General features: G+C 45.2%; 2 protein-coding genes across 2 annotated transcripts; one reads left to right on the top strand and one right to left on the bottom strand.

Moving 5' to 3' along the window:
* The first annotated feature begins 55,497 nt into the window (after window positions 1-55,497).
* IDE (insulin degrading enzyme) lies at window positions 55,498-87,058 on the top strand. The gene is made up of 25 exons (XM_061552813.1): window positions 55,498-55,568; window positions 58,333-58,517; window positions 62,161-62,368; window positions 63,516-63,685; window positions 64,215-64,337; window positions 65,173-65,285; window positions 66,476-66,638; window positions 67,144-67,236; window positions 68,116-68,207; window positions 70,864-70,944; window positions 71,338-71,441; window positions 72,233-72,335; window positions 73,049-73,174; window positions 74,239-74,321; window positions 75,212-75,356; window positions 76,218-76,328; window positions 77,416-77,536; window positions 78,378-78,469; window positions 79,137-79,248; window positions 79,883-80,050; window positions 80,824-81,096; window positions 82,397-82,458; window positions 83,115-83,187; window positions 83,323-83,390; window positions 83,930-87,058. Exons 1-25 carry the CDS (start codon window positions 55,504-55,506, stop codon window positions 84,023-84,025), a joined length of 3,030 nt encoding a protein of 1,009 aa, XP_061408797.1. The 5' UTR covers window positions 55,498-55,503; the 3' UTR covers window positions 84,026-87,058.
* A 27-nt stretch (window positions 87,059-87,085) lies between these two features.
* Window positions 87,086-140,061, bottom strand: BTAF1 (B-TFIID TATA-box binding protein associated factor 1). The gene is made up of 39 exons (XM_061552812.1): window positions 139,676-140,061; window positions 137,024-137,147; window positions 128,730-128,844; window positions 127,635-127,781; window positions 124,054-124,211; window positions 123,647-123,783; window positions 123,131-123,248; window positions 120,194-120,262; window positions 119,450-119,539; window positions 118,584-118,679; window positions 117,652-117,828; window positions 116,902-117,042; window positions 114,459-114,583; window positions 113,004-113,127; window positions 111,567-111,671; window positions 109,085-109,234; window positions 108,218-108,357; window positions 106,913-107,087; window positions 106,157-106,360; window positions 105,195-105,467; window positions 104,789-104,936; window positions 102,750-102,928; window positions 102,070-102,223; window positions 101,607-101,716; window positions 100,839-101,040; window positions 100,316-100,464; window positions 99,721-99,873; window positions 98,223-98,344; window positions 96,999-97,166; window positions 95,990-96,067; window positions 95,527-95,656; window positions 94,882-95,023; window positions 94,334-94,464; window positions 93,428-93,556; window positions 92,633-92,785; window positions 92,007-92,227; window positions 91,220-91,379; window positions 89,944-90,114; window positions 87,086-89,176 (listed from the first exon to the last, which is right to left on the bottom strand). The coding sequence occupies exons 1-39, from the start codon at window positions 139,687-139,689 to the stop codon at window positions 89,027-89,029; spliced, it is 5,532 nt and encodes a 1,843-aa protein (XP_061408796.1). The 5' UTR covers window positions 139,690-140,061; the 3' UTR covers window positions 87,086-89,026.
* Window positions 140,062-144,179: the final 4,118 nt, after the last annotated feature.

Raw genomic sequence — 144,179 nt, 5'->3', positions numbered from 1 at the left:
CAATAACGCAATTGCCCTGACAAATGGGTCAGGCCCACTGGCTAGCTCGCCGTTCTTGACACAGCAAGCCCATCCGGGCGTGCCCAAATATCAAACCAGTTTCGGCAACCGCCACCTGGTGCCCTTTAGATGTCCGGCCCAGGTGGCTGGAGGGTTCGGCAAAGCCGCAGCTTCGGCTCTTTAAAGTTCTACTTCGTGACGTGTTTCGTTAATGGACGTCTCGTATTCAAGTGCATTTGGGCGGCTCTTGAAATATTGAGTTTCTTATCGAAAGTGAAAAAAGGGCTCTTCTTGTTGTTGTTGTTGTTGTTGTTTTTGGTTTCCCGATCCCCTGCTCTGGAGCGTTCGACTTACAAGTCAGAAGGTTACGGGTTCAAATCCAGGTCAGAAGATGTCATGCCTTCTGACTTCGTCGCGATGAATTGCCGCGGCTAGCGCTCTGCCCGGCTAACTTTGTCTCTCCAAGTCCTGACGTTGACAGGCTGCACCAGGTACTCGATGCTGAGTTGACTTAGGGAAGGGCAAGAACACGTTCAGATGCCACGAAGTTGCACATTTACACACACATACTAAGATAAATATTCCTCTTGTTGATCCAGATAGACCGCTGTGTTTATACCACAGACAAACAAAACTGCTTTTGCCAAAAAGTGGCGGTGATGTCACCACGGCATGTGCCAAGCTGGGTGTACTTTGAGATACCGTGGCGAAGGCTCACTGGCAGGAGGAGGTCACGGAACAGGTCTGAGTGTTATGAGTTGGCTGAGTTGATCGTGTTGGGTGTGTGTGTGTGTTTCATCTTCGTGAGACGACTCTCACAAAGACAGAGGCCATCGCTAATAACAAAAAAAACACTCACACCTACCACCCAATACGGGGGCTTTGCGCAACTCCTCACGGTTAATTATATCTACTATGCATGGAGCTAAGGGGTATAATTAGAGCCAAGTGACGCGACTAAAACACAGGGTCACATTTTGCTTCACGGGAGTTGCAGTTCCACAACACCGAACGTGCCGGTGCTATTCTTATCCACGTGTCACACAAGGGGCAAGGTTTCGGATTATGTGGCTGTGGACAAGCCTCTGATAAGCAGGAGGCTTCAATGAATGGTCACTGCCCACCAACTTGACTTTGTAAACTGTCTGAAAACTCAACACAAAATGCAGTCCACCGGTATGTTGACCAACTGTGACTGACCCAACCGATAATGAATAGCTACTGCATAATCTCAGATTAGCATGATCCATTGTGATGTATTTGACTGCATTAACCCCGCATCCCCTCCCCCCCGATTTTCGCACCTGATAATCTTACAGTGATGACATCACCTCTATTCTATTTAAGCCCGAAACAGAACTTCTTCACAATTCTGGCAAATCGCCTGATGAAGCTGGCTGTAACCACCAGCAAAACGTCGTTGTGGGTTTCATCTCTAACACACCCATTTTCTGAAGTTGTAAATAATTGGCACGTTTAGTTTACGTGGCAAACTTGATTGAATTGGTTGTGTCAGTGGTGGTTGGTTAATGCCACATTTATATTCATGCGATTTTACTGAAAAACAGGTTATTATGTCTGCAATGATTAGTCTGCAATTGCCTGGCATCACAAACTGCTCACCTCGTCACTGGCTACGTGATGAGAGTGCAATGACACTTGCTACCTGCTCAGACCGGTTTTTGAAAAGCCAAGAGTTGGCATGGGATTATCTTTTGTATTACATAAGTTACAAGTCATTGATTTATTATGGAAATCTTTTTTTTTATCTCAGCTTCATACAAAACATAGCCTTTGTGAATATGAAAAGCTGTGGTACTTTTCCACTGGGTGTATGCGCGTTGCGTAGAACAAGGAGTTACTTGTCATCGGCCGTAAATGTCCAACAGTCAACATTTTGAATACAACAAACATGGGTTAAGCACAGCTTCCCAAATTCCATGAATTTCATTCGTACCCTGCCACCACCCCCAAAAAACCGTGCCACCCCCAATGGATCCTGGTTGACATTTATACAATCTAGCCCATTCAAATGTAAATTAGGGCATTGAACTTTGAAAGCATATGGCTTCTTGGGATTTCGCAAAGGGACACCGGCTAAAATGTTACCTTACCATATACTTTTCAGTGACAAGGCAGGCAGTGTTTGTTAGCGACTATGTCAGCTGGAGATTTTATACTGCAATCTAAACATGCAGCCACATCCAGCCTTTGTTAACACGTAAACAAAATATTTCTTTGCAACTAAGTTGGCTGGCACAAAACTCTGCTTTGGGACATGAAATGTACCCACAGCAGGTGCAGTAGCAGTTTTTTTTTTTGGCTTCTACCAATCAGTAAATTCTTACGCTGCGTTAGAACACTCATCCCACACCTGTCTTCTCAACCACGGAAATTGTGAGAAGCGGCTCGCACAACACAGGCGACGGACGGACGGAATGTCACACACTCAGCCGTGTGACGCTGTCGGCAGCCGTGCGACGCTCGCGGTGACTTGCAGTGCGGTGGCGGCCGTTTGTCACCCAAAATCAAACCCATTATGTCTCCGGCGTGGCAAATTACATCCGAGTTGACAAATGACAAAGACGTCGTTATTTTCAACTCCGCAGAAGTTAACATTGACAGCTGAGCAAGTGTCTGAGGTGGTTTATATTTTCCGATACGGACCGGTGAACCGGAGCGTGCAAATCAAGCGTGATTTAAGACCACTGGCATCTTTTCAGTGGTTGCAAAATTCGCTCCACGCTCACGAGCAGTGGCTGCTGAGTGGACCTCGTTGCTGCGATGCTAACAACTGAGCGCGCTCTAACTCAGACTGGTTGTTATTTCAGCTGTCCAAAATGCAATTGCAACCTACATTACCTGACTCTTTAAAATAGTTCACCATTCCGTGTCTTCTATCAGAGGCCACCTCCTAACCACTCGCCTTTGTCATCTGTTCGAAGCTGTTCTGAAGATTAACGCTTCTATTAGAGTCCACATTAGCTATAAGCATTGTCTAAGCACACTATAATACCGTATTACTGCAATGTGTACACTTTATTTCGTAATTCGTGATACATCCCGTGACATTGTCATTTTAACACAATGAGAGAAACCGTGGCAATCGGCCCATTGGTAGCTGACCCACCCACCGCAAGGCAAAGAGAATCATCGGCCTTGTCGCTCATCACCTGTGAGGTCACGGGTCACGGGGGGACAGACCTCAGTAGCGAGGGAGTCGTTTCCAAGAGGCTTGTGATTAACGGGACAAGGCGATACAATGCAGCAGGGCCGTTAGCGTTGGCCTAGCGGGACCCACTTAGTTCAAACGACACCTTAAGATATATAAAGAGGCAGACGTGGAAGATTTGTGGTGGGAATGAGTAAGCATGCAAGAAATTACTAGGACGACAAAAAGAGCCGTCGCGGTTGCCTGGGGAGTGGCTGCGAGTGGCCGTGTGAATGCGCGCATGCAAATGTGCACGCTTGTGTTCGCATCAGGGATGAGGTGACCTTGCACTCTACACGCGGGTGAGGTCACAGCCACCGCGCCAGCACCTTCGGTGGGATTGGCATTAGGCCGTGAATGGTTTATTTCGCTCCGCTGCATATGCAAGGCTCTGTGGGCTTGGCCTTAACTCTTCTAAAAAAATCAAAATTGGCTCACTTCTCAAATGGCCATGGACCTCGTGGGCAGCGCTAGAGTTGCCACTTCTGAGGTACCAAAAGGTGGGAGATTTCGTGGGAAAAAAATGTATCTCACAATAGCAAGAGAGCGGAGAACTACGTGTAAGTGCATTGTCTTGAACGGTGTGTTATTATTATGATGTATTATGGTGGATTATTATGGTGGATTATTGTGCCACTGTCAAAACCCCAGACTTTTAATGTCTCAAAAAAAAATACGCACCTTTCCAGGGACATCCACTTAAAAACAGAATGATCCTGGGTAAATCCAGAGGGGTGGCAACCGTAGGCAGTGCTTTCATTTTCATGAGTAGAATTCAGTCAGTGCTGGAAATTCCACATACCTATGGCAAAATCTACTTCACAGCAACAACGCCTTTACCCAGAGAGGCTAGACGGCTCTGCAGTGTCCCTTGCTGCACGATTGGGGTGTGGGCACTCTGAAGAGGCAACACATTTTACTTCAGGTTTCCTCGCCTCAATAGACAATGCGTGTAAGCAGCATATTTAAACACAAATTAATACATCTACTACAGTAGTAGTATTATCATGTTCACCGATGAGAACTTGAATTTAAAGACTTTTATTATTTTATTATATTATTCTATATTATTATATTATTTTATTATGTTTTATTTTTATTATTTTATTACTTCCCTTCTACGTGACTTTACCGAAAGAACCAAGAAGAAGACTTTTAAAGTGGTTGGCGATTGGGATATTTGGCCAGTTACTTTATTGAGTTTTTTTTAATGAGGGTTTTTTTTTCGGTGGATCCTGGAAAGCCCAGAGAAACACACACGGGGAGACAAATACTCCAGCAAAGGCCGACTGTCAGGTGAGCCCAGACACGGTCCATTCGCTAAGTTACACAGCCCACTGACTCCAATCCCACTCCCTTCCAAGTGCGATGTCAGTGGATTTATTTCCCACAAGGCCTTCTCCACTGCACAGTCGCATTGAGATCATTGCAGCTTCATAGCGGGAAAAAAATCCCAGTCCAGTTGAAAACACCGCTCTTTGTGCAAATGTTGTTCGTTATTATTGCACGTCACCTTTGCGTTAAAGTTACACATTAAACACCGGCGTGTGTCACCTGCGACGACAAGGGCGAGGTGCATTTGTTTTTCTCGTCACACGACAAGCGCAGGCTGCCACCGGTGCGGACCCTTGCTGCGCTCTGCCACTCAAGTCTGCATCCGGGCAAAAACCTTAGAAATTCGAGCCTCTGGAAGCGCCTTGCTTTCTGTCCCGGTGGACGATCGGGCGGCGGCACCTTGAGATACGCCACTAAGGTCGCACGTGCGTCGCCGCACAGCAAGGCACGCACAGCAGCGGCGACTCGCCGAGCAGAAGGCTACGAACGGGCACGGAGCCCTTCCCACGGCAGCTGTCGCCCACGCTTAGCCGTCGACGGGGTTGAACGTTGAGCTCACGCGCGAGTCGGAGGGCCCACGACGGGCTGTGGTGTGCCTGCCTTCCATTTTGCAAAAGTTATTTTGTAGAATGACAAATCAGCTCCACTTGCTTGTGGATTTGTAAAAAAAATGTTCAGTCGAGTGATTAACCGCACATTCTACCCGAGGCATGCACCGCTCTTTTTTTTACTTCAGCAGAGGTCATCGTGTGTAGGATACTCCCAAGCTGTATTGCTGCAACAAGGGCCTGAAGAATGCAGTCAATCAAATAGTAAAATTGACAAGCAAACAGCGCGTCTCCTTCACACACACACACTATGTATATGTCTCTCCGCATGAAACATGAACAAATACGCAACTCTCAGCCCCGGAACATTTCAGCAGCATTGTTTCAATACAGGCAAAAACCGAACCCGTTTCGAAATATATCGTCTCAACAGCAGCTTGACTTTGTTTCATCAGCAGTCAGGCTGAGTTTGCTTGCTTTGAATCAATTGCTGCTGAAGTGATGGACTCCCAGAGGGTGATAGTCGTGTAAGATGTATTGTATTTTGTATTTTAAAAGAGATGGATACGTGAAGGAAACGTATTATATGTTTTTATAATTATTATTGTGTAGTCAATTAATTAAGTTGCTGACCTATCCATAGAGAGGTTTGAATGAATAGGTTTTAGAGGTATTTTCATATCAAATGCACAACATACTATAATAGGTATTGGCCAAACACCCCATGGATTTTTTTAAAGTAGAACTTGATAATAAGCCAATTATTGATATCGCGACATATCATTTTAAGAAAACCTTTATGTATTCTTAGGTTTTTTCGGTAAAGTCACGTGGTACCGTCACAGCTGTGACGGTACCACCTGAAGACGGAAGCTTGTGTTGCCTCCGAAACGTCGTGATTTTTATTTTATTTTACTTTTTAATGTTTTTACCTACGTGACTTTACCGAAAAAACCTAAGAATATGAATCCTTGCAGTCACGAAAGCTTCAAATCTAGAACCTTTATGTACTATGAAGACAAGTCATTGCCCATAATGTGACCTGTCATTTTAATTAAAAAGGAAAATTGTTGATTAATTCCTTTGAGTGTGTTGTTGTTGTGGTTAATAATGCCTGTTCACCACTGGCAGCATAGCATCACCAAATAACTTAAGTAACCTTTAAGAAAACAAGTTAGCTGTGGTCTACCTACTCAAATTCCACTCATTTCACAACAACCACAAATACTGCCTTGAATTAAAATAAAACAAATCTGATTAATTAAAGCGATGGGCACACACACGCGCATTATATAACGAATCGCAATGGAGACATTGCAATGCAGATGATGAGGATCGGTATGTTGTACACGTAGATGGTATCCACATATCGATGAGTATTTTAAAAATAACAAGATTGAAAAAAACGCATTCCCTATCAACATCATCCGAGTAAACATGCAACCGTTGGTCCGACGATTCTGGCCGCATGCCAACGTCGGCATGCTTACTGGGATATCTACCGTGATATGAGGATGAGAGTGCTACTAATGACAGAATTTGATCATCCAGGAAAGCCTGCGCCAAGTATAAAAATTAACGTTTTTTTTTATCAGGAGTGTCGTTTATTCTGTTTGGTGCGGCAATTTAGTAAAGGCGTACTGACGGCATGCTCAAAAATAGACGTTCCACTTTGACACACACACATTCTTATTAGCGAAGGACGCTACTTGAGCAGTTGGAAGCAGTGGAATTTCGTGCGGCTAAAATGAAGCAATTTGCGTTTGGTGCAGGTTGTGTTAGGGGGCAGAGTTCGTGGATCTGCCAGTCATCTCAGTCAGTCAACCCATGACACCTGCAGGGTCTGTTCCGTGACCTCCTGCTAACGGTTCCTTGGACACTGCACGTGTCCTCAAAGTACACCTAGCCTGGCACATGCGCCGTGGTTACGTCACCGCCACTGAGTGGTTGTTATGTTATGCACAGATAAGATACGGGCCAAAAATGAATCGCAACCCGCTTTAAACACGGGGACATGCGCGGCTGCACTGTGCTTTGTAAGCAAGCGGATATACACGAGATGGAGGCGTATATTACAGCATGCGCAGAGTTTGGATAATTGACATGCCGCGCATTTCGCAACAAGCACAATTGCAGCATTAAATATAAACATCCTCTTATATAAGTGTGCCTGCCCGTTTACGTGAAATACTGAATCACGGCAGGCACGGCAAGTTGAACGTGCACATGACACAGCGCTGGGTGTACATGGGCGGTGAATTTGTCAGGGCTGATGTGTGACGGTCATGCACGCAATTATATTTTGGAATAAAGCTATATTCTTGACGTCCGAGTTACAACACGCACACATTTGCGTGCGACAAGTCACGCGCACATAAGATGCGCTCTCCCAACTGCAGTATTGTGGCATTTACACCACGTGCTCAGGACTGCCGATGGAGGCGAGCATGTGATATATGTCATCTGAGTATGAGAACCACCGGGGGTAACGTGGCAATATCCCAGGGGGTTCGTGAGGTGATTTGTGTGAAATTATATCATACACGGGAGTCATTCATAATAAAGTTTTTTTTGGGTTAGATCGCATAAATATATAAATGTGTTGTTAAACCCGCCACCACCGACACAGCCAACTAGTAAGGGTCGTCACGAAAACAGAACGTGGCCAATTCGTCACTAGTACAGCACACCGGTGTGTTGGAGAGCCAAGCCACAACATTTACAATCCGAGTACGACGTTTCGCCAGTAATTACAACCAGCTTCATCAGGCGACAGCCAGCGTGTCGCGAAAGCCTCCGTGTCAAACTGACGAGAGTCATTGGTGAATAATCACGTGTGAACCTGCCAATATAAAATATCAACGATAACATTTCCATCCAGGTGGTAACCGAGAACGATCTAAAAGCCCTTTCTAAACGTACTGATCGGCGAGCGCAAACAAACGACGTCACGCGTCCGTTGATTTTTTTTGTTCGATTGCAGTTATTAGCTAGTTGGGATGCCCCACAACACTGACAATGGGTTAAAATATTGATGTTCATTATTCGTACATTTATTTCTGAGAAGCATGTTTGGGTCAGGCAATGGTTGAAACAAAGTTCAACAAGGTGGTCACAGTAGTGGCCAAACAATGTTGAGAACCACTGCAATCGAGTAAGGACGTCGCTCAGTGGTTACAAGTGAGCCTTTGGCACTGCAGGCGCTGTGCCCTGGTTTGAACTCGGAAGCTACGCAGGTTCGAGCCTATTTAGTGGCTGCAATGAGAGGATCCATCTGGGAGCACCAGGCGCTGAAGGCTGCAAGGCTTACCGAGCCCGTGTGCAATCTCTGTTCTGTCCTGGATCTTTCTATTCTTAGGTTTTTTCGGTAAAGTCACGTAGGTAAAAAAAATAAAATTAATAAATGTAAAATAACCGTCACAGCAACGGTTCCACCTGAAGACGGAAGCTTGTGTTGCCTCCGAAACGTCGTGATTTTTATTTAATTTTTATTTTATTTTTATTTAACTTTTATTAATTTTAATTTTAATTTTTTACCTACGTGACTTTACCGAAAAAACCTAAGAATATGAATCCTTGCAGTCACGAAAGCTTCAAATCTAGAACTGGATCTTTCTGTTTGCACGTAGTCACTTTAAGATGTTCTTGTTCATGTTTTTGTTTGTTGCGGTTGCACCCGATTCGAGAGCCGAATGGCTCACAGGGCTATACCAAGTAATTGAAACTGAAAAACTACGTTTAGCTACAACAGAACTCTGGGGGTCATTTATCAAAATCCTCCTTCAAAAGGCAGCCGTAACCTCCATCTGTCTGTCAGTGCGACTCATCACCGACCAATGTCTCAGTCACTCTCCGAAGCTGTCCAAGACGAGACGTACGAACGGTGCTGCTGATTGAGCACGAGGTGCCGATATGCCCCGTTATCTGAGACAGGAACAGAATCACACCCCCTCGTGCATACAACGGACTGACTGACGGTGCCAGGGTTATCTGACGAATGCACAAATACAGACCCCAGCCATTCGCCAGATCAGCGCTACGCGCGTATCAATCCCAGCCTCCCAAAGCAGGCACACAGCAAACCCTGCGTCGTCACTGCATTTTATGTTACACTGGCAGCCGTTGCTTAGCCCCTCCAGCCAGCGAGAAAAACTTTGTTCTAATGTAGCATGATAGTGGCCCGAGGTTGAAGGTGGAATGGAAGGGATAGGTATCCCAAGCACGAATCCAGCCAGTAAAGTTTTTTTTTTCTAATACTGTATCTCTTATCTTGTGTTATATGTATGTGCAAATTGTATTTACACCATCTGCATGTATTACGTATGTGAAGGAGATCATTGTCGGCCTATTCGTTATTTTGCATGCGTACAGCCCATTGACGAGACCCTTTCCCGGTGGACTGAGGTAATAACATTCGACAGAAAATGTTTCACGACTCACGCACAATGGTCGACATTTTTTAACGTCACACCAAAGGGATTGTTGTTGTTTCATCAGCTCCAGGAGTTAACAACAACGCTGACCTCTCCAGCAAAAAAAAAGTGCTCTCTCATTTATACCGACTCCCAGTGGCACGTTATCATTATCGGAGGAATCAGACCGCTCGATAAGAACCGCTGTTGATGAATCCTAGAGCCAGAAATGTTGAGTCTGAGCACACACGGTCACACGTGAGGACACATAATCGTGACCTCCCTGAGTGGACCTTCATGTAATAGGCACGCGTGCCTTAATTAGCGGTGTGTGCCGATACAAGACCACGTAGTGCTGTGGTTAGAGTGCCCAAAAAAATAAACATGCTTCAAATCGCTTTAAACTATTGTCATTGTAGTGCGTATTTAATGTGCCGCTGCACTCTGATGTTGTAGGAGAAAACATTTATTAAAACGTCTATTTAATTAAGTAGAACGTGTTATCTATATTTATTTAAAGTTGCGCATTTTGATGTGAAGTCACATTTCTCACCCCCCCCCCTTCCTTCGTCACACATCGTCACAAATATCTGACCCCCCCCTAGGTGCGTGACGTCATTTATGGACGGCCCCTAATGACTCGCTGATGAAGTGTCCCCCTCAGTGCGCGGACACTAAAAACATTTCGTGGACGTTGATGGAGTTGGGCAGTGCTCATCTCTGTTGGCAGCCCGGAATCAAAGCGAGTTGTGGAAACTCGCATGGCTAAGAAGGGAGCCAATCGCCAGTCTCTCCGTAAGAGCAATGAAATGTGCCGCAGAGGGTACAAAAGTAAAGGTGCAGCCCTGCATGTTGCTGTTGTCATCCCCCCGCACCTTCGATTAGTACGGTTGGCTACGTACGGTGCGAACGAAGTTCAACGTACACTCACGCCACTGCTGGCCGAAGGGCCTCCGCGAGAGGGGCTCTCCAGAGCCCAGAGCTCAGGAGAAGAGTAGGCCAAATACCCCCCGAGAGAGTATCATGCGGGCTGGCCAGACGTCTTATAAATGGTGGGGAGTATCCACTTGACCCCGCCGTGAGTGCGACCTGCCGATTGACTAAACGTGGTGTGTGTACCTATTTATACTGCTCGGTGGTGGTGGGGGGGCTCTTTCAACTGAGGTCAAAGCGACGACTTCTGTGACATTAGTCCAGTGAGTTAGCCATTACACCACTGGCAGCATTCTCATGAATAATAAGACAAATAATAATAATAATAACATCCCGTGAATGTAGGAGTCGTTTCACAGCGTTTTACGACTGTGTCCCGCTTTGGTCGCTGCTCACAGCTAGCTGAACTAAGACTATGAACTTTTTATTTTATTTTACCAGGTCAGGCCCCACTGAGCTGTTAAAGTTCTTTTGTCAGAAGCGACTTGGACACAATTGATAGCTCAACGAAGTGACCCCACCACGAGGAACTTTATTTCAGCCAAATACTTTATGACGCACGTCATAGTTTCTAAACGTGGAGAGAGAAAAAAAATCGGAGAACCTTGAGAAAATTTCGATTTAAAGCTTTCGTGACTGCAGGGATTCATCTTCTTGGTTCTTTCGGTAAAGTCACGTAGAAGGGAAATAATAAAATAATAAAAATAAAACATCATAAAATACAATTCTCACGACGTACGCTGTCTTTCCGACAGACCTGTTCTTCACCTTAGGACGGCTGCTTGCGTTGTGGCCGAAACGTCGTGAAAATTTAATTTTATTATGTTTAATTTTCATTGTTTTATTATTTCCCTTCTACGTGACTTTACCGAAAGAACCAAGAAGATGAAACCTTGAGAAAATTCCATGCAATCACGACCTCCTGTATACGAGGCGAGGTAGTTAACATCTCCTAGCCACCGTGGCGCCTTAGCAAGAGGCACCAAGGGGCATAGGGGTGGAAGAGCCACGTCTCAAGACGAGAAGAGAGGGTGGAGAGAGAAGTCGCGTGTGCATGTGATGAGGCGTCGTCATGGAGGCAGTTGAAGTTTTTCCGTCGTGGCTTTCCGTTTCCCCCCAGGGAGTTGGTAAAGGAGAGAAAACATTTGAAGATATTTGAATGTAAAAGCACCGTGCTTTGTGAACCCACAGCTGGAAGAGGGCCCACGAGGGTCGTGGGGGTTGTCTGACCACGCTTACACCGTGCTGGCCGAGTGCGTTTTGGTTTGGTAAAAGACCCGGAGCATAGACGGTGGAGCATCGTGCAGTACAACTATTCGTGTTGCTGCACTGCCTGATAAACTGTCAATGTCACCCCTTAATGTGCAATGGACATTAAAGGACCTGTGATACCACGCATATGAGGAGGTCACTGAGGATTAGTGTCATTAACCAAAGGACATGCACGTGATTTGAAAAGTAAAATGATAAAATATTGTTCCGTGTCCTATTGAACAACGGAAAATTAATTATAATTGGTTCTCACCTGGCTAAATATAGCACATGTAATTGTTCCTCTCTCTATATATGTGTACACAGTAGTTGCAATAAATGTTGCTGCTTCAGCGCTCATTTAAAAGTTAATTATTAATAAAATAAACATGATAATTGTGTTTTGCTGGAGTGGAAGTGCACGTTAATGATCCCTGGCCTTCTTTAAGACGCTCAAAATTATTGTATTGATTGCTTCATAAATAATCTAATGATCTAGCAAACATGTGTACTGTGTCGGTGTTTATGTGGAAATAATCCCAAGACACCTTTTTAAATATATGTTTTACTGTACTGTAGTTACTCTAAATGATAAAGGCCAAAATAAAAATATTTTCTTCACCCATCTATCTCCATTGGTGGCCCTGAACCAGTGTTGGAAATATTTAATTCCCATGACAGGTACCAGTCTCTGCATGATCAATTACCATAAGAGTCACATATAACGTAAACAAATTATAAACACATCAAGTTGGGGTTTCAAAAGAGACTTAACGAAATGTTCATGCAAAATTTGTAGTATTATATTCTTGAAGTGTCTTAAGCAGCTCTTCTGTACAATATATGCACAATATAAGCATAACACGAATATCAATTATCCGTCTATATGTCTGTACCATCTCTAAATCAACAGTATTGTTTTACTGCCCTCACGCACTGGGTTGCAGTGACACAGTGTGGCACAGTGGAACACTCATTAGTGGGACATTCTCTGCACAAGTAATAATGTATTCAATGAGACCTCCTTTACCAGTGGCAAAATATAGTAATAGGTTTTTACCCTTTCAACTGGTACAAAAACTGACACCTTTATACAAGGGATCATGTTTGCAATAACCACAACACAAGCAGTCAAAATGCAAACAAAAAGAAACAACTCTGATAATGATATGCACTGTCCTTGAAGTTGATTGGAGACTAGGCTCTAAGAAAAGCTGTCTCGGGTGTGGACCAATCAACTTCAAGGACAGGGCATATCATTATCATTATCAGAGTTGTTTCTTTTTGTTTGCATTTTGACTGCTTGTGTTGTGGTTATTGCAAACATGATCCCTTTGTATAAAGGTGTCAGTTTTTGTACCAGTTGAAAGAGTAAAAACCTATTACTAATAATTTATTCGCATTGAGCACAGCCACATAAACTGCACCCAGTGGCCCATGGCAGGGAGGGCACGGTGTTCTCTGGGAGACCTTTCTTACCATGTGAATTGCATGTCACGTGTATGGTATTTCGCCTGTAAACCACGTGATTTGTATATCATATGGCCTGTACATCACGTGGTCTGTACAGCACTGCTCAGATTGATTTCTGTGGATAAAAAAAAAAATATGCGACCGTTTAAGGATGTTTAAAATATAAAGTGGGTTACTTCATAGATTAATGTTTCATAATGTTAAAGTTTTCATTATTTCCGATTTGGGGATTTTGTGTTATTTTTTTAAAATAAGAATACTACTACGACATGTTGGAATGTGCTGTTTTTCTGCACTTATTTAAACTTGAAAAAGATAAGGATTTGCATTAACATGGCTTTGAAATGCCTCGGCACATCAAAGCACCTCACATCTCGGCTCAACCGTTCCAAAGCCCTGCTGCTGCAGTCTCGCCAAGGGCACCCTCAGTGACAGCTCACCATGGTGAATGCTGCACTGGGCTGCAATTGGGCACGTCTGCCAGGAGGGGAGCAATGTTTGCGACGTGGTTAAATAAGTAATTAGCCGCAATTAAGCAATCCATGACTAATTTATCACATATTCTTGGTTCTTTCGGTAAAGTCAAGTAGATAGAAAACGTCGTGGTTTTTGCTTTTATTTTTAATTTGATTTTTTTGAAATATCCTATCTACGTGACTTTACTGAAAGAACCAAGAATATGAATTCCTGCAGTCACGAAAGTTTTAAGTCAAAATGTGCTCGCTAACAGCACTTGCCCCAACAGTCTGTTACAGGCTATCTTTGTCTTTGAGGAGTACAACAACAACAACCGCCATTCGCCACTAAGTGGTGGTCACGTCACCACGGCGCTTGGGCCAGGCTAAGTGCACTTTTTCTTGCAACAGGTTTCTGTTTAGTGTTTGATCATCTTAGCACCTGTTTTATTGCCATAAAGGGTGAAACCAATTCTTATACTTTGATACTGGCAAGAAAGGTGCCATGTTGAGGTTTGGTTACCATCCAAAATGAGTCAGGTCTTAGGACAAACAAACCCAGACTTCAGCCACCCAGACACCACAGGATTAGTTCTGGTCTTGGCCATTCGCGGTGTTTGTCTAAGGAAGATACACAAACATACACTTGGCATGTGTTTAGGATTGGACAATAGTGGCGGAAATTTCAGTGCAGATTGTGTTTATTTATAGTCGGCTTACGTGTTAGTCACCTCTCAAAAATAGTCTGCAAATGTTTATCTACTCGATCTAGATATGTGAAGGTTTAGTGAATTCTCTCAAAATAGCCAGAAGCAGTTCATTTTCACCCATTTCCTGAAATCAAAGTGTCCTTTTCCTTCCTGCCCATACAACGCACATGGACCCTGAATGATGATTCGTTATAATAAACTTTTACTTGTTCAAGAAAGCCTCGACACGTTCAAATGCTTTATTTTCAGGATGCTCCCACTTGAGATTGTTTGGCCGTTTTACAAATGAGTATTTAGCGTGAGAGAGGAAATCAATGGGCCCAGAAAGCACCACACAATACAAATGGATGTGTGACAACATTGTCGGGTTTACAACCATTCTGACCAATAACGCTCCTATACAAAAATAGTTGCCGTTGTAAATGTGAAACTCTTGCCGGATGGTGGTGGAGGGTTACAATGACAGGGGTTTTGCCACACCTCCGATTGGCACGGTTGGCTACAAACAGTGCGAAAGAAGCCCAACATACATACACAAAGATCCCCCGTATAGCCTTAACAGACTGTAGGGGCAAGTGCTGTTAGCGAGCACCTATGAAGGCCGGAACGGTACACGAGGGGGTGGGTGGCCAGCACCACGCCCGACCGCCTTTGTCTCCCCAGTGGCGATGTTTACACACCGCACCAGGTACTCATTTAAGGCTGAGTCGACCTAGGGGAGGCCCAGGACCGGTTCAGATAATCGTCACTGGTGTTAGCCGTGAGCGGGAATCGAACCCGGGTCGCCAGGTTCATAGCGCAGCGCGCTAACCGCTACACTACCGCTCCCCACATACATACACACATACATACATACACACATACACACATACATACACACATACATACACACATACATACATACACACATACACACATACACACATACATACACACACACATACATACACACATACATACGTGGCCGTACCCAAAAACGAAATATAGACCATTGCATTGTGGACGAATGCCCGTGAGCCAGGTGCAGCCCTGCGTTGAGATTTGCCCGAGCCCAAGAAAAACGAGCAATCCAGCAGCGTCACAGCCTCCTGCCCTGACTCAGCTCAAGCCCTGACGGACGTGTGACTCGTCTCTGCCACGGTTATCGCTGTTGGGGGGGGGGGGGGGGGCGAAGCTTCGCGGGATCTTTAATAATCGTCAATCACATTAAATTCTGCCGTGCCTTTTGTCAAAACCGAAATTGCCCCGAGGAGCACCGCAGTGGAACCTTGACGTCGCGCGCACCGCACCCAACGACCGTTCATACAAATTCACCCAGCTGCTGCATATCCCATCGGCCGGCTGCCACGTGCTCTTTCCGTGGTGCCGTGCTCGGATTGAAGATTCTTACGAAATGGCCACGTTACGAGCCTTCACCCACAACGCCGCTTAGGTCATGTATGCTGTCCGATGTAAGTCTAAATTGCCTTGTTAAATTATATGGGACCTCTGCAAGTATATGGGTGCTGTGTTTAAGTATAAGGGTGCCGTGTAAGTGTATGTGTTTTGTATCATTATATGGATTATGTGTAAATGTATGGCTCCAATAAACTTGCATCCTGTATTAAAACCATACATATAAGTGCGTTGTAATGGAAGATGATGGATCAATGGTGTTGGAGCAAATGTGATAAAAATCATTCTCAGACGGTGCCAACAAGAGGGTTTGTCAGGTTTGCCGGGAGATCAGAGTCCACTGGGAGCGATGGCTTCAATGGCTCCCATGAGCCTCTGTTATCAGCAGTGAAGAGATGGAAGCTAAAGTGGTTTGGCCATATATAAAAAAGAGCATCAGGCTTAGTGAACCCAATTCTGCAATGGGGCAAATTGAAGGCAGAAGGAAGAGAGGCTTGCCCGGAGACGAGCTGGCTTAGAAACATTCCCACTTGGACCGGGACCTCAAAAAACAGAGATTCACCAAGATGCTAAAAAGTGAATGCCTCTACAATCAAATTGGTCCAGGAATAAGTACGGAGTGATGAGTTCAGTAAGATATGCAAATGCACGCCCACGGATTGTCTTCACCATTGAGTGAGACGGATGAGCGAACCGTGCAGAATGTCCTCTACTCAACGACACGGCGGAGTAACCAGGGCAACAAATGACATTTTCAAAAGTCGACCGCGAAGGGAAATACATTTCTCTCTTTCACCACTTACAAAGATGCTCTGGGTTTAGCCATGACACCCACCCCCGCCACCCCCGTGGATGCAGGAGCGAGTGTCGTCATTAGTCAGCGATGATCGCGCCCTCCGGAGCACAATTCTCTGTCCAATTAAAAAAACAAACAGAAGCACGAGGGGCTTGGCATGGAACACAGGTCACTGAAAGTCAACGGGGGTTTAATCCCGGTGGAGCGGCTATAATTTTCCACAAAAGGCTAATGGAGCACCTGACCTATGCAATTATTCCCGTTGCAGCCTTCTTAAATGTGAAGAAGGCAATCTGCTGTACGATATTCCCGCATGGGTTAATGGGTTGGACTCGAGTGGACGTGAACATCGTCGGTAAGCGCACATTCAGAGAGTTCCCCATGGAGTTAAGAACGGACCATGATGGGCATCTCGGCGAGACATTACCACTTTCTGGTTAATTCAAAGAAACAATTGTCATGGGAAATTATCAAGACATGGGTACGAACCACTGTCCTGCTATGGAAATCAATGCCCGTGATAATTAAAATACAAATAATAACATGTTGCTTATTAACCCAGGAGAGCCTCACCGAAGTTTTAAGAATATATATTTTTTCAGTAGCATCCTGCTTCGGGTGTTTTGTCAATTCCCTTCTGAGTAATTTTTGTATGTGGGCGGATACTCGAGTACTCAGGAAACCCCCACACATGCGAGGGGATAATACACAAAAGTCCACAAGTTTGAGTCGGCAACCTACTTGCTTTTCTGTGTTCTACTGGTCAATTCGAGGTTTCTATGAGATCCACCCAATCCCGTATTGCCTACGCAGGAGCGCGACACCGTGCCAGGTTATATCTCGCTAAGAATCGCTTCCACTTTTCCAAGGGTCGTGTAGAGAACGTTGACCACCATGTAGAGAATTACCCTTTCTGCCATTCTAGAGAGTGTGATGGAGTCCACGAACCAAGGAACATCCACTTAGTTTAGCTTCCTGACAAGCAATGAACACATGTTCACAAACCCAATCTACGCACATACAGAGTAATTCTACATTGCCTGTTGCCTGATCACAACTGGACATTTGTTATGAATATACTGACAAGTGTAAACATTAAACGAAACTATTTTGTATTTTACCAGGTAAGGCCCACTGAGCTGTGTAGCTCTTTTTCAGAAGCGACCTGGCCACAAATGATAGCTCAACGAAGTAGCTCGTCGCGTGTAAATTATAGCAGCCAAATACTCTAAACGCGTGTTTCTAAATGTGGAGGGATAAAAATCCACACGCTACCACGGGGAGAGAGACATGCAAACTCCAAAAATACATCAGGTGTCAGAATCGGGATCGAACCCACGACCTCCTGTATACCTGGCGAGGTAGTTAACATCTCGCCAGAGTGGCGCCGGCTTGGCATAACCCTGCCTCGCACGTTAGCGGTGAGCAGCACTGCCTACGTTAGGACTGATACTCTTCACTGCTGCTGCCGCTTGCGGCCACTTCGATCGGTGCCAGTGTCACCTGATCGCCGGGCTGCTCGGGCTGCATCGGAGTGACAGCTCCTGTCAGCGACGCGAGAACCCGCGGGGTCGACCTCCAAGGGACAACGCTTTCTCACAATGCTTCTCCTACAGCCATGGGTTGTGCAATAACACGGTCATGCATGAATACTGCACACAGTTAAATACACTGTGTAACGATGTGAGTTTGTGTTACGTGCGCAATTGTAATATGCATAATGCTGCAAATTCATAACACTTCTAGAGAGGTAAAATAAAAGTATTTCCATGCTCAAATGAGTGTACTGATGTCACTTGGCCGTCCAGAGCTGGATGGAGGAAATTCCACATTGGTATGGTTGTGACCAGCAATAATGGAAACAAAGGTGGATTCATTAAGAATACTCCTCAACAAAATAATTTCCTATCATCTTTGAAGTCATTTAACTCGATCCAGGCTGTAGAATGTATTTTGTACTACTTCAAAGCCAACCAACCAACTTCACTTGCCCTATAAATTGACGACAGTTGTTTGGTTTCCAGTGAGGTCGGGTTGGTCAATATTTGGTAATTTCCGTAGGAATACAGCCTTGGACACAAGCTGGCCATTATGGCCACATTCCCATTTCAACTCCATCTTGCAAACAAAGCCTCTCGAGTTAAACGCAAAACAATACACCATTCTGCCAAACAGAGTAATAAAAGCTGACCAACAAAAGCGGAGCTCACATTAATAGCACTGGACACCGACCGCCGAGAAACAGTTTTCACTCGGTCTAATTTCACTTGTCTCACCGATCACAAACAACGAGCCACTTTGCTCGTTTCGTCTCTGCTTTTGTTATTAGGCTAAGAAACATTACTCTCACTCACGGACAGGCGCGTCGTACAATGCGGCCGTTTGTCTCCTCCTAAATACACAAAAGGGCGCATTGAACATGTGCTCTGAATTTAGAAGTCAAAAGTCAATGTGTGTCTCTACGTTCTAATGAGCGATGGTGCCGCGCACCTGTCCATCGAGAGAAGCCCCTCACACAGTGATGGAAACCCCCCACGTTTAATATGGCACGGGGTCGGTCGTTTTACGGCACAGCCACTGTTAATATCCCCCACAAAGCGGCACTCACTTTATCGACCGCGAAATATTGATGGGCTGAGTTTAACGTTTAGCTTTCTAATCGCCACGAGGTGGGCAATCTGCCACAGCAGCACCCAGATGAATACAATTTCACAAGTTACGTTTAGTTACGTGGACTCTGTGGCCTCGTGAAAATGTAGTAATTGTCCTTGCTTAGCATTCTGTGCAATAAAGCAATTAGCTAATGAGACAGCGCAGCACATGCAGATTATTTATCAGTTGAGGATTCTCCCCCCACAATTAGCCCCACCCACGAAACGAGCCCTGGCCCAAACCAATGTCGCCTTCCCTCTCAGCCAGCATCTTCGCTTGCCTGACTCTAAAATATCTCTGATTACGTGATTAGGGATTAGTGCCTCGGATTATGCAGGCTTACACAGAGCATATGTGCGTGCGTGTGTGTGTGTTTTAAGAGGGCCTGATAAATACACAAGTGCATCGTATTTCAGAGACGTTAGATTACGAGGCGAATACAATTGATTTCAGGGTACATATCAATATAGTAGGGGAGCGGTGGCGCGGTGATTAGCGCATTGCAATATGAGCCTGATTATCTGAGTTCCATTACCACATTTGCTAGCGTCAGTGGAGAGTAATATATTAACTGGTTCTGAGCGCCACCTTCATCAACCCACTCTATAGATATTTTTTTTTAACTGAACAGACGCTTATGGGGAGACCTTCATCCAACAGTGTATTGACAACGGACTCTAATAATTACATTTGTAGATGGAAATAATAACTCATTATTATAGGTTTAATATTTAAATATATTACTGCTTAAAAAGATGCTGTAACCAATTGCATTTCACGTTTACTTATAAGCAATGCCACGAGGTAAAAATGCATCCCGCAGCAACATCTTCAGTTAGGAGAGGCTTTCACCACTCCGAGGAACAGCCCTGGAAGATAACACCAAAGTTGTTTCTGGGATCGCTAAGGTTGGACCCTCTGGCCCAACACGAAGTGCTGACGTGTCCCTCCTCTATAACGAATGGTTTGCCACATGCCAGCGATCTGAGATTTTTTATTTTATATATATAAAGTTTAGCTGTGAAAAGCTGACAAGCCAATTTTTGTCAAAAAGTTCATCTATTACTTTGTTTTTTTGCACAGCCAATTGTGGCTACCTAGGGCGATCACTTATCACTACATCTGAGAATCGTTTTTAATGATAGTGGCATAAATTCCGATTTGAACTCAGGCCCTCGGTGAGGCTGTCTCAGCAATGCTGATAACGAGTACGATGAGTTTTCCAAGTTCAGTCAGCCTCCTCCACAATTTGATTTCCTGACGAATTTGACCTCGGGAACCTTTGACATTAAATACATCAGTCATAGAAGTTTCTACAAGCTTCTGACGAGGTTTTATTAACACGCTGGAGGATTTCTCGACCAATATTATTCACAAGAAAGATTTTTGGGATAGGTCGCATAAGTATTAATGTGTCGTAACCCTCCACCACCCGACACAGCAAGTCAGCTTTGTCACTTAAACAAAACTACTACTTCAGCCGACCGGTGTGTTGGAGAGTAAACCCACAACATTTACAATCATTTCTACGTGGCAAACCTACTGGCTGTGTCGGGTGGTGGAGGGTCACGGCACATTCATACTGACACGATCTAACCCAAAAACCTTTGTTATGATGGTTGTATCATTCATACGATGACGTCTCAAAGCGAGCGGGTGTCAATATGAGAACGCCGTGCTGAGTGAAGAGAGATGGGGCCGCATTTCGTGATCTCCTTCGGCGTGTGTCTGCGGCTCCCTTCACCGCTCCCCCGTACCGGATGGCAGCTCCTTGCATTAACCGCGAGAAACTTTTGGACAGTTAAAATGATTCTTTCCTTTTTTTTGACGTCTTGGGAATTTTTCTCCTTCCCAACGCCATCTGGAGAAGTGAAGTCCCCCATCTTGCCCAAGGTTTACGGCGATGGAGTTCGTGAAGCGTGCCTTGACAGTCCCATTGGCGGCTCGCTTCTGTGGCTGTTGGGGTTCGTGATCTAGGAAGGGTGCTCACAGCTAAGCGAGTGGTGTTTATCGCACTCTAGGCCAGCAGAAATTTCAGACATTCTTACGTGTGAACTATAAGTAGGGTTGGTTTATATTATTGGCAGCTTAGCAGTGTTCATTAGGACGCTGTCTTTCCGACAGCGTCTTAAACAGTGTTTATTAGGACGCTGTCTTTCCGACAGCTCTGTTTCTTCACCTGAGGACGGCTGCTTGCGTTGTGGCCGAAACGTCGTGAGAAATTTTATTTTATTATGTTTTATTTTTATTATTTTATTATTTCCCTTCTACGTGACTTTACCGAAAGAACCAAGCATATGAATCCCTGCAGTCACGAACGCTTTAAATCGAAAAAAAGGGTTGGTTTAGTTGTACGTACGTGTGTGTTGTAATGTTGAACTTCTTTCGCGCCGTACATAGCCAACGGTGTTTTTGTTTTACAGCCGGTGGGTGAGAAGCCAGGTGCGTGTGTCTCTGTGTTCGTGCGTGGAGAGCTTTGATGCAGCGACTGGTCCACTGCCCGTATGACCCCAGCAACCCGGTTCTGCTTCCAAGTCGTGATGAACTTTGACAACGAATCTCTTTAGCGCTGCTTTTCGTGTTACGTTTGTTGTCCTTCCCCCGCACCTCCGACTCGTAGCACGGTTGGCTACGTACGGTGCGAAAGAAGTTCACGTACATCGACACGCACCGGCCCAACTCCCGAGCCCCGCGTCACGCCGCGGTTATTTTGCAGGACTCTCTCGCGTCTGCACTCGCGGCTTTGACGCATGCCACCCACCCCCTCCCCACCGCGTGTGTGCCCATCGCTGCGCTGAGCCCGTGCCAGTGGCAGATGACGGGGAGCTCTGCATGCTGATATGAGCTACCCGTCGGAGGCCGTCGGACTGCGAGAAGGGCTGCGTGCAGAACGAGAGAGAGCGAGCGAGAGAGCGAGAGAATGACCGAGAGAGTGAGCGAGAGGTGGGGGTTTACATAAAGCAAAGTTTAAAAAAAAATTACGAAATGATGAACGAAGCAAAGTGCCAAATACACCGAGCATCTTCTTGTTTCCTCTGATCGTAAAAAAAAGAGCCCGTGCCAGATCTTCGCTGAGCAGGGAGGCAGCTGCCACGCTCAGTGAGAGCGGAGCGAGAGTGAACGGGGGGGGGGGGGACCCCATTCATCGCGCCGTTCGTCAGCTTCGTTCGAACGCGGATGAACTCGCACGGTAAACGCTGCACACTCGTCTTCATTACGGCGCCGTCAATGGGCAATCAATACTCGAGATGATTAATATTTTAAAGCAATAATAATAATGTGGGATTTTTTTTTACTCTGCAGGAAAGCATCCCGAGACTCATTTTCAGACACATCGACACGAAGGTGTGACAGACGGGCGCGTGGAGAGGAACGTCAAAGTCACGTGTTTAATCCTCGAACATGAGGGTTGGAGTCTTGCTCAATTGTGTTGGCTACACTAAGCCAGAAGTGGAAATTCCAAATGTCCATGGTTGGGAGCCAGTCTCTTCATAGGCCAGCCAACCAATGAGATCTAACAAATCGATAATAATTTTATCATCTATTCAACTAAACAATGTTTTTTTTTCGATTTAAAGCTTTCTTGACTGCAGGAATTCATGTTCTTGGTTCTTTCGGTAAAGTCACGTAGAAGGGGAATAATAAAATAATAAAAATAAAACATAATAAAATACAATTCTCACGACGTTTCGGCCACAACACAAGCAGCCGTCCTCAGGTGAAGAACAGGTCTGTCGGCCCACTGAACAATATAGCTCGTTTTCGGAAGCGACCTGGCCGCAAATGATAGCTCAACGAAGTGGCTTATCACGTGGAAATTTATTGCACCCAAATTCTCATCCCCGGATGGATGATAGGTTGAGTCAATCCCTAACCCAGATTCAATTGCCAACCTCGCAACGTTGAGTTGACAGCTCTACCCACGACACCGCACAGGTCACAGGCAACGTCTGGAGGTGCCAGACACTGAGGGCGAGACATTAACCTCCAATGCCCTCCTTGACCCTCGCTGTTGCATGGTATGTACATTCGCATTGGACATTGTGCAGTGTGTTGACGGAGTACAGGTATTATTTCTGTTCCACATTTCATTCGTCCGCTCCCCTCGCTGGTCTCATCAAATGTCCGTTAGGTTAAAGCTGTAATTGTGAATGCGTCGTTTGTTCTGCGACCTTTGCGCGGTGCCTTGTGACAAAATCAGCACGGGAGAGACAAAGGCGGCCGTGACAGCGCCCTCCTCACATGTCAGCGCTCATTCACCATCAACGGTTGCCCCTAAAACTCCGTAAGGAAAATCGAAAAAAAAAAGTTTGTCCTTCTCCACTGTGTAACTAAACACGCAATAATAATTTTAAAAAGTGCAATGCTATAAGTAATATCATCCAACATTCTCCAGATAGGAGGTCATTTATTGAGACCACTTGCGGAGGGGGGGGGGGGGTAGTTTCCTGGAGCACTGCCCCACCTTCCGCTTCACAACCCACCCTCCCTCTATCCCCCAACACATTTCTTCAAAACCCAGGCCATCCACATCATCCTATTCCTGGGGACATTCCATCAAGCCCGCTCAATAAGTCATCAACGGCGAGCCTTCAGACACAAGCAAGAGAATTCCCATCGCCTGCGGGAACTATCTATTTGTTCACGTGAAATGCGGTTGCGCTGAGCGGAGCACGAGGGGGCAAGCGGAGCTGGTCGTGTTTGTTAGTCTCCACGCGAAGCTGCCCTCACGGCCCATCAGCAGCAGCAGCAGCATCAGCATCAGCAGCAGCTCGCGGCCGGCATCAGCCGCAAACTGTGGCTGAATCCCGCGGTGGACCATTCAAGTGAGGTCGTCCAATAGCGGGGCCCACGCGCGCATAAATCACGTGGCCAGGCCCACGCAAGGTCTGCGGAGTGGAAGAACAGGAAAGGATTTGGCGTGAACATTCAAGTCGTTTCTGTGCGTTTTGCTCGCTTGCGTTTGTACTCAGTGGCGAGTGGGCCGTACGGGAGGGGATTAAGAAGCTTTGTAAGCTGCTGCCTTGCGTGGATTTTGTAAACTCGGTCTCCTTGTAATTTAATTTGCCAAGAGGCAGAATTTTTTTAAAGATGTCATTGTCAACTACTCAACTGAGTATTGGGAAGTCCTCGTTCCCTTCGCCAGCCCTCAGTCGGTTATGAAAATTCCACGTTACCGTGGCGAATACCAGTCTGTCACTAAGATGATCACTTGAATCCTACACAGCGTGATGAGATGGATGTTGAACAAGTTGTGAAATAAAATCCAGTAAATCAACTTCACCTCGGACTTGCCACCCTCAAGAGACTAAACGTTTAACATATTCATATTGGCCGTATGGAAATATTAACTTTTTAGCAGAAAATGTAATGACTCATATAGAATTAGTAACTGAATATCCCAACGATTGGAGGTGTGTGCTTGCCAACGAGCCAGCTTGCAATTGAGGTTGACATTATGATTAGTGCACGATAATTTCTGCAGGGATTTGCCAAAAGTGCACCATCTGTGCGGGGGGGGGGGGGGACGCAGTTGCACAGCAAGAGCCACAGCCATACATCCCACATTTTAAGAAATGTCTGAAGTTTAATTCAAAATACAGCACTTGGGGTGGGTATTAAATACTGACTGCGGTGTCTAATTTAGAAGGAGGGGAGCAATGGTGCAGTGTACAATGAGCCAGGTGATGTGAGTTTAATTCCAGGCCACGGCTAATATCGGTGGCGAGTGATATACGAACTGCTCTTGGACCCCACCCCCCCCGCCTTCGCCAAATCCACACTGAACAGCATGGTGAAGTATGGTTAACTAACCTCCATGACCAAAACGGCATGGGGAGGCCTTCATCCAGCAGTGGATTGACTGTAATTATAATTCATACTCTTTGGGTCTTTCGGTAAAGTCACGTAGATGTAAAAATAAAAGTAAAAATCACGACGTTTCGATCACAACACAAGCAGTCGTCCGTGACTTTACCGAAATACCCAATGAGTATGAATTCCTGCAGTCACGAAAGCTTCAAGTCAAGAATTATAATTTGACTAATGAAAACTATGGCATCTCAAGTCACTGGGTAACTAGGACTGTATTACCAAACAGGTAATGGGTGTGACATGGGCCCTCACCTGGTTAATTAAAAGACAATTAGTTGAATATTTAAGCAACAACAACGCCATTCGCCACTAACAAGCGGTGACATTCCATGGTGCCTGTGCCAGGCTGGGTACACTTTGTGGCAGCGTGAATTGTCAAAGGCTCACTGGCAGAAGTTCACGGGACAGGCCCAGGTATTATGGGTTCTTACTGAGATGAACTTAGATGCACCACCTGCACTCCCCACTGTGCCGCCTTCATGTGTTTGAGCCACCCAGTACTCTTATTGTTGCGGGCATTGCCCCTAAGCCCTCCTTTGTTGTTGAATACAGTACCTACAAAATGCCCTGTGGCATCTTTTTACGGGACACCTCCACAGAAGTAAATCATTACACCACTGGTCAAACCCAAGGTCAACGCAAATATTTTAAGCCAGTACACGTGTTCATGTAAAGGATCCACATTTTCCAAGTGTAGAGAAGAGAGGGTATGACTGCGGCCAAGAAGACCCAGAGTTTTGTGTGGAATGATAGACCAGGCAGCTTCCATGCAGCATTATGCAGTTGATGAAAAGGATGTAGTGCTCAACTAATTCGGAGTGAGACTTCTGCTGATAGAATTTCCACCCATTCCACAACCACACCAGGAATCATGTAGAGTCAAGGGAGCGGAGTATGTAATATCACAGCGTACCCAGGCTGGTATTTTTGTATGGTAAGGCCCCACCTCTGTATGGCATGCTCTAGTTTCTGCAACATATGTACATATTATTTATGACCAGGTGCAAACTCATTTGGACAAAAGAGACAAACAAGGTACAGTATAGTGCAATTCAATACAAAGTGTGCATAGCACAAACATATCCTAGTACAGAAAATAAATAAACAGAATCGTAAAATAAACAAAGATGAAAGAAAAATATTATACATACTCTTTGGTTCTTTCGGTAAAGTCACGTAGGTATAAAATAAACAGCTGACAACAGCAGTTGTCCTGCTGTATCTGTTCAACCTGAATAGGTCGCGTGTGTTGCGATCGAAACGTCGTGATTTAATTTATTTTATTTTCTACCTACGTGACTTTACCCAAAGAACCAAAGAGTATGGATCCCTGCAGTCACGAAAACTTCAGATCTAGATTGAAAATGTCATACTTCAACAATATAAATAACACGTGCCAGAACACTCAATTACAAATCAACCTTTCAGTTATATCTTTCCCATACATTACTTTAGTTGCCTGCATTGTAAATTCCCCAACTCTGCTGATGAAACACTGCATATCAAACCGGTCCAGAGTTATTTTGTCTTTAAACAGTGCTTCTGAAATGATACACTCCCAGAAGGCTGTGGAGAAAATCATCTATATCTATTTTTTCCGTGAAGGAGGTGTATTGTCTGCTTATCAATGTAGTTATTTGCCCACAGTATTCCGAACGGAAAGACGTCTACATCGAATAGCAACGTTGGCATTGCACTAATTTTCCACACGAATGTAGCGTTTCTCCTGTGGCTGGGAACATTATTCAGTGTCGCGCGCGGATCGCACGAATTTCGAATACATCTTGGTGGGGGAGGGCGGAGGGAGGGAGGGGGGCGGGCGGCCACGTGTTCCCATGGTGCGTGCAAATCGTGGACAGGCGTGGTAATGTTGGTGCCAACTGGCTCCTGGCTCGGGTACGTTGGCGATGCACGGAGCCCCGTCGCCTTGCAAGCTTGTGGCCGAGCAGCCATCGCGCAAAGTGGTTCTCTCAAAAACCGCGGCCGCCACGCCTTCTAACAAGACCCGTAAAATGTCACAACAAAAAATGATATTTTTTTGTTGTTGGTGGGTGATTTGTTATTTTTGAAATTTGTAAAAAAAAGTGTGAAAGGCAACAGGATCCTGTGGCCTCCTCTGGCCTCACTTGCCAGCGCACTTGTGCCACGCCTGTGTGCGCGCGTCACAACGCGTTAATTTGACCCCATAAGACGTGCAATTATACCACACTTTTCAACGAATTACAAAAACAACAAATACCCAATTATCTAAATTATGAGATGCACTTTGCCCTATGTTTTAAGGCAACAGTTGGGCGTGAATCTCTTAAGCCGGTAGCTGCGTGTGTGTGTCTGTGTGACCAGATTTGTTTAACTTTACTCACGAGAATTTTTCATCATTTTCCTGCTTGGGACGTTGTGGTAGATGGAGCACAAGAAGATTCCATCTCTTCGTAATAGAGCAACTCTACCTCCAAGTTCCCAGACTATGGGACACATGTCACCGCCACACCCCAGCTGCATCCTTCCCTCCTACACATGCTGAGTACGTACGGTTTTAGATCTTGACTTAAGTCTTGACTTAAAGCTTAGATGTTGGTTGCTTCCGCAGATTTTTATTTTCTCCTGACAACCGGCATGCCCTTACCCCCTCCTCCCCATCTCCACACAAATGGCCCACAAAAGAAAACATCGTTCGGCATGGCCGGTGCCTTAGAGGTGCTTTTCCTCTGCACAACAAGCAACCCCTATCACTGTGCACTCTTGCAGCCCTAATGACCACGGGATTTTCTCCCTGTCTTGTTCTTGTTTCATGAAAATATAAAAAGGATCTATTCAACCTTTCAGAGGCTGTCCGTAACCACAGCTGCCTACATCCCTGCCAACGTCTGAGTGTATAATTGGAATTACAGCCGTTAATGGCACAGCGAACAAGTCAGAATGACAATCTGTATTTGGACTACAGGAGGAATCCGATGAGCTATGAAGATCTTTGTTTCAGATGCGAAACTACTGGGACTCCTTTACTTACGAACATTCGACTTACAAACTTTCAGAGACAAAAACAAACCTCTCCATATGTCCAGTTGCCTGTCCGGACCAAGAGTCGTAAGTTCAACCGCAGCGCAATAGATGGCGGTGGTGGCATCTACATCTGCAGCACCTGAAGACCCAGTGGCATCTACATCTGCAGCACCTGAAGACCCAGTGGCATCTACAGGAGATCATACTACTTTACAGTAGTATGATCTTCTGTACAACACACGCCGTACAACATGTTTGGAATCGACAGGAGTTAAGTTGGACTTACGAACAAATCGACTTACGAACCGACCTCTGGAACCTAACCCGTTCGTGAGTAGAGGAGTCCCTGTACTGCTTCCGTGAGGTGGCCGCCCAGTCCAGGGGTTTAATGACTCATGTGAGTGGGGAAAAAACCGATTTCACCGCTAAAGAAGTTTCAACATACACACGTACACCAACTGTTAGTCTGTCCGTGAGTCTGAATGTCTACCTGTTTGTACTGGATGGTAAAACACACCACATCCCCACAAGCACACGGCCACTGTAACAAGAAGGACACTGAACGCAAAACGCATCTCCAGGTGTTGTCGTGAACTCTGCCCACTCGGACACCAATCGCTAGGCATGGGAGTCGCAGAACTGGCTACAGCTGTTCACCATCGCTCTCTCTCTCTCTCTCGCTCTACACACGTGGCGATGTGGGTTGGCAATGTGGGTCGAATCGCATGAATTTGCTCATGTCACAAATCACACACGACTCATCTTCTTGGTTCTTTCGGTAAAGTCACGTAGAAGGGAAATAATAAAATAATAAAAATAAAACATAATAAAATAATTCTCACGACGTTTCGGCCACAACGCAAGCAGCCGTCCTCAGGTGAAGACCAGGTCTGTCGGGGAGACAGCGTCGGGTTTTATTATGTTTTGTTTTAATTATTTTATTATTTCCCTTCTACGTGACTTTACCGAAAGAACCAAGAAGATGAATCCCTGCAGTCACGAAAGCTTTGAATCGAAATCACACACGATTGTTAACCCCCCACCCCCTACCTCCACCACTGCTCTATTCCATCAATAATTTTGTTTTACATTAATGCTGTCACTAACAACCGCACAAATGTTGACTCTGGACCACTATCCCGTCTCCAAGTGAATTTGATTGCGCCAAATTACCAGTTGTAATTTCGGTGCCATTTCCAAGCAATTCCTGGCCTCTGGTCAAACAAATCGCGAACAAAATTGTCGCGCGAATGCACGTTACAGAATGCACAATGTTTGGCTTTTCCTGGTTTAACATGTTGGTCGCACGCAGCGTCCGTCCGTGCAATGCGGCGGATAAACGGGGAGTTGACGCCGGTCGCTTCCAAAGATGGTGCGGCCCCTGAAACTGCTCGACCACACGGCACTGCTGGCGGATGGATCTCCATTCGAAGGACCTCCAGAGAGAGAGAGAGCCCCTCTCGAGGCGGCTTGGCTTCCTTGCTGGTCACGCTCCCCCCACACCTTAGCCCCACCACACGTGATCTGTCGAAGTGACGTGCGCGTGCACGTTGGGATTCTTTCGCGCCGTACATAGCCAACCGCGCCAGTCGGAGGTGCCGGGGGGAAGGACAGCAAGCTGTGGTTTACCGAGCTTAAGAAGGCGAGGCGGCGGCGGGGGGGGGGGTATTTAAGACATTTCCACCCTCGTTTCAACTATCACGCAAGGAGATGAAACGGGACCGGCAATCACTGGATGGTTGCACGCGTCGTGTGTTAACCATTGAAGCCATGCGACTGGGTGCCAGGCAGCGACGTGTCATTGGTGAATTGCAATTCAAAGATTGCAATGCTGTACAGAGAATTGACGGTTTTCAGCATCACTGAAAGATGTTGAGTCTTGACTCTCTCGAGACAAGATATTGGTAGCAAGGCACACAGCAACGTGCCCACCATCCACACAAGAGAAGAAGCACTGACGCGTTCTTGATAAGAGAGACCTTGCTAAAGTTGTCCCTCTGGGAGTGATTACACGACGTTATACGATGATCTGCTCCCTTTAGGGAACCGGGGTGATGGATGACTTTAAAAGAAAAGGAGGAAACTTTTTTTACCCGGCTGTCTGCTTCAATAGCCGGGCTTCACACAGCGCGTTCCACTTCACGGGCCCACTCGAACTTGCTCCGGGAAGTCTGCCCACACAAATGCCTCACCTAAGAGTCATCGTTAACCTCTTGGTCACGATGAATTAAAAAAAGGGATTGTGACCCAAAAAAAATGCTGCGATTACTTAAAAAAATCGGCGCGTGTACTCGCACCAACACCTCCAGGGTCAATTCGTTTGCACCTCGTCACCGCAAGCAAAACATTTGTTACTGGTAGGAACCGCCAGGTTACATCAGCCCACAGGGGATTATTGTGTCTGTCGTGCAAGGAGGGGCTGGGTGGGGAGGGAGGGGCTGGGTGGGGAGGGGAGGATGGGGAGGGTGGGGCTGGGTGGGGAGGGGAGGGGAGGGTGGGGAGGGGCTGGGTGGGGCTGGGTGGGGAGGGGCTGGTCACCCCGTGGTGCCCTTATAAAACTCAACGTTTAACCTACTCACGCCGGCGGAATACACCACGCCGCCGTTGACCCTGGCCATTGACCGAGCAACTCAACGTTCCTACCAGCTCCCTCCGCAGGAATGTGTTTAAATGCAGCGACGGTTCTGCGTGCATGCAAAAGGCAGCTCTATTTGCATAAATATTGGATTCACATTGACTGGGCCACTCACGGCAATGCGAAGGTGGAACAGGGCACAGATTTAAAGCCAGAGCAAATTGCCTTCTCACTTACAGAACAAAATCCACTCCCAGGTTTTAATTCATATGTGTTTGCCCTTCGTCAACAAACTGTGCATTGGGGAATGTGGGTGCTTGTTTGAAGAAAAAGCAATGATCCATTGCTCACAAATATATTCATGTTGAAATGTCGTGTTGGTGAAGCAACTCCCTAGGAATTGTTGATCCGTGTATCTCGTTTTCCCCTTTCAGCTTCATGAACGTTATTGCATTTTTCACCGCCCCTGTTAATCCTCTACCTTGAAGTGCATACTATTCAGCACATGCACGTATGCTAAATACCACCCGATTCTGTTCGTGCTCCACGATTCTGCATGACACACACCGGGACCACTCTACTCTTCAATTTCGCTTTGTAATGAATGTTTATTTCGAGAGGGGCGCTGCTGCGGCCATCTGGAACGCTCTTCCTTCCGATATTAGGAAGCCACTGGAGTAATACACTTTCAAAACTAGATTGAACACTCATTTATTTATAACTGCTCTTTGTGTTAAGTTTGTTGTTCCTTCCCCCGCACCTCCGATTAGCACGGTTGGCTCTGTACGGTGCGAAAGAAGTTCAACATACATACACACATACATGCATGTCCCTCCCTCGCCAAGTTGTCTTGCTGCTGTTCATTCCCTAATGGCTTTAGCTTCTCAAAGTTCCAATCCTTGAGGTCTGCCTAGCCAAACAGACAGACCGAGTAATGCACGTTGGCTCATTTACATATAAATAGAGAACACTGCCTCTGAGTGAAAGCCGCAGCGGAGTGTCCACACAGATGATTGCAGTTTCAAGAAGCAGGCTCTTCTACAGCGACGAGATGTACACAGCCGCAGTTGTTATTGTCGAGCACATTCTCAAAATTAAACCTCTTGTGCCATCAAAAGCTGCTTCCAGCTTCAAGTAGCACAGGCAGTGCGCACCGCTGTTGATGGCCCAGATCCTGTGGTGGACATTCCACAGTGCCATGCCAGGAGCAGTTTATTCGTAGGACAAGCACGGTTGACTTTCCACAAAACGGCGCCCTATTTTACCACTCTGAGTGAGACAACAGCCAATATATTAACCTCGTGAGCTCGAATTAAGAGCTGGAACCACAAATACACAAACTATGTCATTAAAAATGTTCCCTTTGCTCTTAAAAACATTCGTTAGGGCATTTAAGCACCCCCGTCCCTGTTTTTTCTTGTTCTCCTACAGGGGAATCAGAGCTTAGAAAGACACCAGGGGGTTGTAGACTTTATTGCAACAGTTTATTGAAACATGCGGTTTCGACATGTATCCATTGCACTGTAATCCGTAATGTGTTTGTGCTGGTCTCAATCTAATATCAAATCCTCTGCGTGTGCCTGCGTCGTCTTGTTATTGTGATGGAGATCAATTGATATGGTTTTCACACTCATTTACGACTGTGTCGTACATCTATACTTGCTTAGGATATCAATGTGTTTTTTTTTAATTGTCAAATATATGATAAATACGTGAAGTGTATTTCTAGCTTCATACGATCACTTTATACTACTATACTACTACACAGAGCATATTACATTAATGAAATGCTATTGTATAACCGTACACACTGTGCGTTACCGTCTATACCACTCAAACTGTTTGACCGAGGTCACGGGCAATCTGGATCTTTTTATTTGAGGACTGTATATGCAGGAGTGCATACACAACCTTAGAGCAGCGATGCATTGTTTATCCTGTGTAGAATTGGGTTTCCCACGATAGCTATCTTGACAGGACTGCCTAGTAAATGAGGTACTTGTACCTAACTGATAACATCGCATGTAATAAAGGCTTTGAGCTGAATGGAATTTACAGTTATGAGTGTTTTTTTTTAACTCGTCCCTCGTACAATTCCACGTCACGAACTTCCTTCAGATTTCCTCTGAGTTCCACGACAACAGAATCGAGGAGGTGAGTGCATGTGGCTGGGCTGGACTCATTCAAGCAGCTTCTGGAGGGCACATTGAGTGGCTTAGCAGACCCAGAAGGGCCATGTCAGAGCACTGAGTGGGCCTCACTGAAATCCCGGTTTCAAAACTCATGAGTAGCCCATGATTAAATACAAGAAGACAGAGTCTCGACAGACCTGTTCTCCACCTGAGGACGGCTGCTTGCGTTGTGGCCGAAACGTCGTGATAATTATTTTATTATGTTTTATTTTTGTTGTTTTATTATTTCCATTCTACGTGACTTTACCGAAAGAACCAAGAAGATGAATCCCTGCAGTCACGAAAGCTTTAAATCGAAATAAATACAAATTATCTAGTTGAGTCAGTTGATATCCGCACCCGGGTCACCAAAGGTAAAGGTGCAGCCTTGGAAGACCTTGCTCATGCCACTGCTGGTGGAAGGGCTGATATTAGAGCGAGCTTGAGATAACTCTCTACAAGGTCACTAATGATTACATGTAAATACAAAATCACGTTACATTTTTCCACTTAACATGGAAATTTCCAGTTCTTCAAACACAATATTTCGATGTGTAATGCCTTGCAATGAATGCTGCTCTCAGGGCCTATAAACCACGTGACTCTAGCGTGGACAAAGAAGCCTCCTGTCCGGTGATGTCACCTTCTATGACACGGGGTGGTGCACTGCTCGCTGTGACAGGTCGTCTTGGCTTCACGCCTCATGACGTGAAGCCAAAAGCATATAACGGGTGCTGATGACATACACACATACATGCGTTGAAAATCAATATAAATATAGGTAAATGTGTAAACTGCTTCCATGAATTTCGAGCAGCCGCTGCCCGCCATACAATGGCACGTTTGACCGCGCCATCTTCCAGGGTTAAATAAGACAGGATCGCCTTTCAGCGATGCCCTGATTTTGGCAAAGAATGTGATTGCTAGGCCACAGAGCTCTAACAAAGTGGTGGTTTGTGTTCCAGACCTTCACGGGTCGACACACCATCCTGGTCCAGCCACGCTGACGGAACGATCACTCGTTGCGTCTCAACCTGCGCTGAGATGTGATGGTTCCTACATCGTTATTTTCGTTCTGCCCTAGACCGTGCGTGATGTGTGTCAAATAGGGAGCTGGCGTGTTTCCATCATTGGCACCCGATGCAAAAGTGAGCTCAATGCAAGGCACAAGACGCGCTGGCGCATGTAAAAACAGAAACTAATTAGTGCTCAGTTGCCCATGTAAGCCATTAATAAACTTCTATCATCGCAAAGACAACTCTATGGCTATGTTTCCATCTAGAATGCCAGCGCAAAATAAAGTCGCTGTAACGGTTCCACCTGAAGACGGAAGCTTGTGTTGCCTCCGAAACGTCGTGATTTAATTTAGTTGTTTTCATTTCTTTTATTTCTTTTATTTTTTACCTACGTGACTTTACCGAAAAAAACAAAAAGTATGAATCCTTGCAGTCACGAAAACTTCAAATCTAGAATCCATGTTGCGTTTAACAATTGTTACGTGGTTGCGTTCATATTACCGTTGTTTGTGCACTACGTGATTTGCATTCGGTAGCGAATCAAAGTTTATAAATTACAATCTTCCTGCTCGCTAACAGCACCTGCCAAGGTCCGGCGTATTGTTGAACATTCACACACAAACATACAATTGAATGCGAATTGACACTTTTTCCACATTGCTCTCGCGACCTTTGCCGTTCATCTGCGGGACACATTCCACCAGATAAACACCTTGCAATGTAGACATAGCTAGCGGTGAGAAATAAACACCTTGCAATGTAGACATTGCTAGCGGTGAGAACTAATAGCATCCAGCACACACGTTTTAATTCGTACGAACGACCTTGATTACGCGACCTTTGCTCCCTGGCGGGCTGTGGGTGAAGGTGAAACCACGGATCCTTAAACCTGCTCCTACGCGTGCACACATCCCCGCACGCGTGCCCCGGCAAACCAAAAAAAACCGCGTCTCCTGGTGACAATGCACGGAGCCATTTGTCGTATTTCCATTAGAGCGGAGCACGGGAAGAGGACGTAATTTCCCCCCGAAGTTGTTTATTTTCATTAGCTTCCGTGTAATGTGTGCACCTACACAACACACCGAGGACTTATAATGTTCCAACACTTGGATAAGAGAGGGCAAAGGGGAATATCCATCTGTGTTATACAATATGTGTTTATATAACATAATAAAGTGTGTGTATGTGCATGCATTCTTGCGTGTGAGCGAGGCTTTTGAGGAGTAGTGGGGAGCGGTGGAGTAGTGGTTAGCGCTACGCTGCGCTATGAACCCGGCGACCTGGATTCGATTCTCGCTCACGGCCAACATCGGTGACGATTATCTGAACCCGTCCTGGGCCTCCCCTAGGTCGACTCAGCCTCAAATGAATACCTGGTGCGGTGTGTAAACATCGCCACTGGGGAGACAAATGCGGTCGGGCGTGGTGCTGGCCACCCACCCCCTCGTGTGCCGTGACGACATTCGTAGGTGCTGCTCGCTAACAGCACTTGCCCTTTATGTCTACTATGGCTGCACGGGGGGGGGGGTCTTTGTCTTTGTCTGCGGCATGCACAGCGCCAGCGGTGACTGGAGGATGAACGTGTCCTTGGGCCTTCCCTAGGTCGACACAACCAAAAATATGATTCTTTAAACAGATCATGCACACACTGCCTCAATAGGAGAACTTTGACTTGAAATATTAACTAAGCCATTACAAGGATCTACAATTAACCATACTTGCCTCAATAGGTGCTTTATGAAAGCACTTCTTCCTATGAGCTATGCAGATACATAGGGGATGTGTGTCTGTGTTGGTTCATTTAACCATGGGTGTATATATATCCTAATTGACTTACAAAATACGAACCAGGTGGTACAGGGACCTAGACTGGCCTTTGAAGAACGCAGGGAGCATTGTTCATAACCCTTATTGGGAATCAAACTGCAAACATTATCTTGACATGCCTCTCATTCTTTGCGTGCATGTTGATTCTTTTGGGCCGTGACATGATCAACATGCGTTGCCAGAGGTTCGCAGTTTGAAATCAGCAACTGCCCTGGTTAATACTATGGGTGGTTGTATGTATGTATGCGTAATAGCCACGGTGGCGAGATGTTAACCACCTCGCCTGGTATACAGGAGGTCGTGTATTCGATCCTGACCCTGACGCCAGCTGCCAATTTGGAGTTTGGATGGTGTAACCGTGTTCGTGTGGGGGTTTCCCCCTCCACGTTTAGAGTCAACGTCACGCGTTTAGAGTTTTTGGCTGTCACACATTTCCACGCGTTGACGAGCGACTGCGTGGAGCTATAATTTGTGATAGCTACATAGCTCGGTGGAGCCTTACCAAAATACATGTATAAGTAAATATAAATAAAAGTGTTAATGACCGTGAAATGCACGCCATCTGCTTCACGGCGAATGTTCAAGATCGCGTCGGGTTATATTCAAATAGCAGTAGCCCATGTGGGAGCCTTTGGCACGGTATCAAATATTCAGTGCCGACGATAATGACGAATTACGTAGCAAAGGGGGATTCCGAGGGCAAAGCCACTGATTTGTGGTCTCGTCACAATGTCACACACTCTCACCTATAATCATGAACGTATATATTGTTAGAAGTAATGGATAAACACGTTCAAAGACAACGATCCCCCTAGTAGCCTTAACAGACTGTAGGGGCAAGTGCTGTTCGCGAGTAGCAGCATCTATGAAGGCCGGAACGACACACGAGGGCGGTGAGTGGCCAGCACCACGCCCGGCCGCCTTTGTCTCCCAAGTGGCAATGTTTTACACACCCCCACCAGGTACTCAATTTGTGGCTGAGTCGACCTAGGGGAGCCCAGTACCTGTACAGATAATCGTCACTGGTCACCAGGTTCATAGCGCAGCGTGCTAACCCCTGCACCACCGTCCCCCATATACACACACACTCACATATGCATACCATAATCATATTGGGTTGAGTACCCTGCAGATAGGTGGTATGTCATTTTAAAAAAAAACGCACAATTAACCACCAAAGTGTAATTTGGCATATTTATCTGTGTTTTGTTTACTTTTTTCTGTCGGGAAGAGGCAGTCACTTGGGAGAGGAAGGGGGGGAAATTATCTCGAGTAACAAACAGAAGCCATTCATCCTCCTGAACACCTCCAGTGATACGGCACCGTCGTGGAAGGGGCCTTCAGAGAGGAGACACGAGTGGGGGAGACACGAGCGAGACACGAGTGGAGGAGACGCGAGTGGAGGAGACACGAGTGAGACACGAGCGAGACACGAGTGGAGGAGACACGAGTGGGGGAGACACGAGTGAGACACGAGTGGGGGAGACACGAGTGGAGGAGACACGAGTGAGACACGAGTGGGGGAGACACGAGCGAGACACGAGTGGGGGAGACACGAGTGGAGGAGACGCGAGTGGAGGAGACACGAGTGAGACACGAGCGAGACACGAGTGGAGGAGACACGAGTGGAGGAGACACGAGTGGGGGAGACACGAGTGAGACACGAGCGAGACACGAGTGGGGGAGACACGAGTGGAGGAGACACGAGCGAGACACGAGTGAGACACGAGCGAGACACGAGTGGGGGAGACACGAGTGAGACACGAGTGGAGGAGACACGAGTGCTCCTCTCTTCACGGCTTCAATAGCGCTGTGACGCACGCTCCCACAGCCATGCCAACCCTGCTCTGGACGGCCGTGTGTTCAAAGGAGCCTGACTCACAAATTGCCACTCGTGGTCCCCACAGACACCGTCCATCGCACCCGTCCGTACAATAATTACCATTTTGCGGGAAGTCAACGATTGTCTTCCGACGGACGAAGCAACTCCCGTCATCGGAATGGGGAATTTCCTCCACTGGCTCGGAGACACCAATGGTGACGGCCACGACCCCCTCACTCTGCTCGTTGGAACGAGAAGACGCGTTGACTTTAGAAGTAAGCAAAGGTCCATCGTGCACAGCGGTCGTGCTCCTGCGGGCAGGAGAGGGACTCCGTCTGCCAGGAGCATTTCAGCCTATTCTGCCACACTGGACAAATGGGCCACAAATTTTGAGGTCAAAGTGGTGGTAACAACACGTTGCCCTGCCACAAGATATCCAGCAACAGACTTACTGCACGACCTTGCCGTTCGGAACTTGACCATATACAGTTTATTTTAGGGCTGTTTTGTTAATGTTTTGCTGTCCCCATTGGATATTTGTATTTATTGCCCAATGGGTTTTACCTGTGCCAAAATTAAATCTAATCTATAAAAAAAATAAACCTACTGCAGCGATTCATACTCTTAGGTTTTTTCGGTAAAGTCACATAAGTGTTGCTTCCGAAACGTTTTTTCATTTATTATTATTTTATTATTATTACAAATTTTACCCACGTGACTTTACCGAAACAACCCAAGAGTATGAATCATTGCAGTCACTAAAGCTTCAAATCTAGAACTACTGCAACGAACCAATGTTCACTTGTGGGTGGACAATGCAAAGGTTAATTCGTACCCTGAACTGATATAAGTAATGGATTGTAAAGTAAGTAATGGATTTTTCGATCTAAAGCTTTCGTGACTGCAGGGATTAATCTTCTTGGTTCTTTCGGTAAAGTCACGTAGAAGGGATATAATAAAATAATAAAAATAAACCATAATAAAATACAATTCTCACGACGTTTCGGTCACAACGCAAGCAGCCGTCCTCAGGTGAAGAACAGGTCTGTCGGAAAGACAGACGCTATCTTAATATTATTTTTTATTATTTTATTATTTCCCTTCTACGTGACTTTACCGAAAGAACCAAGAAATCAAGTAATGGATTGTAAAGCCATTACTTATATCAGTAAGAGAATATTTTTTTAATAATAAAGCAAAACGGTCTGTTTAGTTTTTACAAAGTATTATGTTTTACGTGTTGTTTATTTTCATGAGCATGCTGTGAGATTTTGTGCACAATGGTTCTTAATGTTTACGTTCAGATTTTCTTTCCAACCGGACATTGTTTTGCAAGGAGGCCCTAATCTCTCTCCACACAAATGAAGTCATTCTTTCATTCACACATGAGTATGGACACAATCCTGTTATAGAATTATATTCCAAAACACCTGACGGCATAGACAAACATAGCACATGAATAAAAAAGAGAAGACATTCTGGACTGTAGAAAGGACTCGCGCATGACATTCACGTGGCCGTGACAATAGTCTGAATTTTCACGAAGACATCATGCTGCCGAGCTAATGCAGCAATGTGCACGTGTCCAGACGGAATCGGTAGGCGATGCCGAGCATTCTGAGGCATTTCAGCCCAGACTGTGGAATCTCTTGCCATTCTCAATTTTAGAAAACAAAAATAATCACGCTGACTTCTCAGACAGTGACATACAAATAGTTCCATAGCAATCCTGCGACGCGACTAATCACACCGTGCCCTTGTTAAAATCTGAATTAAAATCTTCAGGAGAACTAATGGTTTCCCTCAGGGCAAAGCAATCTTGAGGGAAGGATGAGGATTGGTTATTTCCAGCTAATTTTAAAGTGTGGCCCGCGAGCTCCATTCAATACCTCGTTGTGTCTTCTTTCTTATCAACTAAATGCATGCTATGTAGATTAGCTGCTAATTAAGGTACTCAAGATAACACGCGGGGGACCCGTCAACTATTCCCATTATTAGTGGTTGACCTGTAGTGATGGCGACCCCTCACCGTGGTGGAAGTGAAATGCAATTTGCACCACTGACTCAGAGCTGCTAACAGGTGTGAGTGAAGCCACGCGAATCATTTAAACAGATAGACCCATTCATTGCGGAACATGCAGTATCACAGCGGCGAACGGGGTACCCGCTTCTGTTATTAAGGTTGGTGAATTTGCAGATTCATCATGAGACCTCCTTTGCCAGTATTGAATTATGATAATAGGTTTTCGCCTTTCTTGGCAACAAAACAGGTGTTAAGATGTTAAAACACCAAACTGAAACCTTTTGCAAGGACTCATGTTACTGCATTAACCATAATACTTGTGGTGAACATGCAAACAAAAAAACATGCTCTGACAGTATGTGCAATGTAGACATGATTCCTGGCAAAGGTTTCAGTTTGGTGTTTTAACATCCTAACATCTGTTTTATTGCCAGAAAGGGGAAAATCTATAATCGAAACTTACAAATTGATTCACATTGTAATTAAATGGCTAAAACACATCACCCTAGGGAATTCTTCCCCAATTGATAATTGCTGCAGACAGGTCACTTTCATCAACAATATAGATGAATACAGTAGTGATATTCCAATCATTGTACTGCCTGACCAGTTGAATCTAAATTGTTGTGTTATTTTGATGCAGACAGAGAACCGACCATTGGAAAATGTATTATGACTGCACAGCTATCGTTTTGGTTCTGAAAATAACATGAACTGTATGATAGGCATTAATTTAATATCACTTTTTGATCGATTTTGCACCGACACAAAATCACACTGCCATGCACAACCGTGCTAATCGCTACTCCGATAAGCACGGTTGGTTACGTACGGTGCGAAAGAAGTTCAACATGCGTGCATATGTTTCCTCTCTGTCAATTTGACAAATAAGCGCTTTGAGATGGCCTATGTCACAATGAGTACAACACCAACTTATATAAAAGGGTTTCATGGTGTTTCAGTGAAGTAAATTGTGGCCAGCCACAACCCATTAAACCTACAAACACCTCACAGCCTGCATTCATCTCGAGTGGCTGAGGCTCAAATTCAGAATTCCTGGTGTGCTTGCCGCAAATCGTGACCCCATGAGATATTCAGCTCCCTCAAGAACCGATCGGATTACAGAATATATATTGTTTTGTAGCCGAGGGGTTGTACTGCGCGTGTAGCCATTTTACGAACTCTCACGGGAGCCAGCCACTTTAAAATGACCCAGACGCAGCCTCGCTCCTAGCAACCGACTCACGAATTCCAGCCTACATAGTTTAGATAACAATCCAAAAAAGTGTGCCATCATCTCAACACGCTCGGCGTTGATGAACGAGAGAGCCCAATTGTCAGGCCCTGCGTAATGCCACGCAGGTTCGTGGCAGGCTGCCTGAAGGCACCGCTCTAATTCTGTGCACAATTCGATGCAGTTGCAGAAGAAGTTAATTTACGTTCACCTCGTTGCTCTGCCCGGAGTGGGGGGGGGCAGCGAGTGTTTACCGACGATTTATCTCGAAAAAGCAAATCCCGCACGTTCATCGCTGCTTTATATTTCAATAGACTCACCCGGCCTCACTTTACTTACACCCGCACTTGTTTTTCTTGCGTTCCTGTGTCTGTAACAGTGGCTAATGTGCAGCGCTGTCCCAGTCGCAGCATGGGCTACAGTTATAACCCTAGGACCTGGACTATATTGCCTATAATTTACCCGTCAGTCTTGTAAAACGATGTAACGTCAGCGTAGGACATAAAACATTTGCGTAAAAATTGTACTATATCACTACAGTATCGCCCGACAGTCAGCCAGGCCTGAGGCATCCTTCTCACTCCATGGGAGAAATCATTCCCTCTCCCTGCCTCACTGATAAACCCGGCATCTGAAGTTGGCACTCAGGTACAGGATAATACGAGTACAGTACAGCTACGAGACCCTGATGTTTCTGATCATTAAAACGTCTTACAGCTCAAGCAAGCAACGGGGCAGTGTTCATATCTAATTAACATCCTCAAGTCAGAGGGAGAAATTCCACATTGTCATCAGAGACGTCAGTCTGTCCATAGGATAGCCACTTTTAATTTGCTAATAATTAAAGTGGTATTCACGGGTTCTCAAATGGTTGTTAATAAAGAAACGAAGTCATTTAAAGTGATGCAATCATTTATCAGTGTGCGTTGTGCTTTGGCGCTAATATATATAAATGAAACGTATCCTGTGTGATAAAATCTCAATTTACTATTTGTATCTAGATCATACATCACGCTGAGATGATGCGATTTAAAACATTTCAAACGAAACAGAATTAGTTTAAGTGAAATTTACGCCCACTGTTGTGAATCTATCATTAATTTGCAACGTGAAAAATTTACGAAGAAAAGTAAAGTATAAAACCTATTTATCTTCCTTCAATCGCATTTTTTTTCCTCCATAAAATAACGCGATATTCATCTCTATTTTTGTCATGTAAAATCGTCACTGATGGCATCGTCGACGGCAGGTGAGGACAGGTCAGGCCCCACAGGACGATGACACAAAACAGCTGCTCAAGTTTAAACATTCACCCGAGTGCCGAGTGGGGCATTGCGAGACATAACCACGGGGCTTTTAATTGCTGGTTCAGAAGCGCAATGGGTAAATAATTAATCTGTATCAATGGCAGCTCTCGTTAACGACAGAACGGGTGCTCACTGAAAGTGTCGGTCAAGCGGGCCCCTAAATCAATCAGCAAAGCGGCATCGTAGCAGCACTCCGTGAAGAGCCGTGCAGCGCTGTGAATTTACTGCATGGTCATTCACTCACTCATTCAATTGACTGTTCATTCAGTTGTCATCAAATGTTGTTGTTTGTTCTGCACATCACAATATTGTGACGATGAAAATGATCAATTAGAGGATGCTGCGTGGCATTCTGGTCAATGCACTTACCAAACGGATCACGAATAATCGATTTATATTGCATCTAAAGATCGGAGCTGTTCAAGTTTTGAGGGATCATTATCAAACATACGTTGGTGTTTCTCTGCTACGATTTGGAAGAAAGACCCTTTGCTGCTACAATATATGTCGTTCACTCAATTAATGCAAGATTTACAACGCGCCGTATATACTCAATGAGTCTCGAGACTCAATTACAGGAGGGTACTGCTACGTTTTCACAGCAGGGGACAATGTTGCTGCTGCGTGTAAACCCAGTTGAGTAATCTCCAAGTACATTTTCAGCAATGAATGGGGATTTTTTTCCCTATGGCGGGAAACCGGAGAAGCTAGAGGAAACCCATGCAGAACAGGGGGAGAACATACAAACTCCACACAGAAAGCCTCCCCCTGTCAGACATCGAACACGTGCCCTTTTTGCCGTGAGGCACAAGTGTTATAGCTGTACCACCCTAGAGCCCGAATGAAAACAATCATATTCATATGATTACGACCAGCCATATGCTGGTGAGATGACACCCGTCCAAGTTGCCACCTTCACCTATGTTCCTCATGCATCCAACCAGTAAAAGTATTTCTCTGCTCACACAAGCAACGGGGGTAGCTGTCATATACAGCACTGTACACTGGCAGCCTTGACCCGTAGCAAGGGGAGACACTCAAAAGGATGAGCCCTTTACATTGCAGGTGAGTAAAGGTGAGGATTTGAAAGTGATTATCATCAAGGCATCTGCCGGTTTGAAGATAATAATATTCACACTGGATGGCTGGCGGGCAGCTGCAAATATTCATGAAAGGGAGAGTTAAAGCGACCAGAGCTGCAACTGTAGATGAGGCAATCGTGACAATCACGCTCTCCGGTATAAATGGCTTTGCTGATTAATAATTGCTATCATCTGTTCGGGTCTCAGCAGGCTCCACGAGACGTCACAGGTGTTGGCGATTACGATCTGTGGGTTGGCTCCACGTGCCCACGCATTGTCTTGGGTCTCTCGTTACCGGTCCCACAATTGGCCAGGATACTTGTTGCTTCACGAGTTACATTCACACAATCATACATGTTTACTTTACTCTAAACATGTTTGTATACATGGGTTTGGGGGGGACAACATTCGACAAAGCGGTGATGGGTTGCTGCTTCGGTTTCAGGAGACGTAAAGTCCAGCAGCTCGAATGAGCTCGACTCGGTTAACGAATGCAGGTGATGATTGGGTGCAGAATTGGATACATTTAGCTTCGTCAAAGCGTTCTCCAGGCAGATTTACATACAACCCAGTATGGTGGGTGCCCGACATTGGTAGATTATCAAACGTTGCCTCTGCAGTACAACAGCAATGAGTCTACCTGCCGCATCGCCTCGGACAGGGAAAACAAGACGTGGGGTTTGCTGCCTCTTTGAACTGAATCCGTGAGCTGCCACTGCTGTTCGTGGGCTACACCAGGGATTCCCAAATCCCACTCCTCGTGACCCCGCAAGCAGAGTTCTTCCAGGGGTTCACAGCTCAAGGGCGCCTTGTACTGACCTCGCTAAACTGAAGAGGAGTGAACATTCTCAGCAGTAAATATGTCGATTTAAAGCTTTCGTGACTGCAGGGATTCATCTTCTTGGTTCTTTCGGTAAAGTCACGTAGAAGGGAAGTAATAAAATAATAAAAATAAAACATAATAAAACAATTCTCACGACGTTTCGGCCACAACGCAAGCAGCCGTCCTCAGGTGAAAACCAGGTCCGTCGAGGCGACAGAGTCTGAATGAAACAGCACACGAGCTTGGAGCATATATATAAGCTGGGCGCATTGACAAAGGAATTTGCATATCAAAAGGAATTTAGCATATTTATGGGAAATGCAGGAATGTGATTAGTCCTGCATATGCATGTGCATTATGCAGGATTAACAGCATCAAAGGGAGCTGCAGTTACTGCTGCTGCTGAAATTACTGCAGTAATTTCAGCAGCAGTAATTTCAGCAGCAGCAGTAACTGCAGCTCCCTTTGATGCTGTTAATCCTGCATAATGCACATGCATATGCAGGACTAATCACATTCCTGCATTTCCCATAAATATGCTAAATTCCTTTTGATATGCAAATTCCTTTGTCAATGCGCCCAGCTTATATATATGCTCCAAGCTCGTGTGCTGTTTCATTCAGACTCTGTCGCCTCGACGGATCTGGTTTTCACCTGAGGACGGCTGCTTGCGTTGTGGCCGAAACGTCGTGAGAATTGTTTTATTATGTTTTATTTTTATTATTTTATTACTTCCCTTCTACGTGACTTTACCGAAAGAACCAAGAAGAGTAAATATGTCGTGGCATACTTAGGAGTCCGTGGCCAGAAAGCATGGATTGGCTGCAAAAGAATCTCGCTTGCAGCTCTCTGTCTGGGTGGCCACTGCTGCCCTTTTCCCACCCCTGAAGCTGTAAAAGTCCTTCTGTTGAACGCAAGAAATTACTCAGCACGACCGTGGCTTTAGAATTGACCGAATCTAGCCATCTCTGCCCTGAGGCTAGCCAATCGGTGCCACGGATTTCAGAGGCAATGCGAGCAATGTGTGTTCAAGAAAAACCTAACGAGGCGATGTGCCAATTAGTGTTGTGCGTTTTAAGTTGACGCCACTAAACGAGTTACTGACTCAACCTGGAGTGAAACGTTCGGGACGTCACATTACACGAGCAATATCAACGCCTGGAGGACAATGGATTATTGTGCTGCGCTGTTTCTCGACGATATCGCGGTGGAGGAGTGAATGTGGGAGTACCACGATGTCTTCGCTTCGGGATGAACACGGAATTAGTACCCTCATCGTCATCATGTTCCTTGGGCAGATAGCCCTTAGATGTCCAATGCACAATTCGTCATTTGTCTCCACTTTCCTCTGTCTTTCTGGCATCAAATTATTACGTCAGCAAGCCATTCTCTCTTCGGTCTTCATTTCTTTCCGATTCCTTCCGTTTAGACGAAAAAAAGCAATTTTAATTTTCCTGTTGTTGCCCATCCTGCACACGTGTCCAAACAGTGCTGCCAGTTTCGTACTCATCACTGTCTGCATCATCAGGTCTTCTTTTCTGTGCCAATATTTTCTTACTTTTACACTGGTCACTCTTTGGGTCCTGAATGAGCACTCTACGATTGTATGAACAACACACGAGACCCTCAAAGTGCCACGTGTACGTGCGTCTTTCCTTCCGCTAAGTTGCTGTGGCTGACATGGGATTGGGGCTCGCTGCTTGGGGATGTTTGTATCAATGGATGGACTTTCCTTACCGTGCTGTGACCTTCAGCTCCAGGCTGTGAAGGTGCTTCTTGAAGCAGGTCTGAGTCATCGTCCGTCAAAACCTCGAAATGGACCTTGCCACGAGTTAGCAGCGGAGAACGATGGCAGCTGAAGAGTTCATGGGGAGGGCAGCCCGAATACCCAGGTTTTATGAGCCGGGCATATCCCAAACTCCCACGCATAACGCAGTACTGCAACTGAAGTCACACGAAGGGAATGTTAACGTTCATTTTATTTACATCTGCAACAGTAATCTATAAGCCACTGAACGAATCTGATTATACACGTTCATATCCACATTGCACCAATGTTGAAGCACTCGGCTCATAATCAGAAGGTTGAGATGTTCACTCAGACCGTCATCATCTCTGACGGTTGAAATACAAATTGTACCATATCGTGGTAACTTAACAGTGGTCATCCCCACGGTGAGAACGGACCCTGCAATGGACATTTGCGATCTTCCGCACTGGCTTATGGCCACCAAAAGGAAATGAATGCCACCGCCTTGGCAGCTGCAGTAGATAACACCTCGACTTTGACTTGACCCACACACACACACACGCGCCTTTGTCATTTGACAGAATCGTTTAAATATGGTCCAAATAAGGTTTTGAAGCACTGTCCAGCCTCCCATCCGCCTCACACAACAATTAACAGATGCACGGGTCCTGCTCGGCAACTTTTCTATGCAAAATTAAATGACCCGGAATGTGCCAAATCCTGGCAGATCTTAAAAGCAAGAAGGTTGAGCCTGCCAAGTGCTCGGATTGGTGACCACCGCGTGCAACATGGAGACCACCACGTGCAACATGTGTATATGCTTCGTGTCGTTATGGTGGGCGGCAGAGAGTGGTACCTTCATCCAGCAGTGCATTGCCAAACAGCAGTGGATGTACAACAATGCAGTCAACCAAGCGAAGCCAAGACTAAGAATAATGCGGCAAACGAAGCCGCAACTCCAAGGCCTGGGGACATTGAGGCTGGAGGCGTGAGAAAATTAACAACTGTGTATGTAGCACCTGGTTCTGGGGTCATTCCTTAAACCCAGCCACTATATTTTTTTATATTGTACACATCCAGCGTGGCCAAATGAGACTGTTTAAGACTCAATGCACACTACAGTTCCTTCCTTAACGCAGTAAGCTTCCACGTGGTGTGAGGAATGTGGGAAACCAGTGTAGAATCCCCTCCACACTCACGGCTGGGTTTAAGGCTGCCCTTGGCTCGTTGCCCGAGGTCAAGTTGGTTTTGCAAGAGGGGATATAAATGTGTGTACACTGTAGCCCTGTCGCATACATCATCAGCATCATCCTTGAATCACCCACACAGCCGAATATTCACTTTTCTGCTTTGCCTGCTCCAGCAATTTCTACCCTCTAAGCGTGGGCTCTGAACCAGACGCAAACGCTGCCAGGGTCTGTCCATATCCTGTGCATCCACGGCGTAAGAGTGCAACGTGGGGTATTATTTCCTCGCACGCACTCCTACAAAAGCAGAGTGCCACTTCGTAGCCTCGGCGCCCTGTGGACACTTTGGGAGTCGCTGCAGCGCCACTCCGGTCTCGCGATTTGGAGAAGCCCTTCGTAGGCCAGGCTCTCACAAAGTGGCAAAGCACAACACGGTTAGCACAACTGTAACCCTTCAAGAGCAGTGTATGTCACAACAGTACTGCCGTGTGTGTACAAATACTGAGAGCGGTGTATATGATTGGTAATTATGGTTTGAGAACCCCGAATATGCACTCATACGTAGTATCCCCTAGGAATGAGTTTTTAATGACATTTTTACGGATTTTAAGATGTTTAGGCCGAATGTCTGATCTTATTCGGTATTTTCATGTCTTTGGATTTAAATGTAATTCATTTTAACAACAGCTTTCACTCGCAATGTGCTCAATGTAATTATTTTAAATTGAATGATTGCAAATATTCATCCGACTTCCATTACCAGACACAGTCGATCAATGTGAGGAGTGGGGAGTGGTACCTTGACCGGTATTTCCCCACTTCACCAGCCCGGAAGATAAGTGTGGTCAAGTATGGTCCAACAACTCCATGACCAACGTGGCAAAGGGTTGCCACCTGTTTTGGTTTTTCCAGGGATAATCCTCTTTCGTGGTAGCTGTCCTGGACAATGCACGCGTTTTCCCGGGATATGTTTTGTTGTAGAATAATACATCACTGAAGGCACATTGCACGTATAGTTCTCTCCTGCTATGGTATTGTGAGATCTTCTTCTTCCCATGTAATGTCCTGATTTTCTGTCGCTCAGAGGTAGCAACCCTATGATAGCAGGGCGGTGGTGGTGGTGCGCGTCTGTAATCCATCACTGTGGAGGCAGCGAGGATGGGTGGCGGATCACACACATACACGCATATGTTGTGGAACTCCTTTTTCCGTGGGCGTCGAGATGGCATACTCTGGCTCACCGGACGGCGGTACGGCCAGTGGACTCGTTGCCATCTGTACGGTGATAGTGTTACCCCCTCGCGCATGTGGGTTTTCTCCGGGTGCTCCGATGTCCTACTACGTGCATAATGAACACTCATTATTAATTGGCCGAAAATCAAAAAATAAAAATATAAGGCAGGACCCTCCTGAAAGAAAGTCATATGGCGCAATGTGGCTTTCCTGGATACATAAATAACGTATTACTTATCGGATTTCTCTAGGAGAAATAGAGATTCTGATTATGAAGTAGGCCTTCATCCAGCAGCGGATTGACGAGGCTGGAACTGTAAGTACACGGACCTCATTATGTCTGGTGATTCATCATGACTCGCTCAAATCCCAATGGCCAGGTGGGTCAATGCAGAATAAATACGCTGGGAAGTAGCCAATCTCCCCTCCACCAATTGTGTTTCAAGTACTGAAGTGAGGCACAGCACGGTCAGCCAAGAAGCGCCATCAAGCTTCACCAACTTAGGGAATGCAAACCTACAAAGTCACATTTGACCAATGCAAGTGTAGTGTATAGTGTAATAGCACTGGCTGGTGGACAGCGGCGGCAACTGTGGTGGACAGACAGCGCACACGCCGGTGAGCCTGAGCACGGTGAGTGTTGGCAGAGAGGAGGAACTAGGGTAAAGGTCACGGAGGACCCCATCTGGAGGCCCCTAGAACGTGCTCGTGGGTTCGAGAAGGGAGGCGCGGTCAGGGCGGAGCCAGGCCGCGCTGGGAGGATAAAAGGAGCCGAGAGTAGGGAGCTCGAGGCTGCCGATGCTTGGAGTGGACTCGTCTCGTCGTCGCTGAACGTCTCCGCTAGACACTGCGCTACGAAGGGGAGCAGTTGGCTATCTCAGTCGGCGCCGTCAGTGTTAGACAGCTGGTGTTGTGTACAGGCTGGGCTAAGCTACTGTGTGGACGAGACCGTGAAATTGTTAATAAAGAAAGCGCCTCCTAGAAACTCTGTCTCTCAATCCTTGACACGACACAAGTATATCGCATGACAACTGTATCAACACATATTTGTAGCTGGAGGGTAGCTAAAGTCTTCTCTGGTCAAGTTGGTTCACTGCATCTTAAACCAAATCAATGCAGGCACGCCACTCAGGTGACATCTAGTGGAGCAAAAAAGCTATCTCATGATGTTGTTGAACAGCAACATCGACCGTGTTCGGTCAAAAGAAGTATTCCATTCGCAGCCCTGAGACATCGGTGGATAATCCACATTATAATGTTGATCTACCGAATTAACTTGACGGGTGCCGAATTCGCCCCACGGCAAGCTGCACACTGTGCTGTCGTAATCATGTCTCGGAGTTGAGCTGTGGCCGGAAAAATTGGGACACTTGGCTCGAATACAGAGGGCGATGTTGTTCAGCGTACTTTGAAGTCCTCTGTGTATGGCGTCTGTTTGAAAAAAAAACAAGAACTACTACCAGAAATGATTTGGAGTGGGTTATTTTTTATTAATCTTAGAAAATGTCCGACAATTATGAAATTATGATCTTAGATATTAATTATGAAAAATACGAATGTGTCTTGAAATACAAAGGCAAAGCAGTCATCGTGGAAGTCATTTAAGTGTTTTCTCATTCTGAAAAACGTATAAAGTTACTATTTATATATACTGTTAGTAAGTATTTTTTAATATTAGTAATCACAGGCAAATTTCAAATGTGTAAGCTTGGATAATACATAGAGTACACAAAGTCACATGACTCTCTGGAACTGTTTTATGGCCCTTTACCTCGACTAAGGGCAATGACTGGTTTTTATTATAAAATATGAGAAATTACCATATTTGTATTTGTATTGAGTTACTTTCCAGTTTGTAAGGAGGAATCACTTCTCCTTGGTGTAGGTTCGCGTTACTTGTGCAGTTTTCACAATCTAATTAAATCTGTCTAATTATTTGGCATTCACCGTGTATGACGTTCTTGTTCACTGCAACCTCGGTATAATCATTATGTAAAACCCATTATAAACATTTACTTTATCCTGTTTGTGAGTAGGGTGTAAGGTTTTTTTTGGAAGAACGTATTAACTTTTCACCATCCTATTATTTGCAAAGTGATGTTTTAAAGAGCACCTATTTCAACAAAGAAGTGACTTGTAAACCCAGTACCATAGACCATTCGTGTTTTGGTGAATCCCGCAGGTAAAAGGAGGCATGAACAAACAGCTGAACCGGGCATGTAGTCACCCTCGATATATATGATAATCGTAGATTGAAATCATGAACAGTTACCATCACCGGGTAAATATTGTTCATAAACCAGCTATTACTCTTTGGTTCTTTCGGAAAAGTCATGGCTAACATCAACCTGCCCTTCCACCCCATGTCAACAACCCACGCTGACCATCGTGGGGCGGTCTGTTCAAACAAACCCCGTGACCAAATCGGCGTGGGGAAGCTTTCATCCCGCAGTGGATTGAGAAAGGGCTGCCAAAAACAAACATGGCAACATTCTCCTAAATATATATACCGAATAGAGTTGAGTCATTTCAAATAGCATTGGAAAGTACGAAACAGGGAAATTTTAACTCCTTTTGAGAGCTTAATCGATACATGTTTGGACAAAATAGACTCCTTGGTATTATTGCATGTGAACAATATACTGCAATAGTTAGTATCCAATTCAGTCTTCTCCGTACTGTATTTATATTGTAGTATATAATGCCTTGATATGGCACGTGCAAAAAACTGTATCTTAGCATCAAAAATTTACGGCACGGATATCTTTTTCCAAATGATAATCTCTACTGTATGTTAAATAGGTCACAGCAGCATTACCCATTCTGGTAATGCAGAGCACAATTAATTATCAATGCACTGCGTAATTAGTCCTGTCTCCAGGATTCCAGATGGACTTGTGATGTCCCTGAAGACACTTAATCGCATTGCCCAGAAAACTAAAATAACACCCCTCCCCATAGTACTTAAACGAAACTGTGAAACTTAACATGTTTATTTTACCAGGTAAGGCCCACTGAGCTATATAGCTCTTTTTAAGAAGTAACCTGGTCACAAATGATCGCTAGCTGAACTAAGTGGCCTATCATGTTGATATTTATAGCAACTAAATAATGTAAATAAATTAAACGCATGTATCTAAATCTAGAGGGAAAAATCAGAGGACCCAGATAAAAAAAATCCACACGACCACGGGAGAACATGCACACTCCAAATATACAGCAGCAGGCGTCGGGGTTGGGATCAAACTCACGGCCTCCTGCATACCAGGCAAGGGAGTTCACTTACCACCACGGCACCCCATGTACTTGTCAGTAATATGCTACCATATTACTGACAACATGAATGGAGATAAAACAAATAAAAGAACCAAGAGGTATGAGGTTGAGTAACAAAACATCTTCAGGTCCTGTCTTTGAGCTGTACGCCTTTTGGCGTCATCTGGTCGAGCACCAATTGAGACGAGGCTCAAAAGAAAGCTGTCTCTGATGTGGACCAATCAGTTACAAGGACAATGCATATATTATTAGAGTGTGTTTTTTGTTTGCATTTTGACTGCAAGTATTGTAGTTAATGCAGACGTGAATATTTGTAAATGGTTTCGGTTTTGTTGCCAGAAAAAAGGGATAACCCCTATTATTATATGTTGGTACTGGCAAAGGAGGTCTAATGATAAGAATATCAGTTGCGTGCATTCATATTGGAACTATTTTAGATTTTCAATCAACGTTTTAATTCCTTTCCACAGATTCCAAATGGGTTAATCTTCATCACATAGTACTTTTCAACTCCATATGGTAGAAGTATACAGTATTATATTAAGCATATATATTGTGACAACATCGAAATTCATACACAACACATCGTGTAGCAGCTAACCGGTAATACGATGGTGTGAACGGACAGGATCGATACTCTCGATGGGTTCAGAACCTGATTCTGTCGTGATGTCAGAGGGTTGAGGCAGAACAGCTGAGATCCTGGATTTCGATTCGAGCAGCCTCAGAGATTATGTGTGTCTCAGACATAATTGACTGGATGAAATGTAATAATAAAAATATGGATTTATTTATTCTTTACTGGCCTATGCTAGCTCAGGGCTAAATTTCTAGGGGGAAAAAGGTTGAATGGCATACACATGGTGAATACCCAGACACAAAGTAGTAAAACAACCTCTAGACATAACGGTGATCCCTCTCAGAGGTTAAGTGAGTCTGTGTTGTGTAAATGGCATGGAAACAAGACGCATCTATCTTTTGACATTCCAATATATTTATTGCAACAATAAATTAGCAACAATAAAATGAACATAATTGCCTCACCCTCCACATTCGATGTTTCCTTTATTCCAGCCCGACGTAAGCGTTCAAAAACCTTGACTTTAACTGACGTGATGGATTGTAAGAAATAACAAAAGGGCCAATGGTCTGTTCATTCACAACGAAAAAAAACAACAGTAAGTCCAATGTTTTTCCGCAGCATTTGATGAAACGGGAAATCCTGCATTAGATTCTCATCCGCTTATCTGCAAATGTAAGTACAACTCTCGGTCCATCAGTCTCTTGATCCAGAGACGCACATTGCTTCAGAAAGCCAATACTGTAGGTTCATTGACCCACATTTTCAGGATATACTGCTGATGAAAATCTAAAAATAGCAACAGAATGTGTTATTACAATGCTATATTTAGTCACAAGAAGTCTTAACGAGTTAAGCAATTTGTACAATAGCATTATCCACCAGTAATTTGATTCATAACATGTGTATAGCGGTGTTACGTTATTCGTTCAGGAAGTATGCGCCGTCATTTTGATCTTTTTACACGTGTCTTGATTGTATAGGTAGGACTACCTTGGTTTAATGTTTACTGCAAAGCATTGCGATGCCCTCTTTATTGGGGGCGAGTTTTTACAAAAAAATAAATTGAATGAATGAATGAGAATTTGTATCGTTAAGCATCTATGTTTTGGCAACTCCCGTGGCAGAATAAAAGCCACGCGCCTTTAGCGTAACGCAGGCACCAAAAAACCATCAAACCCAAAGAGGGCTCATTCACCTTGAGATTACGTCACCTCCCCCCACCCTCCCCCAACCCACCCTCCCCCACCCTCTACCCCCTCTCCCCTCCCACCACCCTCCCCCACCCCCCAACCTCCCCCACCCTCCCACCACCCTCCCCCACCCTCTCCCCCCACCCTCCCTCCAACCCCCCTCCCCTCCAACCACCCCCCCCACCCTCCCCCCACCCTCTCTCCAACCCCCCTCCCCTCCAACCACCCCCACCCTCCCCCCAACCCCTCCCCCACCCTCCCCCCACCCTCCCCCCACTCTCCCCCCACCCTCTCTCCAACCCCCCTCCCCTCCAACCACCCCCCACCGAACACCCGCAATTGGATTTCCTAGCCCGCATGAGCGACCGCCCTGACGGTCTCACCCCACCGGCGGGGTGGGGGGGGGGTCACTCTGTGGTCGCCAGCGGGCACAGCGACGCGAGCCGAGCCAATCGCTATCGCTCTGACGGACGCGTCGGGGGCGACGTGAGGAGGGAGGGAGGGGGGGCAACGGGGGATGGGGGCGGGGCGGTGGGCGGGGCTAGGGCGCACCCGCGTGTGTGCAGTGGGGAATTCAATATCCCGCGCCGGTCCAGACGCGTTGGGCCCTTGTCGATTCCGACCGTTTTCGATTTCGGAATCGATTCTGGATCGATTTAGGAAACTAAATAAATGTGCCCGGCTGGAGAATCGGGGGTGCTGTGTGGTGGTGCTGCTCACACGAAAGGCACACATCACGGTTCCTCTCTTGTCTTGTGTTGTCTACACATTGAGATGCGGCACACATTTTCCGCCTTCATTCAAGTCAAATGTCTCCCCGTGTCAAATGGTCTGGGTTCCCCTGGTCATTGGTGGAAATTCCACATTCCTATGACTGGCAAGCAAGGAGGTGTCAGGTGCCATCCATAGGGCCACCACTTTCCAAGTGTAGACAACACAATCGAACTGAGAGCTCGTTACTAACACCAACACTTTATGCAAACATTTAATATTAATTTAACACGTAGCAGGCTTTCGCGACCAATATTATTCATAATAAACGTTTATGAGTTAGATCGCGTTATTTATAAATGTGTCGTCACCTTCCACCACCCGACACGGCCAATTAGCAAAAAAGTGTCACGTTGACAAAAGACAAATAGTTCACTGCTTTATCCCACCGGTGTGTTGAGTGAAATTGTAAATGTTGTGGTTTCACTCTTCAACACACCGGTGGGCTAAAGTAGTGAACTATTTGTCTTTTGTCAACGTGACACTTTTTTGGTGGATGGTTACGACACATTTTTAATAACGCGATCTAACCCAAAAACGTTTATTATGAATTTAATATTAATATCGGTACGTTTATGTTAGTGCTTTAGAGATTGAAATGTAAAAAAGTACAATATTGTTGCCAAAAATATCAATATGGAGCCTCATGAACTGAAATGAGTCCCAACATATTTGGCAGTAACTGTGCAGGAAAGTCTTGTGAAGCTAAAGCAATATAACTATAATGAAGTATCCACAACTAAAAATAACAATTCCGAGCATTAACGAAAATTAAGGTCCCGTTATCTCTCTACAGATCTCATAGCTGCCAACCCCTTATCGGTGCCCTACCTTGTTACAGACCAACTCAGACCTTACTGGTCACCCCGTGCCCCTTATACATCTCAATGTTCATCCTACAAAGTCCCATCACAAGGGAGTAACACAAACAAATACACAAATAGAGAAAACGCATTTTTGCCAGCATTGAAACGGCTGTACGCCGTATGGACCTGAAAACTAAATTTCCATATTTGTGGTTAATTCAAAGAACCAATAATTTGAATTCCTGCAATCACGAAAGTTTAAAGTCAAAACTCAATTTCCCTGTACAAGAATACGGGCTAAACTGTATGAGTCTACAGGTATGAGTGAATGTTATCTGTCACTTGTTTAACCCTGGCATAGGAGTGTAATATAAAATAATTGTCACGTAAAAACAATCGTTATTAGAGTATTTATGGGGGAGAAAACATGTTTTCACTGAAGACGGTCAAACGAAATCCAGTGACAAATTCAATTTAATCACGACGTTTCGGGCACAACACACGCGCCCGTCAACAGGTGGGACAACCACAGCAATAAACAATTGCTATATATCTACGTAACTTTACCGAAAGAATCAAAGAGTATTGATCACTGCAATCACAAAAACTTCAAATCGAGATTCAAATCACAAATTGCCACCACCGTTGTCGATTCCGCAATAACTGTGCGGGCGGAGTCGCTAGAATCGATTCGTCGACCGTCACGAGCGCGCGCACCGCTAATGCAACGCTGTGGGGAATCGATTCCAAGATATCGATTCGCGGATCGATCCCGGGGGATGCTGCCACTTGTACCGCTGTGCGGGCGGTCGCTGCTGCTGCTGCGTTGCGGCCCGGCGCGGAGGCGAGTGGGGCGAGCAACGGGGCCCCTGACCCCGTGGTGGTGGCGATTGTGGTGGTGGTGGTGGTGGTGATGGTGGTGGTGGTGATGTAGCGCTGATGAGGGTGGTGGTGGTGGTGGCGTGCGGCCCGTTCGGTCGAGGCCGCTCACGTGCGCGCGTCCCTCAGAGAGGGTCACTAACGATCATGGGGGTGGTGATGTGGTGGTGTAGTGGTGTGGTGGTGGTGATGGTGAAGAGGTGATGTGGTGGTGATGGTGATGATGTGGTGGTGATGGTGAAGAGGTGATGTGGTGGTGTAGTGGTGTGGTGGTGGTGATGGTGAAGAGGTGATGTGGTGGTGATGGTGATGATGTGGTGGTGATGGTGAAGAGGTGGTGGTGATGGTGAAGAGGTGATGTGGTGGTGATGGTGAAGATGTGGTGGTGATGGTGAAGAGGTGATGTGGTGGTGATGGTGAAGAGGTGATGTGGTGGTGGTGGTGAAGAGGTGATGTGGTGGTGATGGTGAAGATGTGGTGGTGATGGTGAAGAGGTGATGTGGTGGTGATGGTGAAGATGTGGTGGTGATGGTGAAGAGGTGATGTGGTGGTGATGGTGATGTGGTGGTGATGGTGAAGAGGTGATGTGGTGGTGATGGTGAAGAGGTGATGTGGTGGTGGTGGTGAAGAGGTGATGTGGTGGTGATGGTGAAGAGGTGATGTGGTGGTGGTGAAGAGGTGATGTGGTGGTGATGGTGAAGAGGCGATGTGGTGGTGGTGGTGAATAGGTGATGTCGTGGTGATGGTGAAGAGGTGATGTGGTGATGTGGTGGTGGTGGTGAAGAGGTGATGTGGTGGTGATGGTGAAGAGGCGATGTGGTGGTGGTGGTGAAGAGGTGATGTGGTGGTGATGGTGAAGAGGTGATGTGGTGGTGGTGGTGAAGAGGCGATGTGGTGGTGGTGGTGAATAGGTGATGTCGTGGTGATGGTGAAGAGGCGATGTGGTGGTGGTGGTGAAGAGGCGATGTGGTGGTGGTGGTGAATAGGTGATGTCGTGGTGATGGTGAAGAGGTGATGTGGTGGTGATGGTGAAGAGGTGATGTGGTGGTGGTGAAGAGGTGATGTGGTGATGGTGAAGAGGCGATGTGGTGGTGGTGGTGGTGAAGAGGCGATGTGGTGGTGGTGGTGAATAGGTGATGTCGTGGTGATGGTGAAGAGGTGATGTGGTGGTGGTGGTGAAGAGGTGATGTGGTGGTGGTGGTGAAGAGGTGATGTGGTGGTGGTGGTGAAGAGGTGATGTGGTGGTGATGGTGAAGAGGTGATGTGGTGGTGGTGGTGAAGAGGTGATGTGGTGGTGGTGGTGAAGAGGTGATGTGGTGGTGATGGTGAAGAGGTGGTGATGGTGAAGAGGTGATGTGGTGAAGGTGAAGAGGTGATGTGGTGGTTATGGTGAAGAGGTGATGTGGTGGTGATGGTGAAGAGGTGAAAGTCACAGTCACCCAAGATCATGCGGGTGGTGGTGGTGGTGATTATTGTGACGGCGGTGGTGATGATGTGATGGTGGTGAAGAGGTGAAAGTCACAGAGTCACCCGAGATTATGCGGGTGGTGGTGATTATTGTGATGGTGGTGTGGTGGTGATCATGAAGAGGTGAACGGCAACAGGGTTCCCCAAGATCATGCGGGTGGTGGTGTGGTTGTAGTAGTTATATTGTTCGGAGTGGTACCATCAGCGGTGCTGATAGTGTCGGAGATATGGGTGGTGGTTGTATTTCGATAAGTTATGTCATTGTTAGTCGTGGTGGTGGTGGTGTCATCTTTGGTGATCTTGGTGTCCGTGATGATGGTGTTAGTGGTGGTGCCTGTTGATGGCGTTGGTAGTGGGCAGTGATGGTGTTGTCGATAGTGGTGTTGGCATCGGTGTTGATATGTCAGTGGTGGTGATCGATGGTGAAGTCATTGTCAGTGGTGGTGATGGTATCGTGAACAGTGTCAGTGTTCGATGGTGAAGTCATCATCAGTGGTGGTGATGGTGGTGTAAATCAATGATGTGTGGGAGGGATTTTTGGTGGAAGCGTCAATAATGGTGTCAGTGATGGTGGTGTGTTTGGTGGAGTCCGAGGTGTTATTGCTGTATTTGGTGTGGACGTGAGTGGTTTAAGTACTGACACGTAAGTAAGTCGTTCCAGTAGTGTCAGTGATGTCGGGTATTGTTGGTGGTGTCAATGCCCAGTGCCTGTACTGCTGACGTTAACGCTGTTGCTCTAGGAGGTGATAATGGTGACATTGGGGTTAATGGCCATGTGGCTATGATCATCGGTATCGCCACTGATTATTTTATATATAAGCACCACTTGAGTTGGCTGTTAGCCATTTAAATTATCTTTGGGGTTTGGTGATGCTTTTAGTGTCATTGATAATGGATTTCGTATTTAAAGTTATTGATTGTGACGGGGCATTCGGAGAGGTGGACGTGCTAATTTATTTGCCGTTTTGTGGTGATAGTATTGCAGTATTCTATTACTATACTATCACGTTTATTGTCATGGTTGGTTTGTCAACACTGCTGCTGGCATTGCCTCACTGTTGGTGTCACTCATCGTGTTGCTGTTGTGGCTGTTGTTGTTTTCTTGTCATCTTGTTAATGACCACCTCGTTTTTTTTGTTTACAATATTTTAATTCATAGATAGCATACATCAATTAACATAAATAAAGTGCTAAATGTCAACCGGGGCATACCGTTAACACCAGCTTTGTGTCGCTGCTCGACTTTGGGTTTGTCCCACCAGGTTAATTTCGAGTCGCATGACCATGACGGCCGCGGTGGCCGTGAGATCCGTAGCTGCGGACGTAGTGAAGTCGGTGGAGGATCGGAGGGAGTATCGTGGCCTGGAGCTGAATAATGGCATGCGTGTTCTCCTCGTACGGGACCCAAGCACAGACAAGGCCTCGGCTGCACTGGATGTACACATCGGTGAGTTCCCCACGTGTCCGCTCAGATATTTACGTTTGCACGCAGTGCAAATGTGATTGGAGTTTCGGGTTTTTTTGCCGACGATCGGTGTTGGTGACACTGTCAGCTATTGGCATGGACGTACAAATAAAAGCTGACTTTACCAATTGCAGGCAACACTGGAAAACCATGACTGTCAACTTCACTCTCATTATCTTGCTCAGTCCCGTGTTTTCCACCGACGGTCAACATCTCTCGTATGCACTCGCGGTGTCTACGGCAAACTCTCCCGTCTCCATACTCACTTTGTCTCTCATGCGTTCATTATCAAGGACACTTTCACAGCGCACCTTTGTATGCATCGCAGATTTTAATGTGTCCATGCCTCCCATCTCCCTGACAAAAATAGATAATCAATATTAATCGGCTCTCATTGGTATGATAGAGAACGTTTAATGAAATTGTGTCATTTCATATATTCCTATATTGGCACTTTTAGAATTAAAGCCTGTTTTGGGCTTTTTGTGCAATAGCCTTGGCTGAAGTGTGCTGTCTTTCCTCTGTTTCCTGTCACCAGTTTTCACCACCGACTATCTGCTGAGTAGCGTAACTTTTTATGGGGATGGTATTGGAGAGGAGGAACGTCTTTGTTGATGTGTTATCCCTCACCCGTTATCTAGACAGAACAAACGCCACACATTCCTCGTTGCTGTTTACTCTACTTAGACGTTGTAAGAGGCGCCCTATGATTACTATTTCACTACCTTCCGGACCCAGCTGTGTGTGCACTTTGTATAACAGGCTCTGAACACCAGCTCTTTATGTAATGTGACAGCGTACATACTTTTTTTTTCTCGAAAGTAATGAGATTACAGATTTAACTTCAGCAGGCCTCTCAGTGCTGGGTTTGTATTGACTGAGGAAGTGACTTGACCCTTTAACATGGAGGGCTTGGGTTGAGTTAAGGCGTACAGGATAAGTATTGATTTCAATGCTAGCTCATCCCTCCACGTAAACATTTCTCCCTGAAGAGATGTTGCATTGGTGTACAGTTGTTGGATTGACCTGCTGTATAATCATGCATCAGCCTGACCTGATGGTGCTGATGTGAGGCATTTAACCGTGTGTGCGTGCGTGGATTCACATATCAGGACGATGAGCTATTTTGAACAATAACGGTCTCTAACTATTTTTTTAAATCAGAAATACAATATTACATTTTTAATAGTTTACACCTTTTGGTCAAGTATGTGTTTGTGGTAAGCTACATCTTGTGTTCATTTCAAACTGTACCTTGTGTATTATGGACTCATCGCTCTGTCCCTTACTGTAAAAATTATCAGACTGGGTGACCTGGTGGTTATAATGCTCAACTGATAATCGGCAGGCTGTGAGTTTAAGTTCCTGCTGATTGACGTCTCAAAACGATTGTTCCGTCGAAGTAGACGAACCAAGTTTGTTACTTTGTAAGAAGTCATCGGTCATTGTCGGGGGAGATCTGCCTCCACAATAAAAATGTTGAATTACCACTTCTGGTTTTGTGCTGCCAACAATTGAGATGGGTGTCACCCCTCCTTGTGTGATGTAAAAACATGTTGAGATAAGTTTGCCGTAACATTTACCAACTCTGTTTGAATGATCGGGACACAAAGATTTTGGCAAGGTGCGGTGGTGCACACGTGTAGTCCGTAGCGTGTTTAAAAAAAAAAACATCTGCAGGACTTCAAATTACCTATAGAGAGCATTACAGCCAGTAGGTTTCCAACCAGTGTACTGGATAGAGCGGTTTAGGACTTATTTCTTGTGTTTGGCATTTCTCAAGGTACTCTGTTGTCCTTGCACAAAAACGATGAAGCATAGATAATGATTGAAAATACAAAAGCAGGACTCTCTTAATTATGAAATTATGAGACTCATTCAGGCTTTCCATATAAATAAAATAATTCTACATTATATGTATACCATATATGGTAACAAAACAATGGTAAATAAGTAAATGTGTCTTAACATATCTTGTAAGCCTAAGAGTCTGCCCTTAGGAAATATAAGATTTGTTTTCTTCAGTGAACGTCTATTCACAATGACTGTGCATTGAATGTGTGTGAGTGTTTGTGTATGCAGCAGTGAAGACGTGAATTGCACCAAAATCTAGGAGCTATACGTGTGCACTTGTGAGACATGTTCTGGTCATCTGCCATTTGTTATTGTTCTGTTACATGCCGCATTGGGGACAGCTGCATACTTAGGCACGTTTGCTCCTAATAAAGGGTGTCTTGTGAAGTGGCGTGCTTTGTGTGGTTGCACTTGAATGATAGCGTGTATGTCCAAAAAGAAGTAATATTAATCCCATCAGACCATGTAATAATGGTCCTAAATCCCTCACTACAATATAGCAGCATGAACCACATAATGAAATTTCGATTTTTCCATCTCAAAAATTCACATCCCCCGATGGTTTGTGGTAATGAAGGTGGTGTGAATGCACCTGATGGCAGATGATGCTCAAATAGCATTTCCCGGGGCACTCGGGAATGGTACTGTAATACCTGGCAGTGGTAAGGGTTGGTTGGCACATTAGGTATGACAAGGAATTACAAAAGGTGGTTTAATGAGTAATTCTGTCTACTCTAACAACAAACACCCTTTATCAAATATAAATCCAAAATATAGGAAATCGGTAAAATCAGTGATTTAACTCGTTGATGGTATTGTGGGTAATGACATTTGCTTATTTTCAACATATCAGATAAAATTTTATTTACATTTTCCAGCATGTGAATGAGGCCAAAAATGTCACTCAGCTCAAACTAGCATGTCGTGATGGTCACTTCCATTAAAATCCCTGAACTAGTAGTGAAAATTCCATAATACCATGGAAGGAGCAAGTTTATCCATGGGGAGTCTATTCGTTTACTTCACATAGAGGATCACTTGTTTTATTCATCCAAAAAGGGATGATGGGCTGAGTCGAACCCTCATCCAGATTGCATCGGACTTGCTAACCTCAGCACCCCTGGCCATGTATATTCTTACAATAATGGTTGTATAATTGGTAAGAGGTAAATTTAAATATTAATAGCATTATTTTTTGTAACTCTTACTGGGGTTTTTTCTGTCACTTTTTTTTTTACAAAATCTAAATTTGGCTGCCTAAAGCAACAAATGTATACTCTTTATAATTGGTGCATGGATGGTGTTGAAAAGCCCTTTTTAAATGAAATTTCCTCTCTCGCATGTCTCCACACATTGCCACAAGAATCTTTACTTTGTCTCGAGATGTCATGCCATCAGAGGTCGCAAACGGGTTTTGTTTTCTTACCCGTACCCGGCCGCACCAGGGTCGCAAATGGGTACCCGTACCCGTACTCGGCTGGGTACGGGTACCTGTTCCCTACCCGTACCCTACCCAAAATGAGTGACAAACGGTTACTCACCAGTGACTCGCGGCCTACCCGTACCCGGCCGCACCAGGGTCGCAAACGGGTACCCGTACCCGTACCCGGCCGGGTACGGGTAGCCGGGTATCGGGTAGGGTACGGGTATCGGGTACCCGATTGCGACCTCTGCATGCCATTGAAACGATTTGTAAAATCACGATGAAATAAAAAATGTCTCGGTGGGAGTTCCATACGCGCTCACTATACCGTGCGCACCGCTCAAACAGGTTTCTTATCGGACCCCGACAACATCCCTGGACTGGCTCATTTCTGCGAGCACATGCTTTTCCTGGGAACGAAGAAATACCCCCAGGAGAATGAGTACAGCCAGTTCCTGAACGAGCACGCGGGCAGCTCCAATGCTTTCACCAGCGGCGAGCACACAAACTTCTACTTCGATGTGTCGCACGAGCACCTGGGCGGCGCCCTCGACAGGTATTTCCCTCCACGGCCACGCAGAGCCTTGGGCACGGACGGCACAGCGCCGGGATGGCTTCAGCAGTTGTCGAATGCGCGACAGGATCTGGAAGAGGAATCTTGTTGATTGAATAAAAAATTAATAGCCTTTTTACCCCCTTTTCCAACAAAAATACAGGAGTTGTTAAGATGTTCCAACAGCAAATAGACACCTATCACAAGGCGTCAAGTCTGCATTAACCACACATGCTTTGTCGAAAACATGTAAACAAACATGCTTTGATAATGTATGCATTGTCCTTCAAAAGAATTGGCCTAATGAGCGAGTGTTGAGAAACACTCACCCGTTAGCTTGGATTTGGAGTTACAATAGCATCGCTTTTAAGCCTTCGGACTCAATCCCCTCATGCAGTGTCATTAGTGGCGTTAACGCCCACCGCTCAGGAGATTTTTCCACATGAGCATTGTTGTTATTCTGTTGCGTTAGCCCGAGTGGCATTATGCAATTAAAGTTAAGGTTTCATCACGCTAATAGGTATTTGAATTAAAACCGTCAAGGCCTGAGAATATTTCTAAATTGCTACGTGCTCTGGATGCGCACTGTAAGTTTTACACACTAGAAATTGCTTTGTATTTAACATCATGTTCCGCGTTCTGTATCTTTAAGTGATCGAATGTAAAATGATGAAGACTGTTATATCAGAGGTTACAATACAAATATTGGATCTGTTTCACATCTTGGCAAATGCACTTTGTTTATTGGCAAAAAATGTACTGCTGTCTCTTATCAACCGTGGGGGAAATCTGCAAGGTAATGTGTTTTGGCTGTTACATTAGGATGTTAAACTGGCCCATTAAGTACAACACCCAGTATGAGTCATTCATAATTTCAGGGCTCCCAATCTCAAAAGGTCATATCCACCCTTCATATATTTAACACATAAGGAAATGCATTTGATAACACCTCAGCTCCATCATCATTAACGCTGCCTTATGACAGCGTTCTGATTTTTACGAATACCATGCTGCAGACATTAATCCTTTCTGTATACTGAGCTCCACTGTATTTGATAAGCTTCTTGCAAGCCGCTGATTCTTTTAATAATCCAGTTGCCTACGGAGGAGACGCCCACCATTGGGATAATGTCACATTTGCCTGCTTCAGGTTTTCCCAGTTCTTCCTGTGCCCACTCTTCGATGCAAGCTGCAAGGATCGCGAGGTCAATGCGGTGGACTCGGAGAACGAGAAGAATCTCATGAATGACTCCTGGAGGCTCTTTCAGCTGGAGAAGTCGACTGGAAACCCGACTCACCCGTTCAGCAAGTTTGGCACAGGTCTGGATGAATCCCACAGTCCCTTTTTGCCTGCTCAACACACCGAGTGCTATTACATATTTTATTGCTGAAAAATAAAACTAAGCTACCACTGCCAGCTCTATTTTTTTTCTTCATACATGTCTTATCAAAACCACTAACCAAATGGGGGAGCTTGTTTTCGCATGAGGACTAATGCATGATTACAATATCTAATTCTGGTTAACTCGAGGCTCTTTTGCCTAAAAGTTTGACCAATTTGTGAATAGTTTTTATCGTCAGTTTTAATGATGTCACTTTTGTAACTCTTGACTTGTAAACGTTAGTTCGCATTGCTAATGATAAACTCATTTGGTGATGCTGTGTTGGCAATGGTGCACAAGCACAATGAACAAAAATCTCGACACACTCGTCAACATCGCTACCTTATATTTAAATTGTTTCTGTTTAAGGCATTGTTCTTTTAAGGCCGTGATGTTCTTTTAAAGCATTGTTGTTGTTGAGTTGGTTGGGTTTTCAAGTAATGACATACCCTCATTATCTTTTACAGGAAACAAGTACACGCTCTCGACCAGACCATCGGAGCTCGGATTAGATGTCAGAGATGAACTGTTAAAATTTCATTCCAGCTATTACTCATCCAACCTCATGTCACTCTGCGTGCTTGGGAGAGGTTAGTCATATAATATTTAAAAAAATATTTTTTACATTAACTCGTGAACTCCCAATGAAATCTGCAAGTTAAACGAGTTTAATACATCAGCACTTGCACTTCTAATTGAACGAGGTCATCCGTGTAGCATAAACAGCATACAAATCTAAACTCTTTTTTTTTCTGTGTGATATTTTTGCAATGTTGGTTTCCTGAGTTAAATTCACCCCAGAAATAAACATATCTAAGTAATTTTACTCCAACGTCCATTAAGGGGTCACAGGCGTGTTGATGTGGGAGCTCTAACCCAGTTGCCAATGGATGTGTTGCTGTAAGTAATGTAGTAGAGTGCTGCATTTTTTATATTTCAGCAACTTCTCTTTTCATTGCGTCTGCTCGCTAATTCCACGTCAAGTAAAAGTGTTTGTCTGCTCAAACACGGAAAATGGCAAGGTTTTACTCTATTATCATCCTTGCTCCAGAAGTGGAGGTTCCACATTCCCATGTCGGGGCTGGTCAATCCACAGGATGGCATTTGTTGTTTTCACACAAAGTGGAACTCGCATTATATAGACCCAGGTTGGTGATAGGCTGAGCTCTTCAGAGACTGGGATTTGAACTTAAAACCTTATGATCATATGTTGAGCACTAAAACCATAGCACCACAGTTAAGATTCTGTGACGTGCGATTGTGTGTAAATGTGTCCCATCTGCATTCCCACTCAGCGTATTTACCGCAGCACTCTGCTTTGCGCGTTGGAGTTTCCATTCTTCCCTTCACACGCATTGACCTAAGCTCGGTTAACTCTCCAGGCGTCGGTACTTCTGTATTGATAAAGGGTGTTTGTTGTTGCAGAACCACTGGATGAGATGATGGAGATGGTTGTGAAGCTGTTTGCTCAGGTAGAGAATAAGAACGTGCCCATCCCGGATTTTCCTGATCACCCTTTTCAGGAGGAGCACCTCAAGGTAATGATGATACTTTCCATTGTAATTATCATAGACATCATTAAATAAAAGGTCTTTGGAGGCGACGGTTGGTGGATCACATAAATGTTAAATTCCCTTCCCATGGGTGTCACGGCACCATACCCTGGCTTTCCAGAAGAAGGTGGTAAAGCAATTGTAGATTCCACCTATTCCGTCTGTATGGGCTGGAGCGTTACCCCTTCGCGTCTGGATATTCTCCGCCAGCAGTGTTGCAAGATAGGAATTGCAGGGCTGCATTTTGACCTTCAACACTAGCATGTGGGTTGTTTGACCATACTGCATCATGCTGGGCAGTGCCGGGTTGCCTCGGACAGGTTCAGATTTTATTTGTCACTGATGTTAGCCTTGTCTGGGAATCAAACTCATTTTGTCGGTTTTTTTAGAGCAGTTTACATAGCACTGTACCACCGCTCCCGTTATATGAGCCCAACATTTCCACTCCAGGTTCAGGGCTGCCAATACAGATGAACACTGCAAGCTGCTTACTTAACCTCGATGACACTTTGACCTTTTTGAGTTGAGGGTAATTACAATTCATCATTCGCCTTCAGTTTCAGTATAAATGGCCCTTGCGTCTATGTGCACAAAGGCGACTGACCTTAAATTAATTCACCCCTTTTCAGCCAATGTTGAGTTTTCTTTTTGGGAAATTATAATAAATGTCATAGTTAATGTACAGTATATAATGCAGGTGTTTTTCATCATATTCTGCATTCTGTGATTCACACAAAGAGTACATTGCACATTCTTGCTGCAGAATAAACAACAAAATACTGTGTACCTAATAAGACATGCAGCGTTTGTATTTAGTATTCAATAGATTAAGTATTCTTAGTCGATGGAAGTCACAAGCCCTGTGTAATTGGCAGTTGTCACCTGACTGAGGTCACGTTGCATTTGGTCACATGATGCTATTGGCAAAGGATTGTTGGCCACCAAGGCCTCTATGCGGAAGAATGTTAAGAACACTTGAAGAAGGCTGCATGAGCTGTGTTTTAGCCTATATATCCGATACATCCTGGATGAAAGCTTCTCAAGGCCTGAGATGGCATTTCTACTTATGTTGACACTCAAGAGCAGTGTTTAATGTGTTTATAAATGTACATGTAACTCATGCAGTACTTTAAATGTGTGTATTTTTTGCTGGTGCCTGCTTGCTCTGGTGACAGCTTATATACAAGGTGGTGCCTGTCAAGGACATCCGGAACCTCTATGTAACGTTTCCTATCCCGGACCTGCAGCCACATTACAAGTCCAACCCTGGCCACTATCTCGGCCACCTCATTGGCCATGAAGGGCCAGGGAGTTTGTTGTCCTTCCTGAAGACCAAAGGTGAAATTCGCACAGTGGACAACCACATTGATAGTTACATCCACCAACATCTTCACGACCACAATTGCAGTTGCCACCACCATCGTCTTCACCACCACCACCAACAACAATAAAACGAGCACCACTGCCACCGTAATCACAACCAACATTAGAATAATCACAACCACCACCATCAACAATTGCTCTGCTAATGCAACTGTTTCTTGGGTTTTCAACTGCGTGTCCCCCATCTACGGTATCAATAGCCTCATCGTCAACTACAAAATTAATCAAAACAGGTGACAAAATACACGCTGCTGAATGCCTATCTTTACCTGAAACCATTATAATTTCTCTCTTTCTAACCACACAAGCCTGAGTATTCTTATTAGCTTATCGAACCTGGAATGTCATAACACGCTAGACATATCCATTGCCCTGTCTGTCGGTGGTGTGATCTGGAATTGATCTGGAGTAAGTGAGGCAAAAAGGCTGATTTGTAAGCATGTGACACTGCGTCATCCAGGCTGGGTGAACATGCTCGTCGGAGGACAAAAGGGTGGCGCTCGCGGGTTCATGTTTTTCATCATCAACGTGGACCTCACAGAGGAAGGACTCGGTGAGTTCCGCATCAACCCCTGGCTTCACTGAAGCACCATCCACGAAGCACGTAGCACACAATCATAACTCCAAATAGCCCGTTGTTCAAATTAGGTATTGACCCCAGTAATGGGTGTAATTATACATTTGTGCAACGCCCACATTTTATTCCCAGACTCATTCGTTTTGTTTAATTCCATTAATTGTATTCCTAATAAATCTTGATGGTTCAGATGGGCTTAGGTGATTACTCATTTAGCAAGGTGCACGTAATGAGAACAGAGTGGTAGTGATTAAATGCAGCAAGGGATTTCAACTTTCTCCAGACTAAAGATTACTTAATGGCATTCTTTGCTTTTGGCTGTTTCAGAATGAACAGTGTTGTAGATGAATAAATACAGAAGCATGCAACAAACTAACGTTTGAATGGAGTATGCGGGTTTGCCAAGATATAATATAAAGTCCAGCATTCTCATGATTCAATGGAATGTTACTACTCCTGCTTTTGTTGGGTCTAGTACACAGTAAGCTGTCATGATGATGGTAATAACCACACCCTGCTGTGCACATAGAGGGCACGTGGTGGCTGCTAAAAGTTAATATTTTTTTACTCACTTATGCTCCTACCCATTGGCAGCCCCTGCACCAGTGTGGATATTTCCTCGATGGGGCCAGTCTCATCACAGGGCAAACACTGACTTCCTACAAATTAGTACTTATTCAATTGATCCCAGAGGGATTAAGTATTCTTCATACGATACATACCACGCACCTCTTTTGTAGCAAAAATTGGACAACATTTGGAATAGAAATAAGACATTTATTTTATCATGTGATTCATGAGAACCATTTTATGTATTTACTGTCCCACATTTGTTGGTTTGTGTTCCTTCCCTAGAGCACGTTGATGAAATAGTGCTGCACATGTTTCAGTACATCAACATGCTGCGGAAGGAAGGACCAGTGCGGTGGATTTTTGAGGAATGCAAGGTAAACATTTTCACACGGCATGGTTTTTCCCTTTCAATTTGTACCTCATGTGAAGGTATTAACTCCTTTGACCGCCCACAGCTGCGCCTATCAAACTTCAAATTTATATCCTTGTTTTGGCATTCAAGATATGGGGGGGGGGCTTGCACGAAATTGTGAATTTGTCAGGAAAGTAATTGCCCATAACTCAAGATTTTTCTCCTTATTTTGCAACCCAGAAAGGTGCTCGCTCAATGGCTATAAAGCAAGTAGGCTGCCAACTCGTCTGTTGACATGTTTTAGAGTTGTCTTTATTTGTATGTGGGTTTTTTTGGGACACTGTGGTTTACTCCAACACACAAAAATGTTACTCAATAAGGAATTGCACAAACATTGCGAAATGGGCTCACTCCTGCACGGCGCTTATGCTTTTTTTGGGGTCCTAAAACAATTATTTTAATTGGGAGTGATGATCGTTGCACAAGCTGCTAAACATGTCTTACTGCGCCATATTCCTGCGCCTAAATATTGTGTCATTGCTCAATGTGGTAACTGTTACTCATCAACGGTTTTGAAAGAGATTTGAACCTGTTTTTTTGCTTTCATGAAGTACATAAGCCAAATTGAATTAACAGTCTGGGAACCGTAGTTTTCATTACCTTCTCAGTGGCTATGGGCCCCACAGAACATTACTATATTGGCATTAAACGTAACGAGTGGAATGAATTGAACTCTATTTTAATTCAGAAATTGAGCTCGCTTGGGGTCTCCAGAGGACATCCATCAGGTGTGTGCCAGTGCAAAGTCAATTGCTTGAAATCTGGTGATTGGTCAGTTAAAAGCATTGGTCTCACTGGCATGTGCCATGTGATAAAGTAGTCCGGCTTGTATTCCTCAGCTAAATCAAGTTAAATTCCTCCTGTGCTGTGTTATGGTATGTCAGCATCCTTTTGTAAAATATAGAAACGCCCCAAACAGATTTGTGGTCCACTCCACGGTGAACTCCCGGGAGCTTGTAATTGTTACGTTTAATCTGTCTTAATTATTTAAATAAATGGAAACGCCGCAGTAATAAATAAATAATGGGCTCACGGAATTATGGCAATTGTAATTGCCAATTACCGTTCTGGATAATGTTCCAATTACAATCACTCTTTTATTCTTAATTGCAGTGACAGTTCTGCCAGGTCTGATTGGAATCAAATTTGTAATTTCATTTTGAAACAAAGGGCACGTTGCCCATGTGAGAACTCTTGTCATTCCTAAGGCTTTAGCAACTGTAATTTTGGATCCATTAATTGGCCTTTGTCTAGAACATTGACGATGCTGCCTGCATTTTGTAACCAATAGGTGTACATCTCCATGCATTGAGAACATACTTTGATTTGATAGCAAGGAGTGATGTATGCACGATATTACTTCAATACATGGTGTTGCAAATTGTACGTAGGTTGCATGACATATCTCCAACATGTCATATCTCCAATATGTCATGCAGCCTACATGCTTTTAGCCACCAGATTGAACAAGGTTCAAAGCTGAACTTATTTATAGTGTGGCAGTTATACAACAAAGCAATGGATTACTGGTTTCATCGCTAATAGGAATAATCAGTGTTGGACAGATGTGCTGTCTTTTATGCCACACATTGTATAACTTGAGCTGTTAGGGATTCAAACTCTGTCTCCTCGACAGACCTGTTCTCCACCTGAGGACGGCTGCTTGCGTTGTGGCCGAAACGTCGTGAGAATTATTTTATTATGTTTTATTTTTATTATTTTATTATTTCCATTCTACGTGACTTTACCGAAAGAACCAAGAAGATGAATCCCTGCAGTCACGAAAGCTTTAAATCGAGACTGTTAGGGAACCTAACATAATGTTTAGATAATTTGTCTGAGCTTAAATATTGGCTTTAAGCATTCGTGACTGCAGGAATTCATATTTTTTGGGTCTTTTGGTAAAGTCACGTAGATAGGTTCAAAGAAAATAACAAAAAACTACGACATTTCGATGGCAACACAAGCGGTCGTCTTCAGGAAAGGGGGGGTTAGCTTCCAAAGGCAAACTGTTTGTAAGGGTTTGAAATGATCGTAGCTCAAATGTCAGCAGCCAATGATAATGCAAGTGGTGGGCAGCCAACTCGACGGTGGTTGGTTTTCCACCAATCAAAGGGCTGCCAGGTGAAAGTTAGCAAGTTAATGAGAGATTAGCAAGTTAATGAGAGATTAGCAAGTTGATGGGAGATCTCGGAGCCGCAACCGAGGGGTCGTCGGCGCGCGAAGTGGCTGTGTTGGTGTGAAGCTTGTGAAATGGGCGTAAAGCACAACTAACATCGGAAGGTGGTAGGATGGGAACATCATAGCCAGTTATGATTTAAACATCGTTGTAGTCTTAGTTTTTTTAAACGTCGTAGTTTTTTGAAACGTCGTAGTTTTTTGTTATTTTCTTTGAACCTATCTACGTGACTTTACCGAAAGACCCAAAGAATATTGTCTGAGCTTGCATTTGTTTTCCAGGGATTATTGTAGACGGGCGAGTGTTTTTTCTTGTGCAACATCGTCATGGGACGATGATGATGACTAGGGATGGCGGAGGAGGGCTGAGGTGTCGGTAGTGACGAGGTGCGATGTGATGATGGGACGGAGAGCTGTGAGGCTGCCATGTGTTGCCGCAGGACCTCGGAACGATGGCGTTCAGATTTAAGGACAAAGAGCGGCCCCGCAACTACACGTCACACATCACCGGCTTGCTACACGTGAGCTGATTGCACCCTCGCCCCGCTGCTCACTGACTTACCATCTTTGCTGTTGTACGCGTACATTTAAAAACTACAGTGTTTGCAGTACTGTGTGCTTGGGATCACAGCTATCCACAATTATTTTCCCATTAGCCTATCTTAGCAACAAGTATTTTGACATCCTGCCACTTTTCTTGTTTTTTTTTTATGACATCACAACCCGTGTAAAAATCTACACTGTTAAAATGTATTCCCCTGTATTTTGGACATTCAGATGCCTCCAGCAACCCGACACAAATTCTCCCTTTCACGTAGAAGGCAAGCGGAGCATTCATCTTTAAGTGGTGGGTAGGTTAGACGATGCCTGGGGCTGATATTTTCTCACTCGTGCTCAATGGCTTGTGCACACAGTACTACCCAATCCGGGAGGTGCTCGCTGCAGAGTACCTGCTGGAGGAGTTCCGGCCGGACCTTATTGAAATGCTGCTGGACAAGTTGCAACCGCACAACAGCAGGTATGGACAGCACGGTCCAGCTCGGCAGCTATCCCATGTGCGCCTGGTAATGCTCGGCTTGTTAACACGGGTGCATGCAGTGTAGTACACTTGGAAGAAAGGGTGCTTTAAATGTTACCAACTCACACATCACAGAAACTGAAAACTGAAAAACAGAGAACCATGATTCCTGCCAGGGGGCATTCTATTGGATACGGTGCTTATCCAATTTTAAAGTACATTTTTGATACAAAACATAAAAGTGTCACAGATAAACGAAGTCCTCCTCTGCCTTGTTTGTGATTATCGGCAATGCATTTCTGGAATCAAAATATGTGACTCAGGTGTTGGGTATGATGTTATGAATAATTGTGTTAATAGCATTTCTGTGATGGCAATGCTGGTATTTTGATACCTGTAATTGGGAGTTTTAGATATATACCTCAAGAGTCAAACCGTGTGCATGCACAACGGCTGGGTGAGTAACTGAGGAATATTCTGTGTGTGTGCGTGTGCTAATGTCGAGTGGGGAGCGGTAGTGCAACGGTTCACGCACTGCACTACGGACCTAGCAACCCGAGTTCGATTCCCGCTCACGGCCAACACCAGTGACGATGATCTGAATCGGTCCTGGGCCTCCCCTAAGTTGACTCAGCCTCAAATGAGTACCTGGCCACCCACTCTCTCGTGTGCTGTGTCATCCTTCATAGGTGCTACTCGCTAACAGCACTTGCCAAAACGGTATGTTAAGGCTATATGGGGATCTTTGTATGTGCGTGCATTTTTCCAAATTCTTGCATCCACATTTGCAGGATTGCTGTCGTAGCAAAGGCGTTTGAAGGGCACACTGACCAGGTGGAGCGGTGGTATGAGACCCAGTACAAGCAGGAGAGCGTCTCGGAAGAAACCTTTACGGTAGGGAATGGGTTATGTCAGAGTTTCCCGAAATCCTTGTGACATCAATGTTTTTCCTTTGCTGGATTATTACTTGCAAGCATTGTGTCCATTATCCATAGAGTGTGTATATCTTTGCATGTGTGTACCTTGTAGCCCTGTACCTCCAAAAAAGTGTAGAAATTAAGCAAGTCTCAACAAAGCTGTATGTAATGTGTTGATTGTGGTGACATTGCTGAGTGGTAGTGCATTTTCTGCTAGTTTCAAAAGTGTGCGGTTCGAACCCAGCGGCTGCCCTGATTAACACTGCAGGTATATTAACCGTAACATATGCGCCAATCTGTTTTGCAGTGCACGTTAAAGATGGCGTGACGTTATTTGAAAAAGAGTAGGCCAAATTTGTCAAATTCGAAAATTATTCACAAATTTACAGTTGGGTATAGCCACATAGCAACATCGCCCCTACTTTGAAACTACTGCAGATTATAATTGTCTGTGAAACTACTGCAGATAATAATTATCTGTGAAACTACTGCAGATAATAATTGTGAGACATAATGCCTTCGTGAACGCATTACGCTATAAGAATGAAGCACATACCAAATGTGCTCATTAATTCATTTGCTTTGGGATTAAATAAATTACACTGTTTGCTGATAAATGTCTACTTAAACATAAAAGCTCCACATGTATATTTTTTCTTGTTGAAATGTATCTGTGTGTGGCACATACAGAAGTGGCAGAATGCTGGTCTCAATGAGCACTTCACTCTTCCCATGAAGAACGAATTCATCCCGACCATCTTCGACATCCTGCCTCTGAAGGAAGAGATCACCCACCCCTACCCGCAGCTCATTAAGGTGCCTGCCATGGGCTGCACGTATAAGCAGATCCCAAAGCCCGACTGAGGACAGTAATGGTTACGTGGCAGGCCGTGGATCAAAGAGCAGTGCTGTTAAATCCATTGACCTGATTTAAATTTTATCTTTTGGCCTTTGTCAAGTTCCCCCACCTGGCTAATGCTTGAAATAGAATCTTTGTGCTCTTAGCACACAATATCCCAGGTTAGTTTTATCAAGCATGAACAGAGAGTTTAAAAAAAATTCATTGAACTGACAGTTTCATTCACATTCAGTGGCTCATTGTACATTCAGTATTTCAGCGGTTGTATCAGTGGGCTGGTGCAGCCTAAACAAAAAAAAGGTGCATTCAAAGTTGAAGGTAAATTGTTGCCCAATTAAAATTAGCATAGAGTGATGTTCATCTCTGTGTTATGGCCCCAAGATAGTGGTGACATTTGTCATTTCTATGGCAGGGCCAAAACAGACACATTTTAGAAAAATAATTCAGAGACCAGTCGGTGATAATGAATCCACAATTATACTTTCATGCACGGATGGATCGTATGAAAGAGAACGGATACAATGCACCATTTCCTTAACCATTTCCTTAACTTTTCAGAGTTCAGAATGTGTGATATGTGTGTTGATGGTTTTGGGTGAATGTCAGTGGTTGGAATAGAAATGAATAGCGTCTTCATTGGTTGCATTTGTGCGCTTGATGTTTCTGAAAAATATGAAAACACTTCTTTGTGTCTTTGTGTGTGTTCTCACGTGCACTTGCGTACGAACACAAACATCACACCTATGCTAGTTTGTTAATGCATGTGCATTTGTGTTGTGTGGCTGTGTCTCTCAGAAAACTGCTCATGCGTGTGTTAGCATAAAATGTGTGCTTAGAGATGCAAGCGGAATTGGTCAATCAAAGGGTACATTTTGTTATCCTTGTGCATGCGTGAGTATATGAAGAGATATGTATATGTTTGACTCTCACACAACATTAAATGTGTGTGGGTTTGAGAGTTTAGGCTTCGTTGCAAAAAATAAAACCTAAGCTAGCATGTTTGGGTTGTGTGTGTCTCCAGGATTCTGCCATGAGCAAGCTGTGGTTCAAACAGGACGATACCTTTCACTTGCCCAAGGCCTGCCTCAACTTTGAGTTCTTTAGGTATTTAGTTTTATTTAAGTTTGCCTATTGAACATGATGCCGCCTGTCTTGACATTTACAAACAACATTGTAGCTTCGTCATTTAACATCCACACCTTTGTTGTACCACGTGGGTTCATGTGAGTCACAGTCTGTGCACGGGCATCAGCTTCTGGTCATAATCATCATCCATCGTATATCCACTGCTGGATGAAAGTCTCCCACTTCCAATGGTCCCACGAGTTATTCTCATCACTCCATCTTCACGGTGATCGTGCTGCGAGGTGCGATTCCCACCCCTGGCTACCATTCTGCACTTGTGGACTTGGGCAGGATACTTTGCTTGTCCATTGGCCATCAACCCTCCCTGCAGTATGTCCTGCCTGAGTCCACTGGGTTCTCCTCACAGGCAGTATGATGTCACTCATTTGCATTTGTTCTAGGGTCCATGAATTCCTTTTTTTCTTGTCTCCCGGTGTAATTCTCAGCATGCCGCTCTCCGTGATTATTTGAGTACTTTACAGCTTCTGTTCTGTTGCGTTTGTCAGTGTCCACGTTTTTGATTCGTAACAGGTAAAGTTAACTGGTCTGAGGCATTAATGAAGGGACTGCATTTTCAGTAGCTTTTAAACACCGCTACAAAACCATACCATTGTAGTCATGAACACTCCATAGCTGCATAAAAACATAGATTTATAAACCATTTTTTCTAAGAAAAGGCCTGCATATATCCTGCATATATATTTTTCATACAAGCGTGTCAGTGACCAAGGTGGTGCTGTTTAATTGCTCTTTGCTAGTGCTTAAAATGTGTATATATATATAAATGTAGATCTACATTTTAAAGTAACCCTAGGATCTCACGGCCGAGTCTCCCTCACTCGCCCTGTCCCCCACCCCACCCCACGTAGCCCCTTTGCGTACGTGGACCCGCTGCACTGCGACATGGCCTACCTGTACGTGGAGCTGCTCAAAGACTCTCTCAACGAGTACGCCTATGCGGCCGATCTCGCGGGCCTCAGCTACACCCTGCAGAATACCGTCTACGGCATCCACGTGAGGGGTTCCGGGGAGGAGTGTTGGGAAGCAGGGAGCATTGGGCCAAGGTGGGAGGGGAGGTGTCCAGTGACCGCACGCTGAGCTGTGTTGGAGTAGGGGGTAAAGGGCACAGCACCTGGCCAATGCAAGGGGGTTGTGATTGCTGTATTGAAATTTATAGGAGACTGGGGGACGAGGGGTTGATACATCTGGTATGAAGCGGGGGGGGGGGGGGGGGAATGTGATTCGTGTATTGACTGGAGAAAGTTGGTGAGTTTTGGGATCTCGGATAAAGTCGAGTATGGGGGTTTTCAATCGGTGTGCTCAGCTGTGGAGGGGAGGGGGTGAGAGTGGAGTGTCTGGCTAAGGCAGAAGAGGGGAACTGTGTAGGTTGTATTAATAAACGCTGGCAGTTGGCATCCTATCGCCAACTATAACAATGAATTGTCATAATTCATTATCTCAGTTTAATTCGAGAATTTATTATTTTGGTTAACAATTGCGCTAGATCGTGATAATACAGTTGCTGCAGAGGTCACGTGAACTAATTTCATATGGCGTACAGAAATAATAAATAATCGGTTCTTACGCAACAAAGATGAAATACATGTATCGTGACTAAGAATTTATTTGATTTGCCGATTGGATGTATCGTTTCACGTTTAGTAGCCAAACCAGCCCTGGATCCCCCTGAGGTTGGGTGATCCCAAATTGATTACCTGGTGTACTGGCAAAATGTTCAGTATAAGCACTGCACGGACAAAGGAGGCTGTGCATGGTGCTAACCACACCGCCGCTTCATGTGCGGTGTCTGTCGTGATAAGCGCTCGCAAGTGACGTATGTTCCTTGTTTTGTGCGCGTGGCTGCGTGCGTGGTAGTTGTCAATCAAAGGTTACCAAGACAAGCAGCCTCTGCTGCTCAGGAAGATTATCGAGAAGATGGCAACATTTGAAATTGATGAGATGCGATTTGAAATCATCAAGGAAGCGGTAAGTGTATGTGGAGCGACACTGCAGTTCATAACTGTGTGCAGTGTCCCAGCTAAGAACAACAATGCTCTCCAAAAAAAATCTTTATGCGAAATTATGTAAAGAGCATGATGCCTTGGGATGTAAATAGTAATGATTTGAGGTATAGGCAACTGGAAGTCTTCCACTGAAAAATATTTCCTATCTTTTAATAACCTGGCAACGTCTGCCAGTGACATAGCCAAGGTATATTTATTTTTTATTCATCGAATGCCTTTTTCAAAGACAATGAGAATTACGATACAAAGGGCGATTACCAGGATCGAGGTCACGATAACTTCTTATATTGCAGCTGGGATTAACAGCCTTACGACTTTCAACAGATGTCACTAATTGGGGCCAAGTATTCCTTCAATTAACGAGGGAGTTGGGATTAAACTCTCATTCAGTCTCAAAGTCTCAGAGGTTGATGAGATCCTGGGTGATGTGCAGCTCTCTACATCTGTTGTGCCTGACTTTATAACGTTCTTACAACAGCACTGCTTTATATATATGGCTGGAATGGAAATTCAGATTGTATTCTGGGGAAACAAACTTGACGATTCTTCCAGTTTTGAACACATAATGAGCAAGTAGAAGAGAGGATGTATTTAATGAGCCATTATCATCTCGGGCTTGCTCAAGTGTGCGCCTGGCATGTGTGAATCATGTAATTATGGTGGGGAGGGGTGGTACATTGTTTAGTGCCTTGTGTTACGATCCTAGCAGCCTCAGTGTTGTTTCTGGGCGTGCACAACGTTGATAGTGAGTGGAAGCTGAAAGTGTCTTGGGCACCTCCTAGGTGATTCAGCATTACATTAATAACCAGCACAGTCTTGTGTACTGTACTTTAGCGCTTGGGAGACATCACTCCCTTATCTGACCACACTACCTCTCTGTGTGTCATGTCGACCCTAATAGGTACATGCCAACAGCACTTGCCCTGTTCGTGTGTAGGGCTAAATGGGGGATCTTTTTCGCTTGGTAGTTATCCAGCGACCCTGAAATGCTGATTCATGGTAAAGTTGCTATCATTATCCTCATCATATTTTTCATGTTTGCTCTATAGTACTTGCGGTCTCTGAGCAACTTCCGTGCCGAGCAGCCACACCAGCACGCCATGTACTACCTGCGTCTTCTCATGACAGAACTGGCCTGGACGAAGGAGGAGCTTCGTGATGCACTCGAAGGTGGGGCCACCACTCAGTGCCACGCCACGCATCACCACACCACGCAACACCACACCATGCGACGCAACACCACACCATGCCACGCAACACCACACCATGCCATGCGACATCACATCACACCATGCGACACCCACACCACACTATGCCACACCACACCACGTGACACTACACCATAGCACGACACTCCAAGCCACTCCAAGCCCATCCGTGCCCCAACATACTACACCACATCACCTCCATGCAACGCACATAGCTACGCACAGAACCAGTTGATATTTATAAAAACTGTAAGTGGTATATGCTTGCAATATTGAGGTGTAATATTCATAGTTTAAGAGAGTCAGTGAGACTTGCCTGAGACACACACATATGCTTCCATTGTCTAATGGACGCATGGCAAGCTCTTAATGGCATTTATCGAAATGCTTTATTCTGATACAGTAAGAAAATCTATTTGGAATGGTTGCACTGTCTTGTTCAGCTTCAGTTCAGTCACACACCGTAGTGGTTGCACTCTGAAGCGACCGAATAAATTATCTGCGGCTGTCAACCACTTACGAAGAATCCGCAAGGTTGAGTGACTTTGCAGGAAGTGAGTGACGAGTCCAACCATACGAACGTGACATTTCCATCACTGGCTCGGGGCTTTCAATGGAGACGAGCACTGCTCTGTGCTTACTAGAGCAAGGAGAATCACCTGCACGGCGTGGGAAGGCCCTAATCCAACAGTGGATTTACAAAACTGCACATTTACAGCCACAGTGCGTCAGCATGTGTGTGTAGGACCGCCCGATGCACAGGAGCCAATGGTGTTATGCGCGACTGGCCGCTCTCGTTTCAGACGTCACCGTGTCCTGCCTACAGGCATTCGTGCCGCAGCTGCTGTCCAGGTTGCACATGGAGTGCCTCTTCCATGGGAACGTGGACAAGGAGGTGCTGTACAGACCCCACCCCTAAAGCTGCCACAGCTCGCTTCAACCGCGAGACATTTGCAGTCCTTAACATGTTTTGCCGCCCCAGATTTACCCCACTTGAGCTTTCAGCTTCAAGTCATGAGTATCCATTGAGGTGTCACGCAGGAGCAGTGCAAACGCTCGTGGCAGAGAATGGTCCTGGAAGGAAATACCACAGAGTAATCTCTGGATGCCTTAAAGTGACATCTGGTCCACACTTTGAGGCAGCATTTTTCCACCCAAGCCTGTCACATGACAGTCAATCAGAATTTTTTCAGAGCTGGAATTTGCCCAGATTAAGTACAAAACCAAATTGAATGTGATGGGGTTTCTTTGTGCAGTCATTGGCGGCCAGGCACACGCCCCTCCCGCATGGCCTTTCACTTCCAATTCTGTTCAGGGTCGATTTGATTTGCTTCAGAATCAATTCCGTTCCGATGACATAAATATACATAAATCAGAATAAAAACTGTACGTGTACGTCATCATAACGGGAAAGGGTTAACATTGGCGTTGCTTGTCAACAGCAAACCAGCAGCGTATGACACAGGACAGCGAGAGGTCGCAGTGCTGCTGCACCGAGCACTGCTGCTAGTGCGGACGTTGTGATGGTTGTGATGGTGATGGCGCTCGCCCACTGTGCGCAGGGTGCCCTGGAGACGATGGCCATGGTGGAGGACACGCTGGTACGGCTGGCTCACAGCAAGCCACTGCTACCCAGCCAGCTCACACGCCACCGTGAGGTGCAGCTGCCCGACGGTATGGCGCTTTGGCGGAGAGGATGGCTGCCTGGCAGTCGAATCGAACGAATGAGTCTAATGAAATGTCACATTGCATTCTTATTATTGGATCTTTAAGAGTCTTCTCAGGGTTTGAATCTGTAGTGTTTTGTGTTGATGATTCTTCTTGACTATTTTGTGTCTCCCTCGCCCTCACTTTGTCCCACTGTCGTTTGTGTTCCTCTCACTATCCCTGATCTTACAAAGAGTTTAACATTCTGTCAGGCCAAAGGAGGAATTATTGAGGGAGATTTTTGTCCTTTTTTTATGTGTGCTTTTGAGTCTCAGTGCAGCGATTAACAAACTGCTCTTCAAACCCAGCAACCTGAATTTTATTCCCGGCCCCGGCGAACATCAGTTGCGAGTGATATCTAAACCTGTCCTGAGACATACCGAGGTCAACTCGGCCTTAAATGGTTGTCTGGCGCGGTGTGTTAACATCATTAACATCAGCACTGCGGAGACGATGACAGCCACAGCGTTGTTCCCGCCACACCACCCCACCGTGCACCGTGCCGATCGTAATAGGTGCCCACAAACATCTTCACGGCTCGACGATCTACAAAAAGTTACACGCAGATCCCGTTTTTTTGTGCGCAGTGCGCACACTTCAGGCCGTTGGTTCGTGTACCAGAGGCGTAACGAGGTGCACAACAACTGCGGGATCGAGATCTACTACCAGACGGACCTGCAGACAACGCACGACAACATGCTGCTGGAGCTCTTCTGCCAGATCGTGTCGGAGCCCTGCTTCAACACCCTGCGCACCAAGGAGCAACTGGGTGAGTGCACGTACACGCACACGCACACATGCGCACATACACACGCTAACACACATACACACACGCACACACGTACACACACAAACACACGCTAACACACGGATAGACATGCACCAACAACAACAATCGCCATTCACCAGAGTGGCAGTGACATCACCACGGCGCTCGTGCCAGGTGAGGTGCACTTTCAGGCCACGTGCAGTGTCAAAGGCTCGCTGGCAGGAAGTCACAGAACAGACTCAGGTGTTACGAATTGACATATGTAAAACACACGCATGCACACACGCACGTGAACTTGCACACATGCACGCTGGAGTACACACACATTCATAAGCACATGCACATATACGTACACCCAAATATGTTTCTCTGTGAAATTTACAACCATGCCATTCACAACTCTCACGAATCACAACACTAAATCATGCCTTCCTTAAGCCACACACCTCTTGGGCACTTTATAAAAACTGTTTTGCAGACCAACTCAGGATGCCTGTGGCCTCTGTCGAATCCAGACTCTAGTGTAAAGCTCTTGGCTTAGGTGACTAGTTACCATTTGCACTGGCCAAGCATTAGCTGATTGGCTATAGATGAGGGAGCTGGGGTCTTGCACGTGCGTACTAATGAGCGTATGCCCAAGCTCAATGAGCACGAGTGCACGCGGCGTGTCAACTGAACAACCACGCTTACCTACCGTGATGTGTTGTTACTTTGCAGCCAACGGCAATAACGCGGCGTGGGTTTCGTTTGTCCGTGTGCGCCGGCGGTGCCAGGCTACATCGTGTTCAGCGGGCCGCGACGGTCGAGCGGCGTGCAGGGCCTACGCTTCATCATCCAGTCGGAGAAGCAGCCGCACTACCTGGAGAGTCGCGTGGAGGCGTTCCTGCACGCCATGGGGCGGCACGTGGCCGACATGACGCCCGACGCGTTCGCCAAGCACGCGAGCGCCCTCGCCGTGCGTCGCCTCGACAAGCCCAAGAAGCTGAGCACCGAGTGCGGCAAGCACTGGGGAGAGATCATCTCGCAGCAGTACAACTTCGACCGAGGTCCGTTCACGCCGGGTCTCGGGAATAGGCTGGGGGGGGGTTCTCCCTGTGTAGTGTCGTTCGTGTGTTCCTTTGTTTGTACGCCGTGGTGTTTTGGTTTCGTTTGTTTCTGATCAAACGATGCGAATTTGAGCAGCGATCGATGTCCCTACAGAGAGGTGTGTGCACTCGGCACGCTGTTGTCGTTGTGTTATGACACGCGACACTTGTCAAGGTAAAGGAATTACTCTTCCTCAGATTGGCGGCTGCGATTGATTTGACGGCCCATAGATCTGGAGACTAGATTGCCGTGGAAAGAGCCAAATGAGATTTGTGAGCCCTAAAGCGAATCGCCGAGCAGTTGTGCATTCCTGCTGCTTCCAGCGTATTATTGTGAGTTTTAAATATTTCTTCAATAAAAGTACAGATACCAAAAGACGATAATAATTGAGCAACGCATATGAAAATTAGAGCTTAGCTCCCGTAGACAATTCGAGCATGGGGTGAACAATCGCAGAGTACGGTGACACCCCTAGAAAATTAGCTTGTAGGGTGATGTCAACACACTCGGCATTTAATCATTCCTCCCCCGTACAATTCAAGCAATTGTTAGAATTTAGAATCACGATTGGGATTCAAGATACAAGAATTTTTTGGTCCATTTGCATTGCATAGTCTCAATGAGACTGCAAGATTCGTTACAAGTTATATACTACTTGTACGAATTGAACATCGTTTTTGCATGCGTAATCCTGTGCATCATTGATGTTAATCTTTGCATTGATGCCCATAGTATACGAGACAGATCTTACGCTGGACTTTTCTAACACCCGTGCAGAATCGTGATTATTCTGAGTATATTGCAAAGTAAATGCCATGCGTTATTATTTCACAGCTGCTGTGAATTCGAATTATCGCCTGTGCTGCCTTATTTCAGTGATTTGAGCATTGAATTAAATTGGGGGTGTTTTTATCCCACAAATCGGTATTCTCCCAGAACATGTCCGTCACTTGACAAGCACTTCGTTGTTGGGCTTGACATCTGATTTGTTCGTGAGCCCACGAGTTATTGTCAGCCACTGTGCTTGCATTTCATGTCCCCTGATCGAATTGCAAGAAAAAAGCTTCTGACACTTTATTCTTATGAGCTTACTTTTTTTAATCCGTTAATAGTTTTAAATACAAGAGATGAAAGTATAATTTTATCCTTCCTCCAATAGATTCAATTTGGAATTCATTAATACAACCTTTCAATACTTCGATTGCTGTACCTTGTTTGATATGCACAAATAATGTATGCTGTGGATTCATTTCTTTTCAGACAACATTGAAGTAGCTCATTTGAAGACACTGACCAAGGATGACGTCTTGAAGTTCTACCAGGTGCGTCTGTCCATTATGAGCATCAGAGGAGCCCTTGACACGAGCACCGATTCACAAAATCAATAATAGCCATGTGGGAACAGCTCTGTGGATCCTGTACTCTGCTACGATCTATAACCCCGAGTAAGATTTCTGTCTCTCCCAGTGAGACACAAGGCGGCCAGGCGTATTGGCTACAACCACCCCCTCATGTGGCATTACATTCTAACTTGATCTCACAAATAGATACTTATTAACACTTGCCCCTACAATTAAGCTTAAAGGGAAATTCCATTTGATTGTGTGAGAGTGCACATGCTGATGTATGTGCTTGCATTCTTGTGTGCATGTTTGCTTTTGTATTCATGTGCATGTGCGTACATGCCTGTACTTTTGTGCGTGTATATCTGTGTGGGGAGCGGTAGTGTTTATTGGTTAGCGCACCGCGTAACGATCCTGACGATCCGAGTTCGATTCCCGCTCCCAGCCAACATCGGTGACGAATTTCTGAATCTGTTTTGGGAAGAGAAAGGTGGCTGGCTGTGGAATTGGCCACCCACTCAGTGTGCTGTGGCGGCCTTCATAGGTGCTCGTTCATAGCACTTGCCCCAACAGTTTATTAAAGGCTATACGGGGACCTTTGTCTGTGTATACGTGTGTGCTTGTTCGTGCTACAGGAGCTCCTGTCAGTTGACGCTGCTCGACGCCACAAGATCTCTGTCCACGTGCTGTCACGCGAGATGGAATCCTGTAAGCAGCCTCTTTTAGCACCCAATCATTCACTCGCCCGGTTTTGTCGATGGTTCGTGTGATTTTGCAGTTGTGTGTCGCAAGTGTGGGGGGTGGTGGCTGAGGGTGTCGTGTCCCGTGCTCTGGATGCTCCAGGTCCTGTCGTCGGAGAGTTCCCGTGCCAGAATGATGTGAGCCTCACGCCCGCACCACCTTTGCCCCAGGTAACAGGATGCCTCTATCATTCGTATCTTCTGCAATGTTTATTCGCCACACCCGCTCGAGTGCTCCTCCCAACACTGGTATTATTTTATGGTGCAGTTTATTTCAAGTCAAATTATCTTCCTGCTCAAGTAAGACCCAGTCTTTTTATATTAATGAGTGGTAGATGGTGTTCATCTTCCATTTGTAGTCAGCCACATTTGCAATGTTGAATTCCCATGGCATGACATGGTGTGCATGTTAAGATAACTTGTGCCCATGGCAAGCAACTGAACCTGTATCTATATGCCATCACACGCTTAGTTGCATGCTTGCAGACTTTCACATTTTGAAGTCAACTCCGAAGTTGTGATCTCACTGTTCAAATGAGCAATTGGCTTGCACTTACCTGTGTTTATGGCTGAGCCAGCAGTGAAAAATCGGCATTGCCATGCTAGAGGTCGGCGGTGACCCCCTCCAGACAACCAATGTTGGCGTCTCACAAACTGGCAAATCACGAGTGACTGTCAATGTCCTAAGCGATGCACTCTGTGTACGTCAGCCGACAGTGATCGAGGACACCAACGACTTCAAGCGAGGCCTCCCCCTCTTCCCACTCGTAAAGCCGCTCTACGGCAAGATCACGGCCAAGCTGTGAGGAGCGCAGCAGAGGCTGCCACTGCATGTGGCACCCATGCAGGGCTCCGTCAAGATGGTGCTCCCACCTGGAAAGTCTGGTGGCCGTTTCAGCCCCACGTCTGAAAGGCTTGGTGCAGGGGTTTTGATTGCACCCCTGACATGCAGCCGCCGACTGCTCCAAATGGTGATGCTTTGAAATTGTGGTGGGATCAGCATTTAAAGTCAACACGTTCCAGGGTCACAAACATGGTTTTTCATAGGATGTCATTAACAGTTATATTGGATATCAGCACAAGCAGTTCCAGAAAAACAAAATACTAAACTGCCCCCACCCATTTAGAAAGATTTCCTCCACGGTCAAATAAGACAATTGTTTCCCATCAGCTTAATGGTAAAATGGGCAACTAGGAATTGTATTGATGGTCTGCTTATGATGGCAGCATGAATTAGCATGAAATAGTAAATGGCTAAATGCACCTTGGAATAGAAAGGCCCTCTACCAGTTGTGACGTAAACATGAGCTGAACACAAGACCCTTTCCATTTTTCCCTGTTACTGCAGTTTGACCTAAACATTTGGCCAGAAGTTACACAGCACGACATTGGTTTGGCAATACTAGCACCTGCACTTGGGTCCAAAGCGTGTGTGGATGCCAGGGCATCTGCAACATACAGACCCGTTTGAGGAATACAGGTCTGCTGCCTGTAACCAAAAGCAGTGGCAGCATGGTAGGAATTAAAGCGATGTCCACCACCATGGCACGTCAGCTGGTCAGTTCGCACTGCTAAGTGAATTACTCAGGTCATTACTGAAGTAGCAACCTGTACTTATTTCCCAGTACATGTGTTTTCCTTTTGTTTGGCTATGAATGCAACTTACATGTGTGTTAAGTTTTAAGTCTTAGTTAAATATGAATGCAGTACTTAACAAAACCTTTTCTATTCGTCCGTGGCGGTGATGGCACCATCGGATGAGTTGGTTTCTAAAAAGCAATACCAATTAAACCTTTGCAAGTGGTACTGGTGAGGCTAAAACACTGTCCGCAACATCTCCCTTTCGTGTGCAGATGGCCTGTCTTCGTGCAACCCATGTGGCCACAGTAATAATCATGTGGCTCAGCCTGCTTAATGGTTCTCTAGCACGTTGTCATGCTGCGTATTTTTTTTGCAAATAGCTTAACAGACCATTAGCGTGTGCGGGCAGTGTCCATCAAATTATTTTGAAAAAAATACCTTATCAAGCATAGACTTATATGTGCACAAAGCATACTTTTCACATGATCAACGTATCAAGCAGTCCATACCATTAATCTGTACATGATCTGCATGCAAATACAGCTGTGGTGTTCAAAGATTGCTACGCTCACCGGCCCTAGTGCCTAACCCTTCACATTAACACTTGCCCGTAGCCTTTACATTTATCACAGAAGTGTGAAATGTTCCAAACTGGATGAGCAGTCAAAATGCTGAAAAGAGTGAGATGGTAATCAAAATGCCAACCTAATATTCAATAAATATTAAAGGCCCATTTATATGTAGAGTAATACCAATAAATGATAATGGGGCTTGAGAGGGCTGAGATATTGCAAGGTAGAAAAGTCGGCACCTTTAACATGTTATTAAAACCAGTGACAAACCCTTGTTCAGTTTCACTTCTCATGGTCCTTAATCAGAAGTGAAATAACTCAGATTCATAAAAAATTGACATCTTGCACAAGGCTGTCAAAACATTAGTTTTGCAAAATTTGTGTCTATACAAGTCAGCCGTGTTAAGCTGTTATACCTATTAATAAGTTTAAAAGGTAGGAATTTAATTTTTTAGATAGCAATAGTTTTTAAATTTACAAGTAATGCCCTCCCCCTTGCCGAGATACCAAGAACTCACCCCAGGCAGGGGATTGGGAATCTGTGCAGGCTCTTAAATCTGTCAATGAATAAAAATTATACATAATATCAAACCATCCTGCACATGAACAAGGACGTAGTTAAATAAGGAGCCTTTTTGCTTCACACACTTCAGCACTCCATGTGCTAATTAAGTCGGTCACCATTCTTTACCCACCCCCCAGCAAAGCACCACATTTCAACAAATCAGAACACAGTTGGATGTGCATCGTCTCGCGTGCATTTCCAGACAAGTTTTGAAATGTAATCGTCTTCTACCTGGTTTCACCTCTGCGTTGATGTTCTAGGCTAAATAATTGCGTGTCCATTCACTACATTAACAATCTTACTCAAATAAGCACACTACTTAATATTCTAATATTTTGAGTTTCCTAATAGTAAAGCAATTTGGCCATTTCATGCCTTTAACAATGCTCTTCAGGAACACACCACCAATAACCACAACGTTTACCTATTTCTGCTCATGAAAGTATTTGACTAAATATTAAGGACCAGGTACAATGTCAATTAATATGCAGTATAAAAAAAAATCTGCAATGTGCAATCATTTAACTGATAAAACTAAGAATTCTGAGCAAGTGAACAATGGATGCATGTTAAACTATGGTCTGGTGAGTGGAAATCAGTTGTGCCACTACCCATGTGTCTTGTCTTCACTGGGTTTCCCAAATTCCCCCATTAAAACCAAAGCCCGAAGTCTTCAAACCAGAGTGCTGTGACCAACGTCATGTGCACAGCCTCCTCTACATCACTGCACACGTGGAGTACAGCTTGGCCCAGCCAAGTGCGCTCAGTTGAAGGCATGGCCACTCACACCATCTGGCCCTGCCAATACCAAGCGAAGTCGGAGGGAGATAAGAATAAAACAATTTATTTGAAGTTGTTACACGAAAGATTTTTTTTGAAATGTTTAAATAAAAATCTAATTTGTTAATTTGTACATCTTCATATTTAAAACTATGAAATGTGTAATGCAAACTACAGCTACTGCAGTTGTATTTATTATACAAAAACGACTAATCTTTGGGATGTAATTTCTTAAAGTTGCAAATTAGTTTTACCACATGACATCACCACGATCTCAGGTGAATGTACACTATTAACCAGTTCTGTACCATACAAAGTGTGAATAAATTACCACACACACACTTTAAAATGTTTGGTTCATTTTTATTTCATATTGACTATTTCTTTGTAAAGCCAAAAGCAGTACTTTTAAAGACCATACTAAATCCTGAAAATAACACCAGTTTAAATACAAACGACGAACCTGTAATGTTTTAGTGCGGAGGTGTCTGTCCTCGACAATTCATTAAATGGGGCACAGGTAGAAAAGTTAAAACGGCAAATGGGGCTTACAGGGAACAGCCCCGTGCTCTCAATCACCATGACCGCTCGTCGTGCATGAGGTTGATGTAACAATGCATTCACCCACACTTGATATCTTTTCAGGGTGGAAGTTTGCCACAATCGTGGCCAATCACAGGTTTCCCCTGCAACGTAAATTTTTTGCTCAACCCAGGGATTATATAAAAAAAATCCCATGAGCATACGGAGCACCATGGGAAAGGGGCCACGGTCGCAAACCCCCAGGCGTATTTAGGCATCGTGCACGCAGCGCGCGTGCACACGTTGCACCGGATTATGAATAAACACCAGCAGCTGTACACAAGTCAACAAATAAACGCATGGCACTGCCACAAATGCTGTTAGGCTATATTTTAACTCTTAACGCACTCACCATTTCATAAAAACAGACCACAGCCCTCCGAGTCTCCAATTCAAGTGGTCGTTCAGCCTCATTGCCCAACGCAAACATGAGTACCAAATTACACATTTACCGAATGGCCACTGGGAATGACACAGAAGGGTGACACACCTCATAAAACATGGTAGAGATACAATGTGTTCACCTTCACAAGCCCGCACAATGCAGGACAGCTCAAAGGTAATTGATCAATCATGCATTGCCTAACTCAAGCAACACAGCTAACAGGTGGAAAACCTGATGCAGAATTTTGGGGGAAATATATTTTAAGATATTGACCCAGAACAGGTGGGCCCTGCAAAGGTCATGCATATCAATAAATCCCCCTTACAGGGGTGACTTTTTTTTAAATGTATGGTCACAGCATGTCCTACTAAATGAAGCAACATCAGTTAATACGCCCAACTATTTGAGTTCCATGTACATGTGATCAGAGCCAAAACAGCTAGAACTGTATATGGTTAAACCCGTCCAACAGCTGTAACAGCCACAATGTTTACTTAGTGCTGCGTGTACAAGACCTTGTCACTGTGCCTTACTGGGTTGCCATGTGCCAGGGAAGTAAACGGTTAAGGGGTAGGAGGGAGTCAGGGTTACAGAGGGCACCAAACACAACCAGGATTGGAGCAGGCGTGCCCTACCGTCTGAAATCGCACGTGGGTGCCCAGCTTTCCAAACCAAGCTCAAAGCCAAATCCTCGTGTACCAAAACAAATCCTACTGCACTTCCACAGAGCAAGATCTCTGCCGAGTTAGCAGCTTCTCTGATCTAGCGGCATGCAGCATCCACTACTGTGGGCAGAGTACATTCTTCTCGGGTGAAGAAAACACTGCATGTGTGGATCTCAGCAAATCTGACACAGATCCATACCCCCTCCTCCTCTTGGATCTGGATGCGGAGCGAAGTCGTCTTCAGCTGCAGCCCCAGGAACACGCACATGTTGTGCGAGCTGCCTCGGAGTCGCAGTGGTCGAGGGAGCCATCAACACCATGCCTGCTCAGTCAAAGCAGGACCCCCTCCTTTGTCAGGCTTGGAAGCCTTCCCCACTGGTGAAAGTATTTGTTCCATTCATTCCATTATATAGAAGCCATTATTGTACAATTTCAATGAAGGTATGGGCCGTGTTATTTCTGCTTCGCTTCCGAAAATATACTACCCCCACACCAAGACAGAACCATAACACAAACTCTTCAGAGACTGTTTTTGCTATTTCCTACCACGGCTGGAGTAGGTCGATTTATTTTCTTTCCCACTTGCCCTCAATTCCCCTTAAGTTTTCGACATCATTTATTTTATTTTTTAAGACAAAAGAGACCGCGTCTTGGTGCGCGCAAGCCATCCCCCGCTGCTACTTAAGGGACTTTATGAACGAGTCCAGGTTGTACTCAGAGTCGTACTGCTCCTGGTCCCACAGGTCTCCCAGGTTCTCCAGAACAGACTTTATCGTCTCCTTCTTGGAAGCTCCTCCGCTTGAGGGAGCATCCTCCGACAGACCGCCCTGTTTCACGCAACCAGAGAAAAACGTGCAACAGTGAGGCACTGCACTAGTAACTGCTGGTGGTAACGGTGCAAGCGGTGTTTATTTAGAGATGGCGCCGATGGAAATGGTGCCGATAGCGGCTCGCTCGTGGCGAGTCCCGATGGTAACCGTGCTGGTACTGAAGGAGATGGTGGGAAAGGTAACTACAGAATCAGAATCTTTATGCATACTGGAGGAATCCAATAATCTATTAAGTTGTTTTTCACAGATGTCCAGTATAGCAAGTGCTGATATTTATTTTTCAGATAACTATATGGTACTGATCATGGATGGTTTTACCCAAGATGACAATATTAAATAGTGAAAAAGGAGACAGTGCTAAGGGCAAAGGTACTGCTGATGAAGATGCTGGTCAAAAAGGACAATGGTCTTGACAACCATGCACCAATGTATTTCCAAGTAAAATAAGAGTGAACTGTTTGATACACCCACTTATTTCAAGTAGTAATCACAATTCACTATTGTTGGCTACATAAAATTGCAACAACGTAAAGTTAAGAAATATCTGGTGGTACTGACAAATTAAATATCTGGTCCAGGCTCAGGGACTCAAGGCAATGTCGCTTTTGGCTATGGTGCTGGTTACAATAAACAAGGATGCTGGTAGTGAGGATGACGCAGATGGCTATGGTGTTCATCACAGTGCTTCTGTTCAGGGTAGCGACGGATCTGACGGCCATGCTGCTGATGAGCATGGTGCTGCCGAGGACGATCGGGCTGTGCACCTTCTCGAGGGTGAAGAGGTCGAGCAGCTGCTCGGTGCCCATGCTCTGCAGGCTGGCATTGTCCTGGTTGATCACGGTATTGGCGATGCTCAGCTTGAACTTTTGCAGCCCCATGATCTTCTCCTCAAGCGTGCCACGCGTGATCAGGCGGTACACGTTCACCACGCGTTTCTGCCGGTGCAAGCACACACACACACACACGCAGGCACACCATGAATACGGAGGCCGTGCCACCGACCAACTTGTCACAATGTCCTCCCGAGCGAGGGTTCCCACCTCTTAATTGTTGTGGCCCTCCAAGAAGCATTCAAAATCCACTCAACCTGCCAACCAGAATTGGGCATTGCCAGTTATGTACAAGAGGCTATTTGGATGGCATCGCAGGGACTCGATAAGCACGATTAACAAGGGGCCTTGATAGATTCGTCAATAACAGCGTCTTAAAAATTAAATAGTAACAAGTAGGCAACGGCCCTTCTTCACAGCAGAGGCATGTGCTGTGAAGGGCCAATGCCAAAAACATATTTTGTATACGTTTTCTGTCGTCAGGCAGTATTATTGATGGCTGCGGAGTTTTTTGTTTGTTACATGTGCTTGCGCACCACTGCCAACGACGCAATATCATAAAATAATATTTCACGAGCAAGGTGGAGGGAAAGCAGCTGTGTTGTTGCTAGACCAGAGAAAGTTGTTCACGCAACCTTGGAAACCTAATAGCACAGTTGGCTACGTACGGTGCGAAAGAAGTTCAACATACGTACTATGGGTTTATTCATTAAAATGTGTTAATATGCATCTGATAAATGCCTCAAATTGTGTTTAAGAATAAATAAATGATTTTTTCAGATTATATGCAGATCATATGCAAATATGACCTTTAACGAAACAAATGAGATGTTAAACGAGAAAATGGACTCAAAACACAACGGTGAAAACACTAAAGAAAATTATTGTTTTGTGGAACAATGACAATAAAAATGTAAGGGTAGTTTGGTGGTGATTCATGACTAACACCACATTCCCACACCTCCCCAACGGAAGGTACGAAGGGTGGCATGACCAGCAATAGAAACGACCCAAGCAGTCCCGGAAGACCGCAGGACAAGTCGCTCCGCGAAACATTGCGTCGACAAACCCAGCAGCGAAACCAGAAGCGAGGGTGGAGTGGTTTGGTAGTTCACGTTACTGCTGCTGTCACAAGTGCCGGTGTGGGTGTGGGTCTGTGCGGTTCGCTGCACGCTCCCCTGTACAGCAGCAGCATGCGGAGGAGGCTCACCTGCCCGATGCGGTGCGCACGGTCCATGGCCTGCAGGTCCCTCATGGGGTTCCAGTCGTGCTCCACGAACACGACCGTGTCGGCGCCCGTCAGGTTGAGGCCCAGGCCACCCACGTGGGTCGTCAGCAGCAGCACGTCGATTGACGGGTCGTTGTTAAACCTGCCCGGGGAGGGGGAGGGGGGCATGCACACATTTGTGGTGTCGCCTCGGGGTACAAGCAGCGCTTCAGCACCGGTATACCAGCACACCCCTGGAGAAATTGGGTTAAGAATAATACCGAATTGTTACCGATTGAAATCGAGTTTAAACAGCGACTTCATTCATAGATCCATTCGGAAAGGCGCTTTTGTCAGGCATTACACGTTCTTCACAGCTTCACTCATGGTACTGTCAACTGCGAATTACAGGGAGTTGTGCAGAAATGTATGTAATACACTCAAACTGGCATTAGATGGTAAGAGCAGGTTTAATAACATCTCTTTCCAGATCCTCCAGTATTGGTGAAGGTGTTTTTTTTACCCCACCACACACAAATTCTCAAAAAGGAATTCACAAAACACTCAAGCATATCGCTCTTGAAACCGAATATCCAGACTCAATTGGTGCTTTTCTTAATGAATATATATTATTCGTAGTTTCCTGCTAATTTACATCAGACGTCCCCTTCCGTTGCATATTGTTTATTATTCTATTTTCGCCTCCCATGCATTGCATCGTCTTCCACACCAGCCAGAACGTAACCTGAAAAAAAATTTAAGAGTGCACTGCTCTGTGCATGGAATGTACCGCGCAACGATGGAGTGCCTCTGGCCGGCGGGCACGCTCCCGTCGAGGCGCAAGTAGGTGACAGCGGGCAGCTGCGGCCGCAGCAAGTCGTACTCCACCATGTCCAGCATGCTCTTGAGCTGGCAGAAGATGAGCACGCGGTGCTGGGCGACCACGGCCTCGGGGCCGCTATCCACACCACCCGCACCGCCGCCGCCACCCAAACCACAGTCCAGCAGCAGCTGGGGTGGGGGGGGCGTAGGGAAACGGGAGAGCAGTGGCAGGGAAAGAGGTGGGAGGAGAGGAAGGGAACCGACAAAGGAACAGGAGGGGAAAGAGGGGAATGGAGAGAAGAACAGGAATAAACCAGAAGGGTAAAGAGAGGAGATTCAAGAGGTGAACAGAGGGGCAAACAAGATAGGCACAAGAAGTAAAATAGAGGGGGAGGAATGGGAAAGTAACCATAGGAAGGCAAATGGGATGGCAGCAGAAGGGGAACGGGAGTGAGAGAAATCGTTGAGACATGCGAGTGGCAACTGGATTACATTGTCACAAGTTGCCAAAACAAAGAGCCGACATCATCATGATGAGGGGCGTGGCACGAGCGGACGACCCAATGGTCACACAGAAAGGGCTGCAAACGGTACCTGTTTGAGTGCAGAGAGCTTGGGCGCGTGCTGGATATCGCGCAGCGATGATCCGTGTGTGGCCAACTCCTCGCAGATTCGCTGGAACTCTGGGTGCTGCAGAGTGAGCACCAGCGCGGGATGGTTGCACAGCTTGCGCAGGTACTGCAGAGCCTGGCCAGGGGGGGTGAGAGGGGAACACAGTGCTTATAGCAAACCACTGGCTGTGACGCCAGCAGCAATGTAGTACCTACCCCCCAGCATACTCGACTGAACCACAGACATGGTGGTACATGAGTAAATATGTATCACTGCTATAGCTTAGTGCGGTTATTGTCTCATTATGCCATGCACTAATATCAAGGCATTGAGTCAGCACATTCCATGCTCCCCATTTATTCAACACTTGAAACGTTGATATTTGAATATGGTTCCAAAAGAAGCACTGTGAGTGCGTGTGATGGTTCTTTGCCACTAGATTAAGAACATTGGTCAAAATGAAGCGGTTAAATTAAGATATCATAAAACACTACAGACCTTACACATGACAGCTAGTGATGGCGGTCAACACGAGTATTCAACTTCAGTGAGCAACATTTTTGAAAGCAACATCGAACGAGACGATGTGGAAAAGCCACTGCGATCGGCACGCCTAGACAAATTGCCGCAGGGCCACGGTAAAAGTCGTACGAGCGCTCTAACATTTTCCACTTATGGAAACTACATTGACGGACAAGGTGCTGTGGTATTTTTCTACACGGCACGGCACGGTGAGGGGGGGGGGGTCTTCACGATGAAACAGACGTACACAAATACCTGGAAGACGTGCCCGGTGGCCTTGAGCTTGGTCTTGTCGCTGGGCTCCGAGGACAGTTTCCCCGAGGAGATTGTGTCGTCCACGTCGTGCTTGGCTTGCGAGCGCGCAAAGTCCTCGTACAGCCGCACCTGCAGCACACCCACCGTAGCGCAATGCGTGGCGGTCACGCACAGTCGGAACTCACAAGTACATTTAACGGTTGCAGTTTTACCAACGTAGTGTCTTCAGAAACGTATTTTTAGGTGTACGGTGTTTACCGTTAGTCCAAGCGGCAGGCCCGCGAGTGGTGTTGGTCCTCTTTACTCCAAGATGTGGAAGAGTAGGCCATAATACCCTCTTAGTGGAGGCCCTCTGCCAGCAGTGGTGTAAGTAATTGTAGGACTGGACCTTTATCTTTTATGGCTTTACTTGAAAAATTGAAAATATTCCAGCTATTACATGTGATGAACATTTCAAAATTGTTACCAATTTTTTACTGCTGCTGCCTGTAAGTGATAAAATAACCACCATTTTGTGGGGATATCAACCCTATAATGTAATGTGGAAATTCCACCATCTATCTAGAGCATCAACCCACCCACGTTCCTGCAAGACACCGGGCGAGTGGCACTGGTCTGGAATAGCATGTGCGTGCGCACGTGTGTGTGGTTGCAAATAGTGCACGAGTGCTGTTAGAGAGCACCTCTTACAGCTGGCGTGGCACACAGGCTTTAACTCGCCAATGCTGTTGTTTACACAATGTATGAAGTACTCATTTAAGGCAGAGTTTACCGAGGAGAGGCCCAGGACAGGTTCAAATATTTACGACTTAATCGACCACGAGCAGGAATTGAACTCAGGTCACCGGGTTCATGACAGTGCGCTAACCACTGCGCTACCGCTCCCCGTTTGTGAGACGCACACACCTGCAGGGGACTGAGAGAGCAGTAGTAATCCTGAATGATCTTTGGAGGCAGGTCCTGCAGCACGTCTTCTTTCATGCGACGCAGCAGGAACGGCAGCACCTGCCTGTGCAGTGCCTCCATGGCCAACACACCTGCACGCAGCCAACATGGGGGGGGGGGGGGGGGGGCATGTGCCACATCCACCTGAGACTATGCCTCCAAATCAGGGAATCTGGTGTTGTCAACTGGTGTGGTGGGGGGAGGGGGTGTTTGCATATCCGATGGGGCCCCATCGCAATCTTAAGATCGGTTGCGAAAATGTACCGGTCTCAAACTAGCAATGGGGCAAACACTCATGTTCTAATCAGTGGCCCTGACACAGTGGCAGAAATTACACATTCCCATGACAGAGGGCCAGTCGGTCCCTGGGGCAAACACCGTTGACTTTCACGATACACAGCAACGAAGCCACTTGCAAAAAAAAAAAAAGCAGTGCCCCTGCCTCAGCAAAGCAACTGGTGTTAAACTGCTATATTGGATGTACTACTGTGTTTGGGTGGTGCCCATACCAGCCTCCTGCTCCCTGGACGAGCTGCGTGCATCACGGCTCGCCAGGATGGGCTTCCCGTAGCGTGCCGCAAACTGGTGCTCAGTGCCCAAGAAGCCCGGCATCAGGAAGTCAAAAAGGGACCACAGCTCCAGAACGTTGTTCTACATGAGGACATTATGATGTGGGTGGGGCAGGGAGGACCGACAGGGGGGGGAATTCATTATTACTTTACAAGTCGACTAATACCACACTGGTCTTCCTTGCAACGGGGACTCTCGTCTTAAATGGGCTCTCACATGATTATGAAGTTATTGTACCAAATATTCGAAAAACAACTCATTGGCAATCATTTGTCGAGCTCTTAACACACTTTTTGTAAAATGCTTTTAGCACGTGTCCTTCATGTATCTGTACAGTTCAAAGTAGATGGTATTTTTATACAGGTCTGCCAACATATGGTGCTTTGCCTATGTTCTTGGGAGAAACTTAATTAGCAAATGTTTTAAAAGCAATGTATTTCACGCAATAAAATCACTGAAATTTTTACTTTTTTAAAAACAAGATACTTATACCAGGACAAACTATGCTTTGCACTAACAAACTTAAGGAGGGTTGCCAAACTGAAGAAGAGCATCCGCTAGGTTAAACCCCACCCTCCTCACACCTGGATTGGAGTGCCAGACAGAATGAGCCTGTGGTTGGCGGTCAGTTGCTTTACGGCCTTAGAGAGCTTTGTTTTCCCATTCTTGATCATGTGACCCTCATCCAGAATGCAGTAGTTCCACTTGATATTCCTGCCAGAAATGCAAGCACACGGTCACAAATTAGAGTTAAGGGGGCGACGGGGGCATGAGGATGACCGTTCGGGGGAGGAAAGTTGTTAAAAATCGGACAGGGTCAATTCAACCACCCAAATGAAAGCGGTTTCCACACTCGGCAGATGCGGGCATTCCGGAAACTCCGCGGTTTCTTCTTTTACCAAAACATGCGACATGTGAAACCCGTTACAAACAGGCAATGGCGATTTTTTTTTTGTCGTAGAAAGTTTGTATTCACCGCAATATAGCACTGTTGTACAATGAATGAACACGCGCTCATCAATTAGGTGTAAACCAAAGGTTACTCACTTGAAAAAGTCGATGTCGTTGCGCACCACGTCATAGGAAGCCACCACCAAGTTGTGGTTCTTGATGTACCGCTGAAGACTGCACACACGTCAGGTGACACGATAAAGCGGCCAGTCACTCCAACAGAGCAGAACGCACAGCGCAGCAGCAGCCACGTGGCCGGCTGCCTCAAGAAGCTCAATGATTAGTGACCATATTTAAGCAATGAGCCAGTATGGCCGAGAACATGAGTTCAAATCTGAGTAGCTGTTTGTTATTAAACCAGGTTATGTGTCCATATTTGTCTCATACGCAGGGCTGCCTAGCCTGAAGGACTAAACTTTCTAAAATAGACACCAAAGCCAACATTCCAGTAATTACTCTTTTAGGAGGGAGAAAAAGGGCTCCATCTGATGTTGCGTGATGTGCGAGATGCCAATCGAAGAGAATGTAAAAAGTTGTTTTGTGATGTCATCTTCTAGTACCATTCCCCAACATGTGACTCTGTGAACTGCGAAATTCTAAAGATGTTACTTCATCTCACGATATTACTCCTGATAGCACAACAGGGACGTAACTGGTGATTAAATAATATAGAAAAAAAAATAGAAAAATTTACCTAAAACATAACCTGTACATGTTGAGCCTCATCGAATAACACAACAAACCACATCCTACAGAAAACACATTTTCTTGAAGACACTGTAAGTTATACATCTCTTGGCAGAGAGCAAATAGGCAAACAAAAGCAGGTCGGAAAGCTAATGAAAGGGCCCAGAGCAGATATTTCACTTGTTGGTAGGCAGTGGGTATCTTGAAAGGGTTTATTATTGAAATTTAGATTTGGATGTGATAACTATTAAAAAGTTGACCACATTAAATTCACATGCCTTTGGCCATAGAAATAAACCGGTAAAACGAATTATTATGGCCACTTCAGTTGGTACCATATCTTGCTCCGTCCAACGGACGAATAGGAGGCGGCACCGGGACCGACAATTATTTAAATGAAGCTGGGCAGGCCTCTCACCGGATCCTCTCGGAGGGCGGACCAGTGTAGTGCAGAGGGTTGAGGAATTCTCGGGGACAAAACTTGTGCACCTCGTCCACCCAGTGTCCGGTGAGCGTGGGGGGACACACAACCATGGACGGAAGCGTCGCACAGTCCGCCGCCTGTGTGCGCTCGTACTCCTGAGCCCTGCACGCAGCAAAGGCACCAGCGGACGACATTTACAAAGAGACTGGCGCGGCGTGCTGACAAACACAAAAGATGCTTCCGTTCAGCCTCGCAGTGCGTTCTGATGGCAAGTACTGTCGGCAATCGGTTATTGAACCCTTCCCATCCAACGGTAGGGTTTAGCCCGACACTCCCCCCATTCAGCTGTTCAATCGGTCCAATGTCAGGATTTTCCCAGCCTTTGATGCTCAATGGTACATTATACAGGCTGCGGGCAGCAGAGGGCGCTCGTATTGAAGGGTGGATAACGGTGTAGGATTTCAGGTGCACTTGTGTACAAGTGTCCCCCCATTGGAGGGTTTCTCTCGAGGTTCAACATGGCAATAGCCGCTCGACCTCATGTGCTGCACGTAACGTTGACACCGACGCAAGACTTCTGGGGACGTTAGCAAATTGCGACAGTGACCAAGATGTCTATGTTGGTAAAAAAAAAACTCCAAAAAAGTGAGCACTTTAAGTCTATAATAATGGACAGAAGATTAAGAGCACCATGTCCAAGAATAGGACTTCCAAAATAAATGTAAACATGAAAAAGTATCTTTATCATTCCAGGGCTACTTCGACATGTCATCTGGGTAGAAACACTTTTTACAATCCTAAAATTGGTTGAGAAGCGCCAAAACAGCAGACAATAGAAGATGTTTTTTTTTGTTAAAATAAAAAAGTAATCAACCAGCCAGGCACGATCCAGGAAAAAGAGATCACAAAGAATTAGGTGAGCATGGCATAACATGGGATGGTGTGGCCTCGCACAATGCCTGGCTGCCTTGGGTCTTCCAGGGTTGATGTTCACACACTGCACCAAGTTCTCATTTTATGCCGAGGTCATTCTAAGGGAAGCTTTGACAAGGCTCAGATATCACTTGCCACTGATCAGCATGGCATGATGGCCAGGTATCAAACTCAGGACACCGGGTTCACAGCATCACACACCACAGCGTATTTACTCAGAAATGGAAGCTATATACAGATACACACCACCGAGTGATTCTAAAGCAACTGCGCAGATCGTGTTACCGCAAGTAGTGGTCGCCGGCAAGGATGCAGATAGACTGCAGGGTCTTGCCGAGCCCCATGTCATCGCACAGGATCCCATGCAGCTTGTACTTGTTCAGGAACGACAACCAGTTCACTCCGTCCTATAAAACAAGCAGCATGGTGGCAATTCAGCACCGCTCAGATCGCATGCACAAAAAATCAGGACTCGATCCTATGCTTCTTCGATTTTCAAATATTGCAGAAACAAATCGCAATCACGGCAGGGTGCTGGATATCCGAGGTCCATTCAGTGTCAGCACAACATCCGCACCGCAGCTTAACTGGACGAGCCGATACGCAGTGCATGCGAGACCAGTTTTCCGGGCAGAATCTCTTCTTTTGAAAACGGATCTATTTAGAGGTATTTTGGTTCAGCACACTTTTTCCCTGCAAGCGCCAATTGTCAGCACCTTGCCGACAACGTCAAAGGGGCTTAGAAGTTTCCTGCCTCTCAACTGAAACAAATCCTGTGTGCTTCGTGTACACACACCGCACCAGTCTGCACAGCCAGAACAAAATTAAACCATTTCATCACGGATGTCGGCATACACTGAATACAGAAACAACAAACCACCACCAGCATGCAGTGCACACTTACCTGCATGGTGAAACATAAATATTTCACTGTTATATCCAAAATCTTGACTTAAAGCTTTCGTGACTGCAGGAATTCATATTCTTGGGTCTTTCGGTAAAGTCACGTAGATAGGTTCAAAGAAAATAATAAAAATTATTTTTTGTTATTAATATATATTATATTACCACATATAAAATAAAGACCACTCCTCATGGAGTAAGCAAAGGCTTCGCAGTGTAGGAAAGCTCCTTTGATTAAAGGCTTAGATTGATTCCTATCTGGACAGTCAAATATTTAATAAGGACCAGGTACCCAACTATGGAGAAAAGTTAGTTTTTCCCCTCCAGGGAGACCATGGACAAAGAAATGGATAATGAATGCATTGCAGGGTACGATTTTGTTGAAGAAAAGCAATGGGAAAATAAATAAGTGCACATTCTCATTACTATAAAATATATTAGGAAAACAAAACTCCGCAACGATAACAAGATAATTCTACGTCATATAAGTTACATAATGCAATTAACAATATACATAATAACCTACATTTATAATTCTAAGACTCAAACTCCTTTTTCCTTCTCAACAAATGTTCAAACTCGAGTCGGAAAGCCCGACACGTAAGCACATTTAAAAACATGCAACATGACAAGGTGGGAATTACTGCATGTTTTGGGGGGGGGGGGGTAGCAATCTTTGGGGTGGACACAGGCCCGTCTCGGTTCCTGTGCACATCGGGAGTTGCTAATGTAATGAGAGGAGTCCTGTGGGGGGCAGGGATCATGTGCGGCTTGTAGTTGATCCCAGACTTTGTCAGCGCCAAGAGAAGGGGGAGGGGAGCACAGGGCCGTGGGCGAGTTGCGTGCAGGGTGGCGTGCAGGGTGGCGTGCAGGGTGGCACCTGTTGGTACTTGCGCAGCTCGGCGAGGATGGGCACGGGGATGGCGTAGTTGTCCAGCTTAGAACCGTCGAGCAGCTGCTCCAGGAAGTGACGCTCCCGCACTTTCTGGGACGCCAGCTCCTGTGACATGAGCGGTGGGTCTGGGATGCCAGCCTACACGTGCGGGGTGAGGTGGCAGCGAGTGCAGTTAAGCAGACATACAAACAACAATCCTCCACCTAACATCCCCTTACACAACCACTCCCGAGTGCTCTCCCCTCCAAAAAGACTAAACACACCCCCAGATAGCCTCAACAGACTGTTGGGGAAAGTGCTATGAAGGCCGGCATGGCACACGAGGGGGTGGGTGGCCAGCACCACACCCAGCCGCCCTGATATCCCTAGTGGCAATTTTTACACACGGCACCAGGTACTAATTTGGAGGCAGAGTTAACCTTGGGGAGGCCCAGGAGCAGTTCAGATAATCAGTTCGATTCCCGCTCACGGCCAACACCAGTGACTGAGGTTAAAGGGTTGGTAGTGCAGTGCGCTATCTGCTACGCTACCACTCCACACATCCATAAAAGAAACCAAGAGTGATTATTCCAGCTCGTACCTCCAGCGGCATGAGGCGGATGAGCGTGGCAAAGCATTGTGTGGCCATGAGGCGCACACTATCCGTCTGGTCACTCATTCGGCCCATCACCGGCACCACCAGCAGCACCATGTACGGTACGATATCCACGTCCAACGCGTCCATCACACCTGCTCTTCGCGTCAAGGAACTGCCATAACCGCAGCAACATCTCATCTGCAACACGCCCCTCCCGCCTTAGGCGGTTGTCTCACGTAATCAGTGCCTCACAATTAACCGAGACATCACCGACCAACTCACCAGCCACACTTTAAAAGGATTACTCCAGTGATCTCAGGTGCTATAGGACACATCACTTATTTGTGTTTTAACAATAAGGTGGCAAAGATGAAGACAAACCACAACCATGGTGTTTCTACTCTACGTTTTAAGAGGCTACAAAAAGCATAATTTAGTTTCAATCACTACTCCCCTATGTAAATACATTGCGCACTTTGAAAGGGTCTAATTGCCCAATCACCGCGCGGCCCCACACAGAGGATACACGCCAAGGCTTCTATGGCGCCCTCCCGCTTGGTGTCGTTGTCGACGGCTCCAAGCCAGGGCAGCACGATCTCCAGCTGCACGTTCATGGTGGTGACGGTGACGAGCTTGCTGAGCACCGACAGGCATCGCGCCGCCATGTGCCGCACCACCGTGTACGGGTGTTGGAGGCAGGCGCACAGCCGGGGCAGCTGCTCCACGATCTGCAGACACGTGCCACACCAGCGCCGCGTCGGAGCTTAGGAGGCCGGGCTAGTTGACTGGGCAGCCTTTGTTATTTCAGGCAGAGTAGGACCAGGCAAATCAGGCCCACTGACACTCGGCGAGGAATGGAACCACGGGCAGTGGAATCGCGATGCAACTGCACGAGTCCCCCACCCCCCTCTCTACCCCTTTGGGCTGCAGGGGAAAATATTGTTTGGAAGCACCTTTGGAGGCCCGCACGATATAACCAGGTAGTATGGCCAGTAAGCACATACAACTTGCATTTGTCTCTTTAGAACTCGTGCAAATAGACTGAATGATAAAGTGGCCATGTCGACACCAATAAAGATTAAAAAAACACACCAGGTGCTGATAGTTCACTTGCCACAAATGGTGCAAAACCAGAAAATTAACCTGGGTAGTCGACATCGTGGGCGCAGTGCGCTGAGACCTATGCCACCGCACTTCACAAAAACACGTTTTCCTGGACAAGCAGTCATTATATTTTTAGAGAATCCCTTCAATGGCATCCTTTAGAGGGGATGAGCAGAAATTCCTGTGGTACCTGTGGGTGCAGCTCTGGACTGAGAGCTGGAGTCAGGATCTCAAACACCTGCAAGGCATTGATGAGATCCTGGGCCTGGACATCTCCGCCAGCCAACAGTTCCTCACTGCCTGTAATGACAGAACACACCCGTCACAACGAGCCAACGGAATAGCTTTCTTTAGAGCGCAGCTGCAGCTCGCACAAGCATCACCTTTGATGCTTGTCAACGTCAAACTACGCAGCATCTCCATGCTTCGATGAACACGAGGCAGTGCTCGTATGAAAGAACTGCCAATTTCCCACAAAGTGGTGGTACTGATTCATGTTACCAACCACAGAGCAATGATTTGACCCTACACTTGTATCTGCATTTACGATTTAAGTTTAGCATGAACCACAAGGAGGGGTTTCCCACCATATGAAACAGGCGTAAAGCAATAGAATCTAAAGAGCGTGTGCGGGCGAGTGCAGATATACGTACTGAAGTGTACGGAGTCCACCTGCTTGACCAGAGGCCCCAGCATGGCCTCCCACAGGTAAGGCAACACGGTATGCATCTCCATGCCCAGGTGCTTGGCGATGCGCGCGAGCGTTAGCTCCGCACCGCGCCTCTGCACCAAGTTTGCCTTTTGAGCCTGCAAAACAAAACACGCGCACGCACCCGGAGCTTGCTTCATCGAGCCCCATACGCGGCGAGCAAGAGTCGGCAAAGATTCAACAGGAGGATGGTTGCTCAAACGACTGTGGTCAGGCACACGTCTCCACTGGCAGGCCCGATTCAGTGGTGGAATTCCACATTCCCACCAGGACACATGTGCACATACACAGGGGGTTTTGGAGTAGTTTATGTACCCATTGACCACATTCCTGGCCACAGATGTCATCAGTGCCAAAATGGTATTTACATTTTTCCTGGGCTCCCCAAGGTCGGCTCAGCCTCAAATTGAGTATCCAGTGAAGTGTATAATGATCAGCGCTGAGAAGACATATGTAGGCGAGAAGCCTGGTGCGAGCCACAACACCGCATTGTGCACCGCACGCCAGCCTTAACAGAAACTCACAGTCCGTTTGGATACACAGGAAATCTTCGTCCTTGCGTGCGACAGAATACAAGCATTCACATGCATGTGCGTGCGAACGCGCGTGTGAACGTGCGCTCACCTGGTCGCCCTCGGGCAGGGAGCCGTGGAGGGTCTCCCCCGGGGCAGGCCCTCGCGGCCTCGGGGCCGGGCCTTTGCGGCTCGTGATGGAGGAGGCCGCCTTCTGTGCGCGGTACAGAGTGATGATGCCCTGCAGTTTGTTCACCGAATGCTGCAGCTTCTCCTTCTCCTGCGACGAGCCTGTGTTTGAACAATAGCCGGCCGGCATTTGTCACGTTAAGCGAAACCTTGGGAATGTTGTGCCGGTTAATATCCTGCCTAATATTTCGCGATATTCGGTTTGTTCGAAAGGGTTTATAGAACTGGAGACAAGAAAAAAAAATCTATTAACTTTAGCCACACCCAGCTAAAAGCTGTTGGGGCAGTTATTTTTTCTCATCCCCAATGGAAACCAGATGGCGTAACATTGATATCATAACACGGTGTCATTTATTCATGTTTTTTAAAGCGGAGTCATACATCAGTGTGCTCATGACGAGTGACTGGAAAATGTTTTATAATTAACAGATTATTTTTGGTGGCTTTTAAAATTCATGTTTAAAGTATTCATGGAACAACTTTTACAGATATTTGCCACTTCAGCGAGACACTTTATAAAAATAGCTAGGTGACTTTCATGACTCCATTATAATGTCATTAGAAACAAACAAAAGCATCATTTTTATAAAGCAGCAAAAGGGCCAGCAGCCAAAACCAAAGCATTCATCACAATTAGCAAAATGAGTTACCAATCATGATGGTAAATGGAGCACATTAATTCATACTTCGTGCCACTTAAAAATTGGGTCGGATGACCTTCGTAGGTGCATTAAAAACTGTAATTTTCATTGTCATTATTAACGCCATTAGCGGCCTTTGTTAGGGCATACAATGCACGGGGCTACAGACGCAGCTGAAGAAAGCGTAGCACTTCATCGGCCATTCTGGATCCACGTATACAGCATAGACGTGCACAACCTTAAGACTGAATTGCTGCAATGAACGAACAAATTAAGGAGATCTAGGAGAGCGTTTTATCTCAAGGGGCCTTCTTCTGAAAGGTCTCCCTTGAAAGAGAAACGCCCTTAAACGGCCAGAACAAGTCATGTCTAACTATCTATATTCACGTTTTGGTGATCGTAGGATAATTTGACACGAAACAAACTAACAACATAAGATTGCCATCACACAATATTCATGGCTTTTATGTTCACTCCAACTATATCTAGATGGTTGTTGTTTTTAATGAATAAAATTACGATCTACAGACATTTGTAATAACCAACACCACATGTTCATGGAATTGCCTTTCAATAATTACAATGACTAACATTTCTTACTCACTGGAGGTAGCCGCTTAGCCATGGAAAGCTTTCAATAATGCAGCTACCACAACGACAAAAGACACTGTTGGTAGATTAACACCCTGCCTTGTTGCAAGCTATATTTGACCAGGCTATATGCACACTTGCAATAAAAACGTGGTGTTAAATATCATGGGTTGCCGAGCACAGGCCTAAAATTCCAACATGCCAATGTCAGCAACAAACAGCATTGCTGAAGGTATATTAGATCAGAGTTACACGTTTCTGAACTTGAAGGCCAAGTCGAGTGCAAGGAACGAAACAGACAAGTGTTTTGACCTGTAGTTTGGTGGTAAAATCCATTAGCTCATATTTACATGGCGTAACACTCTCCAAAAAAAGAAACCTCTGCACAAACAACATTTTTAATCGAAAAATTGTACATCCACTTTACAATCCACTGCTGGATGAATGCCTTTCCATACCATGTCAGTCATGGGGGGTGGTTTGACCATACTTCTCCATGCTGGTCAGTACGAGTTAGCAAAGGGGGTGGGAGGGGATTAGATGTATTCAGATGCGAGCCATGCCGAGTCGATGTTTATTTATCAAAGTCACAACCATGAGGGGAATTTTTAAAGTTAATCGAAAACGAACGCTAACAAGTTTTGAATGAACCGGCGGAAAGTAGGAAGAGTTGTGGAGATGACGGCATTCCAAGGAGAGACAGGCAACACTGCACCACAGATATGGGCACCTTTGGACGTGTCGTTGGAGGAGGGGATGGGGCAAGCGGCGGCGGGCGTCTGCACAGAGTCGATGCAGGCCGAGTTGCACAGGTTCTTCACAATCTTTTGGTTCGGGCAAGGACTGCGGCCAACGCACTGCTGCAGCAACTGCGACACCTGCAACGAATGAACTCGACGTTGACCATAGGAGCAAGGTGGCAAGCACGCTACTCCGTTACCGCATGTGCCCCTGCCATTTGAGGCCCAGTTAACCTAGGGGAGGCCCAAGACCGGTTCAGATAATAGTCACTGGTGTTGATTATGAGCAGGAATCGAACCCGGTTCACCGGGTCGGTAACGCAGCGTTCCAACAGCTACACCGCCGCTCCCGCCCTGCACCAACACACAATCATACATTCACACGCACACACGCACCTTCCCCGCGGCAAAGCCCTGCACCAGCACGTTCTCCTCGCGGCGCACAGCCTCCATGAGCGGCTTGATGACAGGGTTCATCTTGTCGGGCAGCGAGCGCATGGCGACCACGGCGCACGCGGCGAACATGTGCACGCGCAGGTGCAGCAGCTGCCACTCGACGCTCGTCTCGTGCACCGTCGACTGCACCTGCTGCCTCTTGCCCTGCAGTTGCTGCGACGCCACGGGACTCGGCTCCACAGCTGCCACCGCCTCGTTGAAGATGGGTCCCACCTGTGGGGGTGGTCGCACAAATGGCCGGTGGTGACAACTGTGTCGAGACAGCCCAGCTGGCGCCCCTGCCAGGACCACGGCTGCAGGCTTTACAAATCCTATGTCGGGAGAAGAGCGTCCAATTATAGAGGGCATTAGGAAAGGAAATTATATATATGTAAATACTATTGTTGAGGAACCAGGAATAAAAATTGAGGGGGGGAACTTATCTATGGTAAAGAAAATACGAGCATATATGGGACGGTGATAAAAAAAGATATAGATGGAGACAAAATCGAAAGACTAAGCTGATAACTGAACAGGGAAAACGCAATCAAGAGCATTCAGAGCTCAAGACAGCGTTATTTTACAGGGGAAAGAGAGATCTGTCATTGAAGATCAATCATTACTTTCATTGGGTTGAGGTAGACTGCTTGACAGAGAAGGGGTATAGAGAAAGCAAAACAAACTGAACTTAGAGCGGTGTGTATATGGGGAAATGTGTGTTACCTTGAAAACATGCGAGTAACTTTGCGATTAAAGTTCGGATTGGAAGAGAGGAGACCAACATGAACTACAACATCTTGTCCATCTGCCTGGTCATCCACCCCAGCCCGACCCTCCCGCCCCCCTTAACATTCAGGCCCTCCAGTCATCGGTGAACATGCTCAAAACACGGTGGCGCATTCTGCCATCGGAGCAGCCCTCACCAGCTGCAGGGCCTGCTCGATAGTGAGCACGGCGCTGGCGAGACGCGGCCGCACGTCATAGCCGCCCTCCAGCAGCACGGACACCAGCTGCTTGCACTCGGTCTGCATGCGTGTGAAGGGCACGGCGATCTCGTCGTAGTAGAGCTGCTCCGACAGCACCGCCTGCAGGCGCGGCCGCACCGCGTCCGACACCGTGGTGCAGTCCTGCCGACGCAATCGCGAGGTCACATTAGCAATGCAGGGCAGCGGCAATGTTGTAGGAGTGACATTTTGTTTTAAGTTTATGTTGGTGTTCATTTGTATGCGGGGAGTTAAGAGTGGAATGTTGAATTGTATCCACTGGCTCTGTGGCCACAAACAGAACCACTGTCCAATGTTTGTTTCAGCAGGGAAACACATTAAAACATTCTTCTATGGAAGATGCAACACCAAAAAGAGAGGTCTTATTTGCTAAAATTGCATTGGCTTTGTGTCCTGGGGTGAAAGACAAGAGTTTTAAACCCAGTTAATTGAGAATAAAAAAAACTTTAATTAAGAGTAAAATTTGTTCACCGAACTGACATACAGTACAAAAAGTACGGGTGTAACCACTCGTGTTTAAGGCTCAATGTTAGGCAACCATTATGAAAAAAGTCTCTGTATATCTCTACAAGAGACCTTTGTTTTTTGGCGCTGCGTTTCTCAGTTTTACGCGACAAGAGGAACACCAGCAGTCATCCTGCGTGTCTCGGCGGGAGTTGGGCAATCGAGGGTCACCTGTTTGTGGTCGGCCCATTCCGAGATGACGAGCGACACGGCGATGCGTTGCAGCGCCGACTTGGAGTTGAGGTAGAAGAGCAGCAGCTGGGCCAGAGACTCGGCTGGCCGGATCTCCTGACTCGCGAGGTTCACGCTCGGATGCGAGATGCAGCAGCTGAGAGCGCCCAGCAATCTGTGAGTGCACACACAGAAACACGCGCAGGACGATCTCCCATTTAGTCATGCAGACTGGTCCGCCAAGGGCGACATATCAACCAGCGTAAGCCGAAAATGTACCTTCCAGTAATGTTAACGAGCAACTTATACAATTGGCTGTTTCTAGTACTTCTGCTACATTACTAAAGCGGCATGCTTGTTCAAGGATGTCTTCGGATAATGTACAAGAACTAAACAGGCGATCTTAGCCTCCAAGATAAATATTGGATCACCAGCTTTCACCATTTAACACGGGAAATTGGATAGCTGTGTTAAGTGGCAATAAACCAAGGCACAAGGATGTTATTTGACCCTAGGGCTCCTTTAGCCAGCTTAGTTGTCTAAAAATTGATGTAATCCTCAGCAAAAACAGTAACCCCCCCCCCCCCACACCAGGGTAGGAGAATGGGTGCCGGTGAAATAAACCAATACTGCACCACACAACATTTCAGAGGATAGATGCTAGACCCTGGGGTCAATAACAATTGTAATGGTGTCATTCATAAATCAATTGCAACCACAATGCAAAAAAAACATAACTGCAGCCAAAAACGCTACTGTATTTGGAATTCTGATTAACCCCAGGTCTGGTACATACTGCCCAGGAATCATCATATACAAGCTTATCAGAATCAGACTATTTAGTTATATACTTGAGGAATCCGATAAGTTATAAAGCAATTTTTTCACATGTCCAGGCAGGGGTGAAAGTCAGAATGTTACAACTAATACAAAAAACACGATAGGAGTGCAAAGTAGAGGAAAAATAAACATAATGACTTTAACAAAAATATACAAAACTATTGTTTTTATCTTACAAGGTAAAGCCCACTGAGCTATTAGTTTATTTTACAGAAACGACCTGGCCACAAATGATAGCTAAACAAAGTGGCTCATCACGTGGAAATTTGAAACAGCAAAACAATGTAAACGGACGTTTTTAAAATGTAAACATTGTACCTACAAGCCAGCAGTCAAAGTCACTACATAGCCCGACAAAAGCCCTCGGGCGACAGCACGGAAAACCTTCTGGCAGGATGTGACCGAGGTCTCGAGAGAAGGCATAGCGAGGTGCGAGGAGGAGGGGTCGAGCGTGCGGCGAGTGACCTCGCGTTGAGTAGGCGCGTACGCATGACATGGTAATCGCGCGACGCCGGGTCTTCGTGCACCGTCTCCGAGCCGGCAATGTACTCGTGACGCACCTCCCGCACCGGCTGGCCCGGACGCGCCTTCACGTTGCACTTGTCCTGTGTGTCCCCCACACGTAAACCCGCCCCCAATGCATATGACAAGATCAGTTTCGTTCCATTCGAAAATGAATGTGGCGAATAGATTCCAATTTTACACAGTAGGCTTTCATGATGAATATTATGATTGGTAATCGATTTTTTGGGGGTAAAGTCGTGTAACAAAAATGTGCCTCAAAGCCCTCCTCTACCAGACCCAGCAAATTAATACAAGTGTCACGTGAATGCAATGTGCAGACCAATATCCGATTATCACCCTCATTCTAACAAAAAAAGTGTATCATACATGTTGATGCTATTCAGTGCACTTAACCCGAGTGCTGAAAAGATTAAAAAACAACTCTGGATAACCACAGAAAATTAGACCGATGTTAATGTTTTATTACAACACTGGCATACCATGGATTACTTTACAAAAAAACATGTCATGGAGTCTCCAAATCTCTGCAGAAAATAATGGTTGCCAATTAAATTGGGATCACTCAGCTGCCTCAAATCACGAATTAATGCTGATTCCAAAGCAGATCATGAAAAAATCCATTAAGTGGGAGGTCAAATAATTTAAAATCTAGTATTTCTGAATGGGTGACGAAAAACAGTTGAGCAGAGTACGACTGTTCTTTGGCTAAACATCTTTTCAGTCCTTGTTTCATCAGCCTTATTTGGGCACAGCCCCGTTAAACTAGCAAGACAAAAACATGAATGCCATCCAGCGGTCACACACTACCTTGGCCCTGGCACGTGTCTCCATAAGCATGTTGGGGTCGATGGGCATGTGCGAGGGCTGCATCATGAGACACAGCCAAGCGCCCATCCAGGGGCAAGCAGCTGCCACGATGTACTGGAGGGGGGCCTTGGCGAGGAGCTCCTGCCACACCTGGTAGGTGCACACACATCCACCGCAAATATAAACAAAGCTTAAACTCAAAACTTTTTAATCTTACCAGGTAAGACCCACCCTTGAGCTATATAGCTCTTTTTTTAGAAGTGACCTGGCCACAAGTGATAGCCCAATGAAGTGGCTTATACTGGTAGGAACCTCCTGGTTACACCAGCCCACAGGGGATTATTGTGTCCGTCGTGCAGGGAGGGACTGGGTGAGGAGGGAGGGGAGGGGCTGGGTGGGGAGGGGCTGGTCACCCAGTGTTGCCCTTATAAAACTCAACGTTTAACCTACTCACGCCGGCTTGTGCCCGCCCTCAGTCAGCCATATTTGTGGAATACACCACGCCGCCGTTGACCCTGGCAATTGACCGAGCAACCCAACGATCCTCACCAGCTCCCTCCGCAGGAATGTGTTCATAAGGAAAATTAGAGCAGCCACATAACTCTAAACGCATGTTTCTAAATGTGGAGGGAAAAACCGGAGGACCCAGGAGAAGAATCCACGCGACCACGGGGAGAACATACAAACTTCTTTTATACTGTACAGGCATCGTCAGGATCAGGATATAACCCACAACCTACTGTCTACCAGGTGAGGTAGTTAACATCTCACCACCGTGGCGCCCATACAACAAAGATCCCAGGCTGTTAGGGCAAGTCCCGTGAGTGAACGCCTATTAAGGATGGCAGGGGACACAAGGATGATGTCCCCAGGCAACAAGCTCAGACACATATGCCTCACAGTACTGATGTGCACTCATTGTAACAAGATAATTCATGGTTTTAAACAGAGTCAACCTGCAGGAGGTCCAAGCTGGGTTCAAACACAAAATGTCACCGGTGTAGCAGACAACCAGAAATCAATAATTATAGCATTGCATGCCAAGCAGTGCCAAACCCACACATTTTACAACATTAATACATTTTACGGTGTCCTTCAACATTAAATAACAAGATATTTTCCGTTCCGTCACATTCCCCACCACATGTATCCCATGTGTGTAATCCTCGCACCCAATAATTAATTCCAAAATTATTTCCTACAAATATAAAACCTTACTCACACACCCAAGGGTCTATTTAAAAGAACACACAATGCTCTGCCCTTTTTTAAGGACTATACTTAATGTTCCACTCGTAGGGCCATTCAGTCGTTAACTCGAGAGCAACAAATGTCAATTCACATTCAAAATATAAACAGCAATGCATTCTACTTGCAAGAAGCAGTCCCATTAAAAAACAAATACATATTAACAAAAATATATTGTCATTTTATTTTCGCCAATTACGAGATGCAAGTCGATTATGACGAGTTGGCAACAACGTATTATTGCGAAACAAAAATCAGCTCTGCGCCAACGGTTCAGCCAAATGTCGCCGTAACATTTATCGTAACTTGGTGCCGTATATATTTACAAAACAGAGTCTTGAAGGTAGAATTGGCAGATCCTGCAGACATCACTGCGTAACACAACATGCAACAGGGGAGCCAGTAGCTGGTCATACAGCAGCAATGTGGATAACATGTCTGTGCTGTTTAACACGTAGGCTTTCGCGACCAATATCATCCATAACACAGGTTTAACGACACATTTATATTTACATGATCTAACCCAAAAAAACGATATTATGGATGTCTGCGCTGATTTCAGTGTTACCCCTCTAACATGCATGCATGGGTTTTCTCCAGACACACTGGTATATTGAAACAAAAAGCAAAAATACTAAATAAATGGATAAATATCCCATATGCATGCACCTCCTGAAAGGGAATCTTGGAGACTCGAATTAAAATGTTTCCCTTGTGTAAATGTGCATTGGTAGCTGCTGATCTCTAACATCAGCTTTGAGCCAAGAGCCGATTTTTTTCTCTGGAAGAGACCAGTCACACCATTTGAACTGCAAGTTGACATCCAACAAAGTAGTTCAATTTATTTACCTTACGAAATATGCTAAAGCAACCACTAACTTGGTAGGATATAAACATGTAACCAGTGCCACATGACTGGAGAAAGAAATATTATTTTTAATATAAAACTAGCACTGCCTGCACATATGCGTGAGATTTACATCAGGCGTGAAGGGTGGAGTACGGGGGGGGGTGTGACTTCACCATGGACGAATCAGCTCAATGCTGTGGGATGCGGGTGATGTCAACACGCAGATGCGCACAGGTGACGTCACCCACAAACCAGCCAGCCAAACGTTATTTCGAATATAGTACGGGCAGAGGCTTATGACAAAACCACAAAATGTAAGCAGGCGAAGGCAGATTTCTGGTGTCTGCATCAAGGAAGTTGGTGCTCGACACAAGCAGCCCCCACCTTCTGCACGAGGTAACAGATGTCCTGGCTGCTCTCCAGGATTGCGACCTGGTAGATGAAGCGCATCATGTCCTGCAGGATCGGAGTCAGCCACAGCGAGCAGCTCTGCTCACCGTAAAACACACACCAGCGTACCACAGTTGAAAAAAATTAACCCGTAAAAACAAAGTTTTTCACTATAAATCCTTTATATGCATGGCATCGGTTTAATTTTAGTATTCATTTCTGTTTTTCTTGAGTAAGAGTTTCATTTTTATCACATTGGTATTTTAAATTAAATATGAAAAAACATTTTTCCTAAAAAGTGGAAAATTTTGGACATTTTTTTTCACGAAAATAAATTGTCACGCACAACGAGTCTGTGTGCAAAATGCCAGCTCGATTGGATCACGGGAAGTGGGTTAAAAAACGACCGAAAGATTTGCACGGTCGTAAGCGCGCAAGCAAGTGAACTTAATATAAAGGATTTAAAAATTACCATTCATCGACCCCAATGGACCAAAACAGATCATTTTGCTTGTTGCTTCCATCCGAGGTAGCAAAGGTTTTAGGAGGAACAATTATTTTTATATGGCCAATAAAAAAGGCGACACCCATAAAAAGTATTTGTGTGATAACACTTCAAATGAATAGGTTACTACGGTAATTCTATTTTGTTGGCCATATAACGAAAATTGGTAGCACTAAAATTTTAGTCGCGGATGGTCCAGTTTGTGATGACCCATACAAAGTACGGGTTTTGTATTCTGTAACATTTAGGATACACAAGTTAAACCCGAGCAATGCACAAAAAGTTTTAATATAATAATATTATTACGTCTTACGCCTTTTTCAATGTTTATAATCTGCTCGTGGTACTTCAGTGTAATCCCTTAAAGCAATTTCTTTGGTGGTGCTGACATTTGTATGAAACGTGCTTATCTGTGCTTATCTTTACATAATTTATATAAGAGATTTTAGCTTAACTTTCAATCCTTTCTCAAAGCACATTTGTTTGATAGTCTATGAATAAGTATGTTATGTTATCAACTTTCCTGTAGCCAGCCACACCTCTCGTTTATTTATTTTATAGTGTCACCAATACTTGAATATCTATGTAAAGAACCGAAACTTTCTACAGCACTGTATACCTTAGTCTTTAAAAACAACAACCCTGTCTCATCTGGTTATAAGAATCCATCCAGCATCTAAAATCACAGCCTTTGGGGCCTTTATCCACGTCACCATACATTACATTTTTCTGTTATAACTGGGCATGACATTTATTAAATGACATACTGCCACTGCAAAACACAAGCAACCTAGTTACATTATTACTCGAATGCCCAATCATCCCACACCGAATAGCACGAGGACATCAAGGCTTCTTTATTAAGGGGCCCCAACCCCACATAGCAGGAGAACGGTAAAGCGAGCCCCCGTGGTTGGGTCTCACACCTGGGAGTCCTGTGTGGAGAGGATGGTGTTCAGCGTCTCCAGGGCGGCCTTCCGTACCGAGCTGCTGTTGTGCCTCAGGAACGGCCACACGCGCGGCACCAGCACCGTGAACGACTGCTGCATGCTGCTCGCAGCCGGCGCGGGGGCGACGGGGTGGAAGCGCGGAGGGACGGGGGCGGCACGCAAAGGTCAGGAAGAGCGGCACGTTCCAAGGATGGCGAAGCATCGCGTAGAACAAAACCAATCCCTTGCCCGCCCTTAAACACAAGGCCTTGGTTGCTGGCACGGGAAGTGTGACGAGGGGAGGAGAGTGAGATGAGAGGGAAAGGCAGGCAGGGGCTGGCCCATGGGAGGATCTTGAAGATGGAAAGTGTGATCTTGAAGTGGAACTGGGGAACTGGGATTGCGTTGGGAGCCAGTAGAGAGACTTAAGTACTGAGGTGATGTGTTTGCATTTATAGGTATGCATGAGAAGTCTGAAAACTGCCATTTGGATCGTCACGAATTGAAGGGGAGGTATTTAGTGAGGCCATAAATATTACAGTAAGCGAGGTGGTATGTGAAACAGGCATGGGTGAGACACTCCATAGCAGTTTGGATACGCAAATGATGGATGCAGGAAATGTTAAACAGATGGGAAGAGGCATGAGGTCCTGCAGAGTTGAGATCACAAGGATGTATGTGTATGTGTGAAAATACCATACAAATCACACTATTTTCTTTTGCAATGGTGAGATCACACAATAATGTCTGGATAAATAAAGCAGCATAACTTTCACATGCCAATCATTTAACATGGCAAAGGATAGTATATAAGGAGGAGCTGTTAAGGTCTGCACAGCTGCTATAATCATATTCAGGACTTCGTGCCCAAATTTTGTTTTCCAGTGCAGATGCCTAATTATATATCATTTTGATAGTGCATCCAAATAACAGCAGCATAATGCTGCAAGATCTTCAACTTATGTATTACCATAACCCACATAAAGCACTGTACAATACAATAGGTACCTGCTGCTTGTAAAAGTTCACAAAGGCAAAGTATTTTTCAACTTTTAACTCCAGCCCATGGTTTGGGAAAGGCAATTACTTTGTCGTTAATGAAGGAGGTGAGTCAATATGGGGCAGCAGAACATCCAAGGCGACAGCAGCCAATGCAGGTTAGTAAAGGACCCCTTATCTTGAAATTAACATTTAATTCACATCCCCTGTGGTTACCAAGTATCCCTTTCTTCCCCATTACCATAAAGATAGATCCCCCGTATAGCCTTACTGTAGGGCAAGTGCTGTTAGCGAGCACCTATGAAGGCCAGAACGGTACACGAGGGGGTGGGTGGCCAGCACCACGCCCGAACGCCTTTGTCTCCCCAGTGGCGATGTTTACACACCGCACCAGGTACTCATTTCAGGCTGAGTCGACCATTACCATAGCCGCTGCTACACACACACACACACCTGTTGAGTCGCACGGCAGGGTAGACAAGCAGCGAGGACAGCAGGGTCATGATGCTATTCGTGGAGGCCGTCAGGTCGTCTAGCTCCAGTAGGGAGTCCCACAGGGTGTTCATGATCACTGGGATCTGCCAGGTACAGCGACGGTTTCCATCATGCACCAGGTACGGGTACTGGCACTCGGCATTGGCTCGACGCACAAAGCAATCTTTCTGAGTGTATTCCCACATCACTGAGCTTGCTAAACAAGCGGTGAAATAACCGCGTGCAATGCAAGTGGACTGCCATCTGTACGGTGATGGATATTGAACGTCAAATAGTGTGACATACACAAGGCCTGAGGAGATGCAGGTTACGTTTTTACAGTAAATCGTATGATGCAAACCACACTTGCATCCACCAACTACATGTTATTTGTTCATACAATCTGCAACTTGACCCGGTGAATGATGCATCTCATGTAAATGAAAATCTTACAAAACAGAACAAAATAAACGTAAATTGTGTGAAAAAGAATAAGGTCAAAATTATATTCTTGGTTCTTTTGGTAAAGTAACGTAGAAGAGAAAATAAATAAATACAATTTTAAACACACCTGATGATGATTGCTTGTGTTGCAGTCGAAACGTCGTGAGAATTTTATTGTTTTATATATTTTCTTATAATTATTTATTATTTTATTGTTTCCCTTCTACGTGACTTTACCGAAAGAACCAAGAATATGAATCCCTGCAGTCACGATAGCTTTAAATAAAAAAAGGTCAAAATTGTTCAAGAGCTCTAGATGGTACTTATTTGTATTATTAACATTACACTTGTTTACCCATGTCAGCCTCACCGAGTCTCAACTCTTTTTTTTCAGGAGGGTCCTGTCAAGTTCGTCGCAGTAGGCGGCAATGTTGCCGTGTGTAATGCCCCTGGATTAATTTGCAGCAAATTTTTCGGCAATCAAATGTTTGGCCAATATAATTTACATTGCCTGTGTGTTTGTATTTATGGGTGGAAACCAGAGAAGTGGAGGAAACCCATGCAGAACAGGGGGAGCTCATACAAATTCCACGCAAAGAATCAAACCCAGGCCCTTTTATTGCTGTGCAGCACAAGTGTTATTACCGTGCCACCCCAGCTGCCCTGATGGCAGGGTGTGGTCGCATCACTGGCAATGGAAGTGATGAGCCATTGATCTTGACAATGTTATGTATGGCTGAGCGGCGCTGTGGCAAAGTGCCAAATGTGCAATGGAAGTGTTGCGAATTCAAAATCATGGCAAGGAGTCAACGTAGCCCACAAATCCCTGTGATCAATACAAAGAGAGTACCATTGTGCAAGACGACAATAGTTGTGGTCTCTTGGAGCGACTGGCACTTGCTGTCATTTCTCTCGATTACCATTGGTGGGTCCCTACTGTAGTGGTGGAAATTCCATTCTCATGTCAGAGGTCAATATCGCTAATGGAAAACTATTGAGTTTACACAACACAGTACGACCACGACCGCAAAGTGATGAAAGGCTGAATCAAGACGTGACCAGGAATTGAACTCGCAACCTTACAACGGTGAGTAGAGCACTGGCCCACCAGGACAGAATCTAAAATGGACCACTATAATTAATATGAACTGTTTTTATAAATTTATATTGCTATTATTATGCTTGTTTACTCAAGAAAGCCTCATGGAGGATCAAAAATGTTTCAGGAGGGTTCTGACACATTTTTGCAGAAGGGGTAAAATGATTGCTATGTATAATCCCAGCTGAGCAAGTGGAGGGTATTTTTTTTTCTATTTGGACCATGATGCCAGCATACAATGGCCTACTCTTGTGAATGATGTCAGGAGATTTTTAATATCCACTGTGAAGCAAATGGAGTGTATTTTATGGTTAACACACCCGCAGTAACAGGGCAGCCTCTGGAATCAAAGCGTAAGCCTTTCCGACGAGCGGAGAACCAGTTACCACCAGGCCACGTCACTGCTATTTTCTGCCTCTTCTACCAATTATATCCTAATTGCCATCATAAAGTGTAATTACAGAAGCCTCGGTGAGATGTGCACCATTCTTTGGTCAAAGGATCCCAGACGTCGCTCTGCAACTGCATTTATACGAAAGCTATGAAACTAAAAACAAGGAAACTTCTTTAATTTTACCAGGTAAGGCCCAACGAGCTACATAGCTCAAATTATAGCTCAAATTATAGCTCAAGGGAGTGGCTAAATCGCATGGAAATTTTTCAGCCAAATACTCTAAACACATATTTCTAAAATAGGGGAAAACCGGAGAACCCGGGAGAAAAATCCACCACGGGGAAAACGTGCAAACTCCAAAAATACAGGCGGCAGGATCGAACCCACAACCTCCTGTATACCAGGCGAGCTAGTTGACGCCTCGCCACTGTGGCACCCTGCACGGGATGAAGCCACTAGCGCGCAGAGCTGTGTGCAAGACGAACCTTCTCCGGGTGGAGCTGGACGAGGCTCTCCACCACCGGCACCAGGGCGGCGGCAGCGACGGCGCGCACGTCGTCGTCCATGTCCTGCAGGCCCTCGATGACGACGGGCAGCGTGCGCGGCAGCAGCGCCTCGATCAGGTCCTAGGGTGGGAGGGGAGGGTGAAGAGGGGAGGGTGAAGAGGGGAGGGTGAAGAGGGAAGGATGAGGAGGAAGTGAGCCGGAGGCAGTTCCGCGATTTCTGCCCGAAAAAATGCACTCGAGAAAAGCTGGCTTGCAAACAAATGCCATTTTTTTTATTTAATAACTCTTTGTAATCTTTTTATTTACTCTTTTAATCTTCCTCTATTATCATTGATCTATGAGACAAGTCCATGTGTGCACGAATCACACATTTCACACCGTACTCAGATGAGTACATTGGAATTTAATCAGCAAGATGAAGCCTTAAATGTCGTGCTTCCATGTTCAAATGGTTGTGGGGTAAAGCTCCTCTGCACTCGCATCACAGAACCACCGGTGTAAATTCCTCTTTCCAATGGCAACCACTCTTGTCTTCTTGCAATATGGTAATCATTGTATTGCGGTGTGTAAATATCGCCACTGTGGAGACAAAGGCGGCCGGGAATGGTGTTGGCAGCCACCCACCCCCTCATGCTGTGCCGGCCTTCATTGGTGCTCTCCAACAGCACTTTCCCCAACAGTCTATTCAGGCTATATGGGGGATCTTTGTCTTTGTGCGCATGCAGTCACCTGGCGCACTGCAAGGGTGTACTTGAGGCCCAGCAGCCCGCCATGCCGCACCTCCCACTGCTCTTGGCCCAGCAGCTGGAGCAGCACGCGCGTGGTCCCGAGCACGCCCTCGGCTCGCATGTGCCTCAGCACCACGCCCAGTGTCTGTGCGCACGTCTCCCGCACGGGCGCCACCACCTGACGGCAGCAGCAATGGTTACAGGGGGTGGGAATAGACACGATGAGCCATCGACAATCCTACACACGGCTGTGGCATAGTGACAAAATGCCAAACTTATAACTGACGAGTTGTGAATTCATAATCATGGTCAAAAACCAACAGAGCACACCATTGCCTGTGATCAATACAATGAGCACCATATTGCAAGAAGACAAGTGGGTGTCTCTTAAAGAGACTGGCACCTGCGAGTGGGAAGAGGAATTTACACCAATGATTTTGGGATGCTAATACAGATGAGCGTCACACCACACTCATTTGAACATGAAAGCAATTTCAATGTAAGGCTTCATCTTACTGATCAAATTCCAATATACTCAGACGTGGCCTCCGAGGATATGTGGGGTTGAACGTTTTCCAGTTCTACTACAATTCATGCCTCCATACTGTAAAATGTGTTTTGTAATCTCTATCGGTCTAAAGTGCTTTGCATTTTATCATGTGCAGATAAAAGAGGTGCCAGATATTGAATTAGTCTAACCAGAAACATAATAGCATAGTGGACTGGCATTGCACTAAATGCAAAAGCTACAATGCCTCCATAACTGCTCGTCAAAGCAAATCACTTGTGCGGAGAAAGGAGGGAATCCAAATGGGTAGAAGGAATTTCTCCAGAGATACGAGGGACTGCACTGAAATAGAAGGGATTCCATTTGCATCGCGGGGATTTCCCTGCAGTGTCTAGAGCCGCAATGTAAGAGAGTGGAGGCCACACCTCATCAGACACAAAGTCCCCGAAGCGGTCAAGGGCGAACACGCACAGCAGGCGGATAGAGAGGTCCTCCAGCCACTGCTGATGCTGCTCCTCTATCTGTGGACACACACACACACCAAGGTTCATTCGACATGCAGCATTTGTGGCTACAAGCAGAATAACACCTTCCGTTTTCACAGCAGCATTCCAGTTTGAGCTTTAGACTTGCAGGCTAACCCTGAGCAATGGTAGGAATTGCACAAAATCATGATTCAAAATAGAAAACCATCGTGTAGATTTCGATTTAAAGCTTTCGTGACTGTAGGGGGATTCATATTATTGGATCTTTCGGTAAAGTCACGTAGGAGGGAAATAATGAAATAAAAATAATAATACATTTCTTATGTTTTATTTCTATTTTATTATTTCCCTTCATCGTGTAGATCTTTCAGTGATACACACGTGTGTTTTCTCTGCATACTCCAGTTCTCAGACATGTACAACACTTCTTAAAACAATATTCTAACTTTGACAAAAATATCTCGTGAGTTAGGCCTTCTCAGATGAATAAATAATATGATTACAATTAACATTATGTACTTTGACACTCAAATAAGAATCGAGCACACACTGCAGTTGCCGTCTTCATTCCGTGCACGGTGCAAATGAAGAGCAGCGGCGTTTGGCCAGCCATCAGATAAAGACCGTCACCACATCGCGCGTATGTTCAGATGCCCTTCTACTTTTAAATCGAGACTGAAAACTCAATTCTTTTCGAACGTATTTTCGTGTGTATTTTGCTGTCCATCCCCCGCACCTCCGATTAGCGCGGTTGGCTACGTACGGTGTGAACGATCAACATACGTACAATAGAGAGAGTGGCTCACCTCCTCCAGCGTGGCATCTGCCGGTTTGCCCCCGCTTGGCCCGTGTGCCTTCAATACCTCGCGGAGGCCCGTCGCCGCACCGTGCCGCACCTGGCGTAGGCACACGTGCGCATCGATAACGGTGTGCTCCACGCATTCATCATCTTAAGCACACCACAGGACTTCCCACCTTCCAAAAAAAAGCAACTAGCACACTCGTACACACTTGCCGGATACATTAGAAGCAGCAGCGCTACCCGTATCGTAGCCAGAACGAGCAGTTTGCAAACCAATACACTCCAAGATGCATACCGGCATTAGTCGACAGTCTCTTACAAAACCGATGTGTACGTGGTTGAACGCAAAGTGTGAGCTTTGAGCATGCCGAAGCTAAGATGTATTAATAGCTGTGGTTTAACTCAACTTTTGCTAAAGTAAACAAAAAGCACATCACAACTATCTTGCGAAAGCAACTGGAGTAATCCTAAGCTACCGGCGAGTTGGAAATAAAATGCTTGGCCTATACTTCAGAGGTTAAGCCACAAGATAGCATAATGTTAGTGTGCAGGACTTGGAAATGTTCAATTCAGGAACATTTGAGATCTTTGCTATGGTCTAAGCAAATCACAGCTGAAATCTTTTGATGGCTGTGGAAACTACAAGTACATGGGAAGGATAGAAGACTTTATTTTAAATGGCCTGTCGAAGAGAACTTAAAAATCCTCATCCAAAATGTCAGAACCGAAGAAGTGAAAATAAACGTACCTCCCATGAAGGGCTGAAAAGGTCATTGCATAGCTCTTCACAAAAACTTTCAAATGGCCATTCGTTCATCTGCAAATAAAAGTGAATTGCACCACACATTCAGATTAATAAAAATCAAATTCTCTCGTTTAACAAAAAAAGATGACAGCTTACTGCGTTACAGAGCACAAGACTGTATGGAGTAACAATGTGGATGAGTAAAACTGCCAATAACTGCAATTAAATTGCATATATATGAACAAAAACATCAGAAAAAACACGGCTAGAATGAGTAAGCTGACAGATGTACGCTGCCCACACCCATCACTAAAACCACATCGCTAAAATTCTGAGATCCCTCCACTGGCTCGCAAACCAATCCCAAATCAATTTTAAAATCGGACTCCACATCTTGAAGATCCACTATGGACTCCCTTGCCCATCTCTCCCCTTTCATCATTATTGCCCCCACTCAAGCAACCAAGGCTCTCTGTCAAAGCCTGCAGTCAAAACTTTGTTTAGAGGGAGGGCGCTCATCCTCCTCTGCTGCCCGTATGGTCTGGGAGTCACATTCCCCAGCCATTTGTGTTGTCAACTCCCTGCCAAGTCCACACCCAAGACCTTCCCTTTTCCAACCCTCTCCCTATAACCAACTGCCTTTCTCTATAAAATATTCCCACTGTTTCTGCACACCATATTTAGATATTTATATGCTGTATAAATAAAAATTGCATTGTATAAAGCAATGCCTTGGTTAAACAAATGAAATAAAAACTCCCTAAATACAAAACTCGGCAAGAACAAGGTCGAATTAATCAGCTAACCATGGGGCCACAGCTACTACTGTCCTGGCGACCAATGAGGTGTACATGTGCACATATGCATTTTGAAAGCGATTAAAGCATTCATGAATCCTAATGAAAAAATAAAACGAATTTGTAATAATGAAAACAATTACCGCCCAACAAAAATCGAATTAGAATAATGTGCAGACAGAAATTAATTTCTAATCCTGCATAATGAAGAACGTCAATGCCTTTATCCAACATTTGTTTGTGTCTGCTAAAACGTTGAGTGTCTTATACAATATACATACTCTGCAAGGCAATAAACTGTGAAGCACCCGAGCAGACATCACCATTACTACCATTCCTGAGGGTCTCTTACGAGTTTTGGTTGCCAAGGAATAATATAAATGAATAAAACAATAGTTTTTAAGAATTCTACCAAGGTTATTTAGTCTTCCTTTCATTTGTTTAAATCATTAGCAGCTCTGATAACACTTGTTCCCAGCTGCTAACGAGCACAAGTCAGTATCGTCAGGTTCACGTGCAAAGGTTGTGGTAATGTAATTTGAACACGTTGGTTGCCATTCGACAGTAAACCGTCGACATGTAAGTTGCAACCTCCGTGGGGGTCTCGCACCACGTGTGAAGCAATTTATTGAGTTGGATATACAGGTCCTGACCGCAACCAAACTTCACCTGCAACCTTCACATGAGCACACTGTTTTTTGATAACCTTTGCCAAACTCCTATTCGTGACACTGGAGTGTCACCGCTGCAAAAAAATACCCAAAAGGGAAAAAGGGCGATAACTCTCAGCTTCCTAGATCTGCAGCAACACCAACACATGCACTTGCACTGCAACATCAACTTAGCTTGCTTTTAAAGCAAAATCATGTCCTTGCCACACACACTTCATTTTAATTATACATGCATAAAAAATATCTTTATTTAGTACAGCTTAGCTGAAAATTACATTCATTAAGATTAACAGGTTTTAACCAATTCATTAATGCCAATTATTGTTCAGGGAGGAAAGTGAATTACCATTAGAAAACGAACAAGTCTTCAATATGCAAAAGCCAGTGTGTAATCTAGAACCAACAGAGGGAAATTAATTTGGTCTATGGTTTTTAAGTTAGTTGCTATATAGGAAATAATTAACAGAATGCTATTCAATGTTACACATGCAAAATGGATAATGCACAGTCACTTCACTTGGCGATGACATCAGCTTTACAATTGAGTAAAGATGTATCCCATTATAATGATAAGAATTGGACAATCACAGTGACTGGAATGTTTCAGGAGCATGGAGAATGCACTTAGAAAAGTGGTTGAGTAACCAGCATCTGGCAAACAAAAACCATGGCTCACGAAGAATGGCTTTAAACTGCCGCATTGTTGTGGCGAGGTCTATCCATTACGAAATATAGCAGGGCTCTGTGGCAGAGGCACATTGCCAATGGGGGCAAGTGTTTGCAATCATGAATATTTCAAAAGCCAAGAGTCTCAAGTAAAAACATGACACATCACCAAAATCCCGTGTTCTCTGTTTGCAAAGCGAATACAAGTCACAGTACTTAAACAATTACCTGCCGCTGCTCATCCCTGGCTAACATTACATGCCCCATTCATTTGCATAAAACAAGAGTATTTTTTTATTTCCTATCATGAAATCAACACGTACATGCTGCCAAGACCGGCCTTTCACAGTCAAAGACACAAGCCAGAGTTAATATTTCTCCATGACAGCTCTGCCTGTACTTGTTGCGATACATTTATGGAACCCAAAGATCAGCAGAGCTCTCAGACTTGGTTCTACAATCGTCCTTGATCAGCAGCCATCATTATAATAATGTTACTTTCATTTTATATAGCGTCCTTCATGTTAACAGCATCCCATAACGCTCTATAAACAATTATAAACAATAAAGACTGCTGTTGAGCCTCAATGTCCTTCCCCTAATGGGTACTACGAGAGAAATGTTGTTTGGACAGCCTCTAAAGCTTCTAAATGAAAATACAAATTCCGGAGCGAGTTCAGAGATATTTTTCACACTCCATCGCATGCAATACGAATGACATCACTGTTGCGATCCATCAAGATCCTTCCTGTGACAGACAGAGTTTATAATGTCCCTTTATGGCCACTACGGGGTTGTCATGGTACCTCTTCAAAGAGACAGCTGTTTTCGGGTAGGGTTTCCAGCAGGACTTTGTCCTCAACAATGGGTACCTCCACCGCCACTTTTCGCTTCTTCTCATCTGGCTCTCCATCAACAGTGTCACTGCACAGAGAGAATTTCCTCATTAAAAGCAAAGCATGGGCAGAGATTCCCATCTGCTTGATTTGCGCACACCCGCATAGCAAACAGCACAAGCATAATACAACTTTGGAAATAAACATGTACGAATAAACACAGTAACAGTCAAGCTAAAAGAGAAATAAAAAAACTACACGACTTAAAAAACCCAAAAAGATAAAGTTTAAGACCATCTGCGTCAGACAATCGCCTGATGATAAAAGCCCATAAGCAAAAGCATCAACCACATTATCTTCCCACCACTAACACGTCCGCACTCCCGTGAGAATCAATGGGGTAGGCAGAGCTGTCAATCAGCGAGCCTTTTTTTTCCTACAACTACACGAGGCAGAGAAGCTAATGTAGTTGGCGAGCCGTCTCACCTGGTCGTGGCGACGTCCGTGTTTTCTCTCGACCTTTGCTTGGCATGCAGCTTGGCCATGCGCTTAGCCTTGTTCTTCTGCCGATTGCTCATTCCGTGCGCAAACTCAGACTCCATGATCTCCACGGCATTGAAGGGCTGCGAGTTTCAAACGGCAATAACGCTTACATGACAAAACTAGGCTGCCTCCGATCGAGCCCGGGCAGAAAGCAGATGACACCTGCACCTTCCCTCCCAGAGCAATATTCATTATTCCATGACTGCGATTTAACAACTTGAACCCTTCGTACGAGAAAAGGCACAAACAAGCTACATGTAAACAATTCTTGCCAACAATTATCAACAAAAATTTATTGCCAAACGACTAATATTTTTTTCCAGGGATGGCACGTGCCCTTAGCTGCGTACTTGGGGCTTGGTGTGGTTGGTGCTGGACGAGGAAGCGTTGAGGTCATCGTCGTCAAACAGCTCGTGCGTGTTCATGCCCAGCGCCGAGCCCACGTCCAGACCGAGCTTTTTCTGCAGCAGCTTCCTCTGCCGTGCAATTCGCTCCTTGGGGTCCACATCTGAACAGGGGCGCACGGTCCGACCCCCAGCCAGTGAGAATAGTGCATGTGGAAGCACATCGTAAGATTCTGGCATAGTGTAGCCACCACCGCCAAGCATTGACCTTTACCGTGCGAGACACCACATGTTTATCTAGTTACCCATTCGTACCTTGTAGGCAGTCTAAATCATTGCACTGCTCTTATCAATTGGGATCTAATTACCCATTTGGGGTCACTTTGGGGTTCCCCGACTGCTTGTATAATTGTTTAGGTCTCCAAACAACAAAAGGGTCCTTCGGAATTCCACACAGCCCCTTGGGGTTCAAGTAGGTAAGGTGGATGTGCGTCAAATCTGCACACCACCCCTACACATGACTGCAGAGTCAACCAAAAACAGTTACAAATGTGTTGCATTGCATGTGTAATTATGATTTTTAAAACAGTAATTCTTCATAAGCTCAGTAATGGTTTAAGTGGCTCAAAGGGTTTAGTCAAAACCACGTTGACAACCACTCACCTAGAGCTAAAAGTATAGAGCAGTGCAATGTCGGCAGTGGTCCTATGTAACCCACCTCTTAAGCCTTGCCTTGTGATACAGAATGAACACTTCACTCCATACAATACCACAATGAAACAACCATCAATAAATTATGGCTGCACTTTTGAAGACTCTGTGCACCACTCTCTACAGCGTTCATTAATTTAAGCTTAATAATTTAATGTGTCCGCGAGATATGGCTTCATGAGAAGCGAGTTGTATGCTGCTCAATATAGCTGTACAGGCAAGTCCTCATTTAAAAAACGTGTTTTTCACACAACACGTTTTCGCCATAACACAATTCTACTCTTTGGAAACACTTTTCGCACAACGCGGACCGCTATCAACGCAGTTTCTGAGTGGTCCATGATGAACTTCTTTGAGCTTTGCGCCAGAGCGGTGCAGTGATAGTTTTCTCTCATCTCAGGTTTTTGTCGCACCATTGGATGACTTCAGTTCACAGTGGCAAACGTGATTCAGTACAGCAATTCCTCGTTTTACACGTGTTTGCCTAACGAGGCACTTTTCAGCAACGCATGTACCGTGTTAAACAAGGAATTACTCAAATGAACGTCAAATTTAGAAAAATAGCATCGTAACTTAAACCGATATTTATTTGCATGAGCATGGCTACATGCCTACATGAAACTATTTATGTGAATGAACAACACAATTAAGCAATATTACAGGTTATTACTCTATCAAAGAAATTAAACACTACACTCTACCATCAATTTGCAAAGCACAGAGCTCAAAGATTACAAAATAATTATACGAATTTCTTATAACTCGAAATTTATCTGGCAAATGATAATTGTTGCACAAAGAACAGGTTATATGAACACATTGTGAAGACACCCCACGCACTCCACAAATAGCAGAGGTGTCAAACAGAAGCATTTGGCAGAAACTGCTGGCCTTTAAAAATAAAATAAAATTCCACACAATTTCTAACAGTCACAATGACAATACCATTATTGAACGCAATTGAAAACACCACCTTTAAAATGTTTTTTCCTCACAAAATGGATTTTTTTCCTCCCCCAAAGGTGACAAACATCTTGTGGCACGACACCTCAAAGCAGTCCGCCTACAGTTAAGGTCACCAAGCATGAGGAATCACTAACAATGGGCCCCATTGGACATTTAAAGCCCTCAATTATGAATTAACAAAAGTGTGACTGCACATGGACATTTTGCACTTAAAGGCCAAATAATTGCACAGTAATCCTAAAAAAAAGAAATTCTACCTCAATAGTCTCCCACCCAAGAGAAAATCGACCGGTTTATTTCATAACGAGCTTCCACGGCACACAACATTCGATATTTGCATCACCACTGGGCGGCATTTTTCCCGAAGCCTCAGCCGAGTGTACATGAATTCGCCAAACGTCAGGCTGTTGCTACTCATGTGTGAGAATGTGTGTGAGTATTCCATAAATAGAAGAGGTCAAATATCAGGTAAATTAAAATAGATCTGGAGCAAATTGTAAGCCAATGTATGAATATACCTTATTCCCTTTTCATGACCGGAATGAATGTTGGTGAATTCAAAGAGGCAATTAGAAGCACAATACATTCTCTGAACAACTCAAACACACAAAGCACGGTTTCTTCCAGAGCCAGTTGTAGGTGTGAGTAATGATGATAGCAGTACTGAACCGTGATGCGACAGCTGTGGTGTTTGGAGGCCTTCTAGTAGTGAATACAACCAGCACATTCCTCAATGTATTTGCAATTTAAAGGATGATTTCACTACACTTTGCACATGCTCAATATAACATGGTAAGCCAAGCACAAGGCCCCAATTATTTACAATCTGGTCTCATGCTTCAAATGTAAAAATTCACAATTTGACGATTATAGGGTTCCAATACCAGTCAGGAATATGCACATGGCAACCTTCTGCAGCCAACAAAATGGAGTAAGTACATTGTGGAACGGCAATATTCTTGATTCCATGGAGATAATGACCCCGTCATGAGAATGCGGAATTTACACCAATCGCAAATGGGTGTTTATTTGCACAAGACGACATTTTTGCTTTCTCAACTCACCAGGGAGCTCATATAACCTCTGCAAAGTCCTTGACATGTGTGCCACGTGGCTCACAGAGCTAATAATGTTTCAGCAGACTGAGCCAGCAATGGCAAGATTCTGGGTTTGAATTTGAATCCATGTTTTGGCTACCCATGATTAAACTGTATTATACAGTATCATGGGTCAACATGGGCTCAAGCCCAGTCACCAAAGACGACACATTAAAAGCATGACATTACATGTGGTTTTCCACATGAATGAAAAAGCATTGTGGTCTTCTTGATATGCGATGCTCTTTGAAGAGGAATGCCCACGGTGTCAATAGACACCTACTGAAACCACTTTATTAGAAGTTATGATCAGAGTTCTGAAAATTTCTCCGAGGGCTTTTTTCTGGGAAGATGACGTTACACCGCTCACCGACTTAAAAAAAGATCATTCTTCATCTCATGACACCGAAAGAATAATCAGAAAATAATTTGGAAGAAGCAAAAAAAAGTGCACAGAGAAGCGTGCAGAGATGTATTATTGGAATGACACCAAGATAGAAAAAGAAACAATTATCCAGGAACAAACACAAATCAGAGCTATGTTATTTACAAATTAAGAAAAGTAAATGGACATATGCAGGGCACATCGCAAAAGAAGAGAACGTATCTAAGAGGGCAACCACCACAAAAAATAAAGCTAAAAAAACAGTTAATGTCAAGAATGATGATCGTAGCACTGGACTGTGATGGACAGCTGTGGTGTTGGGAGGCCTTCATCTAGTAGTGGATAGACCACTTGGCTTATGATGCCACAAACGAAAATGGATTTCTTTACCGGGCATATGCCAAATGGCCGAATGTGTGTCTCATTACCAGATTTGTCGTCTTGAACGTCAAACTCTGCCCCTGTGGAGCCGAGCAGGGATGCGCCGTGCTTGAGCAACCGTGCGATGTCGAACCTGCGGAACGCCAGTCGGTCGTCATCCTGGCTGTCGGGGCTCTGCCGCCCCTGCTCCCCCTCTACAAATGCACAAGGCGCACACAGCACGAAGATTACGTCTCATCAGCAGCATGATGAGACAATCGCAATGCCCATTATAACTTTTTACACAATCAGAAAATGTTCAAAGCTTTGGTGCATTTTCACAACACTTTATCAACAGACATGTTCTGGCATTAAGACAGATACTTTGTTCAACTAATTATGACATTTTGTCTAACATACACCCACGCTCTCAGACACCAGGATCAGACAGGAATCTCAGACCCGATGCCCCACTTGGAATCAAAAGAGAGACAGCAGAATTACAACCCCACGTATTTGTTACTCTACTGAGCAGCAGAATGATTTTAAAGACACCTTATCTAGTAAGCCACCCCTGGAGTGTGCTTCATTGAGCTTTGGTGGAACCAACAGTAACTAGTTCAACGCAAAAAAAATCTATCAATGAGATACGCTCATTGCCTCGTACATCACTCCAATGCCAACATGGATTATTACATTTGAGCCAATTGGTGCTAAATTATTGCACATGTTGGAAAAGCCCAGGACACAGCCATGCGCATTCCTTAAACGTCTTATTGGACACTTTGAACGTCATCCAGCATCAAATGAATGGTTCTGAATGTAGCCTGGCAGCTTATTCCAATAAAACCAACTTAAGGCACATTTTGATGTACAATAAAAGCATGCAAATTATTCATTTGGAATAAACGTAGTAACCATCACTGCCTACTGAAAAAGCTTTGCAGAACCCTCCAGGGGTGTATGGATTGAGCAGAGGGTAAACCCTTGAAGCACTATTTGCAGAACAGGAGTGGGGATTGGGAGCCTGTGTGCTGGACTGGGCCTCCAGGTTGTTTCCAAGACAAGCAAAACCAGATTCTGGGTGTTCATAGAAATGAGTCCGTAGAGATGGTATGTGTAGGTCATCTGGGTCAATGCGACAGCACCCTCATTTTCCTCACCCAACTTGGACTTCGGAAGGGGATTCCACTCCGGCACATTTCTGGCGATCGCCTCCACCGCCTGGCCCGCAGCGATGCGCGTGTCCCAGTTGGGGCTCCTCAAGTAAGTTATCACCTGCAGAAACACGCGAGCAATGCAATAATACATGGAGTGTGTGTCACTACGCGTGACTAGCCCATCCTGCGATCTCAAACCAGACAAATGGAAATGGGTTTCTTCTTGCAGGAGTGAAGGTAGCCAAGTGACAACCATTTTAAGCAGTAACCTGGCAAGAGATTAGATATCAGTTCCATCAGCATCAACAATTGCTGTAAACATTGCTTTTTTAGATCTAAAAGTTCAGATCAAAAAATGTTCCATATTTGTTTGTGTGTATGCTTACATTTTATTTATCCGGCACTGTCCTGCGGTTAGTGCGGACTAATGAAATATCGCAAATTGTATTCGGTAAATGAAACGTCGCCCTGATCAAATGAGCAGTAATTATCTTCAATGCTAGTCCAAAGCAAATGATGGAAATTCCACGATCCAATAACCGAAGCCAGTCGATCCCTACAATTACCAGTCAACTTTCCCAATGCAGTATCTATTTTATCAGACTAGCAGGATGGGCTGCGCAAACCACCGGCTAGGGTTTGAACTCACCCCTTCTTTGATTAAGAGTGAAGTGCTGTAACCGCAGCACCACGTGGACCAGAAAACATACATTTTTCGACCATACACGTATAAAATTCAATGACGAATATCTCATCCAATAAGCAAGCAGTGTAAAAGAGCAAAAGGGCAGCTGTAGAAACCAAATGGGACAGTGCTCTAGCTGAGCGTCAGCAACCAACCCATGGAGCAACAGGGCATTTATACTGTCCTGCACGTGTGGGGATGTGGTTGGCACGAGCATTCGCAGTTCCACTCTGGCAAAGGGCCCAAACTTTTGTGAACTGGACTGCACTATTGCATTATATAAATTCGTTCGATAAATAAGAACGAATTTGGGGGTTGGTGGTTGGTATAGCACCATCATCTGCACTCAGCCCTGTAAGGCTAGAGACCAGTTAATAAAAAATAGAAAGTAGTTTGGCTTATCTGTGAGAATATACAAGTACTTTAACTTATGCATAATACTGTCACAGTATAATACTCCATTTTCCTATCCACATTACAAGTATATCTCCAAAACATGGCCAGACATGAAAAACATTAATTCTGGTTTCCGTGACGCTTTTGACACTGTTGTAGCATTGCATTAAATAAAAAAAATGCAAATTCGCGTCTCTTATTGCTTATGGCATAATAATGAGCACAATGCAAAAATGCTTAACCCTTTCTGGTATAAGGATCCCATATATATACACAACTTAAACATCTATATCCAAATTATAAAACCACACCACGACTTCAGGTGCCTGTCAACACTTTCAATGAGATGACTATACACAACTCACTTGGATCGTGGCATGTTACATTTGACCACCTCCCAATAAGTGAAAATCATCCAACATGCGCATCCCTTCATTCATTCTGCCAACGTCACAAATGCAAGGAAGTATGCCATATGCCTGGACACAAAGTCTCCATTTGAGCCCGAATTATCAATTTCATTGCAAACACATGCATGTGTGGGGAATGGCATGTGTTTTTGTCCCATGTGCTTGTAAAATTAAACAATGCCTGCCACTCTCAAACAGATTCACACTCCACAGAGCAGGTCTAATCTCCCTTGCAGATGGTACCAAGTACACTCTTGCAGACATCACTCAAATCCAAATAGGGGCAAAACCTCAGCCTCTTACTTAAAGCATGTGTTTAAAACAGTGCAGTGCAGTTAAACAGCGACGAGGATATCAACGCAGAACAGAAAGGTGTCCTTCACCAGAAACTTTCAGTCTTCAATATCTCCCGTGATCATACATGTGTAGTGTTATAGGTCTCTTCTTCCTTCTCCCCGAGGTTTGTGTGTGTGTGTGTGTGCGGGTGGCGTTCAGCACACACACACTCAGTTGGAGTGAGAGGTAGTCGCAGGTGGCACCGTCCTTCTCTCTTTTATTATCTCTCGCGTTCACGCCACCATCTCCGGCCCCCTCTCTCTCCCACCACCACGCTGCCGTACAACCCTGTCCGTGTCGCACCGACGGCATTGCCCGAGACAGCCAACTTCTGTCCGGCCGTGCAATGATCGGGCGAAGGCGGCAGCAACGAAGGCAGCGGCGAGACAAGTCCACTCCCAGAACCGGCTGCCCGGAGCTCTGCTCTCCGCTGCTTATATTTCCCTTGGCGCGGCTTGACTCCGCCCAGGCCGTGCCTCTCTTCTCGAACCCACCAGAGGGTTCGAGGGGCCTCCCCACGAGGTCTACCGTGACCCTTGCCCAAGTTCCTCTGCCCTGCCGGCACACCCATGTATATGCTCAATGGCGTGTGCGCTAAGCGTCTACCTGCAGTTGCAGCTGCTGTACAACAGTCAGCGCTGTGTCACTACACATGGTACAATTTCAAACAATTTCTGCAACACTATGTCACGTATATGCTTTCAGAAGTCAGTACATTTCAACATTCAGTCAACATGACACAAATCATACCTGATGTTGAAGTATGCACAAGCTGCATTTACATTGAAAAATATCTATAAAAAAAAAATCTGCCGATGCTGTGTTGGCAGTGGTGCAAAAGCACAATCAACAGAAAACTCACTCGTTGACAACACAGCCTCAAAAATATATACACATACACACACATCGGCGACATCTAAGCAAATGGCCCGTGCCCACAACACATGAGCCGTTTCTTCATTGTATTTTGAGGCAGTGTTGTGTACGTGTGTCGAGTCGTTTGAGAAGATAAAGAGTTAATTCTTGCAGTAGACCTGCTCCCAAGGCCATGCACCCAATTATAACTGTCAAAGGAAGGGTCAAGAGGATTTATCTTAAAGCATCGTGTAAATATAACAAAATCTCATGCTTAAAATCTTACGAAGATGAAATGTGGTCAATAAAAAAACTTTCCAGAATATCAAAATAACTGAGTAAATCGATGTCTTTTGTCAATGATGGGTAAGGCTACATGACCTGCCGGCGGGCCTAGAAAATTACGTGAGGATTTACATTCAGAAAAATGAAAGGGTTATCAAATGCTTTCAGCAAAGTGGTATACATCGATATATATAAAATGGAAATTTGTGAATGTGTGTCTGTTCGAATTGTTTAGCATACTTCCCAACATGCAAAAAACTTGAAATTTGGCATGTGAGTAGCTTCCAGACTGTACACAATGCAAAAATAATAAGAATATACTTTTGTATTTTGGGGGGGGGGGGGGGGGGGGCGCAATATTGGATATATTTTGCACGGAAAGTGAGCGGTGACGTCACATCTGTGATGTCACCTGCATGCGGCAGCGTCACGCGGTGTGCCCGCTGACGCCACGCATCCCCCCCCCAACCCTCCGAGTAGGCCGTGTATTAATCCAAGACAAGATTCCAAGCCTCGGACGAAGCCGGGTAGTGAAGCTAGTATTGTATATTGCACTCGTAGAACACATTGATAGTTTACTGTGCAATTGGGAAATATTTTTTTCAGTAATTATAGGGCACTTGATTTTTTTTTTATCGGCGAACCCATAATGTGTCACACTGCGGTTTCTGTGAATGTCCTGTGCTCGTGGATACAGGTCACCCTTGGTTATAAATCTGCCTACGAGCTCTGTGGTGTGCGCACTTGGTGAATGGCAGCAGCTGAGTGTTCTCATTTCAGACTAACGGAGCCAATACAAAGTAAACACTTTATACAAAGACCCCCTTTATATTTTTGCAGGTGGAAAAAAATGCGTGCTACATTGTGCACAAACTGGGTCATTACGACCAGTCAGATGATGTTCTATAAATAAAACTAAAATCGTACCAAAGAAACATCACAACATTGATTAACGTCACTTAAATCTGGTTCGCAGGCCATACTTAAAATGGATGTTCCATAACGTCCAACTCACTTGTAAGATGTGAAATACATTGTTAAAAATATATGCTCAATGTAAAAGACCTCCAACTCTTATATAAAACAGGACATATTTAAGAAAACGTATATTTTGAAGTGGAGCACTAAATTTAGTTTTAGGACCACAGCAATTGACAAATAAAAACTAGAGGAATCCCATTAACTTCATGTGGCCCAGATAAAGTAAAACAATCGGCATATTGGCAATTAAACAGTGACCTAATTCTAAAAACACCCAGATTCTTGCATAGCGGAAGCTGTGAAAGCAAAAAAAAAGTTTACAAAATCACACTTTTAAATCATAGACTAATCTTGTAGCCTAATTCTGACTAATAATAATAGGAGGTGCAATGATGTTATGAAGTACTATATTAAAATAATTGGTGGGTGTATGTGCTTAAAAAAAACACTGACAAAGACACCAAACGGCACGAGATAGTTCAGAAACCCATGTATAAATGTCAGCACGTGACATTAAGGTATAATTTTTCGAGATTTAACAACAGATGACTTTCTAAGACGAGGAATACACACCAGCACCAAAGCCATAACCTCCACGTATATCTATGGATGCACATAAGACATAGATGATATGAGGTAGAGATGCAGGAAGGGCACCAAGAGCAATTTGAAACACGTCTGGACAACTCGTGTCATTAGGAATAATGATACTGGTAGGAACCTCCTGGTTACACCAGCCCACAGGGGATTATTGTGTCCGTCCGTCGTGCAAGGAGGGGCTAGCTGGGGAGGGAGGGGCTGGGTGGGGAGGGTGGGGAGGGGCTGGGTGGGGAGGGTGGGGAGGGGCTGGGTGGGGAGGGTGGGGCCTGGGTGGAGCTGGTCACCCCGTGGTGCCCTTATAAAAAACTCAACGTTTAACCTTCTCACACCAGCTTGTGCCCACCCTCACAGTCGGGCATATTTGCGGAATACACCACGCCGCCGTTGACCCTGGCCATTGACCGAGCAACCCAACGTTCCTACCAGCTCCCTCGGCAGGAATGTGTTGTAAAATACCCAATGCGCTAAAGACAAGAGTTGACCTTCGGATAATTTACAAATCAAGTTTCACTTATTTTAAATCACTTCATTCAAAATGATATCTACATGACTTTCTGGACCTTTTTTTGCATATAAAGAGAAATGGATAGCGATGGTGTTTTCTAGATTTGTGTAATGAAAGTGGTTATCCACGGACATGTAGAGTTAACTAGAAATAGGTAAGGTGAATCGCCTTAATATCATTATGCCTCACAGTAGTGAGTAGTGACACAACAACCAGAGACGACATCTATCTCGTGTTTCTTATCAGTGGGTATTCATAAGCAGTCGAGAGGTGAATTGCTCCCTTAATCCGTGGCTGCGAGTCATTTGACAGTGGTTTCCCAGAAACACACAAACCTCCCATTATCCACGAGCATTTCACAGATAAAAAAAATCAACCGGAAGACATGGCAAATCCTCTTGCATTCATCCACAGGTGTCCACATGGATAAGGGTTTCCTTTTTGGAGATAAACACAGAATTTTGGATCGGCAAAAAGCACCCGCTACATAAAGTTAGGACTATTACGACCATGCATGAGCCACTGAGCCTCAATACTTAATGCTGGCTGGTCCTGCATTTGGACGTTTGAAAAATTTCATGAACGACTGTGGGAAATACTCATTACCTGGAGAAAAGTTCCACATGGACAATTTCACAACCCACTTGCTGCACCGTAATGTTGTGGTAACCTTACAAACATCTATGGAATGCACCAATCCTTGACTCCACAGTGAACGATTATAAGCATGCACCACTGAATAGAGGAACATGCAAACTACATTCTATGATAGTGAATATTATTGGGAAGTAAAAGGCACTTCCATATTCTTTACGAGCAACACGGAACCCAAATACAGTATGCATATTTCAAGTGAGATGTCATTTATTAAATCTATGAACACGGTATAGAATTACAGCATATAAACAAAGTGCAAACCACATGACAACCATTGCAGCCTGCCAGTTTGATGAGGCCAGCCCAGCAATAATCCATTCATTAATGTCAAAGCAAGCAGTATTACTGCAACAAAGCAAAGCGCTCATCAGCTTAGGTGATGGTTGCACTGGTACTTCTATTACATTGTAATGATATATATTTAGGACATTTCGACAAGCAATTAGAATCAATAGCCTCAGTGAATGCAAAGACTTGAGAAATATGCTCAAAAGCAGTAAAACGTTGAAAAAAAACCTTCATGCTCAAATGAGAGGGCATTGCTCATTACTACTGATGGTCCTTTGCCAGTGATTCCTACAAGTTAAATGAAGTGGTCTTTGATTCTTCTATTTTTTACCCTATGGGTGATGATGGCTAATAAAATAACAACTCATGAGTTGCTAAATGTGGGTCAAGAGCATAGCCCGTGACACATGGCCAAAATAAAATACGATATAATCTTATTCTATTTAAAGTGATATGGTACGAGCCTTTAATGGTGGATAACCTTATAAAAGCCAATGAAAGTACAAACAATTGTCCCATTAATGGTAGAATATAGTAGGACTTTCTACAAGCTGGTATGGAGGTAAGTGTTCGTAGACAATTACTGGATGTGTCCTGCAAAATTAAGTAAAACAATGTAGACTCGAGTAGAAAACATGCAGTTTACAGCCCATATAACTACTTCGATCATGTTCTGCTCCCTAGAAATAGCTCAGCTTCACTAAAGCCTGGATTACAAGAGCCTATGATGGTGTAGGCTGGGGGTCTGCAACCAAAATACCAAGAGGAGCCATGTCTGTCGAATTCGGTAAAAAACTTAATATCTCAAGAACCACAATGCATGTGAATATGAGACAGTCCTTAATACATAACGCCACAGATTGCCGACCCCGTCTTCCACGGAGAACCCGACAGCCATGGTCAGGGGTCAGCAACCAAAATAAAAAGAGCAGCAATGTTTCTCGAATTGATACAAAAGAAATATATTTCAAGAGCCACAATGCACGCAACTATGAGACTGTACCTCATAAATAACGTCACAATGGAATCCGTAAAAGAGCCGAATGTGGCTTCGGAGCCGCAGGGTGCCCAACCCCTGGTATTGGCTGTATACACTGCACAAACCATTGACGATGCATTTTGATTACAGGTGCTTCAATCCGACCTAGTGGAACAGTGGCGCAGTGGTACACGCACTCCGCAATGACTTTGGCCGACCCAAATTTTACTCCTAGAGACAGCTAACAAAAGTGAAAAATATATTTCAACCAGTCCTAGACTTTCCCCAATCACAAACCATCAAACGAAACAAGATAGTAAAGTATGGTCAAATAATCCCCACTATTGCTGTGATGTGCAGAGGCCTTCATGTAGCACTGAACAAAAAATGTATTAACCCTGACCTAGAACGCACGCGTGCTTGTTGTTTCCAAAACAGGGCCAAAAATATGACCAGACCACAGCCACGAATCCAACATTTAAACCATGTGGAATGGAATTACGGATAAGCAGTACCTCTAAACTGACATTGTACATTAAGGTGTCAGCAAATCCGGTTTCACCATGGCAATGGGGCATACCTATCTGAGCTAACCAAGGGTGTGTGTCTAGGCCGAATCACCCCATCTCACATTTTAATCCAAGTAGACTTACGGAAACTATGCTCAATGTGCCGTTGTAAGGAAAAACCAAAAAAATGGTTTCACCGTGTACCTGTTTCTTGCTGATAGTCACAAGTGGTAAACCACGAAACATTTTTTTTAAACCAGTGTGCACTCCATTTAGCCTTAGGAGTGAAAGTCTAGAAAAGAAGTCTACTTTACATCAGCCACAATAATTATTGCCATTCCAACAGGAGTTAAAGTTTTTAGCTGACTAGCTACTCTCCAACCTTCAACATTACATTTCCTCAATACTTTGCCATGCGATACATGAAACACTTGAATAAACCTTTCGTGAAGACCAATTATTTTTTTACAAACACATTGGTTGATGACACTGATCAAGATCTTGCGGTAAACATTTTTTTGCATCAACATGCACATTCCCTTGAGACGTTTTCTAGGTAGGAATCACATTCATCTTTTGATTGTGCTTTCAAAGACATCTAATTTCTTTAAGTTGTTAAAAATGTGGTTTCATATTGCAAACGTTGACCCAATTAAATTGAGAATGAGTGGATGAGGCTGCCAATTCCCATGTTGGTGCACTAAACCTGCACCATCTTGATGCCAATTACAAACAGATTTATTATAATTGGTGAAAATACAAGACGGACTATGTGAATATTTTGATAAAAAGTCAAAAGGTGTAAAGATACCTTTGCAAGAAGGTTGTGAAGCTCATGTGGGTGAAGCCTTTGAACTTCCCCTAATTGCTGTGCAGCTGCTTTCCTAGTGACTGGAGTGGTGCCTGTATCCAACAGAATGAACAGCCGGTCCAACCTAACAAACACAAAGAGAAGTCAAATTCCCTTCAGATATTACCAATTAAAACACACACACACCTGCACACACAGCATGAAACAGATGAGATTAGGAAAAGTCAAAAGTAATTAATATCACGTTGGATACAATGTGACACCGATCAATTGTAAATGCAAACAATCTGCTTTCATTGCAATGCGTAAAACAAAGGGTACCAATTTTTCAGTGGTAAATGTGAATATATATTCAACTCGAAAATAAATGTCTGTTTGGTGGAGCATATTAGTGTTACACATGGCCTCAAATGCAAAATACCCAAGTTGGAATCCAAAATCAACAGCAATTAAGCATCTGAAATTTAATAAAAACAATGGGCAATGTATTTGACGAACACATTTTCTGCTACACAAACAATAATGTAAACTATTGCTATTTACTTCTGCTGAGCTTAAGACTTATTAGGTGCTATACAAATTATATTGCATTCCATACGTTGGCTATTTTATTCACTATATATCTGCAAAATGAAATAGAATATGGGTCCTGGCCATACAAGTTGGAATGTTTGGTTACTGATGAGAATGTAGAAGTTATCTGCAATCAGCTGTTTATTGTTCCAACTTTACTATTGAGTACATACATGTCTAAATGACCTTTATTCAAAATAGGAATAACGTAATGTTTAGATTTAAATGCAACTTCGTTGACTGCTGCTAAAACTGACAAAATTGGCCATCAACCAATGGAAGCAGCACTCCGAGGCAACAGAAGAACAAGTGGGCATCGTATCAAGCAGTTGGTGCGCGTCTCGAAGCGGAGTGGCAAAACCTTAGGATCATTATGTTGCACATATGGTTCCTTTGGAAGGTTCACAGCAAGATGTGTTCCCGTGAGTTCTGGGTTTCATGTACATATCACGTAGTTATTTTAAACACGTCGGCTTTCGCGACCCATATCATCCATGACAAACCTTACCAATTGGTTGTGTCGGGTGGTGGTGGATTGAACGACACATTTATATATTTAGGTTATTTAACCCAAAATACCGGTATTATGGACACACATATATATAGTACCAAATGACACTACTCGGGCATTATGAAAGCATGATCACGCTTGAGTGCTTAGAGAATTGGGACGACAATATTTAAGTAATATAATGCATCAAATGTTAAGTATGTTTGGTTGGTTAGAGAATAGATAATTAAGCACATAAATCATTGATATAGATTAGAATACCATTCATAATGTTGTACGTCAAATAAAATAAATCACCACATTAGTGTTTATGGATGTATACAGGTGTGCAGTGCCAAATTAATTGTTATACAGTAAATCATTATTGAAACGCCCAATTGCCACACTTTCCTTTTCTGCATGCATTATTCACAACGAGGCTCCACAGCGGGCAGACCGCTGCCCCGGCAAGACGTCAATGGCACATCTGCACCGCAAGACTTCGCGAATAAGATCACAGCCCCTCGAGTATAACGGGATTAAATCTAACAGTCCAACACCATTAGGATCTCATACACTCCTCTTATTCAAAGCACGGTAAAACACTCGCAGAACAGAAACGTACAAATGAACCGACATTGCCGTTGCCAAAAAACACATCACAAACATTATAATTGCACAACCATGTAAACAGTGTGCATAATTGCGATATACTGTACTGTATTAGCATTCAACTCCGCAACCGGTACATGTAAATTGGCTTACAGATTAGTCGTGATGGTGTTCTGGGCTGCGGTTTCAAAGCAGCAATCAGCACACGCGCGACAACTACCCACTCTTTAAATGACACACCTCGACTGTGGCGCTTTCTTCTAATTAAACCCCCCCCCTTTCAGACGGACTGCATCATTTGCGTTACGACACCAATAACGCTGCGTTAGCCTCCCACATGCTCTCATTTAACCTTACGAGGGCGATTAAACTGGATCCGTATACGGCATACTGGACCTGTGGGTTCCTTAATCGCTCACGAAACTTTTCTTCAAAATCTTATTTTAACAAGATGCAGAAATGTCAGAAACTTGTACTGCCCATACCCTGTGAATACATCAGGCTGAACTATGGGAAATAATGAAGGCGATGTTTTGTCACGCTGCGACTAACAGGAAATGAGTGCTTATTAAATCAATAGGCCGTTTCTCACCCCGACACCAAAGCCTGGTCGCATGACAACACTGTTACCTGCCAAGGAGCTTGTACCGCTTTACACAGTGAAAGTAATGTGTTTCATACGACCAACCGCAACGCAAGGACACCACCAGAGTTTATCCAAAAACAGCACCATCGGAGAGCGCCTATTAAGGCCGCCGACGCTGCACGTGTTGAGGCCGCTGGCAGGGGGCCACCGCAACAGACGCCCGGCCGCCTTTGTCACACTCTCTCTCACGTCGACACGCACCACCAAGCGCCCCACAGAGCGGTGGCCACTCGGTCCCAGTGTCCCGAGGAGAAGGACGAGGTCAGCTACACAGCCGCACTGTGGTGCCAGGGGGAGGAGGGGTAGCGGCAGAGGAGTAACTCCACTTTACCTGGAAACGGCCATCGTTGTCCACGCACGTACACGGGGCGCCGCAACTTGCACACTAAACGTTGCCGCTGTACTAAAACAAGCGCGACGGTTACATGGAGATGTACAAATCACGGGGTAACTATTAAAATAATAAATTAAGGAGGCCGCGGCCTAGTGGGCGGTGAGACCCGGCGCCTCCTGACAGTGCCCGGGGACCCCACGGCGCCGCTTGACCGCGCGCTCCTCTGCCGACGGGGCCGCTGCTCTTTGCATGGGACGCTGCCCTGCTTCCCGCGGCCTCGGGAGACGCGACCGGGGTAACGAGTGGCCCTCTGCGGCCCGAGGAGACGCGGAACGCGACCGACAGAGCGGAGCCCCCAGCGTGTATTTATACGTGGAGCCATCTTGATTTTAAGTTCAACCAGGACAGCACGACCGCTTATCATTGGGTCGCGGCCCGCACGGCTCGGCCAATCAGCGGCGGTGTTGTTGGGTGAGGGGGCGGGGTTTGGGTAATTCTCTTCCTCCCCCCCCATTCGCCCCCTCCCTCCCACTACGCGCGCGCGCACCTCCTTCTGTCGGATTGCCACGAGAAACACGTGCGCGCGACCGTAGGCTTGTGTTTTCATTCTTATTTTAGGGGGAACGACGCTGCACGGTGCAGGGGTTGTGGCTCCGAGCCACGCCGCACGCTGTTACCGGCGGAGTTGAGAAGTTGGTTATGGTGCTCAAAGGCGTAGGAGCTGTCCACCCCTGCTATGGATTGACTCTCCAACACACCGGTGGACTTGAAGTCGTCACTAGTTGGCGTTTCGTTTACTTGACTAATCGCTTACTAATTGGCAGTGTCGGGTGGTGGAGTGTTACGACACATTTATACTTACGCGATCTAACCCAAATCACTTTATTGTGAATAATATTGATCGCGAAAGTCTACGTGTTAAACAGTTCCATACGGCGTACAGAGATTTTCAGTTTCATTTATTAGGTATAGCCCTGTGAGCCATTCGGCTCTTGAATCGGGTGCAACCGCAACAAACAAAAAACATGAACAAGAAAGCATCTAAAGTGACTATGTGACTATGTGCAAACAGAAAATCCGAGAAAAGACAGAAAAATATTGCAGAAAAGCACCGTACACCAACGCTGTGTGCACAAATCCCAGTGGGATGCAAATCAAACAACAACAACCACAAGACAACTTAGACGTTTCTATACGGGCAACAGCAAAACAATTGTGTCTGTGTTTCTCCCTTGTGATGGGACTTTGTAGTGTGAACGTTGAGATGTATAAGGGGCACGGGGTGACCAGGTCTGAGTTGGTCTGTAATAGGTATGGCACTGATAAGGGGTTGACGGCTATGCAAATGAGTCAGTGGACGATGGGCGATTGCATTACACGAGGACATTATTTGGCAAAGAACTTTACAAGGAATGTATTGATGCAGTTGTATATGCACTTTTATAATGGAGGAATCCGATGACCTATAAAGCTCTTCAGATGTCTAATAGGGTCGGGTCAGAACTTTACAACAACAAACAATACAACAAACACGACATGAGTGCAAAGTATAGGAAAGATGAAGAAAAAATAACGTAATATATACAAATAAAACAACTTTTTTTTCTTACCAGGTGAAGCCCACTGAGCTATTAGAATAAACACATTTCTGCGGAGGGAGCTGGTAGGAACGTTGGGTTGCTCGGTCAATGGCCAGGGTCAACGGCGGCGTGGTGTATTCCGCAAATATGCCCGACCGTGAGGGCGGGCACAAGCCGGCGTGAGTAGGTTAAACGTTGAGTTTTATAAGGGCACCACGGGGTGACCAGCCCCTCCCCACCCAGCCCCACCCCTCCCACCCAACACCCAGCCCCACCCTTCCCACCCAGCCCCTCCCCACCCTCCCCACCCGGCCCCACCCTCCCCACTCAGCCCCACCCTCCCCACCCAGCCTCTCCCCACCCTCGCCACCCAGCCCCTCCCTCCCCACCCAGCCCCTCCCTGCACGACGGACGGACACAATAATCCCCTGTGGGCTGGTGTAACCAGGAGGTTCCTGCCAGTATAAACATTACGCGCCTATGACCTGATCACATATGAAATGCACCAGATTGGGCACTGCAGAAGCATTTCATTGCATGCTGCTGTTCTTCACAAATCCACACTGACCGCCGCGGTGAAGTATGGTCACATGACCCCCACGACCTGCACGGCGTGGGGGATGGGCAGTGGATCGACAGAAGTGATGTGCACAACAACACTGCAGCATCATGAATAATGCACAGCACTGTTGAAGGGAGTGGGCCATGTCGGTTGTCCGGGTTCTTCGACCATACTTCACCACGCTGGTCTGTGTGCGTTGGTGAAGGGGAAACACAGAAATGGTTAAGATATCACTCGCCACTGATGTTGACTGTGGCCAGGAATCAAACTCAGGTGGCTGGAGTCGTATCACCAGTTCGCTAACTGCCGTACCACTAATATTGCATTCGAGATCGGTCAATGGAGTGCACATTTGTAATGCACAGTAATAATGTATTGTGCAGGATAAATGTTAGTCAGTGGGTCCAGAAGATATAATATTTCACTTGTGGGTACCAACTGAGCTGGAAAAACCTAGCCGTCTTTTTCCTTTAAAATGTGACCATAGATTACACTGTAGTTAGATGTGACAGCCATTGAAACGACTATCACATGAATCATTTTTATTCGTCACATAAGGAAATTGGTAACCACTAAAATCTCAGGTCTTACCAATTTCCATTTTGTCTCATGGACAATGTGGGTTTTTATTTATGTTCCTATTGTTCCTACTTTCATCAAGGGTTTTTTTTTATTAGCAAAGACATTGGGAGAGATGGTGAGAATTATATCAGAGAAGTCAGGAGGCACACAGCTATGAGATAATAGTGACGATTGGGATTTGGAGGCTGACTAGGGTGATTTGAGAGCCATTCGGAAATTGATGATATTTGAAATGGCAGTTTGGAGAATTTGTTTTTTAAACATAATTACTGATTATTCAGTTTTATAAGTAACAATATAATCACACACTTGCCAAATTTTACGTCATCTTCATGAAATGTACACATTAAGGTTGGTCAACGTCAACAGTAGCCTTTGTAACATAGTCAAAACGCATTACCTGCAGCTGACATTTACCCAGCTTGTTTTAAAAGCATCAAACATAATTGCAAAAATAAACAATATGTTATGTAATCATACTCTGCTGATACACACCAAATGGAATAATCTGTAAAACTGTACCGTATTAAATTGTTTGTTATCTATTGTCAGTAGCATTGTCCAAGGCCTTAACTCCCCAGCACTAACCACTTGCCAGTGGCCTTGCTCTGGCAGATATATAGCCGAGGACTGCCCCTGGTTCTCATTGCACCAAATGCCACGTGTCTGTTTTGTTGTTTGGAGATGGAAACAGATGGAGCATAAATGCCAGACAAGCCACGTCCTTGCAATCGTTTATAACCAGGAGTGTGTAAATTCATGTTTGTGAGGCTACCGTCACCTAGTGGAATTGTTGTGAATGTGCGATTAGAAAGATACTTAGTATAATTTACAAGTATTGTAGCACCTGTAAACTGTGGCTCGTGGAAGAAAGGGATTTAATATTGATTGCCTGGAAGTGTTGCCCAAAATGTTAACACATTTTAACAAACGCCACACTTTGCTCGTGGGTAAATGTGTATTTTATTTGAATTGACGCGATAATCGAAAGCATTTATTGAGATGGTGCCAGAAGGGAAACCAATAAAAGTAATCCGCTACAGCATGAGCATGTGTTCTTCTTTCACACTCCTTTTATCAATCCATGGCTGGATTAAGCCTCCCCACCCGATGTCAGAGTAGATGATGGGGATTGTTGGACTTGTTACATACAGCGTCGGTCATGCAAATAGCATCTGACAATCGCTGAGGAATCACCGACGAGCTGGAAGGCACCCTGGCAGCGAGCCGGCACCAACAGTTGCCAAAGCTCTGCCGTCCTTTATAAATGAAGATGTTTCCAGGCAATTCATGGGTGTTTATACATCTGCGGGGAAAACTGAGCAACCTAAGAACACCCACGCATACAAGGGGGCAAACACCGTCTTGTACATAGCGGGCATGTGATGTTCGCCCTGTACTTTGCTGTACCGCCATCTCCTGGCAAGCCAGGGTATGGCGCATCAACGCCCACGGCAAGGGAGTTTTGCAACATGCGATCCATCGATGACATATTGTTCTTCTTTGCTGAAAAAAAACATGCCATCATCTCGCATTACCAGTAGTATGACATCACACACCGAGTTTGTTTCTATTGTCATTGGGTTTTCTCAATTAGCTTTGAATTAGCCCAGCTAATTGACCCCGTAGTGTAAAAGTGGTGACTCCACATATATGGTTTGCCAGAAGCAGACTTCACTGCAGTGAGCATTGGTAATTATACTGCACTGATGGCTCTTAATAATGACTAAATAGGCCTAGAATTATACTCTTTGGATCTTTCGGTAAAGTCACGTAG

Source organism: Lethenteron reissneri, chromosome 17 (genome assembly GCF_015708825.2).
Source record: "Lethenteron reissneri isolate LAM-NWPU_2019-01 chromosome 17, ASM1570882v1, whole genome shotgun sequence".
NCBI classification, from domain to species: Eukaryota; Metazoa; Chordata; class Hyperoartia; order Petromyzontiformes; family Petromyzontidae; genus Lethenteron; species Lethenteron reissneri.
This window is presented reverse-complemented; position numbering and strand designations above follow the sequence as displayed.

Coding starts and splice junctions, on each gene's coding strand:
- BTAF1 (XM_061552812.1), bottom strand. Junction 124,212..127,634: donor CGTTCAAGACGACAAATCTG/GTAATGAGACAC, acceptor GCCCCTGTTCAG/ATGTGGACCCCAAGGAGCGA. Junction 111,672..113,003: donor TCTCCACACAGGACTCCCAG/GTGTGAGACCCA, acceptor TACGGTGAGCAG/AGCTGCTCGCTGTGGCTGAC.
- IDE (XM_061552813.1), top strand. CDS start 55,504: ATGCTGCCACTTGTACCGCTGTGCGGGCGGTCGCTGCTGCTGCTGCGT. Junction 58,518..62,160: donor TGCACTGGATGTACACATCG/GTGAGTTCCCCA, acceptor CCGCTCAAACAG/GTTTCTTATCGGACCCCGAC. Junction 62,369..63,515: donor CTGGGCGGCGCCCTCGACAG/GTATTTCCCTCC, acceptor TGCCTGCTTCAG/GTTTTCCCAGTTCTTCCTGT.